This window comes from Amblyomma mixtum, chromosome 8, assembly GCF_055824585.1.
Source record: "Amblyomma mixtum isolate Tamu chromosome 8, ASM5582458v1, whole genome shotgun sequence".
In the NCBI taxonomy this organism is placed as follows: Eukaryota; Metazoa; Arthropoda; class Arachnida; order Ixodida; family Ixodidae; genus Amblyomma; species Amblyomma mixtum.
The window spans coordinates 41,150,610-41,294,788 of record NC_143019.1 but is presented as its reverse complement, the minus strand read 5'-3'; the positions used below and the strand labels follow the sequence as shown (position 1 = coordinate 41,294,788).

Genomic DNA, 144,179 nt, shown 5'->3' with positions numbered 1-144,179 from the left:
TCGTCGCTGTGACCTTCAAAGCTTATCAAGGTCAAACTAGGACTTAGTCATTCTGCCGTAGCCATGATATGGCTTTGGTATGGCATTGGGGTGCATCTAATGAGCAACTAGCATGACCATTGACCAGCGGTCATGTGGCCTTCCACATTTTACCTTTGATCTTAAACCTTCGATCTTAAACATTCATCTTTCGTTTCGTGGTGTGTTTAAGTTGATGTCAGCGATGACGTGTGTTTTTGACGTCATAGTCACTTGTAAAGCCAACCAAACCAAACAAAGTAAAGCCAAGTAAAACCAAGCTTAACAGAGCTTTCGCTCTTCAACTAAGTTCAAGCCATGCTTAAACTTTTTTTTTCTTCTCAGGTACTTTGTGTGTTTGTTTTCTCACCATTTTATGTTGCACAGTGGGCTATATTTGTGCTTCGGTCAGCTCGTATGCGAACTCATCATGTGTGTCGGGTGGCCAACGCCCTGCCCAGCTTTCCATAACTCACTGTGCGCCCACTGTCAGGCATAAACACATTGCTGGTGTGACGCGCATGTTGATGCAAATACTAACGTAAACAACCTACCTACTTGCTTCACGCAGCTCCTCTCAAAGAGCTGATATGCACCGTGGGCCAATCTGCTTTGGTGGAAGCCATGTACCCTCCGGACAGATACTGCGACTATCTCTACTACACCGAGCTGATCGTCGTGGGCAATGGGCTACGTGCGGCGAAATCGCAAAGCAGTTGGCAGTTGTTCAGAATCCAAGCGAGGACGTACCGTAACGTTAAGCTAGGCGCAGCCTTCGACTTCGGGTGAGTCCCTCGATTGCTGTGTCCTTAAAAGAAGCAGCAACTCTATCTACGTGCACGCTGCGCGAACTCATGTCAGGCCAGCGAGAATAAAAAAAAGAAAAACAAGGCTGCAGGCAGGACGCGGGCTGAATAACACATACCCAACAATTCTGGACAGAAGCATTTTTTGAGGGGAAAATTTTATGAAAGCATTTTTTTCATATATTGCCTGATTCGTCTATAACAATGAATATATCCGCAGAACTGCCATCGGCAGGCTTGCATCTCTTTTCTATTATAGTTTTTCCTATTGTCAAAAACATTTCCCATTATGGCAGAATTAACTGTTCGATGCTTGTGATGGAAAAGCTTTAAAAGAAAGATTTTTCTACACATTGGAATAATCAACTATTACCTTCAATATTTCTGTAACAATACTTTACAATCTCGAAATATTGAAAATGTTTGTGCGAGAATGTTGAACATGACTACAGGAGAAGATTTATGATGCGCGCTGGATCATCAGCTGACATCAGTTTGTAATGAATCTATCAAAATGCCGCTTCAAGCTTTCATTAAAATGTCGGAATCCACTAATTACAGAGCACCTTAAGATCGATAAAGTGCTGCAGAAGCGTGATCCTGATTCGCAGCTGGTGCCTGCTCCTTACTACTATTGAATTTCATTGAAACTTTCCTCGTTTGAGCTAACAATCAGCTTGAGAGTATCCCACTCGGAAGGTTGTGGCGAAAACCGGTCTCAATCTACAGTGACGACGGGGGAATGACATATCTATTCGTGTTTCTGACATTTACGAAAAACAGGGCTTCCAGGACCTTTCGACTTACACTCGTGGAAATGCTTACCTGAAATGACGCAGCGGAGACCACAAACTGCTAGTAAAACCTAGCAACAACCAGAACATGACCTGAAAACTGCGTAAACAAAATCGCGTAAACAAAGGCAGAAAAGCGCTCACATGCGTGCTTGAATCACTTTGCTCATAAGTAGGCAAGACGAGGAGCGCACCTGTTTGACACCTTGTGTTTTTGGGCCCTTTTTAACATTCCTACAGTCCGCCTCTTAGAGCTTTTTAGAAAGAACGCTGTATTTTGCATCTGTCGCCTAACTATATATGCCAAATCCCGGATCTTTTGACGTTCTACGATCGCTGAAAGAAGCGAATGCACACATCTCTGAGGATAAAGTGGCTTAAAGTGTTCCTTTGCTGGGGCCGGTACACACGTTTGGCGCATACGCAAGAAATTCATGTGCATCGTTGTACAAAAACTGAACTTTTTATCGATGAAAGAGTATGCGCTCAGGCCTACCCACGCAAGTTCATGAATGTGAAATTCATGAATGTGTTAAATATTGGGCGATAGCTACACAGGCTTCTTGGCTCAAAACAAGCCTTGTCATTCGGCGCAAGAACAGGCACAAGTGTTGTGCTGAGTTGAACTGAATGTTGAACCTAAAAGCTCTGCTCTTCCAAGTATCAAGAGATGACGCAGTAGTGGTCGCTATTCATTTCTTTATTCCGTCTCAGGGGCATTTCCGTGGAGAAGTTGAACGGCATAAGGGCAGACCTGGCCTTAATGGCGGAGAACAACATTAAGCACCACGGCATACTGAACGTCGTGGTCCATGCAGAACATATGCAGACAGCCTTGAAGCAACTGAAAGACATTCTTGAAGTGAGTGTGGAGCCTAACTGCATGCAGAATTTTCACGATAAGTCCTTTCAGTGATGTACGACTGCTTTGGCACCCTGTTTGACGGGTGAATGGGCAGGATTTGTCATGGCGGGATAAAACTGGGCGTGGCCTATACTTATTTATTTAATTGAAAATACTGGAGGCCTCAATTTCGGCCCTAGCAGGAGTGGCATACATGAAAAATTGCTTACAATAAAATGAAGATAACACAAATGATCGCAAAACTAGCAGAGACAATACAATAGCAAACGTTCAGTAGAACAAGAGTCAAACAACGAAAAATGAAAACAAATTATTCCTACATCAAAGTAATGACAACATAAAAACAATGCAATAATTAAAAAGCAATGCATACTGCTGACAGAAAATCATATTTTTGCAGTGTCTCGTTAAAATCTGCGGATTCAACTATGCATTCTGGAAGGGAATTCCAATAAGAAATTGTCCGTGCATGAAGAATCTGCCTAAAAAAGATTTTAATTGTAGCGAGTGATTCCAGCGATGACGTGTTCGTCTTGTGTTCAGAACTTTCATGCATGGCGGAGGGCTGAGCTTTAGATGGCTGTTTAAAATTTTGTATATACAGTGTAAACGATTCACCTTCCTGTGGGTTTCTATAAGGGCGGAATATTGGCAATCATAAGGTTAGTACGATTGTCTCTTATTTATATTTACAAAAGATTAACCTTACTGCTTTTATCTGTATCTGCTTAAGTCGATAAGCATCTTTCTTAGTGTGAGGGTAGTAAGGTCACAGCCCCATTATAAGCAGTCTTTAGGCACGTAACAAGTAAAAAAGTGTTCAGGCTTTCAAAACTTCACGGAAGAAAGAAATTAGTGATAACTGTATCTTTCTGCCTCTTAGAGCGTACAGGCGCGGCCATAAGTAAACGGAGCACGGTATTGCGTTCGAAGTGCAATCACGCTTTCTCCATTGGTGATGAAGAAGCGTTGTTTGTCTACAAGAAAGCCCACCAACCTCTGCCGCCAGCATGCGTGTACCACTGCTGGAAATTTCAGTTAGGTGAAGCGTGAAAAATATTCGAAGACAGTTGCGTGCTCCGTTTACTTTTGTCCGCGCCTGTACATTGAATGGGATCATATATTGGAAAACATAATAGTACATTTTGAGGGGACAGAAAATGTTATGCGTTATGACATACATGACGGAAGCCAACAGTTATCGAAGCAAGTGATCTGGGGGATTTTAAATGTATATATATAATTTGTGGTGTTTATCAATTGGAGGCTAATAGGGTAATTTTTTTACAGATAATTGATTAAAAATGTGAGTCGAGCACTGCACGTAGCAAAGAAGAGATGTGATCAAAACATTCTGGGAGGCACTTTGGCCTTACTAAATTGCGATGAGGCGAAAGCCATTTCCGCCTCTGCTGCATCCCCTGTTACTGTGGTGATGACGTCATTGGTGTCATCACTCGCATGCGCCGGCAGCTGCCAGGCTGGAGTCTGGCGGTGATCGGCGCTCCATATATAGACTGTGTGGGTGCCGTCATAGGTGACGTCACGCGCATGCGCAGTACAGTTCCGGTTACGACGTACTACCCCATTTGATGACGTCATCAGTTGTTTTGTTAATTATTTTTATTAACCTTTAAAAACCTTTATTTATTAATTTTTGTGTTACGACATACTACGCCATGTTATGGACGCCATCGGTGTTTAATTAATTGACAGCTAAGGTGTGACAATTAATTTCGTGTTACGACATACCACGACGTGTTGATGACGTCATCAATTTGGCTGACAGCTAGGGTGGGACAACTTCCACAGACGCACACATCGGCGAGTCATGAGCCTATAGAGGCTTTCGCCTTAAAACGCTTATAGAAAGTGCAGTACCCAGCCGTAGCCGTGTGCTAACTTCCTGTGGTGCCAAGTGCCCCTACGACAGACGCAATGCGGCTTCGTTCCCGAACTCCACACCAGCGTTGGCATTGTTGGCTCGAGGACGTGATTCTAACGCGCATACGGTTGGCTCCACGCAGAAACTGAAAGAAATGCAAGGCAGCGACCGAAGCCGAAGGGTAGTCGTTGCCATCGGACTCCACGATTACAGCGTGCCGAACGCGTTCGACGTCTACAAAGCAGCCATACAGGAGGTGGTCGAGTAAGTTTCGGGCTTTGGAGGCATTATGTTTGGCACCCGACGCGCCAAGTGCCATGACGATGCAAGCGGTTGACGGGCCCAACGAGGGAGTATTTTTAACTCAAGAAATTCGCTGTGGCTTAGCTTGGTTAAGCCCGGTAATTGCGAAAGCAATATCCGTACCTACGCCATGGTACAGGTGGTAGTGTAGCTGGTGGTGGTGCTTGTGGTTAGACTTGTGGTGATGCATCGGTTATACAATCCAATCCAATCCAAACCAATCGAATCGAATCCAATCCAATCCAATTCATTCAATTCCAATCCAATCCAATCCACTCCTATCCAATCCAATCCAATGTAATCTACTCTAATCTAATCTAATCTAATCTAATCCAATCCAGTCCAATCCAGTCCAATCCAATCTAATGTAATCCAATCTAATCCAACTAATGCAATCAAGGTCAAATGGAGGTCAACGGTGGTCACCGCCGCGGCCCAATGGTGGTCACCCTGCAAAGTGCAAGAACTATTGCTTTCGCAATAAAATACTGTCCATATCTCGCGCATTGTTGTCCCATACTTTTGAAGAACCTAGCCATAATTATGTGCGCAACCTTTCACTGTGGTGTAGGGTGAATTTAAGTACCCCAGTTTCCTATTCAGCACTCCAAAAAAATCAGGGGAGCACTTTGACGATGTAAAGTGCGCAGAGGCGAAAGCCTTTAACCGCCTCTGTCGCTGCCATGCGCAGTGTGCGCGTTTACTGGGTATCATTAACCAATTAACTGATTATCATTCACTAATCAAGTAATTACCATTAAAATTAATAATTGTTATTCACTAATGAAGTAATTGTCATTAGCCGATCTTGGCCACGGCGGCCGACTTTCGATGGAGGCGACATTCTAGAGGCCCGTGTGATGTGCGATGTCAGGGCACGTTAAGGAACCCCAGGTGGTCGAAATTTCCGGAGCCCTTTTACTACTGCGTCCCTGATAGCCTGAGTTGCTTTGGGACGTTAAACCCCTATAAACAAACCAAACCAGTGTTCATACATCTACTACTACACCATTAACTATCATTACTGACTTTTCAAGTAACCATTAACCATTCTTACCATCATACTAATGATTGACAGCTGCGGCCGACGCACGGACAGGCAGACGGACACGCTGGCGAGTGATGAGCCACAAAAGGCTTTCACCTTAATAAGCAGAGGGGTTGAGAAGGTGCGGCTTCGAAGGGATTTTTTTTCGCATCATTTGATTTTCTTCCGTTTTGTGTTATCATAGATGTTCTTGAATGAATAAATCTGTGTTTATGAGAGTGGAAAGTTGCGTGTCTGATTATGTTCAAAAATAAAAGATTCATGCTATTTATTGATGCCGCCCTTGCAAGCAAACCGGATGGTCGGATGTCACAATTTGCTGCCGGAATTATGTTATGCTAAACAATCCTTCTAATTCTTCCTGCGAAAAGTTACTGGGTTGGTCTGACTGAGCAACGAGGTTGGTCTCAAACAACTGCTAATATTTACGAAGTCTACCCCCGCAAAGTTTCTCTCAGAGGTGCACTGAAGAGAAATCTGAACTCGTCTTTTTGCCGCGGGAACTAGATCTACACGTTCCAGCATTCTTAGAGACTCCGATTTATTGCCCTGTGCGGCCGATTTCCCTAATTAAATCGGATTAACATCCGGCTCCCGCCTTTTTTTTTTTTCGAATCTCCCGCATACGGTGGGAGGAGTCGACCAACGCATCGAGTGCCTTTCAGGCAGTCGCATGGTGACGCCTTTGCTTTCGCTTTTATTATGTTTCTTTTAGCTTTCCGTGAATAAATGGGTCTAGTCAGAGACTACACAGCTGCAAATTAGGCCCACGGAAATAAAAATACGCGTGGACTCTTTGCTTTCGCCGATCACTACATATCACCCCGCCGATGGCAGAGCGGCAAGCCACCACGGGAGTGGGTGAAAGGTTGGTCGACTCGTTCCACCATCTGCGGGGAGTTAAAAAAAAAGGCCGGAGCCCGACGTTAATCCGATTTAAATTTTGGAAATCGGCCGCACAGCGCAATAACTCGAAGTTTCCAAGAACGGTCGGAATGTGTACATCGAGTTCGAGCCGTAAAAATAGGAGTTCAGATTCCTCTTCAGAGCACCTTTAAGAGCGCGAAATTTTTAACTTTCAAGTTGGTAGCCCCAAGCAACGAAATATCACCCTCCGCGGTGTCTCGTGACTACTGTAATTAGCGACTGAGCCGAAGGTCGGAGAAATAAATACGTGCGTGCATTTTGCTCTAAGCGAAATAGAAGAATTCACATTAGCTTTTGCATGGAACTGCACATTAAAGAAGGCCAGGTGGTCCGTACTAATCCGCAGTATCACGACCTTACCATCAAACGTAATATTTACGTTGTCTTGTAGCAGTAAAACTACAGTGTTCTTTTCTAAAGAAAAGCCCCTCGTGGCACACTGAAGTAGTGTCGATAAACAGCTTCTCCGCAAATTTAGCACCGTCTACGCTAAACCATCGGAGTTCAAAGGCACCTAAACATAAATTTTGGGAGTTAAGAATTCCGACGATGTGAACATAAAAAAGAGAAGTAAACTTCCAGAGTACAGTCTGGCGTCAAGCCTGCTTCGGGAGCGATTAGCCTGCTTCGGGAGCCCCCTTCCTTCGTCAAGAGCGCGTAGCTACGATCTGCCTCATAAACGACTGCGCTCTCCAACACTCTGCCATTATTTGTATCTGAAATTGTTTGACCAAAGCGTTTTCTTTTATGAAAACCAGCATCTAACTTAATTTTTGCTTTTTCCACCGCAGGGGGTACAAAGCGGACACCGTTATCGCCATTTCATCCGTAGGTTTGATGGAGAACGAGACCGAATGCTACGCCGTGCCCCCGGTTGCCTTGCGATCGTGGATTCCCAGATTCCCAAGCATGGTGAGTTGGACGTCGTTGCGTTTCACACCATTCCGTTTGCGAATAAGTCTTGCTATGATTACTGGCCAGAGAGAGGATAAAAGCGTTTGCGCTTGCAACGAGCAGCATTGGGGCCGACAGCCATAGCGACGTATACACAACTGTCGCTGTGTGAGTTACCAGGCACTTATGAGATGGGGGTGGCGAGCCAGAAAAGCCAAGTGAAATGATTCCGTGCAGATGCAACACATGGAGCTGGCTTCAGACCGATTAGTGTACAGCAACCCGCACACAGTGGTCGGCCTCTCCTACCAGCTGGGGGCGCTGCTGTACCTGCTGAAGAAGGAAGCGAATGACGTGGCGTCCATACCGTACGCCCACTGTGTCCACAGCAACATCACCAGCATGGACTCGGTACGTCGTGCATCGTGAAGAAAGAGATATTGCAGTTTTTCATGCCTCACGCGACCTATAACCTCTCTTTGACGTCACAGCCATTGTTCGGCTTTTGAAGCCGAAACCGAGAAGGTACGAGAAAGAACTTCGATTATAAATTAGTTAGCGGTCGTAGGAGGATACCACGTGGTAATCCGTGTATAACAATGTCAATGCTTACACCTGATTACAAAGTAGGAAACACGCGCCCAAAAGTTAGATGTCTTTAAGGGGCGCACATGCAGCCGGCAGGATCAGCCAACAAACGCGATTTGGCAGCGCGCCTTAAAGGCATAGGGAATGTGTGCTGTGCGGCTTCTAACACAAGGCCAGGAGTTTGAACCGGACATCGGTGACCACATGTCCATTACAGTGCAACCCATAAGCATCCTTAAGATACAACTTCGGCTGGCGTTGACAAGCCCCAGGTGTTCGAAATAATCCGAAGCTTTCAGGTATGGCATAGCTCGCAGCCCGCTGTTGCTTCGACAGGCAAATTTCCTTAATCTATGATAACCTTTCTTAAATAGAACGGAGCAAAATGAAATTGGCCCGGCTTTATTTTAGGGAACAGACTACCGGTGCTTTCAGAAGTCAAAGGAATGAATACCAAGAAGGGGACTTAAACGTTAGCCTGAAACTCCTCGGAGTCTTGTTCAGTGATATCTGATATCCGTGCATGGTTGCCGGCAGGTTGTGCCTCTGCGTTGCAGCGGATATCGAACATGAATCATTATGATGATAGTGAACTTCGCCACGCAAGAATCATCACCATAATCTACGATTCAAAGGCGTCTCGTGCTGAGGCGTGCAATTGTATGTGATCCGGGAGGTATTCGTTAAGAGTTACCGAAGATAAATTTCCGCGTAGTAATTTCTGCTATGTTCTGTGTTTGCTAAGCTGCTAATAATAAAGAACGAAACTACGTCCTGCATATAACGACAGCATTATTGGCCCTTTAAGTACCGGCATTCTTTTAGTCTTCGTTTCAGTCGTTTTAGGAAACAGAGCCGCTACTTATCCGCTCTCTTTGTAAGTGCTCGTCCTTCTATGTTCACATGTATGAAAATGAGAGCTTCATGTCGATTGGCTAGAAGGAGTGGTCACGTGATTGTTCAGGCCCTATGATCTTACACCCTAAGCTAATATGTGCCCCATGGCACTTCTTTCCAGATATGCCAAGTAGGAAGCCCAGAGCCCGTGGAGAGAGGAGCCGACGGAATTCTTGGCAAGAATATCCACTCTTACGGCGGGCACGCTTCTGCAAACGAGACGAAGCTGGTGTTCTTAACGGAAAGCACCTCTTTCACATATCTGGTGGGTTTCTGAGACAGGTGGCTTTTTTTTTCTAAATTTGATTTTTGGGCTGCACTGCTATAAGATATTTACACTACTGGCCAATATAAGGACTCGGGAACAGTTTCCAGTTAGCGTGCCATATTCGCGAGGCAAATAGGCGGCTGAGTAAAATGTACTCGTCTATCGAAAACACTTCATGTGGTTCTTCTAAAAAAATTCGAGTTCACACTTAAGCTCCGCCTTAAGTTTACGACGCGACAGCATTACTGGGTTAGTGCCCATATATGCGGAACTGGTCATTCTCTACTTCACATTCATATGTCCCTGGGAGTCCTCATGCCACTCCTGGCGCAGCGGAAGCCACAGAACGGGTCGGAGTCGGAGGTTCACCAACAAAACAAAGCCCACAAGGCAAAGTTAACCTGTCGTAGTATATAGACAGCAATGCTAAAGAAAGGTTACAGTACTAAGAAATGTCATTTGACAACAGTGCACTAATGCACCAGAGATGCAAAAAAAGTGAAGCTAAATTTGTGCAACACGCGTTGGCATAGTCGCACAACCGAAGGATGAGTACGCTCCGAAGACTGGCGTGAAGACTGATGCAGGAAGAAGGTAGTGTACAGATCCCAGTTTAAGTAGGATTCCTTGTAAGTACTTATGTAGTAATGACAAAGCGGTCCCCGTGAAGCTGTGCCTAATTATTAGCCTAAGTTAACCCCCAGGCAGTTTGCAATGCAATCATCTGAGATCCGCGTGCTACCCATAATCCCTGTGGCGGTTCAACTAGCATACTAGCATAGGCAGTATATCCAGAAGGCAAAGTTAACCTGTCGTAGTATAGCAAGAACAATACTGAACTGCAGGCGAGTGCTCCCCGAGACAAACCTCACGTTCAACAACGTGCTTGTTCACGCAGCTGCTTGACATGACGAGCACTGGAATCGTATTCCGAAGGCGCTTCGCGTGGCTGGTCTTCGATGTGCACCTGGAAGACCACAGCGGCCGGTGCTACAAGAGTTTTGCTGCGCTGAAGAACTTGTGCGAGGCGTTCAAGAATTACGGGCAGCACAAGGTTCCCTGCTGACCAACCGGCGAAGCCGCTGCACAGGCGGCGTCTCCTTGCCCACTGGGGCCGAAGAAGATCCATGACCCAGTTGCGCTACTTTGTTGTCGTTGTATTTACCATGGACGATAATAAGCGAATAGTTGCGCTACTTTGTTGTCGGTGTATTTATCACGAACAACAATAAACGAATGATTGCGCTACTTTGTGGTCGTTGTATTTACCAAGGATGATAGTAAGCGAATATTTGCGCTGCTTTGTGGTCGCTGTGTATACCAGAGACGATAGTAACCGAATAGTTGAGGTACATTGTGGACGTTGTATTCACCAGCGATGGTAATAAGCAAATAGTCGCGCTACTTTGTGGCCTTTGTATTTACCTGCTTTCGTAATAAGCGAACAGTTGCTGTTTTTTGGTCGTTTTATTTCCCAGCTACGGTAATAAGCGAATAGTTGCGCACTTTGTGCTCGCTGTATTTACTAGCGATCGCAGTAAGCAAATAGTTTCGCTACTTTGGGGTCATTTTATTGACCAGCGACGGTAATAAGCGAATAGTTGTGCTTTTTTGTGGGCTTTTTACATGTACCAGCGACGATAATAAGCGAATAGTGAGTGCCGTGTCTTCCAACGTTAATGATCTGCCGCCTACTTCACATGCGATCCAAATAAAGTGTCTTCTGCCTTTGCGTCTTGTTTATTGGCTACATTGGAGCATAGAAGGAGCAAATCCTAAAAGTTCCTTTATTAGAACACCATACGGGATACGCAGAAGTCCTGGGTTTGGAGCCATGTCGTATTTTCTCCTACTTTCTTCTGATCAATCTGGCTATAAAATGATTGTGCTCATTGTTTCCTAATATAACATCACACTAAAAAACGCGTGACGGCCAGATTGTTTCCCTTGTATCAATGACTGCTGTTCTATTTCGTTTACGAAACGCGTTACGGTGGTTGCTCTTGACAAGCTGAGCTAATTTCTATCACTGCTGCTTACGATATAAAGCCTATGCATGCGTTTGTGTACAACGGTAACATGCCACGAAGAAAGAGGCCTGTAGAAGCAGCACACAAAAGATAAGTTCAGAAAAAGATCTGGACGGTCGCATGGTACCGTAGAGTAGCTGACTAAAACATAAGAAAACCGATCAATGCGGCTATTACTAGCGCACAGCTCGGTCCTGCGGGTACACGTTAGACCTTAATATTCATATATAACCAATGGTAAACCTTCCATATATCTGTGCAGCTCTAGGAATTGCTATCAACGCTAAGAATCTGGAACGCGATTCGAATGTCCGAAAGACAAAGGAAGATTTTTCATCTGCCCGTCTTCAAGAGAGAGAATTTTAATGAATGGCTGGTTTTATGGGGCTTAACGTCCCAAAGCGACTCGGGCTTTGAGGGATGCCATAATAGATCGGAACCGAACAGATCAAGGTTATTTCCATTTATTTCATGCTTGCCATTTACTTTGTGTTTTACGCGATATATTTTAGTGCTACTCTTCCAATATTTTGTGTTAATCGCTGAAACCACTTTGCCCATGTGCATCATATTATGCGCCCAGTCAACCTCTGTGTAGCGGTTTAAGGCCAAAGGTTGTTAAAAGGGCCACACCTGCGATGGGCTTCAGTGCACAGTGACTGAACCAGCACGAACACTCCTCGCTCATCCATGGGCGCTTCGTTATATTTGCGGGTGGTGGGCAGGCGAGCGTGAGGAGCCTGCCCACCGTATCAGGCGGCAGCTCAATTAATCGTGAGATAGCAACCTGGATCGCAACCCAACTCAAGAAACACCGGTTAACCATTAACCATTAACTCCCACATTAACAAGTTACCGCACTATCCGGAAAACTGCCATTCGTGAACATTGGATCTGAACACCGGAACACAAGTGAAAACTGAAGAGTTAGCGCATCCGCATTTAGACTAACTACGCAAACCGACCATTATTTTATTTTTATGCGTCTGCAGTGGATATTGGGTCAGTAGGGGTCGCATGAGGTGGCTGTAGAGACCGCTGCTGCATCCTGCTGGCTTGAAGCGCGCGAGTTTAACCGGCCTGCAGAAGATGTGCGACGCCATCAGTCAACACCTAGCTCCCCTACACCTAGACCTTGACCTAGACCTACAATTAGTGCCGCGTGGGCACCCTACGCTGCACTGGGAAGCACGTTCACCCAATGAAAACGAGCCGTGATTCTACGCCCATTGGTGGGCAGCGTGTCGATACTGGCGCGCTCCCTCAAACCTGCTGGCGGTCGCTTACGTTGGATCGCCCCCGTGCACGGGCAGAACACCAGGCGCATATGTATTTGCGTGTGTGGAGCGTTCCTTATTAATCCAATAAACAAGTTATTCCTTAACTAATCTTGTCCCTCTCTTGTATGCTACTCTTTCTGCCGACGTATACTCCAGGGACCCACCGCTTAGTATCGTAGTTCTGGCGAATGCACCATTTGTCGGCCTTTTTTTTTTTACGCACCGAGAAACAAATACTGGTAGTGCTTTACTACTACAAGTGCACTTAATCCGCATTCAGCGTAAAAATATCACAAATATCTCTTCTTCGACTCCGCACACAGGTATGGGTGACGTGGCATGAAAAGAAGAAGAACACCATTTCGCCTCTTGTCCAGCGAGGAAAAAGACAACAGCAACACGGTGATGGAGAAGAAGAAGAAGAAATTGGTTCATTCCTGGCCGATCCCACAGTGTGGGTATGTGCCATCTGTTGTTAGTTCAACAACAACAACAAATTAGGTGATGGGGTGCGCAAGTAACCCGTGAAGTCCAGCTTCAGCAACGGCTCCTGCACCTCTAGCTCCTGCCTCTCACAATCTCCCTGCCCTCTTTTTGGTCCAACACACTGCTTCCTGCACGTGATGACCGATTCGGCCGAAGACGTGTCGGCGCATACGGCTGCGTACAGGACGCAAGCGGGGACCTCCACCGACTGGGAACAACCACAGGGGGACGTAAGCGGAAACTGCGGGTACTGCGGCGACGGGCAGGGCCTCCAGCAAAGGGAAGAGCCCTGTGAGCGATCCCGTTGCGCTGAAGAGGATGGATACGACAGCCAGGGGGAGGGTGTACTGCATGGCGAGCAGGAACGACCCGTCGTTCAAGAAGAGCAGTTTGCTAACATTGACGAAAGCACCTGGGACCTACGGAATGTCAAGTTTTTTGTGAGGCTCACTGTGGTCTACATGCCCACCAAAGCTCGCCACTTCATCGCTTTCGTGGTGAGCTTCTTATGTACTCAGAGAGACTTAGGGGGAAAGTTGCCGCGCTTTTCCTTTACATCTCTCGTACTCACGAAAGGCATCTTTGGAAAGCTCAAAATATTTTCAAAATGATTCTAGTGGATCCTAACGGTGGGTACACGAATAGCATTTCAAACACAAAGGCTATTTTTTACTGGGGAAAGCTGTGTGTGGTGGTTATTTAGTGCCATAGTCTTTCATTATTCGCTTCGCAAGAGATGTTCCTTTAAACATTTGTCTGAACAGACTCCCTACATTTAGACTGAGGCGTAATCGGCTTCGTATTTTATAGGCGCATTCTGACTTGCCGAAGTTAGTATGGCCCCACGTCAGAAGATTTCAGCAAATGTGCTCTTTGCAAAGTTTAGAGCTAGAAAAAGCTTCATGAGAAAAGAAAAAAGATTCGTGTTGTCTTCATTAACCTCGTCGACAGTACTGAAACGAGCTCTGTCCTTAACCCGAAAGTCAGCTGCGAAGCCTACTTTTCACAAATACAAAGCTGATTGGTTTCTTAAGCAACAGGTTAGGAGAAAAAGCCGTAAGGTTTGGTGCAAAGAATGATTTGCTTCTCACTAAACTCTACAGCAAGAATTTTGAAGGAGGACCGCACGGTGCACCCTGAAGTTTGCAAATATTTTTGTTTTTTTCATTCACCCTTGCACTAGCGCAGGTTTCACAAAATATGTGGGCTTCATCGCTACACATTTTCACGCTCATCTCTACTAGAATCTCAATTACCCGCAGGAATATACGTATAAAAGATTGCTTTTGCCCCACTGCCCTTTATCGTTTTGCCCCTGGCTCTCCGCTGTAGGTTTTCCTCCCTTGGTGCCGGTATCGCTTGCGCCATGCTCCTTTCGGCGTGTGCAGCTCCGGCCTCTCGCGATACTCATGTGCCTGACGGTGACGCGGGAGTGGCGGAGCTCCTTGTCTCTGCTGACCGAACTCAAGGTTCCAATGCTGACCTTGATTACATACATCGCCTACGTCGAGATTACGGTGGACATTGCGGAGACCACGGAGAACATGCGGGAGATGACAGAGATCTTGGTCTTCGTTTTCTACATGGTCTTCATCTTCTTCAAGCTGCTTTTCAGCGTGGTGCAGGTTTTCAAGTGCCAACGCGTTGTTAAGGTGAGAAAACTTTGGGGCAATGTTACAGGCACAACCAATATGGGAGGGGACACGGGAGCCGTACTTTGCGGACCGTTATTACCGAGAGGTGGCAAGAATCGGCAGTAAAGGCGCATGCCCTAGTAAGTATGGCCGGCTACTGTTTCCGAGCATGCCCTCTGGTGCCGCCCACTCTCATCATCTGTCGGCGGCAGAGCATTGCGAAGCGCGGAGGACGCGCACTTCCGTATTCCCTCTCATATTGCTTCTACCTGCACGAGACAGACATTCGCGCCATATTGTTCAGCTTTAACGTATAGCCTCACTTGTCACGGCAACGCTCTTCACCAGCGGAGCGAAAAGCGTTACCGTTTATCTCGGATGTACCAATGAGCTCCTTTTACTGTTGCATCAGTGGGTGTTCAACCATGTCATCGTCACAATATTGGCACATCATTCAGAGATTTCGATGTCCCCAGATGTGACGACACAGCGAGAACGCAGAAAACGATATTTTTGAAGCATAAGTTTTAGTATACGTGTCCCGCCTTGATTCTGCAGTCGAACAGCGAGTCTGATTTCAGCTCCCTACGCCAACGTGCCTTCATTTTATTTCGAAAGCAATACTGCTCTCACTTTCGAGCCATTAGCGTGGCCGTGGCGCTTCCACCATTGACCTTTAGCTGACCCCTGTGGTGACGTCACGCCAGACCGAGAGAGACAGGGCCCCAGCCCGCGCGGTTAGCATGGGCGCGGCGGAGCTGCCACGGCGCACTCCGCAGCTGCCGCGAGAGGGCGCGCGTTGCTATGACGTCACACCAGGGGGATAAAGGTGGGGGAGCAGCTCGGTTGCTCCCAGTTGCCATGGTGGAGCTACCTCGGTATGTTGGATGATGTGTATAAGGCAAAGCTCCAACGAAATGCAGCAGCCAGGAAACGCCGGCGCGCTGAAAAAAACAGCAAAACAATGTATAGCCATAAGTTTAAGCAAGGACAACCATGGCGACACCATCAGCCGAACCAAGGTGCAGCCAAGGGTATTGCTTTCGCAATCGTCCAGGCTTAACCAAGCTAAGCCTTCAGCCATTTTTTTTTAAAAGAGCGAGCAGTTTTAATAGCGGCAGCTGTCCACTAGTGGTGTGTGACATGGTGCCCTGGTCCGCGCTGCGTCTGGTAGGTTGGGCTGGGCGCAAAATGGGTTCGCGTAAGCTCGAGAATGTGGCGCTGGTTTCCCTCGCGCCGGAATCGCGGGTTCTCGGCGGCTTATGCTTGAGGGTGGATATGGCATTGGGAAAGAACGACTGTAGCAGACTTTTCAGCAATGGTATACACGGAATTATGGGAATATGGAAGGGAGACCTTAAACAGACCAAGAGTAGGTGGTGCTCCTCGAACAACTGCATGTTAAAAATATATAGCTCAGCCTTAAAATGCACATCACAAAAATCAGATGCATAACTCAGCATGAAGCTACAACATAGTTTCCGGATCTAATCAGCATAGCACAAAAAACTGCATAATTTTTTTTTGTGTTCGTTGCTTGCTGCTGGGGCTTTGGTGACGTTTAAATAGAATCTTAAGAAGCAGAAAGACAAAAGAAATTCAACATTTCTAATAATGATAATCCTACAATACTTCCTGCAGCATGAATCTTTGACCAGACGCTTGGAAAACATTCCTGGGAAATTGTTAATTGGACTTAAGTAATGTAACGTTGAATCTTTCGGCAAGCTCTGGTCTGGAGCCCTGCTAACCCTTATTTTTTGTGAGTGTTTACGGGACTTAAAATATTTGAGTTTAAATCTCGCCAACTAGCTTACTGTCAATTACTGTAACAGCTCAAAGCGCCCTCTAGCAAGCTCTGCGTTACAGTGGTTTCTGTGTCCAAAGGCGAGCTTTTCTTAAAGTTTGGCGTAAGAACAAAATGACCATGTTTTCTTCTCTTTGTAAGAGCGTACCATTCTGAAACTTTCAATATCAGGCGCTCATGTGTTCTTTTTAGCACATGTATTCCATATGATATAGGAATACATCTTAAAATCCAAACGATTTGCGCATATTTCACCGTAATTTCCATGGCTCCTTTCTGAATCGTTTTCCCATGATTTGTATAGGATGTACATGACGCAATGCCTAGTCCTTATGAATTTTGGCATTTCCATAAGCTTTGTCTGAACAGTTCATTTGCACTCAATATGTTTCAAGTGGATTCCATGACATACAGATGGAAAACATGTGAAATTAAGGGAATTGTGACATGGAATGTTTCTGTAGGGCAGTCTGTCTGGATGCGAGCTGAAAAAGAGCTATTTTCTGCTTTTTCTCCTCAGCTGATGTTGGGCTGCTCTTTTCTGCCGGCGAACTTGCACGTCTTCGAAGGCAGCAGATGCCTGCCCCGCACTTTACAAGACCTATACGGGTCGAAGACCTGCGCCACTCTGTCGTGGGGTCCGAAACCATCGGACTACTCCACGGATGACCTACTAGGAACGTGGGCACGCGTCTATAAGACCGTCACCGTGCAAGATCAGGGCGAGCTGAACCAGGTATGTGGATCACGGGTGTATGAAGCTCTTCATACGCTAATTACAAACAGTTTAGACGGCAACCTGTTACGCACGAACAGCCCCTTGCATGTTCTGCATAAACAAACGGCTTTGAGAGGTTCTTTTTTTTATTTGTGTGTGTTTACGCTTACGTCAGGTTTTTCATCTTTGCCTTCCCAAAAACTACTCATCCATAACCACAATGCATTACCTACTTCAGTAATAGCATATAACGACAGGTGATTGAAAATCAGTGCGCAAAATTTGACAGACGATTACGCAAGCCGGTAAAGCGAACGTTGAGCGCAGCTCTTCACACGCCACCTTCCACCGCTGTCAGGTAGCGTGTTACAGTGCTGGCCACCCTCCAGGATTTTTCCGTGGCAGCCACCGTCCGCCTGTCCATTCCTTCGCTCTTGCCGTGGCAGGTAGAGTTTCACTCTGCTACTACCTAGACGGCCCACGGTTGCCAGGTGGCGTGTTGAGCCGAATACAGAGACGTTGACGACGACTACGACGTGCAATCTACGAGCGGGCGCCAAGAACTGCGCTCCAGAAAAAAATTGAGATTTAGATGATTTCTCTTTGCAACTCGCACGCGGCACAGACGCTGGCACATACAACCAGTCTCTCCACTTTGTCACCTGGCAACCGAAGCTTCAGGACGGTTCTAATGCTAACGCATTAGGAACAATCACATGACGCAATGGAATCCGAACCCGGGACATTTGCATGCCGCTTACGGTGCTCTACTAAGTCAGCTATGTCGGCGGCTGTCCAACCTACAACTTTTGAGTGTATTTGCTGTGCGTGAAACCTAACACTGGTAGCATTAATGCAATCCCCTGCGCTCTCCTTGGTTCGGAGACAGTTGGCTTCTTTCAAATGTGTCATAGCGAGCCTGTCATGTCGCTACTCTTGGCTGCTCAATAACGTTATGTAGTTTTATTGGCCGTAATCACGGCACCTACCAGGTCTCAAGCTTTAATAAACAGACAGTCTAAAAGGCACATAATACACACGCACTTACAATCGAAGACTATTGTCAGAGTCATGCGCACGCACAAGTGACCTCGCCAGCAAACAGCAAGAGCTTCAGGAGCATTAGATAGTGGAGGCAAATGACAGAAAAGTGACCTTTGCACACATGAAGTCCAGCGCAGACGAAGCTTCGTCAAGTTGTCTCTACCACTTCACACTCCTGCCGACCATATGAAGCACTCTACGCGCTCTGCTCAAAATGGCTGGGGTTGAAACCAGTTATATCCAATGGAACGAGCAAAAGACCGGCCAATATATACGGCTAATCACGTGGCCATGTCATGTGGTACGGCGGAGGTTCGGTGCAGCGGCGAGCGGCGCGGCACAGGCGGTGCTCGGCTCCAGCTGTTGCCAATCACGCGGTATGACGTCAGGCGTGTGAAGCCTGCCTGAAGGTCAACGTGAAACCCTGTTGACCTTGAAAGGTGCAGCTCGAAGAGTGGGGCCTTCGTTTCAAATTGCTGCAGCGTGTCTATGTTCTGTTCTTTCCAGGTGCAACACAAGTACGGGCCGCTCCTGTTGGCCTTACTCCTCAGGAATGCCTTCGCGGTCTTCGTGTGGATGTGCGCGCTGTACGTGGCAGTTCTCGTGACTATCACCGTGTTCAAGATGATCTTGGAGGCCGTCACCGACGTTTTGACCCTCTATATACGCTTCAAGATAGACCGTCGCACTCGAGCTGTCGCAAGGAGCAAAGCGCTTTACCACGCTGTGCAGCAATGCATGAGCGACAAGGACTACACGCTGGTACGTGTTAGACCGCAAAAGCTTTTCAAACGTGTAATCGAACTCTGTTTGATTTCATTTCATTTCATTTATTTCATCCTTAAGGGCCCGAGGGCATTACATAAGGAGGGGCTACAGTTGGGGTAAATACAAGCGTCATGAAGGCAGGCACAATGAACACAAACACTACAAATTATAAAATACAAGAAAAATAAATAAAGAGCATCAAGGTATCCGTGGGATGATGCGGAAAAAGCAAGAAAGGCACGTGCGTGGCAGGCAAAGTTTAAAGTCAATCAATTATTAATGATAACAAAGATGAAATGCTTACAAATCTTAGAAATGTCTATCGAGTTTTGAGCGAAATGATTTGCGATCGTCGCATAAAACTATGCTGTTAGGTAGGGCATTCCAGAGAGTAATCGCGTCGGAGAAGAATGAACTGTTCATAGCTGAAGTGCGGCTCCTGACACCTTCTATGGAGAGGCTGTGCCTTAGGCGACTGGACGTTCTGAGCGGTGGTTGCAGCAAAGGGTGTCTGGAAGCAGGGTGGTAAAAGAAGCTGTGCAGTATGCAAAGACGGGAGATGATGGGGCGCGACTTTAGAGTGGGCAGGGAGATAGAGCGTTTAAGTGCAGTGATGCTGATTTCTTTGGAGTATTGATGCGTAGTGTATTCGTGTCCTACTCATCGGTATAATTTTTGTCGGCCGGAAGGTTTGGTGCAATGATGATGTGCAAGTGCACCATTTTATTAGGAGACAAAGGCCAATTCAGGAATTGTAAGTGATATAGAAAGTCCATTTTGAGGGCTCCGCAAAAAAACAGGCACAGACGAGGAAAGCATATGAATGCAATAGAACAGGCGCCTTCCTCGTCCCTGTCTCTTTTGCGCTGTCCTCAGAATGAACTTTGGATATGAACCAACCCGCCTAACCAAAGTATTACTTGCACAGGATGTTGCCGAATCCTTGATCCAGACAAATATTTCACGTAAGGCTGTAATAGGATTTTCTATGCACTGTGCAGTCCATCAACTAACCCTCCCTTTCAACATAGTTGACAAGAGTAGGGGCTACTTCACTATAGTCAAGATTTGAGTAACTGATGGTTTGGTGACCGATATCGTGGCTACCAATGATATGGTACTTGCGGCCTTTATTGGTCGCTACAAGCCTGGGCATATAATTTAGCAACATTGTTCAGTAAGAACTGCCAGCGCAGCGCTGTGAATAAAACACGCTCAACCTCACTGCAATCAACTAAAATCTGATATTTTGCTCTTCTGTGTTTTTGGGTTAGTTTGTTGTAAGCGATTTCAGAATTTATTGATACTTTAAGTGTTTTGAAGATTGTTTGATTATATGCCTTTGTATTTTAAATTTAAAGGATGATGAGACGATATAATTATAGCTCTCCCACCACGATTGAATTGTTTTGGAGCAAAGATGGTTGAATATGACGTAACTCCTATTTTTTACTGCCAACAGCTGGATCGAGCCAAGTGATGTCTGCATCAACTCGCCTCTAGGAACCAAATCGATGGAGCAGCCGTCGAGCCGACCCGACACGACGAGGATGAGTGATCCTCTCTGAACTGTTTTGGAGCCTTCGTATAGAAACTGCAGGGTGCTTAAAAATTTAACTTCATCAACCAAAAATTCAAACCTGGGCTACGACACAAATTGACGTCTTGGTCAACTGCATCTTTGCGTGCTGCAAACTTCTTCGAAAGCTGCGGATGAAAAGTGTGGCCATCACTTAGAAAAGCAACGCTGTCAAGTCTGACAAAGGATATGAGGTTGCCCTCGTTGAAAACTAGATATGCATGCTTTATTTAGTGAATTCTGTTTTTCTTTTTTTGTGTATACTTAAAAACTAGATATGCATCCTTTATGCAGTAATGCTGTTTTTATTTGTAGGCTTCATACTTCCACCCGCATGACTTATCTCCTGCCACATTCTCCTGCTGGTGTACTTGACTACACGTCGCCTGTGAAGAGCTGGCCCTTGCCACATAACAGACCACTCCTTCCACATAGAATGGAGAGTTCGTAGCGTCGTATTATCACGTGGCAGTTTTAAGATATGAGTAACGACTCCCGGATAGCACAATGCATAACCAGCTATAAACCCGGTCGTGGAATAAATTCACGCCACAATCAAAATAAGCCACGCGTATGGCAGTATTAGCGAGATACCTTCCCTATCAAACATTTTTTGTAACTGCGCTGAAAGTTTTTATCTAAATTTTTATGGCGCCGCGTGATTAACACTTAACAAATAATGGCACAAACTGTTATTTCTAGAAAAAGCCTTATTTCTGCGCATACAAATAAATGAATAGGCTTCTAAAACGACCCAAACATAATTCCCGTTTGCTTACACCTAGGTGATAGTTCTGATCATTTCTACGAATTGTATATGCCATCCAGGCGAATCATCTTCATTCTCGTTTCTTGAGCAAATTGTGGCCAATTTCTACAAAATGTCACCCTCGCCTTACCTTTCAAGCCGTGACCACGAGGTCTCTACAGCGCAAGCTGTTAATGCCAGGCCTAACCGTGATCTCGTGGCCGTCGTCCGCATGTATGACCAGCTACTCAAGCGCATTTTTAACAAGCATGCGGGGCTGAAGGAGGCCAATGGACGCTAAAGTACTACCATTGCTTGAGCGCTCCTTCGGCTCTTGTTCGTTCTTGGTGAACTAACCTCAGCTCAAGAACGATTCCAATATCAATGCAATACAGTACTTTAAGGCGCGGTATATTCACAAAAATGAAGTGCATGAATAATATAAGAAGCGAGAGGGACGGAAAAGTTCATCATAGTTTTCAAAGCAAACAGAAAAGACATGCAGTTACCGACATATGCTAAAGTGCTTAACACTGACCTCGCCGCGTTGGAAACTGCATATAGAAACCCGTTCACCAGCATTCTGCGCACGGGGGGCCAGACTAAGCCCGTAACCACTTCAACAATAGACCAATGCCTGAACTTCATTGCAAGCAAGCGAACAGGAACGGACACTCTAGTATCATTTCACACGCTACTTGTCCGCGTATGGCCCGATAATGGTACCAGTGTCATTAAAGCGCGCCATGAAGGCAGGTAACGGATTCTGCGTTTCTTTTAAGTCTCACATGAGGCATGTGTGAGTATCCACTGTAGTGGGTGATTTTTTGAACATTTACAGATTTTTCTTTTCAAAACAGATACGTCGGTGTGGTCTGCTCAGGTAGATTTCACAGCTAGGTGAACATCATGTACGTGATAGAGCTCAATGTTTACTGGTGGTAGTCAACAGCCTCCAAAACCAGGAAAAGGGGATGCCTCTTTTTATTTGCAGTTTTTCAATATTAATAAAAGCAGAAGAGAAAACAAGCACCTGCCGTCGATGGGATTCGAACCCAGGACCTCTGAATTTCGCGTCGGGTGCTCCGCAAACTGCGCTACCTCGACAGCTGTCCAATGTTCCGCTTTCGGGGGTATTTGTTTGCGTGCACCGGAACCCTGAGAGTGTTCACCAGCGCCACTCTCTTCCGTAGCGGCGGACGTAGTACGTCCTGTATTACCGCGAGTGCCTCGAGGCGAGCGCTTCGATGCTGGGACGGGACTCGCACCAGACGCATTTGCTGCCTTGCACTACCGGATGCAGAAAACGGTCGCTCACACTGAAGTGTAGAATGCATCAAGTAAAATGATACCATATACTATATATGGTACAAAACTCTGATACGCCCCAACCTCGAATACGCCGCGTCAATTTGGGATCCAGGCCAAACAAACCTAACACAGGCTTTGGAAATTGTTCAGAATAATTCTACTCGCTTCATTCTTTCTAACTATACCAGAACAGTAAGCATCAGTGCCATGATCCCAAATTGACGCGGCGTATTCGGGGGTATTCTTTTAGAGCGCAGCTCTTTGGCGTCCGTTCTTGGGTTTCGCGACGTCGTCGGCCTCGTAACCATCTCCGCCCCCAATGTCACGCTTTTCAATTGGTCGAAATGCTCGTGACGTCACAGTGCGCGAATTTCAAATGGGACCAATTGTACTTTGGCTAGTAACCATGCAACCAATCAAAGGGATCGTATAGTGATGCTGCAACTAAGTTGGACTGAGTTTAGTTAATTGCTTAATTAATCAATTAGCCTAATTAATATAGAGGAGAATGAAGAGGTCAGAAGAAAAGAAAAGAAAGACACGCGCCGCAGCGACAACAGCGTCCGCGGAAGGAGACGCTGCTGAAAAAAAAACAGATAAGTACGAAGCCGCGTTCCCTCCACCATCACGCACTTCCCCACTCAGTAAGACGTTGCTCGTTTCATATACGTTGTGTCGAACATCCTAGACAGTTCCAACAATTGACAGGTTAATGACAGAACACGATGGATAGAAATACAAGAATATAAATATGAAATAGCCTAATTAACCTTTCTAGTTAGACCGCATAAATCAATAAAACCGAGAACGAAATTGGTCGAGTTGGGGAATCGAACCAGGGTCTCCGGAGTGCGATACGAGCACGCTAGCCACTCCGTAATGCCAGCTGAATGGTTTGGAATGAACAAAGGCGCGTCTCGCTAATACGGCGTCTTCGTTCACTTCCATCTTCCCCCTTTCCCTTACGGCGAGGTGCAGGTGTCCACCCAGATATGCGAGAGAGATACATTTCCTTTCCTCAAAAAATAAATTTACCGTCCAGCAAGGCGTACAGCCGAATTGGCGATGGCGTTCTGTGGACCCCCTGGCAGCGTTGCAAGACGCTGTCGCGTTCCACTCTTACAGGCGAAGCTTAACATGTTAAGAGAGAGAGAGAGAGAAAACTTTATTTACAAAGGAATTCGGGGCACGCCCCAGGGTCCCCGCACGACCCCACTGCACTCAAGTGTTTATGTTCCTGAGGTCCATAACACTGGCAGCACGGCCGCTGGAGATGGTCTGCACGGCCGGGTCCTCCGAATGCAACAGGGTCTCCCAGTCCTCCCAGGTCTTGAGGTTCTCTAGGTCCCGCGGGGGAGGGTCCGCCGGGCAGAGGGAAAGGATGTGGAGGGAAGAAGCGAAGGGTTCCGGGCATAGGGCGCAAGCAGGAGTGGGGAAGGAGGGATGATAGTGGGTTAGGGTAAGGGGCGAGGGGAGAGTATGTGTTTGTAATCTGCGCCAGAGTGTTGCGTGTCTGTTATCTAGGGAGGGGTGGGGCGGGGGGTAGAGCTGGCGAGAGGCTCTGTATGCCTGGGTCAGCTCACTGAATGAGTGCATGCGATCCTTCGTGAATCCCCGATCCGAGGCCACCTGAGCCCGGTTTAAAGAACCTCGGGCTAAAAGGTTGGCGGCCTCGTTTCCGGGATTCCCGGAGTGCGCAGGCACCCATATCAGCTCCACTTGGCGGGGCGGGGGTGCATCGGGCGAGTCCAGTATGCCAAAAGCAGGGACATGAACTCGGCCTCGAGCAAAATTTAGAATCGCAGTTTTAGAGTCAGTTAAAATATACCGGGCTTCCGTGCGGGTTATAGCAAGTGCAATGGCGGCTTCCTCTGCAGCCTCTGGGGACGTATCTGGAGGGAGAGGTAGTGTGAAGAGGGTGGATGAAGAGGAGTCCACCGCAGCTGCTGTCGCTTCATCACCCGTGCAGGCAGCGTCCACCCATACGGCGTCCGGCTGGGGGCCGTACGCTCGATGGAGTGCCTTCGCACGGGCTCTGCGGCGCTGCTCATGGTGGGACGGGTGCATATTCCTCGGGAGCGGCCTGATGAGAAGCTCTCGGTGAAGGGATCGTGGGATGGTTAACATGTTAACCACACATCAGTAACACACGCAGACAGCCAATGGACGCGTCATTCGCTGGCAGCACTTGATTCATCATTCACAACCACATTCTTAACGTACGCTCCCTTGCCGCACATGCCAAGGACGTACACCACGATCACATTCTGTGCCACTCCTCTGTACTTTGCTTTGCTGAAACCTGGATGGATCCCGAAGAGCCTCTCGAAATCATAGATTTCCTATACTGCTGTGGTGCTCGCAGAGACCACAACAGAGCGGCGGGAGTCGCTATCTACTTGCGCACAGGTCTCTCTGCAATACCAGTCGAAATGTTTGGCACGTCACATGAAGTTGGCGAACTGTGCGCCGCAAAGTTGCCCAACGGCTTGCAGGTAGTAGCTGCCTACTTCGCCCCTACCGCACTCACGAAAGACGTCGTGCACTTCCTGCAACTCGCATTAACCGTCCATCGATCCACACCGATGTTAGTAGTGGGGGACTTTAATGTTGACATAAAGACAAACAGCAATTTCATAACACTTATGCGGGATAACATCCCGTTCCTCTCGCTCGTAACGCGTCCCACGGCTGTGACAACCTCGCGAGGCACTTGTATAGATCTCGTCTTTGAGAATCAAGCATTGGTGTACCAAGTCGAACATATATCAGTCTATTTCTCCGACCACAAAGCTTCCTTCATGACTGTCAAGAACTGTTAGTGGAGTCTTTGTTAAAGGAATACGTGTGAAAAATAAAAAAAAAATTCTGTGATAGCGCATACATGTGTTGCTCGATTTCTTTGCCTCAATCTATCGAAAAGGTGAAACAGCTTATTTGCTGCGCTCAAATTTCGCATTAGGAAGTAACGTAATCGTCGGAAGGAAAAAGGAAGGAAAAACTTTATTTTACTCTAGTCCTTTTTCCTGCGGTTTGGGAGCATCTTCAGAGACGTTTTCTCCTTGATTTTACCCCCAGGAGTCTTCTCTGTCGAAGTCGTCCGCCTCTAATCAGTGGTCGGTTGCCCTCAGTCCAGGGCTCCGCTGGCCACTGCCGCCCGTTGAGCTCGCTGTACCAGACCTTCTTGGTCTTCACAGCGGTCGCTGGACAGCAGAGTCTCCCACTGCTCCGCACTCGGGTTTTGTATTTTGGGGACCACGTCTATCTTTTGGCAGGCCCATGTGATGTGATAGAGAGTAGGTTTTCCGTCGCACCAGGGACATTTGTCCGCGTATATGGTAGGGTGCATTTTGTTTAGTATATGTAGGTTTGGGAAAGAGCCTGTTTGTAATTGTCTCCAAGTGACAGCTTCCTCTCTGCTGAGAGATTTGTGCGGTGGGGGATACCGCAATCTTCTGCCTCTGTAGTTTTGTAGTATGGCCGAGTAATCCCTGGGTGCTGGCGCGAGTTCCGCGGGCTCATCGGATGCTCGGAAAGTAATGCATCCTCGAGCTATCCTGTCGGCCTCTTGGTTCCCTGCCACCCCCGTGTGCCCCGGTACCCACACAATTTTGTGTGGGATCTTGTCGCTTTGTTCTTCCTGGTTTTTAATTCTGTCGCTCGCTGCGAGGAGTATACGGAGCGCGTGACGACCTATCCTGCCATTCATGTAATTTCGGCAGGCTGTTTGAGAGTCGGTGAGTATTGTTAGCGACCGCCCGGTTCTATAGCCCTCCGCCACCGCTAGAGCAACGGCTACTTCCTCGGACTCTGCAGCTGTGCAGCCTCGGAGAGACGCGCTGGTCATTTCGCGTAAAGACGAATCGACCACCGCCGCCACAGCGATTTTGGTGTCTCCTCCTCTCCAAGACGCGTCTGCATACACGGTCGTGGCTTGAGGAGCGTATGTTCTTTCGATGAAGTCGGCCCTCGCTTCTCTTCTGCCTCGATGGAGGTTGGGATCCATGTTTTTTGGTATTGGCGCTACCTTGAGGGTCTTGCGAAGCTCGTCGGGGATCGTTGCCGTCCTCGTCATTTCTCGCATCTGCTCGCGGTATCCGAGCCTCTGCAGGAGCGCTCTTCCAGTCGTTGTCTGCAACAGCCTGAGTTTTTGCGACTCAAGCTGCGCCTCTCGTAGCTCCTCAAAGGTGTTATGTAATCCCAGGGCCATGAGTTTTTCGGTTGACGTGTTGCGCGGAAGTCGGAGCGCTGTCTTATACGCTTTGCGTAGCAGGGCATCCGCTTGTTGTATTTCGTTTTTGTTGAGGCACTGGTAGGGTAGGCTGTACGTGATTCTACTAACTACAAGGCTTCTGACTAGTTTGAGTGTGTCCTCTTCACGCATGCCATGTCGCCTGTTGGTGATGCGGGTGATCATGCGTGAGACTTGTAGTGTTGTTGCTTTGAGCAGGGTAAAAGTGTGAGTACTGCGCTGGTTGGATTGAACCCACATGCTTAAAATTCTTATTGTTGTCTTTTCGGGTATGGGTGTCCCGTCAAGGTAGACGTTGAGTTTTAGGTCCTCGTTGGTTGGGACGGTCCGGTTTTGCTTGCCTCTCCAGACTCTCAGCAGTTCCGATTTCTCGGTCGAGCATGCGAGTCCTCTTTCTGCGAGGTATTGCTCTACACAAGAGGCCGCTTGCTGTAGCCTTTCTTCCTTCTCTACGAGACAACCCGTGTTTGTCCAGACTGTTATATCGTCAGCATACATTGCATGCCTGATGCCTTCGATGTTCTCTAGTTTTCAAGCTAGGCCTATCATAGAGAGAGAGAGAGAGAGAGAAAAGGACGGAAAGGCAGGGAGGTTAACCAGGCGATGCCCAGTTGGCTACCCTACACTTGGGGAGGGGAACAAAGGGGAAAAAAGGAAAAAGAGCGGCAATAAAATGAGTCTGTCAAGTGTCCATCGACCACTATGTCACAGGGACAGAGGGCGCGCACTGAAAACATAAAGATTATAGGCCTATCATAGCTATGTTGAAAAGTAAGGGGGAGATAACTGACCCTTGGGGTGTGCTGCTAATATTGAATAACTTTATTCTTTTGGTTATGTGACATTGTATGTTCACTCCTGCTTGGGCCAAGCAGTGGCCTGCAGTATTATGAAATAAATAAATAAATAAATAAATAATAAATAAATCTAGCCTTAACTTAGCATCCTTATCATCACGTCGCAAAATTTTTCGCCTGTGGCTTTTTCACAAATTATTCTATCACCCGCAGTTTCATGCCGAACGTATCTCACCACCTCAGTACGTATCGCCGAGACTAGATCACATTCACAAGGTTGGCATCCCTTTCTACAGATCAAAAACTTTTTTCCAGTCATTCGTACCACGCACATCGAATGAGTGGAATCACCTTCCTTCTTCGACGGCCACCATCACAGATCATCATTTACTCAAGAATGTCATAGCTAACATTGTTTAATGTTATAACTAGGATGTATTTTATACTCTTATTGTTTTTTCCCTTGTCTGTTATTTTTATTCTTTTTTTCTCTTCCCTGAACGCCTTAGCTAACAATGTATGTGTAGGATTCATGTTTGTAGCCTGCCTGTTTTAATTAACTCCTGTTTGTTAAATTGATTTCATTTTTTGTAACCACTCCCCTTTGTACTGCCGTAATGGCCCTTAGGGTATAATAAATAAAAAAAATAATCAAATCATATATATACCATACAGGTTGCAATGCTAGTTTAGTATTAAATAATGAGCACGACGCAAAGTGGCAGTGGTGTCTATTTGAAAACCAAACAAGGCATGCCGCGTTGGCCGTCCGCTACCGAGTCGGAGTACCCGGGTTCGAACCCAACCGCGGCGGCCGCGTTTCGTTGGAGACGAAACGCAAAAATGCGCCTGTGTGTTGTCCGATGTCAGTTCAAGTTAAAGATGCCCAGGTGGTCGAAATTATTCCGGAGACTTCAACTACCTCTTTCTTCCTTTCTTCTCTCACTCCCTCCTTTAGCCCTTCTCTTACAGCATGGTCCAGGTGTCCATCGAGATATGCGAGACCGATACTGCGTCATTTTTTTCTCAAAAAACAAATTTCACTTTTCATGTTGTTAGTCCCACCGTAAAGTTTATTAATGCGGGAGTATTACATGGCCTGTCGCGTCAGCAAAGCGTGTTCGCAGTTTTGTCCGCACGATTACGTCTTTATCTGACGATAAATGTGTGAAATTGTGATTGTGACATATAATGTGTGATAAAATGTTGTCGTGGTAAAAATGTGATTGATGAGGTTTATTCAGCTAACACGAAAAAAGCATTAGACGTCAAAATAAACCGTGAACGTCGATATAGTACATAGTTGTCAAAACAGCCACGGACGCCGGTATACTGTGTGGACGTTTAGTGTTCGCATTGCTCCAATGCAGTTCATTGCCGTGATATCAGTTTTTTATGACGTCGCCAATCTTACTCGGAGAAAGTTATGTACTTTTAACCGTTCTGAAAACGCCTGTGGGCAGAGAGGTACTCAAGCACGCAGATGATGATGAAAACGTTTATTAAAGCCGCAATGCCTTAGTTGAAGGGAAGGCTGATCGGGTCCCTAGTCCGGGACGCCGTTGGCAAAAGCCACTGCCCGTGCTCTGGTGACGAGGGCTCGTTGTTCCTTGAGGTCCGAGCTGGACAGGGCCGCCTCCCAGCCCTCCCGCGTTGGCTGATTTGTGATGTCAATGCTGTCATTTTTCTGACAAGCCCATACCATATGGTACAAGTTTGCCTTCTGGCCACAAAATTTTCACTGTGCCGAAAAGGACTCGGGCTCAATGGCGTGAAGCGTAGCTGGATTATTGAAAGACATAGTTTGTAGCCTGCGAAGGTTACATTCCTCTGATTTACTGAGACCCTTAGCGGGCCTCGGGAGAGTGTGCCTTTCAAGGCGCAAATGTTGTAATATTTCTGAATATGTTTTTAATGGATAGAGGGAGCCTGAATCAGTAAGGGAGGACGTAGAATGATTCCGGGGAAGAAAAGTTCGGGCCGAAGCGTGTGTACGCAGAAATAAGTCGCTCCGGGCTTTCTTTTTTTTTATCAATTATACAGTCGTAGCAATAGAGCCCAACTGCGCCGCGGTGTTTTGCCCCGCGGGCGAGCAAAGGGACTTGCGCGGGGCAGTACCGTGGGCTGCTCAGCAGGCGAAAATGTTGGGCCCGGCGTGCTTGTACGCCTCGCACAAGCTCTTCAGTAGGTCGGGGGTGCAGCTGGAGCTGTGCAGGTGGACGTCGAACAAGAGCCACGCGGTGCGGCTTCGGAACTGGATTCCATCGGAGGCCAAATCAACGAGCTGCGTGAGCAAAGCATGCAACGGAACACGAGGTTAATCCGGGACTCTCTGCAATGAGCGTTCCCAAGCAGCACAGATAAACGGCCCAATATTGTAAATGGATAGTCTCACATTGGTCCTTTGTAAAACCGGCATTTTCCGATGTGCCTGGGTTGTACAATACTTATTGAGCCAATCATGGAGCACCTGACAGCAGGTGCTGTGAAGTAAATTTTAGCAATCGCAGGAATCACTGCAAACACAACATGGGATCGAAAATACGCCGCCTCGAGGTTTACTTCAAACTTGCACTCTTCGAATCTCTAGTATGAATGGAAGACATCATCTCGGAAGGAGGAACACGGGAATTCCTATAACCTTCGAATGGTCGGGAGCAGTGATCATCATCATCACGGGCATATATCTGCCAGGTGGTCTCCAGAGAGCAACCCAGGAGGCAGGAGGGCCGTCTAGGTCACGTGACCCTGCGGCGCCATCACAACCTGGCCACCGTACTGTGAGCAAACTGCCCATCGTGGAAGGTGGTTGGTTAATTAATGATTGGTCGGTCGGGAAGGTCAGCCTAAGCCGCCCAATGCCTACCGCTGGGAGCACCTGCAATAGCAGGGCAGTGGCGCATCGCTTAACCGTTGCACCACTGTGCCAGGAGTGGTATGAGGACCCGCAGGGATCAATGAATCTAAAGTAGAGAATGGCATTCTGTATATACATGAATTAAACCTATACACTATCGCGTTATACCCTTAAGGCGGAGCTCAAGTGTTCCCTCCAATTTTTAGGCGCTTTTTAAATCTAATGAAATCCCGTTTGATGGCAACATGTTCGGGAAGCTGATTCTTTCCTTGTATCGCGGCTGGTAAAAAAAGATTTGTTAAAGTCATTATATGGTCAAAGTAAACGCAGGATGCTCATGGAGTTGAAAAAACGAGATGAAGTGTGGACTGGCGGTACGTGACTCACGCAGACTGGGAAAGTTCTGGAATACTTTATGGAGCAGACATAGCCGAGAAGCAGTCTACCTGAGGACTAGTGGGCTAACACCGAGAAATGACTTGTACTGCTCAAGCGGCAATCACAGTGCGTAAGGCAGAAACGAACGTGGTGAACTGTAAATTTTTTTCATGCTAAAATAATTCAACAATTTATATTTGTAGACTTACATATTTTGAAATTTCTGCAATATTACAAATTCAGTTTAATAGAAAGACGTATCAAGTTTAAAATTTCAACACAGGTATAAATTTTATCATAAGCGCAAATCCATTTCTAACTTTGCCAAAATATAAAGATAGTAGTATCCATATGATAATAAGGTGAATATATAAAATTGAAATCTCAATTTTAATAAAATGAATTTTTAATAAGTTTAAAAAGTTAATTTAAGATAAATGTCAAATTTATATCATAAATAGGCAAAGCGCCATTCAATGCTACAAATATGTCTTCGTTTATGGTTGAGGGAGGCTCGCAGTAACTGATTTCGAAGTAATAATAGGGAACCGGTTTTTCACTACACTCACCAGACCGCTGAATCCTAGGCCATTTTCCGATAAAAATACGTTCTTCCTGTCATTCGGCGACAGATAGCCGCCGACGGCGTGGGTGCTCTTAACTTTCCCAACAAAAACGTCGACAGTTTCTACTGATTCCACGGGCCGAGGTTGTCCATTCCGGCAAATCTGGAACAAAATGGCCGCAAACGCATGACTACGCCTCTACGTTCGGAGAAGTGAGAAAACAAATGAAATTTTTGTTTGCATCTATTTTTATAGCTAGGACAGCAGCTTGGGCATGTTGGTTATTCATTTGGGACGGAACAGCGTAAAACACCGGGACAAGAGACAAGCGCCGACTTACAACTGGTTTTGATTTCGAAGAAACACTGCTTCTTATACCTTCTTCACCCCCTAAAAACACATGCGTCACAACCATATCGTTCAAGCGTCAAAAAAACATAAGACAAATAATCGCAGAGATTTATAATCACATTTTAACATGTCAAATTCTTTCTTTGTGAAAACAACAGACGGCGTGCTGACACAATCGTCGCGCAGACTCGCTATCGAAGCTGCCTCGATTATTTCCCGGACTAACTGGTCTTTGTGATTAGCCAAAGCTTTACAAAACTTTACAAATGTAAAGCTTTGGCTAATCACAAGTTAGACCGGGAAATAATCGAAGCAGCTTCGATAGCGAGTCTGCGCGACGATTGTGTCAGCACGCCGTCTGTTGCTTTGACAAAGAAAGAATTTGACATCTTAAAATGTGATTGTGAATCTCTGTGATTATTTGTCTTATGTTTTTTTAACGCTTGAACGATATGGTTGTGACGCATGTGTTTTTTAGGGGGACAAGAAGGTATAAGACGCAGTGTTTCTTCGAAATAAAAACCAGTTGTAAGTCAGCGCTTGTCTCTTGTCCCGGTGTTTTGCGCTGTTCCGTCACAAATATTTGTATAGGCTGCGCTCATGCCTGGTGCACCCCCCCCCCCCCCCCTCGCACACACACACTTTTTACCGGGTTCAGTCTAGCACCTTGGGATCACACATATGGCAGGGCTTAAAAAATACCTTCTCTTAGAAAGGACATTCCATACCTGAATATTCCGTTCTCAACAAACTCAAAGGTACAATGCAAAATTAAAAATACTACTTTGAAAAATTTTGTTCACGTGCATTCTTAATGGCAGTACTATTGCGCTGTCACCTACACCCGCCGACAGCAGCGCTACATCTTCCTTGTGTCACAGAACGGTGTTGACTACACGACGACCTATAGTTTCTCCTTCAACAAAAACGCTATAGTCAGGTTTATTTCTGCGCGCTTAGAACACGAAGACAGCTGCAGCTTGGTGGCGTCCAAATCTGTCTAGTAGCCCAGAAGGAATTCCCGCCCAGAACAACGGCTGTCACAACCAACATAATCGACGTTCACACTTTTTGCCCAGTGCAGATCAGCATCCTCTACGAATGAACACCAACTAGCGCCATCTTGTGGCAAGAGCTGCTACTTTTTCGTAACAGTCGTTCTAATCTCCGCGAGGTAGCGCCAAACGGGACAAGGAACAGAGACGCACACAACGCAGGCGCTAACTTCCGACTGACAGAAACGTAGGCGGCCAAGACGAACGCGAACCGTGCGGGCAAACAAATAAACAAATAAATAAAAATAATGAAAAACAGGTGAACGAGGAACAACGCACAAACGACTTAGAGATTATTTAAGAAGGCCAGCTCTTTTTTGGACAGGAGATAGACGGCTTGCTGACACATTTATCATTCAAGGCAGCGATACGCGCTGCTTCAATAATTTCACGTGTTAACTGATCCCGGTGTCTGGCCACGATCGAGCACTTATCCAAAAATAGCACACAATCACACTCCTTACAGTGCAAAGCCAGATTGCTGCCAGTAAACGTTTTCAAGTTGTTTTCAAGAAATCGCTGAGTCGTTTGTCCGTTGTTCCTCGTTCACCAGCTTTTCATTATTTTTCCCGGTGCATGTGCCTGTTTGCCCACAGGGTTCGCGTTCGTCTTCGTCGCCTAGGTTTCTGTCGGTTCGAAGTTAGTGCCTGTGTTGTGTGCGTCTTTCTCTGTCCCTTGTTCCGTTTTGCGCAACCTCACATACCATGGATCACAGTTACCGACTCGCCCGAGTTTCTACATTTCTATCTCCGCACTTCACACCACGAAACTCTCGGCATAGCTGAAATTCCTGACAGCATTCCACACTTGTTCCATGAAACAGCCCATTACTGGCTTTTCGCGTAACGTATTATCAGCATGCCAATTTCCTCTCCTTGACGCCAGACAGAGTACAATTCACTCCTGTCTTCTCATGCTACTTGTAGACTGATGCGTCGGATTGTGTCATGTGGCGCCCCGTACAGGGGGCATTCGGATTAATTTCCACCACCTAAGGTTCGTTGAAAACCATGCAAATTTTTGACCAAAGGTGCGTGTGCATATAGCCTTCATAAAAATGGGATCACTCCGGCCCTGTTCGGAGCAGAGACAATGAGCTCAGAATCCAACCGCCATCTGTATATCCTTATTTCTTCCCTTGTTTACTCGAGCCGCTATTGAACTGTTAACTTCATTCTGTTCAAATTTGCAGGTTGGCATTCACCATTCGGTGGCATCAGTAAGGTAAGGACGCTACTGTTCAACAATCTTGAAAGTTTGCAGGAGCCTGCAAAATGTTTTGGTTTATGGTTTATGGGGGTTTAACGTCCCAAAGCGACTCAGGGTATGAGGGACGCCGTAATGAAGGACTCCGGAAATTTTGACCACCTGGGGTCCTATAACGTGCACTGACCTCGCACATTATACGGGCCTCTAGAATTTCGCCTCCATCGAAATTAGACCACCGCGGCCGGGGTCGAACCAACGTCTTCCGGGTAAGCAGCCGAGCGCCGTAACCACTGAGCCACCGCGGCGGTAACCGCCCTCGATGCTTGGATAATGATTAGGCAAGTTCATTGAGTGCATTTTCTATTAATCCTCGGTTGTCGCTGAGGCAGTTCTCCAAGGGATTTCAAGATAGGTTGCGCATATAAGAGAAGAAAACCGCTACTCCGTTGCTTCGCATCAAGAACCGGACCACTTTCATAATCCGGCCAGTCTGTCGCAGCAATACAGGACTGAACTTTTTGTAGCGAAAGTTACATTGCTGTAACAGCTCCTATAGCTACACCGTGAGCCTCCGAATGACCTTGAAACGACCTTGATATGTCACGGCTAGTGTGGCTATGCACATATACCTAACCATGCCAGGATCACCGTTGACCTTTAACTTAGACAAACTGCGCACTCTTTGCCGTGAGCCTCCGAATGACCTTGAAAAGACCTTGAGATAAGTAATGGCTGCACTTCTGCCTTACAGTGTGCGGCCAACCTTGGTGCTGCACCTCTTATACTTGACCGCTGACCTTTGATCTTCAGGTTGACTTTTGATCTTGTCTTTGACCTTTCACCTTTCAAGTTGCCGGCAGAGGGCGGTAAGAAGCCACGTGGTAACCGCGTGGCGTCACGTGACTCATTTACAGTTGTGACGTCAGGGTATGGGGCATACAAACCGTGGCTGTGCACTCTGCTTTCGCTACGTGAAAATTCTGTTCAGCAGAGTTGAACCACTTGTCTTTTGTGCAGCTTACCACGTCCATGCTCGTGATGTTGCTGTGCACACATTGGGCGTACGGTATGGACGCTACGTCGGGTGCGTCATTGTTGAGCTGGTAGACGATCGCTCCCAGCTGGTAGGAGAGGCCGGCTATTGTGAGCGAGTTATTGTACTTGATTCCCGTCCTCGCCACCACCGTCAGGTCCCTCTGCATTGAATCATTTCGCTCAGCATGTTTTCAAACAACGCATTGCTGCAGAGCTGATTTTTGCGCAACGTTATTTCAACGTGCTTTCTATCACGGTGAAAAACTGGAAAGAATAGCAAAATTCAGGGGGCATTTTGGGTCTCTAAAGAGCTACAAGGCGAAAGTCTTTCCTGACGCACTGTTTGGCATTGACTGCGAGACTGTGCTGTACTAGTGCTTTATTTGACTACACACTTTGACTACACATTAGAACTACAGACTCTCACTGCCCACTTTGACCGCTTTTTTAGCATGACTCTCTCGCTGCTTCGATGAGTTAGGACGTATCCATGGCTCTGTTCGCAGTAATGACGTATGTAATGTGGTCACCCACGGACGCCTTACGCCACCTGTCGGAGCGGACGAGTACTATTTTATTAGTTGTCATGTTGTCCAAAAGGGGGCGTCAGGCAACCGTGGATGACCTCATTACTTCGAATCCGCGCACTCTGACTTCATAACCATTTCCACCAACCGAAAAGCGTGACACCTCTGCTGACAACCTTCTGCTGACAACCCTCTGTCGACAGCCTTCTGTCGACAACGATGAGGCATTAAAGGCTTTCGCCTTTGTACTCGCTCTAGCGCAGAAAATGAATAAACATGCGAAGCCTTTAGCTGGCCGCAAGCTTAAACACGCACTTGGTACCAGTTAAGTTGCACTGTATTGGAGATTACATCATTGTAATGAAAAACTGGTAACTTCCACTGTAAGCTCCGCTTTCATAAGACAGAAGATGGCTAAAGATGAATAAGATGTAAAATACGGTAAGGAAACTACAGCGCGTCGACAGCGCTTTTATGCACGGATCTTAGCAGCTAGGTTATATACGGCCATTCACTTCAAAACGCTGTTCACGAAGTGCTTCCTGCGCATTAAAATAAAAGCCCCTTTCTTTTGCTAGTAAGCGGTGCTGTGCGGTCTCCTTTGGTCTTGTTATTCCAGGCTGCTGATGCCATTAAGAAGCGGTACAAACTTCCCAGCACTCCTCCGGTTCACCGACTGTTCCTCGCGTATGCGCTTTTTTTTTTTTTTTGCAGTGAGAGCTCCGCAGATGTTGCCTTCGCTGCGGGATAGCGAGCCACACGTGGGTGGGTGAGCGGGTACTTAAAGCAAAAAAAAAAAGGCGCCTCTTTCCACTGTTGCTATCATCTTCTAGTTTCCACTCTCGTATTGAACTCTTAACCCTATTTAGCCATATTACAACCCTGCTCTGTCTATGCTTTGCTCATAAGTTTACTTGGAAGTTATGTGGTACTACCATGCTAGCAGATTCTAAAGCTGCCTGTTTCTAACCGGATATGCCGGGCAACTTGTAGAGCTGGGGACTAAACATCTGAAAGTCGTTTTTCTTTCTAGAAGTCTTGTCGTTAGTCCTTCTGAGGCACTTTTAACGTAGTCGCGTTTTTTAAAGGATGCGCTCTGCGCCTGGACGCAGATAAGGAATCATAGTACACTACGCGTCAAACAATCGACAAAATATATTCGAACATTAATCAATTCAAAGCTACAAAAGAGTAGAACAAAGAGGGAAACGTACGAGTATTCTGTCAAGCATTGACTTTCCCATGGAAGCGATGACTTCTACACAAAGAAGTAAAATTCACTAACAGCGGCAACACGTGCTACGAACTGAGAAGGAAGTTAGTTTTTATGGCAGTTGCGGCACATTCAATGCCAGGTAAATATGCAAGTTTTCAACGCCAATGGAACTCGGGGATTCGGCTATAGTGAAGCTTCGCCACAATTATTCTTTAGAGCTTCGCGCCAGTAGGACTTTCACGAAAACTGTCGCCGCCTTCTTCTGACGGCATTGGTGATAACTTCTTAGTATTGTTTCGTTATATTGCTTCGCTATACCAAAGATTCAGTGAAGTCAAGGAGCACTGAACGCGCTTGTTTGAGCACCTGCCAAGGTTGACGCAAGCACCATGGTTTGCGCGAAGTCTGTTCAGGATGTTAGGAATATGTGATACAAAGCAACGAGGACGCGAAATGAATGGGGCGAAACTTACACTGCGCCTCACCGGTGTTGCCAATTTTGTTTTCCTCGGCCTTGTTTTGAGCTAGAGCATGTTACTGCATGCGGCTATAAGTCTCTGTAGATGTGCGATCGCTGAAGGTTTATGGTTTATGGGGTTTAACGTCCCAAAGCGACTAAGGCTATGAGAGACGCCGTAGTGGAGGGCTCCGGAAATTTCGACCACCTGGGGTTCTTTAACGTGCACTGACATCGCATAGTACATGATGTAAGTGCACGTTAAAGAGTTTGGGACATTGAACTACACAGTTAGGAAGCTGGCTAAGCGGAAATGTGTTGTAAACGAGCAGAAAGAATGCTGACAAGCTCACCACACTTGGGAACCTGGGGTTCCGCGATTTGAATGACACGGGGGGCACTGCGATGCAGTCGGCCCCACTCTGCAGCCTGCCCGAGGAGGAGATCGCAATTACGATGTCCGCGAGTGGCCTGGGGTAAAGAAAAGAAAAAAAATACAACGTCGTCCGCAACGTATCTCCTTGCATACATAGAAAACCCCATGCGCTAACCGAGAACTTGGGTGAAAGTGCTGCAGAAATGCACAACCTTTGAAAATGCGTTACCAGCATACCACATGCATTCCACCTACACGGCTAGCAGAGTGATGAGAGCCCTCAGATGGTTGAGTCCATTCTGGACGCTGTAATCGTGGAGGCCGGCTGCCAAAACTGTCTTTCGAGTTTGGTCACCACCCTGAAGGGTTTTCATTGCCTGCAAGAGAGAAAACATCATCGTGCGTTCCCATATGGTTGCCGCGGCCGTCGTTCTCAAAAACGACAGCTAATTCTATATTTAGCACTCCGGCGACCATTAGTGGAGCCAACTCGGGAGAACTACATGACTTTCTGTAGCAAAGTTAGGTGGTTCTGAGCTCCGATACACAATCCTTCGCGGGGAAAAATGGAGTGGAGGTCTCCGGAATAATTTCGACCACCAGGGGATCTTTAACGTGCACTGAAATCCCACAGCACAAGGGCGCCGAAACGGGGCCGCCGCGGTCGGGTTCGAACCCGGGTACTCCGGCTCGGTAGACGAGCGCCTTACCACTGAGCCACCGCGGCGGGTGTCAGGTAGTCGTTAGTATACATTTAACGAATTACCAACAAAGCGTTCCACTGGAACTAATTGCAGGCTCTCTCATAATCTGTCGACACTTCAGCAGCAGCCAAAGCTAAGTATTCATTGAGAGAGATGGAGAACCCCTCGTAGCTTTCAGTACACTGCATTTGATATTAAAGACATTCAGCCTTGATAAAACGAGACCTTTGGGGTTCAGTAAAGAAATTGAGCGCTGAAAACCATGGCGTGTAAGATAATGACTAATTCGCACTGTTTTCCTCATGGCAGTTTTTCAAGCCACACAACCTCGGGCATACGCCCCTTCATTCCGCTTCCAGTACGCGACGGTAAGTTCGAAGAGCTGTCACAATACGAGAAACACATTTGCGCTTGTGTACAAGTCGCACTAGCAAAACTAGTAGCGGAAGTGAAGTGTCAGAAGATGCATATGTACTGCAGATTGCCAGCATCCATTTTTAACGATCCATTGTATGATGACCCTTTACTCCAAGGCATGGCACACGAAAGTGTACCACCTCGAAGAGACCAAGGTTTTCGTAAGAAGAACTGCAAAAGGTCCCCATGGCCGCCTCCTAAGCGGCGGCTGGCCACAATATGTGAACAAGGCCTACGTTAGGTAGCGATCATCGTCATCAGCCTGACTACGCCCACTGCAGGGCAAAAGCCTGTCCCATGTCTCTAATTAGCCGTGTCCTTTGTCAGCTGGAGCCACCGCATCCCCGCAAACATCTTAAGCTCATCCGCCCACCAAACTTTCTTCCGCCACCTACTACGCTTGCCTTCTCTTGGCCTTCTACAAACCACCTACCGGATTCTTCCGCTCACGAGAAGCGAACGCCCCTTCAACCAGATATTTCCCGCCTCAAGTGAACACCACCAGTCACCCGCCACCCACAGCGCATTTCCGGCTCTCTGCCCGGCAACCATGGCATTCACCGACGTCATCAATCACGGGACCTGATCGCTGGCTACTTAACCGTCAGCAACCCGCCAGCTGCTTGGGGCATGACACCGCCAGTCACAGGATGCTCATCAACCTGCTAACTTTCCAGGTCCTGACGTTCTGGATCCCGGAAAGTGCCCTCCCTTCGGCCTTCTACAAACCACCTACCGGATTCTTCCGCTCACGAGAAGCGAACGCCCCTTCAACCAGATATTTCCTGCCTCAAGTGAACACCACCAGTCACCCGCCACCCACAGCGCATTTCCGGCTCTCTGCCCGGCAACCATGGCATTCACCGACGTCATCAATCACGGGACCTGATCGCTGGCTACTTAACCGTCAGCAACCCGCCAGCTGCTTGGGGCATGACACCGCCAGTCACAGGATGCTCATCAACCTGCTAACTTTCCAGGTCCTGACGTTCTGGATCCCGGAAAGTGCCCTCCCTTCGGCCTTCTACAAACCACCTACCGGATTCTTCCGCTCACGAGAAGCGAACGCCCCTTCAACCAGATATTTCCCGCCTCAAGTGAACACCACCAGTCACCCGCCACCCACAGCGCATTTCCGGCTCTCTGCCCGGCAACCATGGCATTCACCGACGTCATCAATCACGGGACCTGATCGCTGGCTACTTAACCGTCAGCAACCCGCCAGCTGCTTGGGGCATGACACCGCCAGTCACAGGATGCTCATCAACCTGCTAACTTTCCAGGTTCGTTACCTCACATTTTGTAAAGAATTAAGGAGTGATGATAGATTCCTTGTTGCGGTGTCGTGCCCCTACGACTTGAAGCGCTTTTTTATCAGTCTTCTCCATATTTGCTGTACCACGTTTGCCTTTGATTTCCTATGCCAGCTTATGTTATTGCTGTCCGGCGATGTCGAAGAGAACCCTGGACCTCCCTCTAATAGCGACGACATTGAAATCCAGGAAGCCATCAAGCGCTTAGAGATCAGCCTTACAGCGATACACGCTGAGCTTGAGCAAATTAAATTGATTCAAAATGCACAAGAGAAGCGGATATCTGACTTTTTAAATAGCACAAATAATTTTGATGCAGATAAACAGTGTCTCGGGCAATGTATTCGACGCAGGAGTGTCACATAAGCTGGAACGTGAAATAGCCGCCTTGAAAGCAGCAAGCGTTGACACCAGCAATCGAATGCGCAGGGCAAATCTTTTGTTCTTTGGGATCAACGATTCCTTCAATGAGCAATGGAAAGATTCCGAGGAAAAAGTTCTTTCGCTCTGTGAAAACAATCTAGACCTAAAACTTGATCCTTCATGCATAGAGCGTGCACACCGTCTTGGTAACTTTTCAACATCAAAAAAGCGCCCTGTAATCGTAAAATTCGCTCATTTCAAGACAAAAGAAACCATACTGAGTTGCGGACGTAAGCTCAAAGACACAGATTTTGCAATTAGAGAGGACTTCGCAGCTCCCACGCGGTTTGCACGCTCAAAACTGTTGGCTTTCATCCGGCCGCTGAAATGTGCATTTAAGCTCAGCTTTGATAAACTGTACGTAGGAAGCAAGTGCTACTTTTATGACCCCGCATCTGATAGTGTCAAAGAACACACCATGCCTCGCCCCACACGTCACAACGCCGCACCACCCGATAGCATCCATGACAATGGTAATTGACGTACTGCCACACAACCCACCCGGGCTCCCTTCAGCACTCGGCCGCGCTCTTTTCTGGATTTAAACATCACATTTACTAACATACGAAGTGTAATGCCGAAACGTGAAGAACTTCTCTGCTTTATCGAGGACAGCAATACAGACATCATTCTACTCACTGAAACGTGGCTACACCAGGACATATACGACCACGAAATTTTTCCCTCCAACGCTAACTTAACACTATATCGTCGCGACAGACAGGGCAAAAGAGGAGGAGGAGTACTTCTAGCCGTGAAAAGCACCGTATCATCTTCCCTCATTAGCCACGACGATATCATAGAACTGACGTGGGTCTGCGTACAATGTACAGGTATCAAAACAGTTTTCGGTATCTGCTACCGTCCTCCTGGAAATAGCCCATCATTCTGCAATTCCCTTCGCCTTTCACTGACATCGATTCGGAGCAAGCTACCCAACGCGCCTATCTTTCTTTTTGGTGACTTTAACTATCCGACTATCAACTGGCCTCTGCTATCAGAACCTCACAAATCACAATCAAACGAAGCAAAACAGTTCCTTGATTTAGTTCTAGATTTCAACTTACATCAGGTAATAACATGCCCAACAAGAGGCGACAATACACTGGATCTTTTACTGACATCTAATCCAGACGACATTAAAAGCATAAACATATTACCGGGCTTCAGCGATCATAGCCTACTTCATATATGCATCTCATTACCTATCAAAAAGAGATCCCCTACCCAAAAGCTTATCACTGATTATAAGAGAGCGGACTTTGAAGCAATTAACCGGGAACTTGAACAGTTTTATGAACACTTTAGTACTATATACTCATCTCGCTCTGTCAACATGAATTGGGAATTATATAAAAACATGATACTTAATTTACAAGCTTCTTACATTCCCACCGTCCTTATAAAGACTGATTTAAACAACCAATGGTTCAACAACCGTCTTAAAAGCCTCCTTAACAAGAAAAAACGGCACTACAGGCACGCGAAACTAGTTAATAGCTGCACGGCATGGGAGCGATACCGTCTTAGTGCAAATAATTATGTTAAAGAATTGAAGGCGTCTAAAAAGAAATTTTTTTCTTCTGATCTGCTATCAATATTACAGTCAAACCCAAGTAAATTCTGGCGAATTCTTTCCCCCAAAAGCCATACTAAGCAGTTCGAACTCTCAGGAGATGATGACCAACCGGTCGAGGTAGAACAATGCGCGACGGCTCTTAACAAGTATTTTTCCTCAGTGTTTTCTTCCACTAACGCTATTGTTCCTTCCATGCATGAGTTTCCAGTGACTTCAATGCCAGAAATAGAAATTAATGCCGATGGAATAGCCAACTTAATTAACTCCCTCAAACTATCGTCGTCAGCTGGATGTGACCAACTTAGCACGAAAATGTTAAAGAATACTACCGCAATATCAAGTAAAATACTATACCTGTTGTTCTCACAGTCCCTAAGTACCGGCGAAGTTCCTCACGATTGGAAAAAAGCAAAAATAATTCCTATTTACAAATCAGGAGATCGGTCAAAACCAAACAACTATCGACCAATTTCGCTCACCAGCATCCCGTCCAAACTCCTTGAGCACGTTATAGCATCAAATTTAATCGCTCATCTTGAATCACTAAATTACTTTTACCCGCACCAACATGGCTTTCGAAAACTACTATCATGCGAAACACAGCTCGCCGAATTCACTCACGACATCCTTCAGTACATGGACAATCGCCTACAAATTGATGCCATCTTTCTCGACTTTTCTAAGGCATTCGACCGTGTTCCGCATAATCATCTGCTAGCTAAACTTGCTTTACTTGGAATCCCGCAAACATTACTTATCTGGCTCGAGCACTTTCTTAAAGGGCGCGTGCAATTTACATTCGCCAACTGTTGCAGCTCATCGCATACTGACGTCACATCAGGTGTCCCCCAGGGCGCAGGGTTATCACCGTTGTTATTCTTAATCTACATAAATGATCTCCCATCTAACACAATAACCAAACTTCGACTTTTTGCGGATGACAGCGTCGTTTATAACATCATCCATGCCCCTGAAGACACCATTAATCTACAAAATGATATAGACACAATTGCATCATGGTGTGAAAAATGGCACATGCCACTTAACCTAGACAAATGCCAACTCATGTCCTTTTCTCGTAAAAAAACCTCTATTAACTGCACATACCATATTAATTCAACTCCCATTGCCCGAACTTCCTCTTACAAATACCTTGGCGTTCACCTTTCTTCATCCTTGTCATGGGTCACTCATATTAATTCAATATGCTCCCAGGCCTCACGCACTCTTGGTTATCTGCGACGGAACCTAACATCAGCACCACCTGAAATCAGACAACTAGCTTATCAGACATACGTACGCCCAAAGCTTGAATACGCCTCATCCATCTGGAACCCTTCACAAGCATACCTTACAAATGAATTAGAAGCCGTTCAAAATCGAGCTGCACGGTTTATCATGTCAAAGTACTCGCGTGATAGTAGTGTCACTGCATTAAAACGAGCCCTTTCCCTCCCAAGTCTCCAATCACGTCGCATCGTATCACGCCTATGCCTCCTTCATTCCTTTTTCTACCGCCCTATTAACAGGCACCCTTTGCTGCAGCCGCCATCAAGAATATCCCCTCGCCTAAACCACACTCATCCCATAGCTCCCATGAAAGGCCGCACATCAGCTATGAATGATTCATTCTTTCCAGATGCAATAGCCCGATGGAATGCCCTGCCTGATAATATTGCTTCTTGCACAGATCGAGCAATTTTCCGCACTTTATTAGCGAATCACCTGTGTCTTACGTGATGTATTCGGCTTCATCAAATAATCTGATCAAGTGTTACTGTCTCCTTTAATGTTTTTTTTTTTGCTCTGTTTCGTTTCATTGCTTTTTGTTTTTGTTTTTGTTGAGCTGGTACTATATGTTACACACTGTTCTTGCCCCCGCCTTATGTAATGCCCACGGGCCCTTAAGGCTTCAATAAATGAAATAAATGAAATGAAATCCACTCCGCTACCCTTAAGGACCAGCGGTTATCTTGCATTCACATTACATGAACTGCCCAAGCCCAATTCTGCCTCTTGATTTCGACTACGATGCCAGTAACCCGCGTTCGACCCCTCACCCACTCCGGCCGCCTCCGATCTCTAAAAGTTACATTTACCATTTTTCTTTCCATAGCTCGCTGCGCTGTCCTTAACTTAAGCTGAACCCTTTTCGTTAGACTCCACATTTCTGCCCCATAGGTGAGTAACGGTAAGATACAGCTAAAATACAGCATCGTTAAAATAAGGAAGAGAGCTTGTGAAACGCATAGCGCGTTTTTTAACGCGTTGGGAAAAAGCATGCCGGACTCCGGCGAACAGCGCCAATCCACTGTTTTTGAAAGCGCTTCGGGACTGCTGCACACACACCAGAGCAATACTCACATAAACAAGCTGTAGTAGATTTGGAAGCTCTTGCCTCGCATTTCTGACGAAGGCGTTCAGTATGGCGAAGTGCCTGATGTTATTCTGCTCCAGCGTGGCCAGGCTTCCCCTGGCATCTTGCAGGTTCTGTACCGAAGTGCGTCTGAAGCATAGTGATAAGAAGTCATTGGAGTGAGGTTCTAAAGCATGCGTCAAAAAACATGTCCAGCTTCTTTTATTTCCTGTAAATATATGGTTTTATACTCTCTGTCAGCGAAGCGGTGCTCTGAAGTGGCAAATGGGATATCGTCGCCCTAGCACCGTTCACTTCACGTCGCTCGGCGACAATGAAAGACCATGTAACAATGTTGGCGGGGAGGAAAAGACAGAACACTGATGTGGCGCCGGGTGGAATCGGGTGAGCGCTCTCACGATTATGAAAGTCTTGTGAAAGCCTCCCTCTGAAGCGCGTGAATATAAAACAGCCACAAACTGAACTAATAATATCGATAGCCTAGATAACCCGTCTAGACTATACTTACCTCTTTATGCTAGATAAACCTCGCCTGGGCTACACTTACCTCCTCATGCTAGATAAAACCTCGCCTGGGCTACACTTACCCCTTCATGCTAGTTAAACCTCGCTTTGGCTACACTTACCTCTTCATGCTAGATAAACCTCGTCTGGGCAACACTTACCTCTTTATGCTAGGTAAACCTCGTCTGGGTTACAATTACCTCTTCATGCTAGATAAGCTTCGTTTTGGCTACACTTACCTCTTCATGCTAGATAAACCTCCTCTAGCCTACACTTACCTCTTCATGCTAGATAAACCTCGTTTTGGCTACACTTACCTCTTCATGCTAGATAAACCTCGTCTGGGTTACACTTACCTCTTCATGCTAGATAAACCTCGCCTGGGCTACTGTAAGGGTTCGGTAGCGTTCGCGGGGTTCATCGGAACGCGGCTGGGGGTGCTCAAAGCGAAGCGTCTCCTTTCTTGGAACGCGGCCGCTCGCGAACGCGCCGGGAAGTACGGGTGTCCACCCACCCGCGGTACCGATTCGCACACGTGCTGGCACGGATGTGTATTTGTGTTTGTTCTATTTTAATTTTAGGGTGGAGGGAATGTTCTCTGCACGTACTGGCACGACCGTGCGTTTGTATTTGTGGAAAGGGCGTTTTGCCCTACGGAAGCTGGAGGGCTGGCCAGGCTCTCGATAAGCCAATCATGTGAACATCGCAACATGATTGGAAGCCACGAAATGTGGGCCGGGCCTTTAGGGCTTTAAAACCGGGCCCCGGAGCTGGAAGCGGGGTTCTGCGCTAAGGTCAGATGCTACGCATCTTCGGCAACGCCGAGTAGGGGCCTCCCCTAGTACTAGCCAGTTCCGCCCTTTTTGTTGTTTGTCTTTTGCCGTTTAATTTGTCTCGAGTGTCTAAACTTCTGTACGTTGTAAATATCTGTACATAAACCTCAGTTATTGCCTTTTTTATCCCTGCGTGTCAACTGATCACAAGAGCGTCTCTGACGTGGCACCCCTGGTGCGAAGAGCTTCAGTCTTCGAGTTGAAACCAACCCGTCTCTGGCGGGGCACCGCTGGTGCAATAAGGAAGACGAAAGAACCTGATCTTTACTGGCGCAGTCGACAGGATCCTGCGGCCATCGGAAGACAGCGCATGAAGAAGAAGGCAGGGAGAAACGCGACGACAAGGCGACAGGTCAGCGTTCGTGAACGGACCTACGGAGACACGGCGGCAAGGACGCAAGGACCACGGCAGTAGTCCAGCGACGCGGGACTGCGTCCGGTTAAGGAAGCAGCGCGTCGGGAACTTGACGGTCACCGGCGGCGGACCAGCGGCGTGCGACAGCTCATCGCAGCGTCCGGTGCAAGTGGCGGTGGACTGCGACGCCAAGGAGCTGGCAACGCGGATCGGCGCATCGAAACTGTGAGTTTCCTTCGTCGCATTGTTAGCGTCCCTGTGCATGTGTTCGAGCCGGTAGGACAGTTGAGGAGTACAGACGGCGGTATGGAGGGCTATCCATGCCGGCCCTCACTCGATGTGAGGTACCAGGTTGAGTTAGCGAAGGCGCGCTTAGCGGACCTTCAGGCTCAACTCGCGAAAGTGAATGGCGGAAAGGCGGTGCTTCGCGAGGAAGAACCTCAGGATGTAAAGTATGTCTTGAAGGTTATAGAAGCAAGACGCCAGCAGGTAGAGCTCGAGATCTCTAAGATCAAGGAGAGCAGAAGAGCCAGTCAATCAGCCACGGAGAACTGCTCCGAGTCCCGAGAGATGAGGCCGCCTGTGCTGGAAGACAAAGACTTATGCTGCTCAAGCACAGGTGGAGGAAAGAGCAGTCAGGACGCTGAAAGCAATCAGCCGGTATGCGGGAACGCATCTTTGTTAGGAAAGGCCGCAAAAGGCTCAGGAAATGAAAACAGGATTCCTGAAAAGTGCGGAAATATCAAAGCTTTTCCGCCACCGCGGGCGGCTAGCAAAGAACAGGAGCAGCCCAATTCTCATGATCCAGGCCCAATTGAGACCAAGGTGTCCGATAACCAACAGGACAACGGTCAAATTCCTGCAGGCTCGGTGACGGAGGTTGTGACCTCCGACACGTCAAAAGAGCGAACGAAAAATAGCCAGGAAGAAGTAAAAAGAGAGCCAGCTTTCCGCGAAACTGGAATCTCTGGTGGAAAAAGTATCGGGATGGAACGCAGTGCCGTCCAGTTGTCGAACGCGCCAGATGTGCGTCCGGCCAGGTCATCTGATGACAGGGAAATGTGTGGCGGCTTGCCACAAGACAAATTCAGGCCGAATGACTGTGAGGGGGCTCATGCATCCCCAGAGTTAAACAATGCTACGGAGCCGGCAAGCTCCTATAAAGTAGGGAGCGGCAATTTAAATGTTTGCCCTTGCAGGAACAGTACGCACCGTGCTACAGGTCGCAACATCAAATGTAGCAAGGCTGACCGTACTGATATATTTGGACGGCCCAGGGGCTATGCTCCTTGTGCGGCACGCGGTTCGTACCGGCGCGCCGGAGAGAGCGTGCCCTTAGGTGCGCTGTGTGGTCAGGGGTTTAGACCCATCGAGAACCGGGACGTGTTTGATCCTGGGGGGCACCAGCTGTTGAGGTCTTGCCCCGCTGTGGTGCCAGCCTGACGAGCATAGGGGCCATTAGGTGTTAATCGTGTCGAATGAGGCACGTGTGGGCTCGAACGCGCACAGGGACGCTCGGTGCGACTAAGGAGGCTCACGTGGCCCATATCAGTGCTACTGAACGCTCTAGTTGCGAGTGTCGGTGTGTGTGTCGAGCAGGACGCGGGTGTGCATGCTGGTGAACTGGGTGCAACGCACCAACTTGGACGCGTGTTACGGCGCACGGCAGGCATGCCACCGTGTGAATTTGTGGAATTTGCTGATGTTGTGTGTGCATTTTGCATTTTGTTTTTGGTTTTGTTGGTGCCAGCGCTGGTGTAGCTGCGGTATGTCACCCACAGGGTGGTTTTGTGACCCGTACCGATCCCTTCTTGTTATAATTCTAAAAGTGGCATTTGAGCCCTTTGTAGAATCTTGGGAAGGGCGTGTAAGGGTTCGGTAGCGTTCGCGGGGTTCATCGGAACGCGGCTGGGGGTGCTCAAAGCGAAGCGTCTCCTTTCTTGGAACGCGGCCGCTCGCGAACGCGCCGGGAAGTACGGGTGTCCACCCACCCGCGGTACCGATTCGCACACGTGCTGGCACGGATGTGTATTTGTGTTTGTTCTATTTTAATTTTAGGGTGGAGGGAATGTTCTCTGCACGTACTGGCACGACCGTGCGTTTGTATTTGTGGAAAGGGCGTTTTGCCCTACGGAAGCTGGAGGGCTGGCCAGGCTCTCGATAAGCCAATCATGTGAACATCGCAACATGATTGGAAGCCACGAAATGTGGGCCGGGCCTTTTGGGCTTTAAAACCGGGCCCCGGAGCTGGAAGCGGGGTTCTGCGCTAAGGTCAGATGCAACGCATCTTCGGCAACGCCGAGTAGGGGCCTCCCCTAGTACTAGCCAGTTCCGCCCTTTTTGTTGTTTGTCTTTTGCCGTTTAATTTGTCTCGAGTGTCTAAACTTCTGTACGTTGTAAATATCTGTACATAAACCTCAGTTATTGCCTTTTTTTATCCCTGCGTGTCAACTGATCACAAGAGCGTCTCTGACGTGGCACCCCTGGTGCGAAGAGCTTCAGTCTTCGAGTTGAAACCAACCCGTCTCTGGCGGGGCACCGCTGGTGCAATAAGGAAGACGAAAGAACCTGATCTTTACTGGCGCAGTCGACAGGATCCTGCGGCCATCGGAAGACAGCGCATGAAGAAGAAGGCAGGGAGAAACGCGACGACAAGGCGACAGGTCAGCGTTCGTGAACGGACCTACGGAGACACGGCGGCAAGGACGCAAGGACCACGGCAGTAGTCCAGCGACGCGGGACTGCGTCCGGTTAAGGAAGCAGCGCGTCGGGAACTTGACGGTCACCGGCGGCGGACCAGCGGCGTGCGACAGCTCATCGCAGCGTCCGGTGCAAGTGGCGGTGGACTGCGACGCCAAGGAGCTGGCAACGCGGATCGGCGCATCGAAACTGTGAGTTTCCTTCGTCGCATTGTTAGCGTCCCTGTGCATGTGTTCGAGCCGGTAGGACAGTTGAGGAGTACAGACGGCGGTATGGAGGGCTATCCATGCCGGCCCTCACTCGATGTGAGGTACCAGGTTGAGTTAGCGAAGGCGCGCTTAGCGGACCTTCAGGCTCAACTCGCGAAAGTGAATGGCGGAAAGGCGGTGCTTCGCGAGGAAGAACCTCAGGATGTAAAGTATGTCTTGAAGGTTATAGAAGCAAGACGCCAGCAGGTAGAGCTCGAGATCTCTAAGATCAAGGAGAGCAGAAGAGCCAGTCAATCAGCCACGGAGAACTGCTCCGAGTCCCGAGAGATGAGGCCGCCTGTGCTGGAAGACAAAGACTTATGCTGCTCAAGCACAGGTGGAGGAAAGAGCAGTCAGGACGCTGAAAGCAATCAGCCGGTATGCGGGAACGCATCTTTGTTAGGAAAGGCCGCAAAAGGCTCAGGAAATGAAAACAGGATTCCTGAAAAGTGCGGAAATATCAAAGCTTTTCCGCCACCGCGGGCGGCTAGCAAAGAACAGGAGCAGCCCAATTCTCATGATCCAGGCCCAATTGAGACCAAGGTGTCCGATAACCAACAGGACAACGGTCAAATTCCTGCAGGCTCGGTGACGGAGGTTGTGACCTCCGACACGTCAAAAGAGCGAACGAAAAATAGCCAGGAAGAAGTAAAAAGAGAGCCAGCTTTCCGCGAAACTGGAATCTCTGGTGGAAAAAGTATCGGGATGGAACGCAGTGCCGTCCAGTTGTCGAACGCGCCAGATGTGCGTCCGGCCAGGTCATCTGATGACAGGGAAATGTGTGGCGGCTTGCCACAAGACAAATTCAGGCCGAATGACTGTGAGGGGGCTCATGCATCCCCAGAGTTAAACAATGCTACGGAGCCGGCAAGCTCCTATAAAGTAGGGAGCGGCAATTTAAATGTTTGCCCTTGCAGGAACAGTACGCACCGTGCTACAGGTCGCAACATCAAATGTAGCAAGGCTGACCGTACTGATATATTTGGACGGCCCAGGGGCTATGCTCCTTGTGCGGCACGCGGTTCGTACCGGCGCGCCGGAGAGAGCGTGCCCTTAGGTGCGCTGTGTGGTCAGGGGTTTAGACCCATCGAGAACCGGGACGTGTTTGATCCTGGGGGGCACCAGCTGTTGAGGTCTTGCCCCGCTGTGGTGCCAGCCTGACGAGCATAGGGGCCATTAGGTGTTAATCGTGTCGAATGAGGCACGTGTGGGCTCGAACGCGCACAGGGACGCTCGGTGCGACTAAGGAGGCTCACGTGGCCCATATCAGTGCTACTGAACGCTCTAGTTGCGAGTGTCGGTGTGTGTGTCGAGCAGGACGCGGGTGTGCATGCTGGTGAACTGGGTGCAACGCACCAACTTGGACGCGTGTTACGGCGCACGGCAGGCATGCCACCGTGTGAATTTGTGGAATTTGCTGATGTTGTGTGTGCATTTTGCATTTTGTTTTTGGTTTTGTTGGTGCCAGCGCTGGTGTAGCTGCGGTATGTCACCCACAGGGTGGTTTTGTGACCCGTACCGATCCCTTCTTGTTATAATTCTAAAAGTGGCATTTGAGCCCTTTGTAGAATCTTGGGAAGGGCGTGTAAGGGTTCGGTAGCGTTCGCGGGGTTCATCGGAACGCGGCTGGGGGTGCTCAAAGCGAAGCGTCTCCTTTCTTGGAACGCGGCCGCTCGCGAACGCGCCGGGAAGTACGGGTGTCCACCCACCCGCGGTACCGATTCGCACACGTGCTGGCACGGATGTGTATTTGTGTTTGTTCTATTTTAATTTTAGGGTGGAGGGAATGTTCTCTGCACGTACTGGCACGACCGTGCGTTTGTATTTGTGGAAAGGGCGTTTTGCCCTACGGAAGCTGGAGGGCTGGCCAGGCTCTCGATAAGCCAATCATGTGAACATCGCAACATGATTGGAAGCCACGAAATGTGGGCCGGGCCTTTAGGGCTTTAAAACCGGGCCCCGGAGCTGGAAGCGGGGTTCTGCGCTAAGGTCAGATGCAACGCATCTTCGGCAACGCCGAGTAGGGGCCTCCCCTAGTACTAGCCAGTTCCGCCCTTTTTGTTGTTTGTCTTTTGCCGTTTAATTTGTCTCGAGTGTCTAAACTTCTGTACGTTGTAAATATCTGTACATAAACCTCAGTTATTGCCTTTTTTTATCCCTGCGTCTCAACTGATCACAAGAGCGTCTCTGACGTGGCACCCCTGGTGCGAAGAGCTTCAGTCTTCGAGTTGAAACCAACCCGTCTCTGGCGGGGCACCGCTGGTGCAATAAGGAAGACGAAAGAACCTGATCTTTACTGCTACACTTACCTCTTCATGCTAGATAAACCTCGCCTGGGCTACACTTACCTCTTCATGCTAGTTAAACCTCGCTTTGGCTACACTTACCTCTCCAAGCTAGATAAACCTCGTCTGGGCTACACTTACCTCTTTATGCTAGGTAAACCTCGTCTGGGTTACAATTACCTCTTCATGCTAGATAAACTTCGTTTTGGCTACACTTACCTCTTCATGCTAGATAAACCTCGTCTAGCCTACACTTACCTCTTCATGCTAGATAAACCTCGTTTTGGCTACACTTACCTCTTCATGCTAGATATACCTCGTCTAGCCTACACTTACCTCTTCATGTTAGATAAACCTCGTTTTGGCTACACTTACCTCTTCATGCTAGATAAACCTCGTCTAGCCTACACTTACCTCTTCATGCTAGATAAACCTCGTCTAGCCTACACTTACCTCTTCATGCTAGATAAACCTCGTTTTGGCTACACTTACCTCTTCATGCTAGATAAACCTCGTCTGGGTTACAATTACCTCTTCATTGCATATGTAGTAACCAAGTTATTCATTCAGTGAGCTGAGATTGTTGTAGCGGTGGTGTTGCGGATAGTGCGCCTCACTTTCAACCGACAAGAAACAGATTTTATTCCCACCAACGGCACGCAAGGATTGTCTTTTTTAAGCCGTTTCCCTCTTTCGACCACCATGCTGCACGTTTGGGACTAACAGTTGCACCCTGAAGAATGATTTGTAGCCAAAATACCGGTTAATAGCCTGTAACTTTATTCTCGAATACGACTCACAGCTATGGCAGGAGAATTCGTCCTTAAAAGGACTGACGCTTCATCCACTTTTTGTCCGTTTCCGCTTAGAGCAGGGGTGGTCAAACTGCGGCACACGAACGGTATGCAGCTCCTTGCGGGACCAAGTGCGGCTCGCGACTGTCTTCCATCTGAACTCCCCCCCCTTTCCCATTTCTGCCTCTAAAGACAGCTTCCGTTATGTTTCGGAAGAGGTGATTATGGGGCGGATGTTGCGAAGACCCGTTGCGAAGCGACTCCTAAGCAAACGCAAATCAGCGATCTACGAATTGGAAAAACAGCGCAATCAAAGACGAGACACAAGAGAAGGACAAAACACCAGCGCTGACTAACAACCAAATGGTTTATTGCTACAGGCGAGGCAGCATATAAATGAAATGGCACGAGTAAAAACACAAAATAAGCATGAGAGAAAGATACCGCACAACCACACAACTTGACTAAAAAAAGGCACGTCACTGATTAAGATACGCAAGTTCCTTTGAGTAGATTTATCGATGGGTTGCTGATACAGGTGTTACCGAGCTTTCTATTTCATTTATATGCTGCCTCACCTGTAACAATAAACCATTTGGTTGTTAGTCAACGCTGGTGTTTCGTCCTTCTCTTGTGTCTCGTCTTTGATTGCGCTGTTTTTCCAATTCGTAAAACATGTACCAACCAGCCCGTATTTGCCCTCTTCTGGAAATCAGCGATCACGTCCCCGTGCGCGTATGATGGGCTAATCCAACGGGGTGGGCTTTAAGAAAGGGGAAGTGTGTAATGCAGCAAATGTAAGAGCATAAATAATATCTTTATAAAGCCACAAAGACGGGTAAAGTAAAGCGGAGTGTATATGCAGCCAATGCAAAACATCCAGTCATTAACGAGCGAAGAAAGCCAGCTAACTAAAGAGAAATTAAATGGCGCACTTTTCAAGCAACTGACTGCGTCAAAAGGAATAAGCATCCTCTTAAAAGCTCATTCTGCTCACCGAGTTCATCTCATCAAACAATCTGAGTGGATGCCAAATTTTTTTCCCCACTTAGTTCAGTCTGTGTGTTCTCGACCATGCCAGTGCGCCTTCTCAAGCCCGTGTCATCCGAAATCGCGTCGCTTACCCGTAGTCGAAGGCGACCCCGGGCTTAACATTGCTGTAGCTCCTCGCTCGTTGTTGAAAGGTCTGCCAGCTGGCCTCCACTGTGCTGGCCTGTAGTGTCTGTCCCGAGACGACCACTTCGGTGTAGAAGAGGTAATCACAGTACCTGTCTGGTGGGTACATTGATTCTGCCACAGCAGAATTCCCCACGGTGCAGAGGAGCTCTTTGACGGGGCCTGCGTCCAGCACGTGGGGGAGTGTTGAGATTGCATTGCGTCAGTTCGCACGGCCAGAGCCATCCAGACTAGGTGGCTATAGCAGGGCGCGCCATCCATACTGCCGCGAATCTTTGTAGTGTTTATTGGCTCATTCTTCAAAGGTGCTGGCGCGTCGCTTTATCGCTTTTTTTCTGACGCAAGACGACCCCAGATTTATCTCGATTGGCCACATACAGGCGGAGCCGGTTCTACGTCGTTTCGGAATGTTCTAGTAACTTTCCAAGCTTGATCTCGAAAGTTCGCTATGGGCTTTAAAAAAGAGCACGGCCGAGAGCGGCGGGCATTCGGTTCGACGGCCGCCGAGCGCTCTTGTTGTTACGCCGCCACCGACTTAGCCCAAGTAAAGTTCGCTGTCTTCCTGCTATCCATACTGCAGTCACCACTACTTGACAATATGGTCAATTGTGACACGCAACCGAAACTGTGAAGGCAAGCAAATCCGTGCGAACCACACCTGTAATCAGGGAGTAATTACTCATTGACATCCACCCGAGCGCAGCCACACGGCTACAAAGGAAAGCTCGGTGCTCGGTGTTAATGAGTAATTACTCACTTAATACAAATCTGCTCTACCTTGGGGGATTCCCCTAAACATTTGACCAACAAAGTTCCCACTTCGAGTTATTGATCAATTTTCTCTCGCCCTACCATGAACCTGCCGTCCCGGTTAGCTGATTTGGTAGAGCGACTGCTCCGGTGAAGCGGCGGTCCCAGGTTGTAACCCCGGACAAGGACGAATTTTTCTTTAACTACGAAGTTTCTGAGAAAGCTGTATAGCTTTTCTTTGTAGCCGTGTGGCTGCGCTCGGGTGGATGTCAATGAGTAATTACTCGCTTATTACAAATCTTCTCCACCCTGGGGGATTCCCCTAAACATTTGACGAACCGCACCTGACAGGGCAAATGTCATTGCACGAGAGCCGGCCAAAGCAGGACCTCAGTGCCACAGGTGGGGATGAGTAGGTCTCCAAGAATATGGATGCCTCAAGAGAAAACACGTGAGGGGAACAATCATGGCACTGAATCTCCCCAGTAAGATATTTTCCACAGTTGTTATGGAGTGGCAGCGAAGACAGATCCCGGCCACGGAGGCCACATCTCCGTGGAGGCGAATTTCTAACAAAAATGCCAGCGTGCTGCAAGATTCAGTTCGAATTTAAATAGTTCGGATGATCAAAGTTAATCCAGAGACCCCACTACGGCGACTTCCCCTCTCACTCTGTTTTTTTCCTTCTTGTCCATAGCTCTTTCTTCAAGGCATGAATAAGGTCTGCACCCTCTGTTATATCGTGCAGTTTCTTACGTGGCTACCATTTATTACTAATATATTCTCTACGTCTGCCAACAAAGGCACCTGCCAAAGTACACACCTGAGCGACAGTATCACGTAATACTCGCCGTGGTTAGAGCTGGTAAAGATTGGTTTAATATGCCGGTTGACTGGCGTCGTACACGGATTTCTTGCAAAGCCTCACACGGGTTTTTGGGGCGTATTGTGTCACCGAGAAGAAAGCAATCGAAATAAATTAAAAGCACTGCTTTCTCCAAAATGACTCTCGCAGCGGTACTCGCCCCAGCAATGAGGTTGAAACTCTACGCTCGCAATTGATGTCACGGCAGCGTGTTTCTTCGTCTGAGGGGAATTTCATGACTCCACCATCGTCATTGAATAGGCAAACATGTTAACAATCTCTTATCTAAGAACGGTGGAGAGACAATGACCACATTTATCCATTGCGAAAACAATTTTATTGCGAAAGCAATACTACTTGCACTTTCCAGGGTGACCACCATCGTGCCGCGGCGGTGACCACCATTGACCTTCATTTGACCTTGATTGCATTAGTTGGATTAGATTGGATTACATTAGATTGGATTGGACTGGATTGAACTGGACTCGACTGGATTGCATTTGATTGGATTGGATTAGATTAGATTACATTACATTAGAGTAGATTACATTGGATTTGATTCGATTGCATTGGATTGGATTGTATTGGAGTGGATTGGATTGGAGTCGATTGGATTGGATTGCATTGGATTGGATTGGAATAGAATGGAATGGATTTGATTGGATTGGACTGGATTGGATTGTAACACCGATGCATCAACACAAGCCTAACCACAAGCACCACCACCAGCTACACTACCAGCTGTACCATGGCGTAGGTACGGATATTGCTTTCGCAATTACCGGGCTTAACCAAGCTAAGCCACAGCGAATTTTTTTCTCACGCAACCTAGAAAGCGCAAGACGATTTTGGCTTTCCGCCTGCGTCGAAATTCTGCGGTCACATATGAGACTGCACACGTGACCTCGTGCTCTTTCGTAAAATGCCGTGTCACCAGAGGGATAAGACTTTCAGGAGGCTGATGGCAATGCGAAAGTAAAACCTCCACATACTGTATCGACGTCCGTGGCTGTTCTCACGTCCATGTTATATATCGAAGTCCATGGCTATTTTGTCGCCTAAGTGTATTTTTTGCGTTTTTTTTTGCGTTTAATTAACCAATTAAACCTTCACAATACAATTTTTTCACAACATCTCATCACACACTATGACAATCGTATGTTCACACATTTATCTTCAGAGAACGACGTAATCGTCCGGGCACGTTTTGCGTCAACCTTTTTGCTGACGCGACACAGCCATATAATGCTCTCGAATTAAAACCCTTCCAATCGCCAGACGTACGACGTTTACAAGTTAACGTGCGGGGTCAAAGCAAGCAAGGCAGGCTTTCGATTGTTTGTAAAGAGGTGCGTACCGTTTCATGGTACACGTAAGGAGCCTTCCAAAGCTGCCCAAAACCACTAGGCAGCTGTTTAATAACCACAAAGTGAACCCGGGAGAGGAACGCATCAGGGTGCTTGCCGACGTTTCGGCAAGAGGACTCATCTCCGGCTGTGTACACTTTTGTGATCATCAAAAGCCATTTGACCAACTTCTCTCTACAGTGGACTCAGCAGACATTTGTTTAGCTTATTACGATCGTGTAGGCTGAGTAGTCTGCCAATCTGCCGCGCCACTGTATCGGCAAAAAGTTGTCGTTTATCTTCGAAAACCATTGGAGGAATCCTATAATGTGTTTCGCGCTCGCGAATTGTAATCGCTTCGGATGGAGAGACCAACATTCTGAATTCTAATAGCACGGTAATCTTCAACCTAAACTACTTTAGTTCTTTTTTTTAATTCTGAGGCTCTGACAGCGATGCGGAGGTTACCCTCGAACCTGGCCAGAAAATTTCGCTGCTATACGCATGCGAAATATTGCGTGATCAGACACGATAAAACCAGCCGGAAAATATTGCCGCTATTGCGGCAATAGTTTTAGAGCTATTAGCTCTAAGATTGTGAATAAAAATATTTAAACAGCTCTATGAAGCTCTGTCTATAAAAATAAAATAGCTCTATCAAGAATATTTTCGTTCGTTTTGTTGGCACTGAAGCATTCTGGGCCGCTGTACGGAGTAGCGAATCGAGAATAACTCTTTTCTTCGGTTTGCTGCAGCGCACAGGAACATACGGGCAATAACACTTATCAGCAGGAAAACAATGTCTTGTGGAGAATGGGCCAGCCACACCGAACTCTTTGATAACGGCAACCATCTGGTCTATAGAAGTCGTATGTTTGGGTTTCCCGCCGCGCGGGCTTGTGAAAGCAACTGGACCTGGATACTTTCAGGCACACCCAAGTGCACTGCCGAAAAGCTCTAAAGTGTGACTATGCTGCAAAAACGAAAACTAAACTGCACATCGAAGCATGGCAGCAGAGTGCCGTCGCAGTGAGCTGTGTAGAGCTAGACTTAATGTACAGTACTTCGTGTATAGAAATAAGGTTGTAGAAAAGGGGAACAACGTTTCCACATTGATCCAGTACGGAAGCGTCGGAAACCGTTACGAACTGATATAATCAGCGCAAAGTGGCCAGTGGGGTTCATCGAGGTTCCGTGCGTTCCGTTGTAAGAAAGTTTCACTCCCTAAAAACAAGATTACCAACGCATAGGATTCTGTGGCAGCTTCTAAGGAGACTACCTACTTCCCCGTTATGTCCATTATATCAATATGCACCAATAAAACTTATAAAGGGTGCAGACGCCCGTATGAGAACCGAAACGTTGTTCTTGTTTTCTGTTGTTTTTCCTTCTGGTCGGCGTCCTTTCTAAATTTTATTAGTGCATATCGATAACATCACATGTTATAATGTAATTAATATAATTCGAATAATATAATAACTATTAATTATTACTGATATTAATAATTATTAATTAATATAGTTATAATTAATGCTTATTTTAAACGTTTCGGCTCCCGTACTGGAGCCGAAATGTCGTTTTTTTGGTTTTTTGTGGTCAGCGTTCTTTCCCAGTTTTATTATGATTGTCCCCGACCAGACGAGATTTCGTCCAACTCTCGACTTAATCAATATGCACTGTTTCGTTATTGCCAGATTCGACTCTGTTCCTCGAACTCAGAACCTTTGAGGCGAGACTACGCGGAAACTGAGGGAAGTTGTTGAACATTTTGCCCTTTTACTGTGTGCGCCCTTTTTTCATTGGTTTGATCCCTATGGCTTTAGAACAAATAGTTGGGTCTTACCTGTGGGCGGGGGTGTGGCTCTTGCAGTAGTGGTAGGCCGCGTAGTAGTAGTACTGGTAGTTGTGGTCCTAGTGGTCGTTGGTCGGGTTGTCATCGTCGTTGTGGTAGTACTCGTGGTACTGGTAGTCGTTCTTCGGGTGGTTGTGCTTGTAGTTGTCATTGTCGTAGTGCTCGGAGTAGACGTGGTAGTAGTAATTGTGGTGCTGGGGGTCGTCCTCCTCGTGGTAGTTGTCAATCGAGTAGTTGTACTGCTAGTAGTCGTCGGGGTAGTCGTCGATAGTGTAGTTGTACTGCGAGTAGTCGTCGGGGTAGTCGTCGATCGGGTAGTTGTACTGCGAGTAGTCGTCGGGGTAGTCGTCGTTGGAGCAGTTGTGCTGCGAGTAGTCGTCGGTGTAGTCGTCGATCGAGTAGTTGTACTACGAGTAGTTGTACTCCGAGTAGTCGTCGGGGTAGTCGTCGATCGAGTAGTTGTACTGCGAGTAGTCGTCGGGGTAGTCGTCGCTCGAGCAGTCGTACTACGCAGAGTCGTGAGGGGGGTCGCCGTCGTCGGTGTAGTTGTCGGATGGGTCGTAGTTTCTTGGGTTTGCGTCAGCGTTATGGCGGGCGGCAGCGTTTCTGGCGCTGTCGTCTGAGGGGCTACCGGGAATGGAAGAACACAACAAAGTTGGCATAAAAAATATGCTCCTTGAGACATGTTATGAAATAACAAACTCAATGAAAGTGTCGTGCTGTGCACGCTTGCCTAAAACTACACTACAAGCTCTTTCTCTGAATTTTGTAAGACAACACCTTTATACAGTGCTAGTTGCGGAGTCAAAAGAGCCATCATGAGTGGTACGCATCAAAGAGTGGAAGAGAAAGGGATTAAGAGTCTTAATATGGACAGGCAGAAGGAAGACACATATGACGAATACACAGATGTATTCGTCATATGTTGGTTGGACCTTACAATGCGTACAGACATACATTACAATCCGCACAGAATAATTCCTCTGCCAAACGGCCAGAAATCGTGAATGCACATCATCATCATCAGCCTGACTACGCCCACTGCAGGGCAAAGGCCTCTCCCATGTCTCTCCAATTAACCCTGTCCTTCGCCAGCCGCGGCAACCGCATTCCCGCAAATTTCTTAATCTCATCCGCCCACCTAATTTTCTGCTGCCCCCTGCTACGCTTGCCTGCTCTTGGAATTCACTCCGTTACACTTAAGAACCAGCGGTTATCTTGCCTTCGCATTACATGCCCTGCCCAAGCCCACTTCTTCCTCTTGATTTCAACTAGGATATCATTAACGAGCGTTTGTTCTGTCACCCACTCCGCCCGCTTCCGATCTCTTAACATTACACCTTTCATTTTTCTTTCCATAGCTCGCTGCGTTGTCCTTAAGCTGAACCCTTGTTGTTAGCCTCCATGTTTCTGCCCGATAGGTAAGTACCAGTAGGATACAGCTGTTGTATACTTTTCTCATGAGGGATATTGGTAAACTGCCATTCATGATCTGAGATATCCTGCCATATGCGCTCCACCCCATTCTTATCCTTCTAGTTTTTTCCCTCTCATTATCCGGATCAGCTGTCACTACCTGCCCTAAGTAGACATATTCTCTTACTACTTCCAGCACCTGGCTACCAATTTCGAACTGCTGTTCCCTTGCTAGGCTGTTGAACATTACTTTGGTCTTCTGCGTGTTAATTTTTATGAAGGAAAGTGTAACTAGTTTGCAGTATCGATACCGTGATTTAAGGAATACGCAGAAGTTACCGAACATAAAACGGAGAACGCTGGCAGAGTACACTGAGTTTAAGCACGAATTACCGAACATAAAACGGAGAACGCTGGCAGAGTACACTGAGTTTAAGCACGAATATGTGATTTTTACGCAATCACATTTTAACGCTTGAAAAGGACATGTTTCTTCAGTTTCACTCTGAATACAATTTAAAAGTCAGCACAGCGTTGAAGTAGAGCCTAGAGGATGAATGTAAATCATGTAACGAGCATTTCGTTTTCAATTAGATAAAAGCTACAGCTAATTTCACGAGTTTCTGTTAATCGAGAAATAAACCACGAAAGTGTAGACAAGCACTGGGAATCGGAAGCTGAGGCCTAAGAAACATGACGTGGATCGTTTAATCAGGCTGCTTATTTTGCACTAACCTTCGTTAACTTTTTTTAACTGGAAAAGCAGCCTTTAAAGGAATTTCAGGGCTCGTTTACTTACTCATAATCATATAGCTTTTCTGAGATAGCTATGAACATGTAGCTCTCTTCAAGGATTAAGAGGAAGGGACACGTCCACTCAGCTTCCGACATATCAAAGTTTGACCACTCAAAGAAACGAATTCGCCCGGCTGCACTCTCAAGTGATCGCAAAGATCAAGCTCTTTACGACATTCACTCCTCGGTCCACATATATACGATCTTCAGCAGTGACTAACACTAGGAAGCGCCGTAGAATGCGTCTCATTCTACGACGATGTTTCTGTCACCATTTCGTATCGATTTACCGCTGCCTAAAAAGAGAACTGCAGTCATGCACAAATCTCCGGCGTTTCGCAGGAGCTCACGGCTCCGAAGAGCAGGTACCTGCTGTTGTGTAGTCGACCGACACAGTTTCATGGCTGGTAGTTGTAGGCCCGACGGTGGACTCAGAAGTGACATGCCGTGGGGGTACCGGATGAACTACGGGAGGTACTATTCCGCCGGTGCTCTCAGGTAAATCGTATCCCGGCTCACTGGTCTTCTCTGCAGCACATCAGGTAATAAATATACATTAGCTGTAGTTGCCGTGAGTATGCTAAACTATTTTTATCATTACTTTTAGATCGCGTATTATTCCGTTTGAGTTTTTCTTTCTTTTTTTCCCTTTAAAGGCGAAAGCCTTTAATGGCTCATACTGTCGTCCGTTAACAAAGCGTGTCTCACGCATTTAACTCAGCAACTAAAAAACGATTGAAGAAAAGCAATGATTCGTTCATATAGTGGAGGAAAAATTAACCTAGAAACCAAGCTTGTTGACTGTAGATTAATTAGTTAATTACTTATAGGCAAAAAATGTCGAAATTGTGTCGAAATAGCCCGGAGGTCGATATAGCCACGGGAACAGTGTGACGTCACACCCACCGGAAGTCGTCACGGTATAGTGAAGATTATCACAGAATGGTCGGAAAAACGTCGGATCTGTGTCAAATATTAGAGGGGAAAATGTGTAACTAAGCGTAATTAACACTTAAGACCCCCGAACGATGTATAATTTGGGCACCGATAGAGTCACGGTAACGGTTACGTCATATTCACCGGAAGTCGTCACGGCATAGTGTCCTCAGCTTTCGCCTCTGAACACTTTAGTAGCCAAATTGAATACGCTGAATACGCTCCTCACAGCACTTCAAACGGCAGTTCAGAGCAGTGGTTGTTCCTACTGCGCTTCTACATTTAGCGCAAATGCACAAATCCGGAGGTTCGAAGCATAGCAAAATCGTCTTGTTTATGATTCTGCTGCAGGTTGGCCTAGCGCGAGCGCTCCTTGCAGCGGCACTGCTCGCTCATCATCGTCTTCTGCGTAGTACAACTCCGTGCCTTCGCATTGATTCGAATGTAGTCAATATCCTCTGTAATTTTCCCTCTGCGACGGTAACTTCAGTCTTACCTTTGTCTTTCGATGCAAGGGAGAAGTAAGCAACCGCGCCGATAACCGCCGCAACTATCAGGCAGAAGCCGATGGCTGCAAAAGATGTCTTAGTGTTATAAAGTCCCTGCGCGGTTAGTGTCAAACTACACTTCTAGAACACCTTGTTTGGCTGGCTAGAGGATCTTACATCATATAAACAGGCAATGAAACAACGAAAACAGCATTAAAAGAATGGTTAGACGAGCGATTAGCTTTGTGCGGTGCTTTCTTTAGCGCGTAACAATCTCCAACGCCTGGTTGCATGTTACAGACCAAAGAGCAACGCCGGAAGCAGGAATGTGTATATTAAAATGACGTAATGCATTGTCCCTCGAGGTCCTCGCCATTGCGCATGCCCTCCAGTCATTTGCCCTCCTTCCCTCTCTTCAAGAGTACACAGTCTATTCAGACTCACAAGCCGCTATACACCACATACAGAAACGCACCCTAACCCCTTCTCTTCAACAGGAGGTCGAACCAGCGGTCTCCGCATTGCAGCCTTCCATCGTTTTCCTCCGCTGGGTCCCTGGGCATTCAGGGATTGACGGCAATGAGCTGGCTCATCAGCTCGCCCGTGACACACTTTTCCGGGCACCGTTGATCCCCTGGCCCAAGCCCTCGGAGGACGGTGGGAGACTCACCCTTCGCCGCACCATAAAAGAGGTCTACCTCGAGCTCCGCCTCGACAAACACCTTTACCCTCCCCCTCATCCAACACTCACAGTGCCGGAGGCTCGCCTTCTTCGGCACGTTCAAAGGAATGCAGTCATCACCCCGTCTCGCCTCTTTCTCTATCGCTATCGATCGTACCCTTCCTATCCCAACTGCCCCTGTATCTATGCGGACCTTGCCCATTGCCTCTTCTATTGCCCGGCTGCTCAGCAGTCGCGGGTTCCTACCCCACACCTTCTTTATCCATCACCACCTGGCTCGACTGGCTTGGCGCTGAAGGGGAGGAAGAACAGCGACTTCTGGTCGCCCAGGCGGTCGACATGCTCGGCCTGTAAATTTTGGCCGAATAAACGTCTTCTACTACTACTACTACTACGGCCAACTTCAACATCCGTGGAGTGAAACAGGCACTGCAATGTACACGCACGCCCACATTCATCTAGACAACCCGAAAACATGTTCTGTACGTGCCAATGACACGTGCCAATGACATCTGGCCCTGGAGGTTTTTTGCACATTCTGTTACTATTTAACCAAGAAGCACAGATAATCAGCGCAATATTGAAAATGTATGCTTTTACTCCAGTGCTTTGCAGGACCAGCTTTTCCCAATACATTTCCAATATTGGGTCGATTACCCGTGCTGCTTGCTCATGAAGTAGTCCTTCCTCATTCATCCCACTCACTACGCATGTTCTACCCTTGATGACATTCTCCGAAGTGTGACGATACTTACTCCACACTAGCCACTGAAATGCGAGGGAAAATAGAAATGAGGCCTGCGTTACGAAAAAAAAAATGTGATTTTCGATTGGACAAAAAATTAAGAAAGTTTTTCAGCGTATTTTGAAACCATATTGAAAAGTAGACGGCAAACCAACGCCGGATGCAGAGTTGGATATTTAGGCGCTAAAGGTGCATTAGCAACTACAGGCAAAACCAGTGGCGCTGTTCTCTGAACTGCTACCACCATGCATAATGCAGCATCCATCCAAAAGACAACGCTCTTCCAATGGGTCATTGTATGTCTGCATTAGGAGAACCAGACTTGCAGGGCGCCGACAGCCATCCGAAAATACTACTCTTTTCCTCTCAACTCTTCGCACTCCAAAAGTAATCTTTCTTGTTTTAACTGCGAGCTGTTAGTAGCGCTCTAGGGATCGAATGTAGTGGATAGCAGTCAACTTTGCTACGCGTGCTGCAGCACGCTCGAGAGTAGTACAACCTGTCTAATAGTGTGCTGCCTATGGCGTTCGGCCATAGTCTTAGGGGGCGTAATCAAATCTCGGCCGCGGAAACCGTATTTTTATGCAGACGAAATGCTAATACATTCCTGTTCTGTACAACACCAGGGTACTTTAAAGACAATCAATCCCAAAGTAGAAATTAATACGCAGCCATATATCTACAGCGCCTCTCATAGCCCGTGTGTAGCCTTGAAACGACTCAACCACAAACACCTTACAGTATTATAAACCGTAAAATTAGTGCTGCGTGGACTCCAACTATTGTTTTTGCTTGGCGATTTCAATATTCCAAACATTGCATGGAATAACGAACCCATTATCATACGCCCTTTTTCCGCGTTAGCAAAAGATTTTCTTGACTTGTGTGCATTATTCACTTTCAGTCAGCTAATAACACAGCCTACCAGAACCTCACCACACGTTGCTAGTACTCTTGACCTACTGCTAACTACTCGGCCCGAATTTATTTCGAACATTTGTTATTTACCTCCCCTGAGCGAGCATTCACTGATTAATTTCAACATCAACATTTCACGGCCAAAAATCAGAAAGAAAACAAAGATCATTCGCGACTACAAGAAAGCAAATTTTGATTCCATTAACAAAGAGCTCTGCACATTTCTTGATACCTTCCTCACAGATTTCGACGACCGCAGTGTGCAAGCGAACTGGGATATGTTTATGGATAAAACTACTGAATTAACAGAAAAGTTTATCCCTACGTACACTGTCTCCTCCGACGGTCACGCTCCCTGGTATAACACTCACATAAAGCGCTTATCTAACAAAAAAAAAACGCTTATATAGATCAGCTAAAACGTCTGCTAACACTGCAAAATGGGCAGCTTACAAACGTGCATCTAACGACTACATCACAGCCCTTAGGGCTGCAAGAGATAACTTTTTAAAAATCACATTGCCATCTACGCTATCTACTGACACGAAAAAGTTTTGGCGCACCATTAACCCAAAGAATGACGACATAATAACCCTTGTTGATGACGCTGAAAATGCCATCTCACCTACCGATTCTGCATCCATCTTTAATGAGGTTTTTACACGCAACTTTTCGAAACCCACCCATGCCACTCATCCAACTACACACTCTTACGACTTTGCTGTAATGTACCCTTTAACCATTGAACCAGTCGGCGTAGAAAAAGTAATCACATCACTGAAACTTTCATCTGCTCCTGGCTGTGACCTAATTAATCCAAAGTTTCTGAAAAACACTAACTCATATTGTTCCGTTATACTTTCAAAGATTTTTCAGCAATCACTTGACAAAGGTTCACTGCCTGCTGAATGGAAAGTTGGGAAGGTGATTCCACTCCACAAATCAGGCACGAAACATTGTCCACTTAACTATCGACCCATTTCCTTAACCAGAATACCATGCAAAATTTTTGAACATATCCTCTTTTCTCAGATTGCCAACTTTTTAGAAGCGAACTCATTTTTTTCACAATTTCAGCACGGCTTTCGCAAAACATATTCATGTGAAACCCAACTAGTCTCCTTCACGCATAAACTGCACCTAATACTTGATCACTCTTCAGCAGCTGACTTAATATTTTTAGATTTTTCCAAAGCATTTGATAAGGTGTGTCATAGTTTATTAATCTATAAATTGCATCAACTAAACCTTGATACCAAAATTCTGTACTGGCTTGAGGTTTTCCTGACTAACCGCTCACAGTTTGTCTCAGTTAATGACGTAACCTCGGAGCACTGTCCAGTTCACTCGTGTGTACCTCAAGGCTCTGTGCTTGGGCCCCTTTTATTTCTCATTTATATTAACGACTTACCTTCCTGCGTTTCCTCCCACATTCACCTTTTTGCTGATGACTGTGTAATTTTCACCGAAATAACTTGTGATGACGATGTAACCAGACTACAATCAGACCTTAACGCTGTTTCTGCATGGTGTAAGTTATGGTTAATGGAATTAAACGTTAACAAGTGTAAATTTATGCGTGTGTCAAGAAATGCTAATGAACTTCCTGTGTATTCTCTTAATAACGCACCTTTAGATCCGGTAACAACTTACAAGTATCTTGGCCTTCACATCACCTCTGATCTAACGTGGGCCGTTCACATCGCGCATATAATATCCAATGCTAATCGAATGCTTGGCTACTTACGTAGCAATTTTTCTAAAGCACCATCCTCTTTAAAATTACTCCTTTACAAAACTCTAATACGGCCCAAACTCGAATACGCCGCGTCAATTTGGGATCCCGGCCTAACAAACCTAACACAAGCTTTGGAAATGGTTCAGAATAACTCTACTCGCTTCATTCTTTCTAACTATACCAGAACAGCAAGCATCAGTGCCATGAAATCTAGCCTTAACTTACCATCCTTATCATCACGTCGCAAAATTTTTCGCCTTTCCCTTTTTCACAAGTTATTCTATCACCCGCAGTTTCATACCGAACTTATCTCACCCCCTCAGTACGTATCATCAAGACTAGATCACATTCATAAGGTTGGCATCCCTTTCTGCAGAACAAAAACTTTTTTTCAGTCATTCGTACCACGCAAATCGAATGAGTGGAATGACCTTCCTTCTTCGACGGCCACCATCACCGATCATCATTTATTCAAGAATGTCATAGCTAACATTGTTTAACTAGGATGTATTTTATACTGTTATTGTTTTTTTTTCTTTCCCTGAACGCCTTAGCTAACAATGTATGTGTAGTAGTCATGTTTGTACTTTGCCAGTTTAATTAACTCCTGTTTGTTAAATTTCATTTTTTTTGTAACCACTCCCCTCTGTAATGCCGTAATGGCCCTGAGGGTATCTTAAATAAATAAATAAATAAGTGCGATAATGGTATGCTTACATGAGACTCACTCTCTTCGGGTGCCTCGAACTGCAGAAATCAAGAAAAACAGTCAGTGCGTATGTCGTAACAGCGCGCAAAAGCGCTGCTATTCTTCAACAATAATGAGAAGCTGATTGTTCGATTGTGTATGCGCATCACTTTAACGTCAATGGCCTGAAATGAAATATTTGTAATTATTACAACAGGTAAAACAAGCAGTATGGCTTAGGAAACGAATACGAAATAGCGACACCCTGGTTAAAATCCCGAAGAGCATGTACGCTTAGACGCGTCGAACGAGTAGAACCGACGCCTTGCATAATTCATTGGAAACAAATGAAAAATACATCTCTCTTGGGCCATCACCATGTTGCCTGACGACGATGATACAAGTATGCATCTGCATATTTTGAAGTACGGTTGTGCTGGCCCGCTCACAAGTTCTACTATGCTTACCCCACTCTTTCCAACTGTCACAGTACTGCTCTTTGTTGAGGTGAGGCTGGTCCCGGAGGGGAACTGGCTTTCTGAGGGCGAAGGCGAACAGAAAACATAAATTAAGAATCGGTTCCTCCGCCTGGGCAGTTACGTTAGATCCAGCGAGTTTATACGTAATGCAGTACAAATCATATTGTGGAACACACCACGAGGGGTCGTCAGCCCTTGATCGGTGATACCGTAGTCGACCATGGCGGACTTTCTCCAGGTCTTTCACGAGTCAGTATGATACGTAGGGAACCGCGTCGTAGCAGAGGTCAGTGCGAAGAGATCCAGGCAGGAAAATCCTCAGCAACCGGTCTAAAAAGAAGAAAACAAACTTTGAAAAACACTTTCAATTCACACCTGTCTGCGCACTGCATAGAATATTCCCCTTGTAGTTGAGCCTGTTAAAAATTATGATAGTGATGTTGCAAGTAGACGTGGATTATAGCTAACACAAGCGTAATGCATCGAGCTTGCCGACTGGCTGGCAAAACGCTTTGAGTATCACAGTGCACTTCGGGAACTCGCAATTGGGGCGTCAGAAGTTCACAAAGCCAGAAGAACTATCTTTTTTTATCACACTGCAGCACTCTTATTCCTTATCTCACAGCAGGTTTCTGATATCACCTATCTGCTGTCGGATGAAACGAGCATAACCAAAAACTTAAGAGGGCAATAAAAAAAGCCACCGGGGTATATCCTAGATACACGTAAACAATGCAGAAATATCGCACACGCGTTTCTGAGATACCAGCGGTCGGCTTAAGCGATGCCTAACACAGAAGACGTCTTGCTATCTCATCGAGAACGAATTGGGGATTACGAATGGACATACAGGACACATTCAGACGCACTGCTCACCTGGCCAGGAGAAGAGACGAAGAGGCTGCGCAGAAGGAACGACCACGAAGGGACTTCCACGTGAAGGGCGGGCGTCAAGGGCTTTCCTTTTGTCTGGGCTGCGAGCAACGGAAGGGCGATGCCTAGCTACGTCTCCGATGCACGAGAAGGCTGGACTGGCTGAAACCACTCGGCGCGCGTCCCACTTCTTTTTCACTTACCGCTCGCTTAGTTGTCTCGAGACAGGCAGTGTTTAAAAAGAAATGGCTGAGGCTTAGCTAAGGTTAAGCCTAGTCAGATGCGAAGCATATTGATGACTAAGCTTGGTAAAGTTCCTCGCTTTGTTCTTCAGTTGTTGTAGAACGTTGTCGCCGAGCCGCATATTGAGCACGCCGCTTAGCCAGACGTTCATCCCGCTCTTCATCGGTCTCTGTGGCACGCTGAAGCTTTCGCTTCTCGTTCAAATCAGCCCTGCTTCTAGGCGGCATCCCAACACCTGGCCGCCTCGTAAGTGCCCGGAGAGCGAGGCAAGCTCAGCTTTATACCGCTGCTGTAGCGTCACGTGGTCAGCTGCAGCGCCTCTGATGTGGAGCCTCCACCGCCGCGGCCGACCGCGCGAGCCGGCAGCCCATCTCTCCTCTGCTGTGACGTCATGTTGTCACGTGGTCAGCCGCCGCGCCTCTGATGTGGAGCCTCCACCGCCGCGGCCGACCGCGCGAGCCGGCAGCCTATCTCTCCTCTGTTGTGACGTCATGTTGTCACGTGGTGTCACGTGGTCACGCTAAAGGTCAATGGTAGCTCCACCGCCGCGCTCGACGGGCTGTAGTGTAGCTCTAGTAATATGCTTCGCATAAAAATTCAGGGGGCACTTTGTTGACCTAAAGTGCCGTGAGGCGAAAGGCTTAAGCTCAGTGTTGCTGCTTGTGTCACTGATGTGTGGTTAAGATGTTAAGCTTCGCCTCTGAGAGTGGAGAGAGAGAGAAACAACTTTATTGCCATAGATTGGCGGGATTTAGGGCAGGTGGGCTTGGTGTGGCCCCCAGGTGGGGGCGACTTCCTGGGCCCACGAAATGAGTGCCAGTTGGATGCTCTTGTCTGGCCTTCTGAGGAGTCGGTTCCATCCGTCTTCGGAGGGAGCTGGCAGTAAGGTTCGAGGGGGCGGATTTCCCGCTCAACCCCAGAGGATGTGAGCCTACGCGACAGCGTCTTGCAACGCTACCAGGGAGTCTACAGAACGCCATCGCCCATTCGGCTCTACCAGCGCCATGCTCTACGCCTTACTCGACGGTAAATTATTTTTTGAGGACAGGAAATGTGTCTCTCTCGCATATATCGGTGGACACCTGAACCTCACCGTAAGGGAAGGGAAAATGATGGGAGTGAACAACAAGACCGCACTCACTAGACGCGCCTTTGTTCTTACCAAACGATCGCGCTGGCATGGCGGAGTGGTTAGCGGGCTCGTCTCGCTCTCCGGAGACCCTGGTTCGATTCCCCGACTGGACCAATTTCCTATCCGGTTTTATTTATTTATGTACTAGAAAGGTTAATTAGGCTAATTGGTCTTTACTATTGTTCTAATGCTTCCATCAAGTCTTGTCACTCACCTGCCAAGTGATGGAACTCACTAGAATATTCGACACAATGTATTGAAACGTCTAACTATTAATGACGGCTAATGATAGTTAAGCATGACTTGCACATTTCGTGATTTTAGTTAATGTATTATTATGATAGTTCACGTGACCTCAACTAGTACACTGATTAATTAGTGCTAGTTAGGGTACAGGCGCAGTGCACAGTCCCACATGCCACTTCTTAACTACTACTAATTACCAATTAGTCATTTAGTCATTAACTACAATGATATAATCGTGAAATCCGTTGATATCGTGTTCCGAAGTCTTTCGATTGCCCCCGATTGTTTGTCCATTGGCTTTTGATTGGCATATGTCCATATAAGGCATGCATCCGAAACGCGGACACATTTGCTAACACGTCCTGGTCACGACAGTATCAGGCATTAAAGGCTTTCGCCTTGAAAAAAAAGGATCCATTAATCTACGCCAGCATTGACTTTAAGGAAAAGTACACGGGTCCTCATTCCCCATGCACTTTCTCCCTCCCTAATAACTTATCGGTATTAGAGGGCGGTGTCTCTTTGGGCTCCTGGCCACCAGGGCTTACGAGGTAATGAGGCCGCTGACGCGGCTGCCCGAGCGCTTACTCACCGGGCTCCTCATCCCAGCTCTTCTGACTCGGAGACTAACCAGCCGCTGCTGCGATTCAGGGAAATATTAACACATTATAGCGACAACCACCGCCTTTTCCCGGCCCCTGCAAAAGGGCTGAGTAAGACGGAGGAGCGAACTTTAAGGCGCCTGCAGACAAGTACTCTACTCTGTCCTGCAATAATAAAACATTACGATCCTAACACGGATGGGCGATGCCCACACTGTGGGGAGACCTGTGATATCTTCCACATGGTGTGGGCATGCACTCAATATCCCCACCTCCCCCCTTCCCCTACCCCTTCCAGAGAGGCATGGGAGACTGCCCTCCTCAATTGCTCCTCGCTTGAGTCCCAAAGGGCTCTGGTGAAACGGGCGAGAGACGGGGCCTCGTCATGCGGTGTCCCGGACTAGGGACGCCGACCATGTAGCGGGGCCCAGCGGGGCTCCCAAACCCTATTTCAGTAATTAAAAGTTTTCACCACCACCACCTCAGACGCTTAAGGGCTGGGGGGGGGGTTCCCTTATCCCGTCGGTCACGTACCGATGGGGCTTTCAAGACGACGCAGAGCCCACCACCTGCCCGAGGTGTTCCACACGAATGGCAAAAGAGAATGTTCGCCACCTGCTGTGGACTTGTGCAGGGACAAGGGCTTCAAGCACACGGATTTTACAGGAAGTGGGACTGACGGAGACAATGGAGGAGGAAAGAAAGATGAGGGGCAGGAAAGGCCTTCAAGAGGTTGACGGACTCTTAGGAGGGCAGGAGCCTTCTCCAGCTCCTACACGCAAATGCCTTACGTGGTTCCCTATAATATACAGCGGAGCTAAATTATGTCTTAATGGCAAGTGTGCCAGAAAAAAAAAGCAGCAGCAAGAATTATTATGCACACGACATTTACTTGTAAAAAGGGGGTAATTACTCATTGGCATCCACCCAAGCGCAGCCATACGGCTACAAAGGAAAGCTATACAGCTTTCTCAGAAACATCGTAAATAAAAATTCGCCCTGGTCCGGGGTTCGAACCCGGTACCACCGCTTCACCGGGGCAGTCGCTCTACCAACTGAGCTAACCGGGACGGAAAGCTTATGGTAGGGCGAGAGCGAATGGATCAATAACTCGAAGTGGGAAAAGTGTTATATATATATATATATATATATATATATATATATATATATATATATATATATATATATATATATATATGGTTTGGTTTGGTTTATGGGGTTTAACGTCCCAAAGCGACTGAGGCTATAAGAGACGCCGTAGTGGAGGGCTCCGGAAATTTCGACCACCTGGGGTTCTTTAACGTGCACTGACGTCGCACAGTACACGGGCCTCGCATTTCTCCTCCAAAGAAATTCAACCGCCGCGGCCGGGATCGAACCCGCGTCTTTCGGGCCAGCAGCCGAGCACCATAGCCACGTAGCCACCGCGGCGGCTAAATATACATATATATATATATATATATATATATATATATATATATATATATATACACACACCATACAGCTTGCAACGCTGGTTTGATATTGAATAATGAGCACGACGTAAAGTGGCACTGAAGTCTATTTCGAAACCAAACAAGGCATGCCGCGATGGCTCAGTGGTTAGGGCGCTCCGCTACCGAGACAGAGTACCCGGGTTCGAAGCCGACCACGGCGGGAGCGTTTCGATGGAGGCCAAGCTCAAAAAGGCGCCTTTGTGCTTTGCGACGTCAGTGCATGTTAAAGATCCCCACGTCGTTGAAATTATTCCGGACACCTCTATCCCTTCCCTTACATCGCGGCTCAGGTGTCCACCGAGATGTGACACGGATACTGCGCCATTTCCTTTCCCAAAAAGTCAATTTTCGATTTTCATGACGTAAGTTTATTTAGGCGGGAGCATTATATGGCTCTGTCGCATCAGCAAAAAATGTCCGCGCGATTACATCGTTCCCTCAACATAAATGTGTGAAAGTCTGTGACAGATAGTATGCGATAAAATGTTACCGTGGGAAAAATGTGGTTGACGAGGTTTATTAAATTAAACGCGAAAAAACACGAAAAATTGCACTTAGCTGTCAAAATAGCGATGTACGTCGATAGAGTACATGGACGTCAAAACAGCCATGGACGCCGATATAATACGTGTTCGTTCACTTTCGAATTGCTCCAATGCGGGTCGCCGCAGGGATCGCAAAGTTTTTTTGCGACGTCGTCAATCTTACTCAGAGAAAGTTATGTACTGTTACCGTTGTGAAAACACCTGTAGACACAGAGGTACTCTAGCACGCAGAGAGAAATCTCTATGGACTTCTTTTTTATCGACGATACAGTCATAGCAACCCTGCCCAACTGCGCCACGGTGTTATGCCCCTCTGACGAGCAGCAGGACGTGAGCGGGGCAGCACCGTAGGAGGCTGCTCAGCACTGAAAAATGTCGGGCCCGGCGTGCTTGTAGGCCTCGCAGAGGCTCTGCAGCAGGTCGGGGGTGCAGCTGGCACTGTGCAGGTGCACGTCGAACAGCAGCCACGCTGTGCGGCTTCGGAACTGGATTCCATCGGAGGCCAAATCAACGAGCTACGTGAGCGAAACATGCAACGGTACACGGGGTTAATCCGGGACTCTTTGCAATGAGCGCACCCAAGCAGCAGAGGTAATCTGCCCAATATGGCAAATGGGTGGTTTCACTGTAACCCTTTGTAGAACTGACATTTGCCGATATGCCTGGGTTGTACAATACTTCTTGAGCCAGACATGGAGCACCTGAGAGCAGGCGCTCTGAAGTAAATTTTAGCAAGCGCAGGAATCAGTGCAAACACAACATGCGATCGAAAATAAGCCGCCCCGGAGGTTTACTTCCAACTTGTACTCTTCGGTTCTCTAGTATCACTGGAAGACCTCAGCTCGGAAAGGGGAACGCGGGAATTCCTATAACTTTCGAATAGTCGGGAACAGTGATCATCATCATCATCACGGGCATATATCTGGCAGGTGGTCTCCAGAGAGCAACCCAGGAGGCAGGAGGGCCGTCTTTGTCACGTGACCCTGCGGCGCCATCACAACCTGGCCACCCGATTGTGAGCAAACTGCCCACCGTGGCAGGCGGTTGGTTAATTAATGATTGGTCGGTCGGGAAGGTCAGCCTAAGCCGCCCAATGCCTACCGCTGGGAGCACCTGCCATCGCAGGGCAGTAACGCTTCGCTTAACCGCTGCACCACTGCACCAGGAGTGGTATGACTCCGAGGGATCTGTGAATGTAAAGTAGAGAATGGCATTCTGCATATAAGTGAATTAACCCTATACACTATCGCGTTATCCCTTTAAGGCAGAGCTCAAGTGTTCCCTCCAATTTTTAGGCGCTCTTTAAATATAATCCAATCACGTTTGATGGTAACATATTCGGGAAGCTGATTCTTTCCTTGTATTGTGGCTGGTAAAAAAAGATTTGTTAAAGGCGTTATTTGGTCAATGTAAACGCAGAATGCTTATGGAATTGAAAAACGGGATGAAGTGTGGACTGGCGGTACGTGACTGACGCAGATTGGGAAATTTCTGGGATACTTATGAAGCAGACATAGCCTAGAAGCAGTCTACCTGAGGACTAGTTAGTGGGCTAACGCCGAGAAACGCCTTGTACTGCTGATGCTGCAATCACAGTGCAAAAGGCAGAAACGAACGTGGTGACCTGTACATTTGCTTCGTGCGAAAATAATTCTAGAAATGTAACAATTCATATCTGTATAGTTACTTATTTTGCAATTTCTGCAATATTTCAAATTCAATTTAACAAAAACAAGTATCAAGTTTAAAAATTCAACACAGGTATAAATTTTATCATGAGCGCAAATCCGTTTCTAACTTGCAATTTCTGCCAAAATATAACGATAGTAGTATTCATATTATGATAATTTAAGATTAAGTTTAAAATAAAGTGAATATATAAAATTAAATGCTCAATTTCAATCAACTGAATTTTTAATAAGTTTAAAAAGTTAATTTAAGAAAAATGTAAAATTTATAACATAAATAGGCAAAGCGCCACACATTGTTATGAATATGCCTTCCTTGACGGTAGAGGGAGGCTCGCAGTAACTGATTTCGCAGTGATAATAGCGAACCCATTTTTCACTGCACTGACCAGACTGCTGAATCCGAGGCCGTATTCCGATAAGAAGACGTTCCTCCTGTCATTCGGCGACACATAGCCGCCGACGGCATGGGTGCTCTTAACTTTCCCAACAAAAACGTCGACAGTTTCCACTGGCTCCACGGGCCGAGGTTGTCCATTCCGACAAATCTGGAACAAAATGGCCGCAAACGAATGATCTACGCATCTACGTTCCGAACAAGCCATCGATGGCGTAATTTCTCTTCCTAGCTAATCAACTGGCATCTCTCAGTTGAGGCCGCATTTTCAGATATCTAAGTAGAGCACATGCACAGGACCGCTCAGCAGAGGCTCGGTGGACATGTACCATTGATAACCTTGGTGTTGCCCACAGGCAGCCGATACGATAGCGATGTGCACAAAACTTGTAGACGGGTCTAAAGCATTCCCTAAACAGAGAATATCATAGGAATTCCTAGATGAACAAGTTTTCAAGAGCAATTCGTCAATGAGATCTATAACAAATATGCAAGTGTTGAACCCTGCATAGAGATGTTCATACAAGCTCGGGCGTGGGACATTCATTAGCAGGAATTAGATTATGGATTATGGGGATTTAACGTCCCAAAGCCACGCAGGCTATAAGGGACGCCGTAGTGAAGGGCTCCCGAAATTTTGACCACCTGGGGTTCTTTAACGTGGGCTGACATCGCCGAAAAGAAGTGTACCTGAGGGCTAGTGGGCTAACACCGAGAAATGACGTGTACTGCTGATGCGGCAATCACAGTGCGTAGGCAAGAATTTCGCCTCCATCGAAATTCGACCACTGCGGCCGGGATCTAACCCGCGCCTTTCCGGTCAGCAGCCGAGCGCCATAACCACTCAGACACCGTGGCGATAAGCTTAAGGAAATATAAAAAGAAAAAGGAAAAAAAAGTTTAAGGAACAAAAACAAAAACAAATAAAAATTAAAAACTCAACAAAAACAAAGAAAGGATAAATAAAAATTTAAAGAATACAAAAAGTAGGAAAAAATGAAAATGAAAAGAAATTACAACTTAAAAATAATGAAGGGAAAAACAAAAAAGAAATAAGCAAATCAATGCCAAACAGTGCGCAAGGAAAATCTTTCGCCTTGCAGCACTTTAGAGAGCCAAAGTGCCCCCTGAATTTTTTAGGTCATTAATCAGTAATTAGTCATTAATTTGTAATTTTTCATTACTTAGTGATCAGTCATTCATTATGTGTGACGTCATCCAGTGGTGACGCCACCAGTGCCACAGAGGCAGTCAAAGTGGTGCGGAAAACGCTTTCGCCTCTGCGCACTTTAGACAGTCAAGTGCCCCCTGAATTTTTCTTTTATGTGTGCCGCTTACCACGTCCATGCTCGTGATGTTACTCTGCACGCACTGGGCGTACGGTATGGACGCTACGTCGGGTGCGTCACTGTTGAGCTGGTAGACGATCGCTCCCAGCTGGTAGGAGAGGCCGGCTATTGCGAGCGAGCTATTGTACTGGGTTCCCGTCCTAGCCACCACCGTCAGGTCCCTCTGCATTGAATCATTTCGCTCAGCATGCTTGCAAACAACGCAGTTCTGTAGAGCTGATTTTTGCGCAACATTATTTTAACGTGCTTGCTATCACGGTGAAAAACTGGAAAGAATTCCAATAGCTGTTCTAGCGCAGGCAATGCAGAAACATGCAAAGCCTTTAGCTGGCCGCAAGCTTAAGCAAGCACTTAAGACCAGTTAAGTTGCCGTGTATTAGAGATTGCTTCATTGTAATGAAAAAGTCGTTACGTTCCACTGTAAACTCCGTATTTGTAAGACAGAAAAAGCCTAAAGATGATAACAGGCAAAATACGGTAAGTAAACTACGGTGCGTCTACAACGGTTTTATGCGCGGATCTCAGCAGCAAGTTTATACGGCCATTCACTTCAAAACAGTGTTCACGAAGTGCTTTCGGTGCATTAAAGTAAAAGTCCTTTTCTTTTGCTAGTAGGCGCTCCTGCTGTGCGGTCTCATTTGGTCTCGTTGTTCCAGGCGGCTGAAGCCATTAAGAAGGGATACAAACTTCCCAGCACTCCTCCTGTTCTCTCACTGTTCCGCGCGTATACGCTTTTTTTTTTCAGTGAGAGCTCCGCAGATGTTGCCTTCGCTAGGGGATAGCGAGTTACATGTCGCAAGAGGAGGCTCGCATTATTTCGCTGTGGGGTGAGCGAGTACTTAACAAAGCAAACAAAAAAAGGCGCCTCTTCCACTGTCGCTATCATCTTCTAGTTTCCACTCTCGTATTGAACTCTCAACCCCTCTGTCTATGCTTTGCTCATAAGTTTACTTGGAAGTTAAGTGGTACTACCATGCTGGCAGATTCTAAAGCTGCCTGTTTCTATAAGGATATGCCGGGATGCTTGTAGAGATGGGGTCTAAATATCTGGAAGTCGTTTTTCTTTCTAGAAGTCTTGTTGTTATCCTTCTGAGGCAATATTAACGTAGTTGCGTTTTTTTAAAGGATGCGCTCGGCGCCTGGATGCAGATAAGGAATCATAGTCAACTACGCAAGCCAAACAATTGACAAAATATATTCAAACATTAATCAATTCAAAGCTACAAAAGATTAGAACAAAGAGGGAAAAGTACGAGTATTCTGTCAAGCACTGACTGACCCATGGAAGCGAAGGCTTCCACACAAAGAGGTAAAATTCGCTAACAGCGGCACCACGTGCTACGAGCTGCGAAGGAAGTTAGTTTTAAAGGCAGTTGCGGCACATGCAATGTCGGATAAATACGTAAGTCTTCAACGCCAAGGGGAACTCGGGGATTTGGCTCTAGTGAAGCTTCGCAAAAATTATTCTACAGCTTCGCGCCAGCGGGACTTTCACGAAAACTCTCGCCGCCTTCTTCTGATGGCATTGCTGAGAACTGCGAGGTATTGTTTCGGTATACTTAAGATTCAGTGAACTCAATGAGTACCGAACACGCTTGTTTGAGCACCTGCCAAGGTTGACGCAAGTGCCTTGCTTTCCGCTAAATCCGTTCAGGATGTTAGGAACATATGATACAAAGCAACGAGGACGAGAACAGAAGGCGGGAAGCTAACAATGCGCCTACCCGGTGTTGTCATTTTTGTTTTCCTCGGCCTTGTTTTCAGCTAGAGCATGTTACTGCATGCGGCTATCAGCCACTGTAGATAACGATCGCTGTAAATCGGGGCACTAAACTACACATTCAGGAAACAGGCCAAGCGGCAATGTGCTGTCAACGTGCAGAAGGAATGCTGCCAAGCTCACCACACTTGGGAACCTGGGGTTCCGCGATTTGAAAGAGACGGGGGGCACTGCGATGCAGTCGGCCCCACTCTGCAGCCTGCCCGAGGAGGAGATCGCAATCACGATGTCCGCGAATGGCCTGGGGTAAAGAAAAGAAGGAAAAAACAATACAAGGTCATCCACAACATATCTCCTTGCATTCATAGAAAACCCCATGCGCTAACCGAGAACTTGGGTGAAAGTGCTGCAGAAATGCACACCCTTCGCAAACGCGTAACCAGCATACCACATGCGTTCGACTTACACGGACAGCAGAGTGATGAGAGCCCTGAGAAGGTTCAGTCCATTCTTGACGCTGTAATCGTGTAGGCCGGCTGCCAAAACTGTCTTTCGCGTTTGGTCATTACCTTGAAGCGCTTTCATTGCCTGCAAGAAAGAAAACATCGCGCGTTCGCATACGATAACATTCTGCACAACAGCATTGCTCGGACACCGTTAGTTGCAGAGATCGTTGTCCATACCAATGACGAACGCTAATTCCATTTTTAGTATTCTGTCGACCATCAGTGAAGAGCCAGCTCAGAACTTCATGATTTTTTATAGAAAAATTAGCTCGTTTTGTGCTCCGATACATAATAATTAGCGAGGAAAAACATTTTTAAAGCTAAAGCTGTACTAGCCCAGCCGAGACAAAGTCATCAACGCCGCAATTTGACCTTCAAGAGGAGGAGCGGTGGTGGTGTGGTATCCACGTGGCATATGTTTTCTCATTCCCTCCTTTATCTCTTCCCTTACTGCGCGGTTTAGGTGTCCAGCGAGTTGTGAGGCAGCTACTGCGCGATTTCCTTTCCGCAAAAACCAATTTTCAGTTTTCTCTTCCTTCCTTTCTCCTTACACTCCCTCCTTCATCCCTTCCCTTACGGCGCAGTTTAGGTGTCCAGCGAGTTGTGAGGCAGCTACTGCGCAATTTCCTTTCCGCAAAAACCAATTTTCAGTTTTCTCTTCCTTCCTTTCTTCTTACACTCCCTCCTTCATCCCTTCCCTTACGGCGCAGTTCAGGTGTCCACCAAGATGCGACAGTTACTGCGCCATTTCCTGTCCACAAAAAGCAGACAAAAGAAAACAAGTGGACTGCTGACGTTCATTGGGTTCATTGGCGTTGGCGTTGATTAGAGTCCGTTGGTTTTCCCGAAGGGAAAGGCCCACAACTGGTTCCCTTGGTCAGTGGACACCTCAATCCTTTTTTCAGGTATGTGGCGTTGGTGTCTTCCTCCAAAAACCTGCTTTCTCTCAGTAGGGCCATTTTTTTTACCTACACTGGCTACACTAGTGTAGCAAGTGTATCATGATAGTGTACCCAGTGTAGGTAAAAAAAAATGGTCCTAGTATTTCGTGCTTAGCAATGCTACACCACCACCAATTTTTTTTTGTTGGTTTACTGATAAATTTAGATTCAGAAGAAAGGTGTTTGTTTTCCAGTCACTTAATTCTAACTTCGCTACTGTTAGGGGTCAGTAATCAAAAAACAATGTGGCGGACTGTAGACGCATCCGGAGAGATAAGCGCCAAAAAAAACACTGGAAGACATCTAAGTAGCGTTTTGGAAATCACCGGCAGGTGCCGTATTTCGCAAGTAGGCTGTTTACGTGTTATCAGCAGGAATCATTTTATATGGGTCAACTTCAGTTAGTTGTCAGTGTGCATTAACGTCTTACGTACAAAACGTTCCATTGCAACTAAGTATAGGCACTCTCTCATGAACTGTCGACATTTAAGCCGCGGCCAAAGCTAAGTATTCATTGAGACAGATGAAGAACCCCTCGTAGCTTTCATTACAGTGTATTTGATATTGAAGACACTCAGCCGTGATAAAATGAGACCCTTGGGCTTGAGTAAACAAACTGAGCGCTGAAAACCATGGCGTAGAAGACAATGAGTAATTCGCACTGTTTTCCTCATGGCAGTTCTGCAAGCCACACAACCTCTGGAATACACCCCTTCATTCCACTTCCAGTACCCGACAGTAAATTCAAAGAGCTGTCACAATACGAGAAACACTTTTGCGCTTGTGAACAAGTTACTGTAGTAAAACTGTTAGCAGCAGCGAGGTGCCAGGAGATGTATATGTACTGTAAATTGCCAGCATCAATTTCTCACGATGCATTGTATGATGACCCTTTACTGCAAGGCATGGGACACAAAAGTGTGCCACCTCCAAGAGACGAAGGTCTTGTTAAGAAGAATTGAAAAATATCACCATGGTCGCCTTTTAACGAGGAATGCGACCTCGGCCGGCTACGATATGTGAACGAGGCCAATGTTAGGCAGCTACGGGAACTGGGAAACTTGTGTAAGGCGAATGAAATTAAGAAGCCCAGTCTCTTTCCTGATTAGCTTGCTTCGTTATAGTTGCCATGTTTTAATGCGAAAGAATTTCTAAGCTATGTCGCCGAGGTCGCGACACCGAAACATGTCCGAAAAACGTGTCCGCAGCAGTTGCGACTTTTTCAGAAGAGGTAGCATCAAACGAATGGCTGTGATCGCTAGAGGACGATATGAGGATGCTGCGCAAAAAAAAATGTCATTATGTCAACTTATCATTTTTCTTTCCATAGCTCGCTACGTTGCCTTTAACTTAAGCTGAACCCTTCTCGTACGCCTCCACGTTTCAGTCCCATAGGTGAGTACTGGTAAGATACAGCCAAGATACAGCATTTTTAATGTAACGAAGAGAGCTTGTGAATGCATAGCGTCCATGTTTAACCCTTGTTTAACGCGTTGGGAAAAAGCATGCTGGACTCCGGCGACATCGCCAATCCAATGTTTTTGAAAGTGCTTCGAGACTGCTGCACGCACACCAAAGCAATACTCACATAAACAACCTGTAGTAGATTTGGATACTCTTGCCTCGCATCTCTGACGAAGGCGTTCAGTATGGCGAAGTGCCTGATGTTGTTCTGCTCCAGCGCGGCCAGGCTTCCACTGGCAGCTTGCAGGTTCTGCGGCGTAGTGCGTCTGAAGAGATGATGATAAGAAGTCATTGGAGTGAGGTTCTAAAGGACGCGTCAAAAAATATATCCAACTTCCTTTATTTGCTTTAAATATATGGTTTTATACCCTGTCAGCGAACTGGTGCTATGAAGTGGCAAACGGGATATCGTCACCGTGACACCGTTCACTTTACATCGCTCGGCGACAACACAAGACCGTATAACAATGGTAGCGGTGAGGAAAAGACAAAATACCGATGCGGCGCCCGGTGGAATCGGGTGAGCGTTCTCACGATTCTCAAAGGCATGTGAAAAACTGCTTTTGAAGCGCCTGAATATAAAACAGCCACAAAGTGAACTAATAATGGCGATAGGGTAGATAAACCTCGTCTGGGCTACACTTACCTGTTCATGCTAGATAAACTTCGTCTGGGCTACACTTACCTCTTCATGCTAGATATACCTCGTCTGGGCTACACTTACCTCTTTATGCTAGATTTGGCTACACTTGCCTCTTCATGCTAGATTTGGCAACACTTACGTCTTCATGCTAGATATACCTCGTCTGGGCTACACTTACCTCTTTATGCTAGATTTGGCTACACTTACCTCTTCATGCTAGATTTGGCTACACTTACCTCTTCATGCTAGATAAACCTCGTTTTGGCTACACTTACCTCTTCATGCTTGACTAACCTCGTCTCGGCTACACTTACCTCTTCATGCTATATAAACCTCGTCTGGGCTACACTTACCTCTTCATGCTAGGTAAACCTCGTCTAGGCTACACTTACCTCTTAATTGCATATAGAGTAACAAAGTTATTCAGTGAGCTGAGATTGTTGTAGCGGTGTTGTAAAGGATAGCCCGCCTCGCTTTTAGCCGCCGAGACAGATTTTATTTCCACCACAGGCAGCGAGCATTGTCTTTTTTAAGCCGTATTCCTCTTTCGAGCACCATGCTGCTCGTTTGGGACTAACAGTTCCACCTTGAGGAATAATTTGCAGCCAAAATACCGGTTAATAGCCTGTAACTTTATTCTCGAATACGACTCATAGCTATGGCAGGCGAGTTCGTCAGTAAAAGCACTAACGCTTCATCCAGTTTTCGTCCGTTTTTACTTAGAGCAGGGGTGGCCAAACTGCGGCTCACGAGCGGAATGCAGCTCCTTGCGGGTCCAAGTGTGGCTTGCGACCCTCTTCCATCCAAACTCCCCCCCCCCTCCTCCTCTCATTTCTGCCTCGAAAGACAGCTTCCGTTAGGTCCCGGAAGAGGTGATATGGGGCAGATGTTGCGAAGCCCCGTTGCGAAGCGACTCCTAAGCAAACGCAATTCAGCGATCACGTCACCGTGCGCGTATGATTGGCTGATCCAACAGGGCGGGTTGAGAAAGGCGAGGTGTGTACTGCAGCAAGTGTAAGAGCATGAAAAAAATGTTTATAAAGCCACAAAGACCGGCAAAGTAAAGCGGAGTGTATATGCGGCAAATGCAAAACATCCAGTCATTAACTAGCGAAGAAACCCAGCACAAGTAAAGCGAAATTAATTGGTGCACTTTTCAAGCACTTCAATGCCGCAAAAGGGAAAAGCATCGTCCTAAAAGAGCATTCTGCTCACACAGTTCATCTCATCAAACCATCTTAGCGGGTGCCAAATTTTGTTTCCTACTTCGTTCAGTCTGTGTTTTCTCCACCATGTCAGTGAGCCTTAAACATCTCAAGCCCACGTCGTCACAAATCGCGTCACTTACCCGTAGTCGAAGGCGACCCCGGGCTTAACTTTGCTGTAGCTCCTCGCTCGTTGTTGAAACGTCTGCCAGCTGGCCTCCACTGTGCTGGCCTGTAGTGTCTGTCCCGAGACGACCACTTCGGTGTAGAAGAGGTAATCGCAGTACTTGTCTGGTGGGTACATTGATTCTGCCACAGCAGAATGCCCCACGGTGCAGAGGAGCTCTTTGACAGGGCCTGCGTCAAGCACGCGGGGGGTGTTGAGATTGCATTGCTTCAGTGCGCACGGCCAGAGCCACCGAGACTAGGTGGCTCTGGCACGGCGCGGCAGCCATACTGCCGCGAATGTTTGTAGTGTTTATTTGTTCGCTGTTCAAAGCTGCCGGAGCGCCGCTTTATCGCTTTGTTTGTGATGCAAGACGTGCCCAGATTTATCTCGATTGGTCACATCCAGGCGGAGCCAATTCTTCGTTGTTCCAGAACGTTCTAGTAACTTTCCAATCTTTATCTCGAAAGTTCGCTATCAGCTTTAAAATGAGTATGGCCGAGAGCGGCGGGCTTTCGGTTCCACGACCGCCGAGCAAGCTCGTTGCTACGCCACCGCCGACTCATTATGTTCTTTCCGGGCTCAAGTCAGCCAGAATAAAGAGTTTTGTTTAGAAGCCATTTTCGCTGTCTTCCTGCTCTCCGGACTGCAGTCACTAACTTGTGAGAGTATGGCCATTTATGGAACGGAACCGAAACACTGAAGGCAAGCAAGTCCGTGCAAACCGCACCTGACAGGACAAATATCATTGCACGCGACCAGGCCAAAGTATGACTCCTGTACCACAGGTGGTGATGAGTATATAGGTTCTCAGAATATGGATGCCTCAAGAGAAAACATGTGAGGGGCAAAATCATGGCGCTGAATCTCTCCAATAAATTTTTTCCTTAGTTGTTATGGAGTGGCAGCAAAGACGAGTTCCGGCCGTGGAGACCACATCTCCGTGGAGGCGAATTGCTTACAAAAATGCCAGTGTGCTGCAAGATTCAGGCTGATTTAAATAGCTCGAATGATTAAAACTAATCCGGAGACTCCAGTACACCGACTGCCCCTCTCACCTTTGTTTTGTTCTGTCTTCAAGGATGGATAAGGTAGGCACCCTGTGTTATATTGTGGACTTCCTTTCTTGGCTACCATTTATTAATATAATATTCTCAGCGTCTTCCAACAAAGGCACCTGCCAAAGTACACACCTTAGCGACAGCACCGCATAATACCCGCCATGCTTGGGGCTGGTGAAGAGTGGTTTAATATGCCGGTTGGCTGGTGTCCTAGACGCATTTCTTGCAAAGCTGTCTATGGGCGCAGGGGGCGTATTGTGTCCGCGGGTAGAAAGCAAATGCAATAAATTAAAAGCATTGCTTATTCTGTAATGACTATCGCAGCGGTACCGGCCTCAGCAATGGGGTCGAAACTCTACGCTTGCAATTGATGTCAGGGCAGCATCTTTCTTTGTCTGAGGGGAATTTCATGACTCCATCATCGTCACTCAATGGGCAAACATGTTAACTTTCTCTTATCTAAGAACGGTGGAGAGACGAAGACCAGATTTATCAATTGCGAAAACATTTTTTCTCACGCAATCTAGAAACCGCAAAACGATTTTGGCTTTTCGCCTGCGTCGGAATTCTGCGGTCACAGATGAGACTGCACACGTGACATCGCGTGATCTTCCGTAAAATGCCGTAATGTGTCATCAGAGGTATAAGACATTCAAGAGGCTGACGGCGCACAGTCACCTGTTGTAAGCGTGAGAAACCTTCGATAGAATATACTCGGACACCTAAGTTGTGAGGGAGTTGTAAACGAAGCGAAATTCTTCATTTGCGACAGCGTTAGTGTTAGTTTAGGCGACAGCACGACGAATAACCATTCCAACTGCAAGACGCACGACGTTTACAAGTTAGCGAGTGGCTTCAAAGCAAGCAAGGCAGGCTTTCGATTTTTTGTAAAGAGATGCGTAGCGTTCGATGGTACACGTAAGCCGCCTTCCAAAGCTGCCCAAAACCACTAGGCAGCAGTTTAATAGTGACAAAGAGAACAAGGGAGGGAAAACCTCAAGGGCCAACGCTTCTACAAGAGGAAATATCTTCTTCTGGGTTCACTTTTGTGATCATCAAGAGCCATCTGACCACCTTCTCTCTACCGTGGACTCAGCAGCAATTTGTTTAGGTTCTTATGATCGTGTAGGCTGAGTAGTCTGCCTATCTGCCACGCCTCTCTATAGGCCAAAAGTTGTCTTACCGTTTAAAAACGTTGGAGGAGTCGTATAAAGTGTTCCGTGCTTGCGAATTAGCATCGCTTCGGATGTAAAGACCAAAAATCTGGATTTAAATAGCACGTTAATCTTCAACATCAGCTACTTAAGTTTTTGAAAAGTATTGAGGCTCTGAGAGCGATGTTGAGATGCTCTTCGAACCTGCTCACAAAACTTTGCTGCGATACGCACGCGAAATATTGCATCACCAGACACGATCAAACCAGCCAAAAAATATTGCCGCTGTTGAGGCAAGTAGCTCTATCCAGAATATTTCGCTCTATTTTATGGTGCTGAAGCATTCTGGGCCGTTCTACGGCGTGGCGATTTCGTAAGGAATAACTATTTTCTTCAGTGCTCTGCAGCACACATGAGCAAGCGGGCAATAACAGTTCTCAGACGAGACATGATAAAACCAGCCGAAAAATATTGCCGCTGTCGAGGCGGATAGCTCTACCCAGAATATTTCCCTCCGTTTTTTTGGCGCTGAAGCATTCTGGGCCGTAGTAAGCAGTGGCGATTTCGTCTGGAATAACTCTTTTCTTCGCTTCGCTGCAGCACACAGGAGCATGCGGGGAATAAAAGTCCTCACGAGGAAAACATTGGCTTGTGGAGAATGGGTAACCCAGACCAAACTCTTTGATAATGGCAACCCTCTGGTCTACTCGGTGAATGTTTGGGTTTCCCGCCGCTCGGGCTTGTGAAAGCAACTGGACCGCGATACCGTCAGGCACACCCATGTGCACTGCCAAATGGTTTTAACGTGTGACAATGCTGCAAAAACGGAAAATAAACTGCACATCGAAGCGTGGAAGCAGAGAGTCGTCGCAATGAGCTGTGTAGAGCTAGAGTTTATGTACAGTAACTCGTTGTATACAAATAAGGTTGCAGAAAAGGGGAACAAAGTTTCAACATTGATCCAGTACGGAAGAGTCGGAAACCATTACAAATTAATATAATCAGCGCAAAGTGGCCAGTGGGGTTCGTCGAGGTTCGGTACGTTCCGTTGCAAGGAAGTTTCACTCCCTAAAAACAAGATTACCAACGCATAGGATTCTGTGGCAGCTTCCAAGGAGAATCCCTACTTCCTTGTTATGTTCATTATATCAATATGCACTAATAAAACTTAGTAAGTACGGCGGCTCCTGTAGGGAAACCGAACGTCTTTTGGTTTTTCTTTCTTTTTTCTCCTTTTGATAGGTATTCTTTCCATGTTTTATTATGATTTTCCTCGACCACTCGAGGTTTCGTCCAACTCTCGACTGCACCAATATGCACTATTTCCTTAATGCGACATTCGACTATATTCGTGGGACACAACACCTTTGAGGCGAGTGTTCTTGTATGTTGCTGTCTCTTACCTATTCTAACAGCGATGCTGTACAAATTTTGCCTCCATAGCTACTCTTGTTGACCCTCTCTTGGGCTGGCCCATCGCGCACAAAAAAAAAATTCGCTGTGGCTTAGCTTGGTTAAGCCCGGTAATTGCGAAAGCAATATCCGTACCTACGCCATGGTACAGCTGGTAGTGTAGCTGGTGGTGGTGCTTGGTTAGACTTGGGGTGGTGCATCGGTTATACAATCCAATCCAATCCAATCCAATCCAATCAAATCCAATATAATCCAAATCAATTCAATGCAATCTAATCCAATACAATGCAATCCACTCCAATCCAATTCAATCCAATATATTCCACTCCAATGCAATGTAATCCAAATCAATCCAATTCAATACAATCCAATGAAATCCAATCCAATGCAATCCGATGCAATCCAATCCACTCGAATACAATTCAATGCAATGCAATCCAATGTAATGTAATCTAATCTGATCTAATTTAATCTAACCCAATCCAGTCCAGTCCAATCCAATCTAATTCAATCAAGGTCAAATGAAGGTCAATGGTGGTCACCGCCGCGGCACGATGGTGGTCACCGGCCGCGGCACGCAAAGCCGTGAAAGTGCAAGTAGTATTGCTTTCGCAATACAAAATAAGGAAGCCTTGTGCTCAGTTCTAAGTGGAAGCTATGTGAAGTGTTAACGTTTTGCCCATTTACTGTCTGCGCGCTTTTTTCGTTGGTTTGATCGCCATGGCTCCAGTATAAATAATTGGGCCTTACCTGTGGTTGGTGGTGCGCCTTTTGCAGTAGTGGTAGGCCGCGTAGTAGTAGTGCGGGTAGTTGTGGTACTGGCAGTCGTTCTTCGGGTAGTTGTACTTGTAGTTGTCATTGTCATAGTCCTCGGCGTAGACGTCGTAGTAGTAATTGTGGTAGTGGGGGTCGTCCCACTTGTGGTAGTTGTCAGTCGAGTAGTTGTACTGCGAATAGTCGTGGGGGTAGTTGTCGATGGAGTAGTTGTGCTAGGGAGAGTCGTGAGGGGGGTCGCCGTCGTCGGGGTGGTTGTCGGGAGGGTCGTAGTTTCTTGGGTTTGCGTCAGAGTTATGACAGGCGGTGGCGTTTCTGGCGCTATCGTCGGAGGGGCTGCCGGGAATGGAAGAACACAACAAAGTTGGCTTAAAAAATATGCTTCTTGGGACATGTTATGAAATAAACTTAGTGAAAGTGTCGCGTTCTGCACGTTGCATCAAACTTGAAAGCTCTTTCCCTAAATTTCATAACAGAACACATTTGGACAGTTGTTAGTTACGGAGTCCAAAGAGCAATCTTGAGTGGCACGCTTCAGGCCCGGAAGAGAAAGTGATTGAGCTTCTTAATGTTATCAGGCAGAAAGATGACACATACGACGAACACACAGCTGCAATAGTCGTTTGTTGGATGGGTCTCACAATGCGTACAGACAGACTCTCTTTGCAGGCGTATATCAGAATGTCCTAAAATAACTCCTCTGCCCAAAGGCTGCAAATCGTGAGTGCACATATGATTTCTTTTTATGAAGGAAAGTGTAACTAGTTTTCAATATCGACGGGGTAATTTAACCGAAAAAAAGGGAGGCTGCTGGCAGTGTACGTTGGGTTTAAGCAGGGATACGTGATTTTTAAGCAATGACATTTTAACACTTGAAAACGGGCATGCTTCTTCAGTTTCACTCTGTCTAAATACGATTGAGTCAGCGCTGCCAGCGTACTACGTATAGCCTTAAAGATGAATGAAAATGGTTCAACTAGCATTCTATTTTCAGTTAGAAAAAACCTGCAGCTATTGCAAGTTCCTCTAAATCCAGCAATAAACCACGCAAGTGCAGACCCGGGCATTCGAAGTTGAAGCATAAGTACCATTATGTGGACCTTTTTATCAGGGTGCTTGTTCTGCAATAATCATTGTGTTATTTTTTATTTGGCAAAGTGGCCTTTAAGAGAATTTCAGGGCTTGTTTACCTACTGATAATCATAGAGCTTTTATGAGATAGCTATGCGCATGTAGCTGTCTTCTAGGATTAACTGGAAGTGACACGTCTACTCTGCTTCAAGATCAAGCTCCTTACAGCATTCACTCCTCTGTCCACATAGATACGACCTTTAGCAGTGACTAACACTAAGAAGCGTCGTAGAATGCGTCTCATTCTACGACGCTGTTTCTAACTGTCAACATTTCGAATCGATTTACCGCTGCCTAAAAAGAGAACTACAGACATGCGCAAATCTCCGGCGTTTCGCAGGAGCTGACGGCTCCGAAGAGCAGGTACCTGCTGTTGAGTAGTCGAACGACATAGTTTCTTGACTGGTACTTGTAGGCACAACGGTGGACTCAGAAGTGGCAATCTGTGGGGGCACCGGACGAACGATGGGAGGCACTACGACAGTTCCGCTGCCGCTGTCGCGTAAATCGAATTCCGGCTCACTCGCTTCCTCTGCAGCAGATCAGACAACAAATATACATTAGCTGTAGTCGCCGTGAGTGTGCTAAACTATCTTTATCATTGCTTTTAGATTGCGTGTTATTCCGTTGAGTTTTTTTTTTCCTTTTAAAGGCGAAAACCTTTAATGGCTCATACTGTCGTCTGTTAACAAAGGGTGTCACACGCAAAAATATAGAAGAAAATCAATGGTTGGTTCAGATAGAAGAAGAAAAAATGAACCTAGAAGCCAAGTTTGATGACTGTTGATTAATTATATATTATAGGCAAAAAATGTCGAAATTGCGTCGAAATAGCGCGGAGGTCGATATAGCCACGGGAGCAGTATGACGTCACATCCACCGGAAGTCGCCACGGCATAGTGAAAATTGTCACAGAACGGTCGAAAAAACGTCGGATTTGTGTCAAATTAGATGGGAAAATGTGTAACTAAGCGTAATTAACACTTAAGACCCAAAAAGATGTATAATTTGGGTATCGATATAGCCACGGGAATGGTGCGACGTCACATCCACCGGAAGTCGTCACGGCATAGTGTCCTCGGCTTCCGCCCCTAAACACTTTAGTTGCCAAGTTGAATACGCTGAATACGCTCCCCACAACACTTCAAACGGCAGTTCAGAGCAGTGGGTGTTCCTACTGCGCTTCTACATTTAGTGCAAATGCAGTAATCCGGAGGTTCAGAGCCTAGCCAAATCGTCTAGTTTATGTTTCTGCTGCAGGTTGGCCTAGCGCCAGTGCTCCTTGCCGCGGCACTGCTCTCTCATCATCGTCGTCTGCGTAGTACAACTCCGCGCCTTCGCATTGATTCGAATGCAGTCAATATCCTCTTTATTTTTTCCCTTGGCGACGGTAACTCCAGTCTTACCTTTGTCTTTCGATGCAAGGGAGAAGAAAGCCACCGCGCCGATAACCGCCGCAACTGTCAGGCAGAAGGCGATGGCTGCAAAAGATGTCTCAGCGTTATAAAGTCCCTGCGTGGTTAGTGTCAAACTACACTTCCAGAACACGTTGTTTGGCTGGCTAGCGGATCTTACATCATAGAAACAGGCAATATAACGACGAAAGCAGCATGAAAAGAATGATCAGACGAGTGATTAGCTTTCTGCTGTGCTTTCTTTAGCACGTAACACTCTCCTACGCCTGAATGCATGTTACAGGCCAACGAGCAACGCCGGAAGCAGGAACGTATACATTACAATGACTTATACGGCCAACTTCACAATTCGAGGAGTAATTCAGGCACTGTAATGTAAACGCACGCACACATTCCTCTAGACCAATCGAAAGCATGTTCTGTACGTGCCAATGACACCTGTCGGTGACATCTGGCCCTGGAGGTTCCTTGCACATTGCGTTACTTTTTACGCAAGCAGCACAGATAATGAGCCTAAAATTGGAAATGGATCGTCTTACTCCGGTGCTTTGTCGGACCAGGTTTTGCAAATACATTTCCACTATTGGGTCGATGCCCTTGCTGCTTTGGCATAAAGTAGTCCTTCCTCCTTCATCCCACTGCAACGCATGTTCTACTCTTGATGAGATTCTTCCAAGTATGACAATACTTACTCCACATTAGTGACTGAAATGCAAAAGAGAATAGAAATGAGGCCTGCATTATATAAACAAAATTGTGATTTTCGATTGTACAAAAATTTAAGAAAGTTTATCAGTGTATTTCGAAACAATATTGAAAACTAGATGCCAAGCCAACGCCAGATGCAGAGTTGGATATTTAGGCGCTAAAGGTGCACAAGCGAAAACAGGCAAAACCAGTAGCACTGTTCTCTTAACTACTACCACCAGGCTTAATGCATCGTCCACCCAGAAAACAACGCTCTTGCAATGGGTCACTGTATGTCTGTATTACAAGAACTGGAACTGCAGTGCGCCGAGAGCCATCCGGGAATACTACTCGCCTTTTCCTCTCTACTCTAAGGTCTAAAAAATGAATCCTTCTTGTTTTAATTGCAAGCTGTTTGTAGCGCTCTAGGGATCGAATGTAGTGGATAGCAGTCAACTTTGCTACGCGTACTGCAATGCACGCACGAGAGTAGTACAACCTGTCTAAGAGTGCAGTGCCTATGGCGTTCGGCCGCTTAGTCCTAGGGGGCGTAATCAAATCTCGGCCGCGACCGTAGTATTTTTATGGAGGCGAAATCCTAAGACATTCCTGTTCTGTACAAAGTCAGTGCACCTTAAAGAACAAAACGTAGTAGAAACTAATACGCAGCCATTTATCTACAGCTCCTCTTATAGCCCATGTGTAGCCTTAAAACGACTCAACCACACAGACCTTACATATAGTAGATCGAGGCATAATAAATGAATAAGAAAATAGGCCTCTCCCACACCACAGTATTATAAACGGAAAAACGAGTGCTGTGTACACTCCAACTCTATAAGTGCGATAATGGTATGCTTACATGAGATTCACTTTCAGCGGGAGCCTCGAACTGCAGAAATCAAGAAAAACATTGAATGCGTATGTGGTAACAGCACGTAAAAGCTGTGCTATTCTTCATCAACAATAATGAGAAGCTAATTGTTCGAATGTGTAAGCGTATCACTCTAACGTCAATGGCATGAAATGAAATTTTTTGGAATTATTACAACAGGCAAAACAAGCAGCACGGCATAGAAAACGAACACGAAATAACGATAACCTGGTTAAAATCACGAAGAGCATGTAGGCTTAAACGTGTCAAACGAGTAGAACCGACCAATGCGCTCCGATCTGATAGCGAAGAGGATTGAGAAAATTGCGAAGGCACTTTGGCAACTGAAGTGTTGAGAGGCGAAAGCTGAGGACACTATGCTGTGACGACTTCCGGTGAATATGACGTCACACCGTTAACGAATTATACATTTTTCGGGGATCTTAAGTGTTAATTACGCTTAATTACACATTTTTTCATCGAATTTGACACAAATGCGACGCTTTTCCGACCATTCTGTGAAAATTTTCACTATGCCTTGACGACTTCCGGTGGATGTGACGTCACACCGTTCCCGTGGCTATATCAACGTCTGCGTTATTTTGACGCAATTTTGACATTTCTGACTATAACTAATTAATTACTCTACATTAATGAAATGTGGCTTCTAGGTTCATTTTTTTCTCCTCTATCTGAAGCGACCATTCGCTTTCTATCTTGTTTAGTTACCGAGTTATCACGAGTTCAACGCTGCCAAAGGTTTGACACCCTCTGCTAAAGGACGACAGCATGAGTCATTAAAGGCTTTCGCCTTAAACGAATCAAAGCCTCACATCCAACGGGGGAGCGCAATATGGAGAGGCTAGAAAATTATCCGGAGTAAGTTGGTCGCGGCTCGCGCCTGTCATGATTCATTGGGAAGAAATGGAAAATACATTTGTCTTTGGTCATCACTATGTCGCCTGACGGCGATGATACAAGTATGCATTCCCATATTTTGAAGTACGGTTCAGCTCGCCCGCTCAAATGTTCTACTATGCTTACCCCACTCTGTCCAACTGTCAGAACACTGCTCTGTGATGAGATGAGGCTGGTCCCGGAGAGGAACTGGCTTTCTGAGGGCGAGAGCAAACAAAAAAAAAAGAAATTAGGGATCTCTGTCTTCCGCCTCTGCAGTCACGTTAGACCCAGTTAGTTGATACTGAAGGCAGTACAAAGAATATGGTGGGATACACTACGAGGGATCGTCAGCCCTGGATCGGCGTAACTGTAGTCGGCCATGGTGGACTTCTTCCAGGTCTTTCACGAGTCAATATGAAACGTAGGGAACTGCGTCGCAGCAGAGGTCAGTGCGAGAAGGTCCAGGCAGGAAAGTCCTCAGCAACCGGTCTAAAAAGAAAAACAAACTTTGAAAAACACTTTCAATTCACACCTGTCTGCACACTGCCTAGAAGATGCACGTTGTAGGTGAGCCCGTTAAAAACTATGATAGTGATGTCGCCAGTAGTCGTGGAATATAGCTAACACATGCGTGATGCATCGAGCTTACAAATTGGTTGGCTATACGCTTTGAGTACCACAGTGCGCTTCGGGAACTTGCAAAGCCAAGAGAACTACCTCTTTTTTATCACACGCCAGCACTCTTACTCCTTACCGCACAGCAGGTTTGTGATACCACCGATCTGCTGTCGGATCAAACAAGCATAGCCAAAAAATTAGGACGATAATAAACAAACTATCGCGCTACCCCAAATACAGGCAAATAATGCAGAAGTATCGCATATACGTTTTTGAGATACCAACGGTCGGCTTAAGCGATGCCCAACACAGAAGCCGCCTTGCTATCTCATCGAGAACGACATGGGGATTGCAAACGGACATCAGACACATTCAGACAGACTGCCCACCTGGCCAGGAGACGAGACGAAGAAGCTGGGCGAAGGAACGACCACGAAGGGACTTCCACCTGGAGGGCGGGCGTCAAGGGCTTTCCTTTTCAGTCTGGGCTGCGAGCAACGAAAGGGCGATGCCTAGCAAGGTCTCCGATGCACGAGAAGGCTGGACTGGCTGAAACCGCTCGGCGCGTGCCCTGCTTCTTCTTCACTTACCGCTCTGTTAGTTGTCTCGAGACAGGCAGTGTTAAAAAAAAAGGATCCATTAATCTGCGCCAGCATTCACTTTAAGGACAAATAAACGGGTCCTCATTCCCCATGCACTTTCTCCCTCCCTCGTGACTTATCGGTATTAGAGGGAGGTGTCCCTCAGAGGGATAAGGACTGGGGGAAGGCTGGGGGAAGGGGGGAGGTGCCTCTTATCCCGTCGGTCACGTGCCGACGGGACTCTCAAGAAGACGCAGAGCCCAGCACCCGCCCGAGGTGTTCCACACGAACCGCAAAGGAGAATGTTCGCCACCTGCTGTTGACTTGTGAAGGGCCAAGGTCTTCGCGGACACGGATTTTACAGGAAACGGGACTAACGGCGGTCATGGAGGAGGAAGCGAGGAGGAAAAGGAGGAGGAGGAGGAAAGGTCTCCATGAACGCCAGGGGCCTTCTCCGGTTCCTACACGACAATACCTTACACGATTTCCTATAGTATACAGCGAACCCAAACTATGCATTTGTGCCAAGTGTGCCGTAAAAAAGTAGCCGAAAAAATTATGGTACACACGACATTTACTTGTGCTGTTACGCCCACCAGAAGAAGAAATTGCGTCGAAGTGGATTAACAGTGAATTTCCCTTGGCTGACAAGAAAAGAAAGTGCAAAAGAAAATATTTTAGAAAAAGCTCCGAGGGCCGCCTCGTTCTATTTCCTGGGGCTTTTGTTAGTGGCAGAGCTTATTATTGCATTTGTTATTGCCTTAGTGGCACTGCACATACATACTCCTTAACACACTGCCCGCTTTTATTTTACCTTTATTTCAGAAATCATCTTTCGGGACTACTCCTGTACTCTTTAATTTCGCGAATGGCTTCCTTCTAGCCCGTGATATGGCAGTGGTACGTGCGGGTTCTCTCTTCTGAGACATCGCACTGCAATCTGTGTACGTACCTGTTGGGGATACCCATGCGACTGATTTTGTGTTCACAAGTCCTGTGGGCACACGGCCGCCTACGATTTGAAGAACCTAGGAGCACTTAAAGAAGCTATGAAGAAGGCTCTTCCGCATGTAACTACTACAGATGCGAGAAAGCAATTCACCAGCTACTTTACCACTCTGGCTAACTTCTACTAAGTGTGTCTCCCCCGAGGTTGAACTACGCCTGCTAAAGCTAACAACTTCCGGTCGGCGTTGCGTTGAATGTGACGAAACATCGTTCCCGTGGCTACCTCGATACCCAAATTATAGATATTTCGGTGATCTGATTTTTTTATCTAATTTGACACAAATCCGGCGCTTTTCCGACCATTCTGTGACGATTTTCACTATTACGTTACGACTTTCGGTGGATGTGACGTCACATTGTTTCCGTGGCTATATCGATATCCGCGCTATTTCGGCGCAATTTCGACATTCTTGCGTATAATTAATGAACCAATTATTCTGCAGTCATCACACTTGTCTTCTGGGTTGGTTTTTTCCTCCTCTATCTGAAGCAACCATTGGTTTTCTTCTATCTGTTTTAGTTCCCGAGTTAAACGCGAGTGACACGGTTTTTTAACGGACGACAGTATGAGCCACTAAAGGCTTTCGACTTAAAACACCTCGTAAACTGCGCTAAAAGAAAACAGCGCAGCAACAAGGTCAAGAGTGAAGACAGGACAGGCGCTGACTGTCAACCACATAAACTAGCCAGAAAAATCAGCAAAGCATTTCATATTCACAAAACCGCGACACATGCGTATGCACCCTATCCGTTATCGTTCATGACTGTGAACTTTGTACCTTGACCACGATGACTGAAGTTGACATCTTATCAGTGTTCTTGGTGTAGCTCATGCGTGCTCTTGGTTGTAAGGAGAGCATATTTTTTGTGCTCCTTTTCAATAAACCTTCAGTTGCTAGTCAGCGCCTGTCCCGTCTTCTCTCTTGTGTACGTTGCTGCGCTGTTTTCTTCAAGTATATACCAATACGCTCAACTTGCTGTTTTGCAGAAAATTGCATCACATAGTATCTTAATCTTCCTCTGTTTGTAGTTTTTTTTTGGCGCGTGAGACAGCAGACAACTGTATTTGTTGAAGGGAGTTTGTAACACTAACAAACCTGTTTATTTTCACTACAAAACTCTACCAGAACGAGCACCTGTCTGTAGGGTTCATGAAATCACCAGGCTTGCACTGGAATTCTTCGGCAAACTCCGGCGTGTTCTGCAATGGCACGATGCAGCGCGAACGGGCTGCCCAGTAGCGGCTCGAAGGTTGTCTGCGCTGATCGTTTAATGGCTGAGCGCACCATTTGCTGCAGTGCGCCACGAAGAACAGCTGCTTGGCGCTAAGCCTAATGCCCGGCAGATTCGCCTCGCGTTCTCTGGTGGAGAGGCCTTGGTATGCGGCCTGCGCCAGCAGCAGGCCCGTGAAGTCGGTGAACCCTTCAGAGTCCACGGTCTCGTTGGGTGTCCGCGCACGTGACGACGATTCCGTCTGCAAGCGGTATCAGATTGAATGCTAAGGAAACAATTGTACTTCATAGATTGAAAGAAGCCCTGAGCCACCTTTCGAGATTCGTGAGTTGGGAGATGCTGCGGATGAAATTGCATCACCATCACCATGAGCTGAATGCACCCACTGGAGGGCAAAGGCCTCTCCCATGCCTGTCCTTTGCCAATTGCGCCCACCGTGTCCCCGCAAAACTTCTTGATCTCATCCGCCCACCTAACTTTCTGCCGCCCCCGGCTACGCTTGCCTTCTCTTGGAATCCATTCCGTTACCCTTAAGGACCAGAGGTTATCTCGCCTTCCTTGCCCAAGCCCATTTCTTCCTCTTGATGTCGGCTCGGTTTAATTTACCCGCATTTGTTCCCTCACCTACTCCGCCCTCTTCCGATCGCTTAACGTTACACCTATCATTTTTCTTTCCATAGCTCGCTGCATTGTTCTTAACTGAAGCCGAACCCGTTTTGCGTTAGCCTACACGTTTCTGCCCCATGGGTGAGTACCGGTAAGATAAAGCTATTGTATACTTTTCTCTTGAGGGATATTTGTAAGCAACCATTCATGAGCTGATTGAACCTGCCATATGCGCTCCAACCCATTCTTATTCTTTTAGTTATTTCCGTCTCATGATCCGGATCAGCGGGCACTACCTGCCCTAAGAAGACCCATTCGTAGCGTATACAATACGCTACCATAAATGTGCCACAGCTGTGCCACGATCGCATCAGCCACAAAACGACTCAAACCTTGAGGGAAAAAAAAGATAGTGCAGAACATCAGCCTTTCGTGCATCAGAAATAATTCCTGTCAGCGTGAACTGCGCAATACACAAACGAACCACACGCGGTACAGCGCTAACCACAGATGCAATTATAGGCCAGCTACATATATCCTCGTCAAAAGCAGCGTATATTAGGCTGGAAATCTGTTTTACACGGAGTTCATTACGAACGCGTCAGTTCTGCGACCGAAGTGTCTTTTGGAAAAACGTCGTACCCCCTATGCTCGAACGCAATCTCCGTTTCAGCAAATCTGTAGGATAAAGGGTGTTATGAGCAGCATCTGTGGTTGGCTGCTTTGCCTAAATCAGGTTTCTGCTCCAATCAGACAAATAACTTAACATTTTCTCGCATTTCGGCATGAGATCTGTTGAGGCGCGAAAAAGTCAATTGAAGGACAAACAGCCAAGTCAAATGATCTGGGCTGTGGGGGGCTGTATAGTAGTGCACATAACTTTGGAGGCACAAAAATTGTCTTTCAGAAATGTTAACGTCGCTTGCATTTCTATAAAGCTTATATGTTCGTGCTTCTCTGCTAACATTTCGGTTTTCTTGTCCGCGTTTCATTTATTGAGTGCACTATATGCTTACTACACTAAGATCGCAAAGCCTTCTCGTAACATTCCCCAAGCTTATGTGGAACAGGACAGTAAGTTCACCCGCTAGCTACATGGTCGGTGGTGCATGGCAGCAGAATTATGCTATAAAACGTCAACATTTATGTAATTGGGAGAAATTCATCCTAATTTCTAAATGAAACCAGTGGTCCAGACGTCACCAGACTAGTCGCTTCTTGTTCCGAGATAATCGCGGTGGATAAGGAACGTAGGCTGAAGGACGATAGGTCAACTACCTGAACCTGAAGGGGTCAGCCCAATACGTTTTATTATAATTTCTAAAGGAGAACGAGCTTCGAAGAAAAAAAAATACCTCTTGGCAACACTTAAGTGGAGGTTCATGTGTGTGATTTTTGTTTTTGTTGCGAAAGCAACACTACGCGAGTCTCCGAGCCATTTGAGCAGTGACGTCACATGGCGCACAGCTGGCGCGCCGCCGCCGCCGCCGTCGCTGCGCAGGTGACTCAGAGATGCCACCGGCGCGCTCGCCAGTTGCGCACGCGCAGTAGCGGCGCAAGCTAGCGAGCAGGGGTGCGGCCGCTGACGCGCGCTCTCCATCGCCTCTCTCTCTCTCTCCTCGTTGCTTTCGCAATCCTCCAGGTTTAAATAAAGCTAAACCACTGCCATATTTTTTTTCGAAACTAGTTGGAGATCTTTGATTAAGTGCGCTCAGGCAAACTTGCGATCAAGCACTCTCAAGCGTATACGCTGTGATTACGTACCCGTTCGAACGCGGCACGAAGGCAGAGCAGCTTCTCTCGGTAACGCTTCATCGTTGAAGTGCTTTCGAAGTGCACCGGACGCAGCCTGTCGTCGTACGCGATGCCCCGAACGTCAAAAGCGTGCATCAATTCATGTCCGGTGATCTGCAACCAAAAATGGCGCGGCGGAGTCACCGTTTCCGGAATATTGGAGTACTGCACTTGTAACTAATACTAACTATTCGCATACAGCTCAGTAAAGCCACCAGTTAAAGGGCGAAAATTTGAAGACTTTTTGTGAATGTCTCTTTAAAAACTGACAGGAAGATTAATCCTCGGTAATGCGAAACTGAGCTCGGATGTTGAGAGTTCTTTTCCGACAGGCTCTCTCAGGCACACTCACATACATGCGTACAGTCTTTGTCAAAAGTAACCAGGCTCCATGGTTTGCTTCTAGCTCGTACAGTGGAGCCCTTACAGCTTCCCTGAAGCTGAAATGGTCGTTAAAGGTAAGGACTGGCAGTCTTCTTACCTTCCAACACGTTTTGGTCTTTAGGGAAGTCACAAGCGCTCCACTATACATGCTAGAAGCAAACCCTGCAGCCTGGTTACTTTTGCCAAAGACGGTACATATATACCCTAGTTGACAAAAACATTATATGTTGACACACAACACTAATCTTCCTACCGCCTGACCGTTATTTGTGCTGTTAGCTGTTGGAGCAGGGCAACCAGGGAAAGGCAAGTCAAGCGTGTCCGGCGAAGGCGGCAGGGGTGGGGAAGAGAACTCGCACGTACCCTCGCCTACTTATATGGCGTTTTCCCCCCCTCCTTGCTCCTCCTCACTCTCCCAAGTTTACAACGGCATCACCTCCGACCCGCAACCAGAAGCGGTCTAATTGCAGCTGGGCTGTAGAAATTGGACTAGAAATATCTCCTATCATACAGAGCTGAACATCGACACATTAAGTCCGCACAGAAAATTTGAAAACCCTGTGACATAATTGCGTCGCTCACCGCGTGACTCCTGCGTCCCCGCACGACCCCCTGCGCCCGAACGTGACGAGCGGGAGGGGCTGCCGCCGCGCTCTATCTGTTGGGGCAGTGGCGTACATTGCGACGAGGAGGTTTTAGTGGGCGCCGTCTGATGGCGGCATTTTTCGCTCACGTCCAACGCCGCCGACGACACCGGCTTTTCTGCGACACGGGCCCCTTAACGCTGTCGCGTTAAAAAGAAGGACACACCACAGCCAAGAGTACCTGTCCGAGACTTCCGTAGTTGAGTGCAGCCGGTGCCTCAAAGATAAAGATGGGCAGCTGCAAAATTCCTGCGTAGATTTTGATGGTGTTTTCGTCGAAATTGTAGAAGGCATTGATGTAGGACGGCCGGTACCTGGCATTGACGTGTCCTCTGAAGATGCAAATTGTCACCAGGCGGCGGGACGCCATATATGGGGTGAAGAATTCCGTGCCGACTTGTGGGAAATGAGCTGCGTCCACGCCAGAAAAGGATGATGAGTATTGTCGTTTATGTATCGTCAAATAAAATATGTTGATTCATTTCATGTTCAAGGCAGACAGCAGGGACGGCTCAAGGATCTTCAAGGGGGGGGGGGGGGGTAGTACAGTAATTTAGTATGTCGTGATGTATTACTGGTTTTGTTCCTCCCAAAGATAATACAAGCAAAATATTTAATATAAATCAGCGAGAGCTTAACCCACTTCAAAAATGCCTAGGGCGCTTCATGAGAACTGCCTTATCAGCAAACGCCCTTTTAGTCACAGTCGCAAGGAAACACAATCATTTGTTGGTCGTATCTTTCCGAATACAGACGTATACTAAAGACTTTTCTCGGAGCGATTGCAACAAACAAAAATCAATACGCACAGCACCTTTGAAGCGAATCCTCATAGCAACGACAGACCATGGCCAGTGCCTGGCTGATTACATTGACTCAGCCACTCAATTAACCGCGTGCAACTAATAAGACGGATTGATCAAATTTAACAAACCAATTCTGAAGTGGACGAATACAAGCAGTAAATCTGCAGAGACAACGGGCGACCCTTCGAAATAATGGCTGTGGCTCAATTCAGCTGAGCCAGAATGTAGAGCGAAAGCTCTGCCAGCAAGCCCTCCAATTATATTAGCGCGAGCAAATCACGCGATGAAACACCTGCGACAAGTGCAAGAGCGAGCGCCCAGAGCGGCGGACGTGTCTGCCAAGCACAAGAGCGAATCACGTGACACATCACATGACACAACTGGCGAGGAGGAGCGGCCCAGCAGCAGCCAGCGCTGCGACGGACGTGACTGTGAAGAGCGCAGCTGTGGCGTCGGCGAGACACATGGCATGACGTCATAGACACATGCGTCGCTCCTCCCGTTAGAGGTCAAATCTAAGAGGCAGTTGAGCTTCAGGCTCAGCGTTGGAAGAGTAGAGCTTTCGCTCTAATAAGTGCGAAACAGCGCTCGCACGAAATGGAGTTAGAACAGATGCAAACGAAGCGCTTGCTTTGAGTCTGTTCTTACATCACCCCATCCAATGCTATTGAGCACTAACTTGTCTCGATGCGTCAACCGGCCCAAATTTCTACTTTCGCAGCTCACCGTAAAACGTTTCCACCAGGGTCTCGTTGCTGTACTCTTCCGGGTAGGACAACTGCAGCCGCATGCTCTTCGCCTTCTGTAAAGCCACTGTGCGCAAGGGCTCTTGGATCCACGACGCCTTATCGATCTTTTCCACCAAGGTGTCCATCAAGTCCGTCGCCACATGTCGGGCTGACGTCACCACACCCCGGTGTATATCTAAAGAACGCCGCTTCCATTCGGAAATGACGGCGCCGAAGGCGTAGGACATCCGACGCCATGAAACAAGGCAGAGATAATAAAGATAATACGCGGCTCCATTTCAGATATGTGCAGGAAACTGGCTGTAATCAGTTCAGGACAGATTAATATCTGTAATCTATAATAACGCAGGCTCCGAGGAACCGTGTCATCTTATCTTGCCCACATTATTAAAATTACCTAAACATAGTACACTAGAAAAATGTGCACGCAAGAAAAATGACTGGCGTTCAAGGTGGCTTGAGCCTACTTCTACGAGCGAAAGCTCTGCGAAGCACGGTCTCCACTGTATCGAATAAAATGCCAAGGTCAAGGCCCAAGGTCGGTCAGAGGTGAAGGTCAGGTACCCAATGGTCATAGTCTATGATATCACGTGGTCATACTATGATAGTTTGGGCGATACCACCTCGCAGTTAAGTTCGGTTTGACCTCGTGAGGCATTGAAGGTCATTGCTGTTCTGGTGACCACTGTCTTAAACCAAATTCCAAGGTGAAAGGGTGAAGGTCAAGGTCAGGTACCCAACGGTCATAGTCGCATGATCACGTGGTAGTAATAGCGTATCTTGGGCCATATTACCGCGCAGTTCAGTTCGGTTTGACCTTGTGAGGCATTGAAGGTCATTGCTGTTCTGGTGACCACTGTCTTAAACCAAATTCCAAGGTGAAAGGGTGAAGGTCAAGGTCAGGTACCCAACGGTCATAGTCGCATGATCACGTGGTAGTAATAGCGTATCTTGGGCCATATTACCGCGCAGTTCAGTTCGGTTTGACCTCGTGAGGCATTGAAGGTCATTGCTGTTCTGGTGACCACTGTCTTAAACCAAATTCCAAGGTGAAAGGGTGAAGGTCAAGGTCAGGTACCCAACGGTCATAGTCGCATGATCACGTGGTAGTAATAGCGTATCTTGGGCCATATTACCGCGCAGTTAAGTTCGGTTTGACCTCGTGAGGCATTGAAGGTCATTGCTGTTCTGGTGACCACTGTCTTAAACCAAATTCCAAGGTGAAAGGGTGAAGGTCAAGGTCAGGTACCCAACGGTCATAGTCGCATGATCACGTGGTAGTAATAGCGTATCTTGGGCCATATTACCGCGCAGTTCAGTTCGGTTTGACCTTGTGAGGCATTGAAGGTCATTGCCTCATCCACATCGAAATCAGAAGTTGTACATCGAGAAGTAGAGCTCCCGCTCTAAATGTCCTGGATGGGCAACCTGACCTCGGCGAGCTCGAAGAACTGGTGAGGCTAGGCTAGTAAAGTCAAATCAACAATAAAGAGGTGTCTTGAAGAACAAGCACCACTCTCGTATTACTTAACCTGCCCAATTTACTCACGAAGGCACAACATTGCTGTTATAACAATAGCCCGAGATAGTTTCAGATTGCGCTGAAACTGCCGGGAAACGAAAACACAATAGCCCCAAAGGTGTGCCGTTGTCTGTATTCCTTCGCCTGGTCAGTTAAAGTCTGTACAGTACAGAGAATTTAAGGCTCTGTCCAATGAAGCTGAGAAAGAAGTTTAAAGTAAAAAGGAACAGAGCTGTCACTGCGTGGTAGACAACCAAGGCACCCTCCAATTCTCTGCTTCCACACTGTAGTGAATGTCATTACTGCCAGTATTACCGGCAACATTGCAATATGTTTAGATACCACCTTCAGCGCTAAAAGGGACGCTGGGGGACGAAATGAATGTCGCCTGTATCGAGAGATAACAGTTTTAATGACTAAGATAATACTTTCGCTGCAAACGGAGCTCTAATAGGTTAGAAAGAGGTAAAAAATTTATTAAAAGGTGTCGCTGTCTCTGACCGCCAAGAGAGTTTTTCCAAGCGCGGTTATCTGAGGGAAATGAACACCGCTATTCATATTCACACTAAGATCTCGGAGCCCTTCCCAATCATTGTGTCAGAAGTTTGAACTGAGAGCAGGGAAAATCGTTCAATAAATTTTAATGACCAATAAATTTCCCCTTCGGCTGCCGATGTTATCATGTACTTTTAAAAAAACTTCGGGACACTTTTCACTTCGAGTATGATGCGACATCGTTAAAAGTCCCTACGGTCACTCCGGGTCCCCTGGCGGACCCTTTCGGAGCCATCGACACGTTTGTTTCCATCACATGCCCTTCAATACACATCGTCATTCATATTAATTGAAGACGCTAATTATTATCCTAGTTAAGTGTTCCTGTAGTGTAATTCACCTACTGTGCATTGTGAAGTGCTCGTACAAGGCCTCCATTTATCCCGCTGAATATCCTACACAGTGTTCCTAACAAGAATACGCCTATATGGGAGTAAACAGGGTGAAGCTGTCCTCTAATGCCCTCCATTTTATAAAAAGGAGCGCGCCAGTGAACAGCTTACTCCCATTTTACTCCTGTCTGTTTAGAGTGTATACTGAACGAGCGTTCCTCAGTGGTGCAGGGTCAGCGTGCCCAGCTCTTGATGATGATGATGATGATGATGTCCTCAGGCTTAATGGTCCATACCTACGGCGGGAGATTGGCCAGGATGCATAGCTCTTGACGCAAAGAATAGCGCTTAGATTCTTCACATTATTCCTTTCTTTTCTGCGAAGCTGGTTTTCTGCGTCAGTATCCCCGCAACCAATCAGGATTTTCCAGTCGCACCGACGCCGGGATTTGAACCGAACGGGACCTTCAAAGCTACCGCGTTACTATAGTCACAGAAAGAAAGAAGTACTCACAGGTCTTCATGTACTGGTGCGTGATGGCCATCGCCATCACGTTGGAGACGAGTTCGTAGCAGAAGCCTTCGCCGCCTCCCCATCTCCTCGCAGCCTCGGCCAGCCTCAGACCGTGTGCGAACGGGAGAAGCCGGCGAAGCAGGGTCCACGCCAATAGAATGCGTGCGTCGTGGCGTAACAAGCGAGAGCCGTCCATCAGTAGCCCGACGACGGCCGGCGCGTTGTCCCACAGCATCACCGCATCCTCGGCCTTGAACGTCTTGCTCGTATAGTGCAGGATCATCCAAACCCAGTGTGCTGGAGAAGACGCCCGATTATAGGGCGTTGTTTGCTGCTTGTCAGGCGAACTTCGATTCGGAACTCAATAGCAGCGAGGACTGTGTATCAGACATGCTTGCGTTACTTCAGTCGAGGAAGGACTTTAGTAGTTTAGTTGGTTTGTTGGTTTATGGAGTTTAACGTCCCAAGGCGACTAAGGCTAAGAAAGACGCCAAAGTGAAGGGCACCGGAAATTTCTACCACCTGGGGTTCTTTAACGAGCACTGTTATCGCATAGTACACGGGCCTCTAGAATTTCGCCTCCATGGAAGTTCGACCACCACGGCCGGGACCGAACCCGCGTCTCCGGATCAGCATCCGAGTACCGTAACTACTCAGCCACCGCGGCGAATGGAATTTAGTAGTTTGATGAGCCAAGTTTCTTCCAGGATGGACTCATCTGACCACATAAAAAAAAACACTTGTGCTAGAGCCAAATAAAGTTATCCTATCCTATCCTATCCAGGTCATCTTTTGAAACACATGTGGAGTGTAGCAGAGTGAATCGGGTGGTTGATATTCGTTCATAACTATGTTTAATTGCCACGTCCTCCAAGAAGCAAGCAAAGAAAGAGGAAGGCCCAACTACCGTGTAGGGTTATTACCTTGTAACGTCGCCCCTGAACATCATGCTGAAGCGCCATCCATCAAGCCCACAACTGATAAAAAGGTAAACACTCACCTATGCTACTTTGGTTTGAATGCCAACATTCGCCGAAACCAAGTATGTTGGCTTAAAAAGTTTTCTTTTTAAAGAGTTCTGCCATGTGTGCCGAGCATATTCTTAGAAGCCGTTTATATCCTGCCTGTTCTGGACCACGGTGCATGAGGCCCTCAGAGGAAGCCAAGCGGAGCACTTTCATTTGAGTCACATCACTATTCGTTATACTCGCTCCCTTCGAACTGTTAAATCCTCGGAAGCACTTCGTAAAGGAAGCCGAGCGCACCTTTTGCTATGATGCCTTCCGTCAAGGTTCCAAGTTCCTCCACCGTTGTCTGCGTTGCCGTGAACTTCTCTCGTCGCAGTTGCTTTATGAATTCGTACACTGCGCGAAAAGACAAGGAGAAAGGCGCGAAATTACTTTGAACTTCTACCAGGACCATTGCCGCATAGCGCCACACCGCAGATTCTACAAAGCCAGAGCTCAGTGTGCTCAAGAAGCAAAACCTTCATCTTCACTGTTGTAATAGAAGCAGCAAGCACAAGGAGATGGCCAAGGGTTCTGCAATTGACTCGTGAGCGTGTTTTAAATTTCTAGTTAATGTTTGCAGTTAAATTAATGATTTATCGCGAGAGGTTGCTCGGGAAGAACAACCTCGTTCCAAAAGCTGCACCGAGGGCAGCACCTGCCATCGCACGGCAGTTGCGCAACGCTCAACCTTTTCACCCTCGCTCCAGGAGTTGTATGAGGAGTCCCAAAGATATATTAATGCAGAGAATGACCAATTGTGCATATATGGGCAATAACTCATTAACGATATCTCGTCATACCCTTATTGTGGAGCTTAAATGTCGATTCCAATTTTTAGAGCGTTATCTGTAACACTCGCATTACCCAAGGTCGCGTAAGACACAGAAGGTCATTAAACTGCGACCAGTGGGTGGTCCCATTGGTACACAGATCATGGACCACCTAATTGGCGTATAATTTCGGAGTGGTATCAAACCATTCAGCGCGTTACGGAACATAAGATTATTAACCGAATCAAAGCGTAGCGCATAATAGAGATTCGCACCGACGACCTTTGGTTCCCATTGTTTCCCACTTCCCATTTGTTTCCCTTTTCTTGAAACACGAAAGGTCCATTGAGGCCAAACTAATTGACGTATGAGAGTCGAAGTGGTGTCAAACGATTTCTCTTCTTGCGCTGTACATACTTACGTAAAAAAGTAGATAACCCGATATAACGAAAAATTTGTACCGGATACAGCGAAGATGGCTAATGACCCAATATTCGTTCGATATTGCTAACGCTCGATGCTCGTAAGCTGCCTCAGCGTTTTGCTTTTGAATGAACCTACCGCAATTAAGAAATTCATCTTTCCCCTCTATACAAAAGTTTTTTAGACGGCCTATAGACTGTCCATACACTTCTGTCTACAAAGTCTACAGACTCTCTGTAAACAAATCCTAGAGACGGTCTATAGGCAACACAAATGCTATATACTTCCTACAGACAATCTATAGCTTTATGGTCATACATTTTTAGCAGACCTTTGTCGATAGAAAGTATATAGACTGGGAATAGACAAAAATATGTATAGTAAGCCAACAGTTTATAACAAGTCTATACAATGTCTATAGACCATTTTTATAAGAGCTATCCGAGCACGACATGAATACGCACTGATTCGCTCGCTGTCAATGATGCGTTCGATGATTCGCGTAGTGACAAGGCCGCGGTCATAATCGCTGAGGTAATCGTGGTACACCTCTTCCATATTCAGAACGCCGTCCTCAGTGTGCACCTTCCGAAGCCAGTTCTCGTCCTCGTCGTTGATCTCCATCTGCCGCAGTAAAACAAGCCGCATGTGAAACTGAACATTTGCAAGAACTCTGAGTGTGACGGCCAAACAATTGGCAGTGGCTTAGCTCGGCTATGCCAGGAAATACGTAGCGAAATCGAGCGCAACGACCAAGCAAGCGGTGTGACGTCATACCAAACGGCAGCGTCGGCTCCGCGGCGAGGCGCGCGGTATGACGTCATGCGAGATGGCGCGGCGAGCGCGCGGCGTCCGCCAGATGCGGCGGTTGCCAGGCAACGGCTCAGGGTCGGTCTTTGTGTCTTCTCGGAGCAAAGGCACAGCGAAATCGCAAGTTCGCGGCCAGTGTAGCGTTCGCTACAATTAGATGGCCACACCGCATAGACAGCTCCGAATCCGACTCAATCAACTGTTTCTTTATAAGAGAGAGAGAGAAAAAACTTTATTTACACAGGAATTCGGGGCACGCCCCAGGGTCCCCGCGCGACCCCACTGCACTCAAGTGTTTATGTTCCTAAGGTCCATAACACTGGCAGCCCGGCCGGTTGCGATGGTCTCCACGGCCGGGTCCTCCGAGCGCAGCAGGGTCTCCCAGTCCTCCCAGGTCTTGAGGTTCTCTAGATCCCGCGGGGGAGGGTCCGCCGGGCAGAGGGAAAGGATGTGGAGGGAAGAGGCGAAGGGTTCTGGGCATAGGGCGCATGCCGCCGGGCAGAGGGAAAGGATGTGGAGGGAAGAGGCGAAGGGTTCTGGGCATAGGGCGCATGCCGGAGTGGGGAAGGAGGGATGATAGTGGGCTAGGGTAAGGGGTGAGGGAAGAGAGTGTGTCTGTAGTCTGCGCCAGAGCGTTGCGTGTTTGTTATCTAGGGAGGGGTGGGGCGGGGGGTAGAGCTGGCGTGAGGCTCTGTAGGCCTGCGTCAGCTCGCTGAATGAGTGCATGCGCTCCTTCGTGAATCCCCGATCCGAGGGCACCTGAGCCCGGTTTAAAGAACCTCGGGCTAAAAGGTTGGCGGCCTCGTTTCCGGGATTCCCGGAGTGCGCGGGCACCCATATCAGCTCCACTTGGCGGGGCGGGGGTGCATCGGACGAGTCTAGTATGCCAAAAGCAGGGACATGGACTCGGCCTCGAGCAAAATTTAGAATCGCAGTTTTAGAATCACTTACAATGTACCGGCCTTCCGTGCGGGTGATAGCAAGTGCAATAAGTAAGGTGGCGTATATCGTGAGCACTAAGCATCTCCATTCTGCCTTAAGTTGCCCACAAAAGCACTAGCCATGATCACTACGTTCAGATAACATAAAGACTGAAGGCGAGGTGCAATCAGTGGTGGAGCCAAAAATATATTTTCAGGGGGTGTTATACGCCACCGTAAAGAAAATAGAGTTTGCGCTGAACCCATATCTTAAGTCATTTTTCAGCTTTAATAAAGCCGAAGGGTTAGTTGATTTTCATTCTTTGTAATATATACATAAACCTACGAGTACAAGCAGGACTTCGAGGACTGCAGAAAGCGACAAAGAACTCCAGCAGTGACCAATCTAATCACGCTGTGAGCAGGCGGGGGCGTAAAATTTGGTCCTGAGGAAAAGAAATGACGCAGTAAATGTCTCGCATAAGTCAATGGACAGCGGAACCGCGCCGTAAGGGAGGAGATAAAGGACGGAGAAGAATAAATGATGAACGAGGTGTGGTAATGGAGGTCTCCGGAGTAATTTCGGCCACCTGGGGATGTTTAACATGCACTGACATTGCACAGCACCAGGGCACCTTTTGCGTTTCGCTCTCATTGAAACGCGGCCGCCGCGGTCGGGTTCGAACCCGGGAACCCTCGCTCGGTAGACCAGCACCTTAGCCATTGAGCCAACGCGGGGTGCACCCACCTTCAAACTGAGGCCCTTGTGAGCTTTTTTTCTCAAAATTAGCTCAAGGTATAGACTCCGTTGATTTTGAAGATGGGAGAGGCGCGTAACTGGCTCCCTGGGTCAGTGGATACCTCAATCGCGCTTTTAGCTACGTGGTGGTGGTGATCATCTGCAAAATACCGTGCTTTTCTACAATACTATTTCATTCGTAGCAATGTTCATCCATCAGCTATTTTTTGTTTGTCGACAATGCTTTTTTTAATGCTAATTAAAACTTCTTCAGGGTTATCGTCGATGCCTCGATGCCAGGTGACGAGGCATGGTGTATACAAGCTTAAGTTTCTTTTACAACGATACCACTGCCGTCGCTCAATTTTTTTATTTTTCTGTCCTACACTTCCTTTTCCTATCCGTATTGCTTACGAGCCACACGTTGCTTCCTTTGTCCTAACCAACCCAATGTGCCTAGCCGCTACGCTAATATTATTAGCATCTAATCACTTTTTATTGATGCTCACATTGAATAGTTTTCACAATTTTTCTTCGAAAACCGCAGGAAAAAGAAGCGCTAGAGAATAATAAAAGTCCTTCCTTCCTTCCTTCCTTCCTTCCTTCCTTCCTTCCTTCCTTCCTTCCTTCCTTCCTTCCTTCCTTCCTTCCTTCCTTCCTTCCTTCCTTCCTTCCTTCCTTCCTTCCTTCCTTCCTTCCTTCCTTCCTTCCTTCCTTCCTTCCTTCCTTCCTTCCTTCCTTCCTTCCTTCCTTCCTTCCTTCCTTCCTTCCTTCCTTCCTTCCTTCCTTCCTTCCTTCCTTCCTTCCTTCCTTCCTTCCTTCCTTCCTTCCTTCCTTCCTTCCTTCCTTCCTTCCTTCCTTCCTTCCTTCCTTCCTTCCTTCCTTCCTTCCTTCCTTCCTTCCTTCCTTCCTTCCTTCCTTCCTTCCTTCCTTCCTTCCTTCCTTCCTTCCTTCCTTCCTTCCTTCCTTCCTTCCTTCCTTCCTTCCTTCCTTCCTTCGAAGTAAAGTAGTACGCTTGCTGTGTTTGTGTTGTGTGATTTGTAACAAACGGAAAACACTGCAAATGCTTGTCTCACAGGGCAGATTGTTACTCACCTCCAGAATATAATCAGGGATGTCTGGCGGGCTGAATAACAAACCGAACTTGACAAAAAGAGGTACGCCGAATTCGAAGGACAGACTGGCGACCCGGTCCACGACGTCAAACCCAGCGTCGTACGTCATGTCGGACAGGTCGAGGCCCAAGTTCGCTAGGAAACGCTTTAACAGATGAACCTGCACGCAAGATAACATTAAATGCGCGCTCAAGCGGCGGTTTCTGAAACCTCTTTTCGGTATGTATTGATATGAACCTGCATCGACAGTGTCGAAAGTTCGAGCACGGAATTCGCAGTATTGCTGGACTACCACTAAGGAAAAACTTTCTTCTGTATGAGGACGGATCGAAATCAACCCAAAAAAATTACTCGAGGAGATGCAAGCAAAGAATTGCAGAAAAAAAGCGCACAGTATTCTACGAAGGCTCGTAAATGGAGGTAGCCATGTCCAAGACTCCATCATCAGCCATTTTCTTTAAATTTTCTTGTTAGCAATAGCACTCTAACCTACCTTCGCCATTTTCTGCCACAGTGCATCAGTATAGTTAGGTCGCTCGGCCTCCAAGCCGGAGGACACGGATGCAATAAGGGCCGCATACTTGATACTTGATGATACTTATGATACTTGTGTTGGTTCATGGGAGTTTAACGTCCCAAAGCGACTGATACTATGAGGGAACCCTTAGTGAAGAGCTCCGGAAATTTCTACCCCCTGCAGTCCTTTAACGTCTACTGACATCGCACAGTACACGGGCCTCTAGAATTTTGCTTCCATCGAAATTCGACCACCGCGATCGAGATCGAACCTGCGTCTTGCGGGTCAGCAGCCGAGTTCCATACTAAGACACCGCGGCGGCCCAAGCGTGGATGTAGCAATCACTTTGAAGACTCGGGCTGGCTTTGGGGATGGTTTGATCTCGTATAAACGAAAGGCTATTGAATGCTCGAGGATCAAGGCAGCAAACGCCGACAGGTTGCTTACTATCGAACTGCGACTCAACGAATTAAAAATATGCTGAGATCCCCCCGCATATTTCTTTGTCTCTCAGTACAAAATGTATTATATTGATAAGAATTCGATGCTAAACAGGCTATAAAAGGCTTTGTGTTATCAGTGTTTTTCCAGACGACATAAGATGTTAGGACTTAACGTTTTGAGTAAGCGTTGATAATATTCCGACTTTACGGTTTGTGTTCGTGAACCGCATGTTGTAAAAAAGGATTCTTTGCGGTAACAACAGAAATATTATGCCGCAAGAAGTCTCTACCTCGAGAGCCCCAGCTGCATCGCAACAAAGAGAAAGCGGCCTTTTGAGACAGCGACATCAAGAACAAATATTGTATTCGTACAACTTATTGTCCCATCGAGGAAATGCTTGGGGAGAGATGCCAAATCAACGTGTTGGCATAGTGCTGTAACTACCAGCCGACTCAATGCGCATGGGCCGTTGGCAGCTGGCGGCCAAAGTGCAGCGGTGTCAGCGGCTTGCGCTGTGCTAAAATATGCAATTTTAGCGGCGACCAATTTCTGCACATCACAGCACCTACATTACCTCTGTTTTCGTTGACCTCGATGCCAGTTGGTAGCACGCCAGAAACAAGGCCGCAGCCTTTTCTATGGCTGATTGGCTGCTGGGCGGGATTTCCATCTCGAAAAGCATTCTCTTGACCGTTCGCTTTGTGTAGTCCTCGATCTGATAGTGGGAGAAAAAGTAGGAGCATTAAAGGGGAACTCCACCACTTTTTGAAAATTCCGCGATATTCAAGGATTAAAATCTTTATACTGGGTAAAGCATGCCAAATGTTTTTGCCCTAGCATTTAAAACAGTGACGCAATCGATGATGGAATTTTAGGCTTCTCCTCTAAGCACCAGAGAAGTGCAAGTTTGATGTGACGTCACAGAAGGTAAGATTTCAAATTGCCGCTACCGTCAACCCACCGTGCCGTGCCTCGTTTGATGCTGCCAAAAACCTCTCGGAGGGCTTTGCCTTCAGTGGTGGTGTTTTTTCATCAAAGCAAGCGTTTATGCGTCGCAATTGTACCGGTACCTTCGATGACATCGTCCTGCGCCCCCCATTTGGCACTGTGTGCTGCGGAGAAGCTTAAGGGTCATAGCGATTTCAATCGGTGTTAACGTCACCATTTCAATTCTTATCCCAAAAGGACTTCGCATGCTTTACCTGCAAGTTTCACACGTTCGACGCCTTTAAGTTCGTAAATTTATAAAATCTACGCAGTTTCCTCTTAATAATGGCCGACGCTAGCCGAACTAATGATAACAGGAGCAGATTTAGCCGATAAGTTATGTGGTTCAGCTTTGACAAGCCAATGAAACTTTGCCTGCTGAGGAATTAACGGTGCATTCACACATGAAAGTCAGGAAAGCCTTGCTAGTGGCTCTGATTTGCGACCAACGGGATGCTTGGCGCTACGGACGTTCACAAGCAAGCACTAGATGTAGGGCCGATTTCCCGTAAAGACCTGTTCACTATCACTGTGGTCATAGCCTCAACGACCAAGGAATAAATTTTGATAGATTTCTTGCAATAACTGTATGGGCGTGCTGGGCTAGTGTCTCTCCATAGTACTCAATACCCGCTATGCTCTGTTAAAAGCTTCTCACCACTTCCAAGCTCGGGATATCTAGACAAACTCTTCTAGTTTGCACAGCTGCCAACATGTGCCTCGAATCGCTTACCACTTAAAATCACCGCGGAATTTAAAATTCTCAGTACATTTAATAGATTTTTCTATGGCCGCCGGAAAAATAGTTGCTGTGAAGGCGAGTTATAAGGCTGATTTTGCAGCGATCAGATAGAGCCAGCCATCATAATCACGGTGTTCATGCAGAATCTCGCGGGACGATCTAGTTTCATTAGAAGCTAAAAACATAGATTAAGTTACGGGGTGTTTGCTACTCACGGCCAGCAGATGGCTTTAGCTGCTGATGCTCAGGAAATATGAGCAGGAGGTGGATAGGCGAATCGTACATGCCTTGGCTTACTCCAATTTAGGATCCTATTCGGTGTTACTTAAATTTGCTCCACTGGTAGCAGTCAGAAATTTCCAGTTCACTAAAAAAAATGAGCGTATATGTCCGCCTTATTAAAGAACCTGGCTTAGGATGCATCAGTGTGTAGACATTTATCTTCCATTTCGGAAACATCTTCCTATTATCCGTAGTGCACAAATTGTTCTGCTGCGCAGATTTCATACACCGAGATATAAAATGCTGAATATCAGAACGCTCCATAAAGTAAAGGACAAGCGAAGTACTCATACCCAGCAATTCTGGACAAAAGCATTTCTGAGCGGGAAACCATTGACGAACGCCATTTTTTTCATATAGTGTAAGATATCACTACAACAATAAATATATCCGCAAACCACCCGACGGCCGTCTTGCATTGTTTTTGTTTTTTTTCTAATAAGGTTTTTGCTATCGTCGAAAGCATTCCCCATTGGTTTTTTATGACAGTCTTGACTGTTCGATGCGATCGAAGGAAGCACATTTAAAAAAACTTTTGCTACAAACCAGAAGAATGAACCACTCCCTTTAATATTTACCCAACAGTATCCTACAATTTTCCTATTTGCAAAATGTTGTCCGAGAATGTTGGACATGTATGTGCATAAAGTTTTTTATCACCTACCGAACTGTTCTGCTAGAATTCTCAGCCTACTCTGTGTTCGCATGTCCCGCGATATCCGAACCCTTATCTGCGCTTCCTGGTTCGCCCTCAGGTTCTATTTAAAACGAAGCCACGTCCATCTAATGATCGAGTCTTGCGCCAGATTTCGTCTTCACGGTCATGTGCTGACATACCAGCATATATAAGCGGTCGGAAGACCCGTAACATTTCTCTCTAATCACTCGTGTGAGGGAAAGCTATTTTTAGTACAATCGCTATTTGACCTGCTTAAATTCCTGTCTCCTTCTGAAAAGTAAGGTCTCTCATAATTAGCTCACCTTCTCTGGCACCGACTTTCTTCCCGTGTATTTACTGCACACAAAGTTGTAGAAATCCTCGCACGGCGGATACTGCCAGTCGAGCGAAGAATTTATATACAGTGCAGCCAGTTCAGCGCCGCTCTTCCCGGGTGGGGGCCCGGAGCGCGGCGTATACTGGGTTGGGGGTGGCGCCCATGTGGTTCGGCGGGTGGTCCACCTTGTTTCTTCTGGAGTGTTCAAGTCGGGAGTGGCGGTAGTATCTACGGTATCGTAATCAGATGTTTGGTCAGCGGGGTAGTCGGTCGTCCTCTTAATCCTGGGCGCTGAGGACAAAAAAGGATCGCGGAGCCGTAGGTCAGCGGGCCAGAGCACACAACATGCGTATGTCGCCGTTACTGCTGTCTCTACAAACTACCTTTTGCGCCAAGCGCTAGTGTATAACGCACATTTCTTTAGTACTAGTTTCTGATAGTTACTGATAGTCCCACATGTGCAAACACTAGAGACCTACTGCTCTATACCCGCACCCGCTGTAGGGGCATAACAGACGCACGAGAACTGAACAGCGCTGAACCCAGGGAGGGAAACCTACGGACGTCGAGTGGTATTCACAGTCATGAGCAATACTCAACGGGCACTGAAACTTCAGCGGACGTTCACTGGATGTCCGCAGGATGTCCCACACGTCCCCATGACATCCAAGGGAGCTTCAATGCCCATTGGGTATGATAGGAAACAGACTTTTTGCCTAAAATTGCGAATTTTCTCCTTACTTCTTCGCTCAACTTCAAAATTACATTTGGGCATTGTACACTCTAAACAAAAAAGAGTAAAAAGGGCGTAAACTGTCTTGTCACGCAAACCCTTCTATAAATTATGTGCGCAAGAGGACAGCTTATTTCCTTTTTTACTCCGATATAAGCGTATTCGTGTTTAGAGTGAACGGCAAAAGGAACTGTGATTCACTGTCGGAGTAAATGGAGACGCGAACGTTTGATGCAGGGAAATGGGCTGCACTGTCAAATTATTGTACAGCACGAGGGGAGGGCTAAAGTCTTATCGTTTTGATCCCTTAACGCATATGTTTCGCCAATAGCATCTGCTCGTTGGGTTATTAATTACGCAGCAATTAGTGCATTGCATAGACGTAGTTCTTTCGGAAGCACGCGGTATTCAAGAAAAGATCACACCTTGTAGCCAAGTTAGGCGCAATTATTTCGTGTTGCAAATTAAGATGAACAGGGGTGAGAGCATTAAGACTGTATGGATAAGTATGGAAGGGGCTAACCAGATATCATCATCGTCGTTTTCATCAGCCTAACTACGCCCCCTTGATGACAAAGGTCTCTCTCATGACTCTCTAGTTAACCCTTTCCGGCGCTACCTGCGGTCACCTTAACACAAGCTTCCTAATCTCATCCGCCTACCTAACTTTCTTCAGTGCTCTGATACGCTTGCCTTCTGCCTTCTCCTAGAATTTAGTCCGTTAAATTTCGAAGACAGTCGGTTATCTTGCCCTTTGTGCAGTTGATAAATATGAAGATAAGATTGTAATCATTCAATTGCTGAAAAGTAACTCATTAGAAAGCCCCATTCCGCCAGTGAAATGCGAAACTACAACCTGGGAATCTTGCGTGGGGTGTTATACAGGCTGTTTCTCCTAAGACTTGACATGCTTTTCAGAAGTAAGAGTTTTTGGTTAGTAGAGCGCTTTTTTTCGCCATAACATTGTCAGTGGAATAGTAAATCAGAACAGAGCTAAGATGTGCTAGTCATCAGGATGGTAACTAGTATTGAATAGTTAACTTTTTTACTTTTAGGCTTCGTAATTATTGAAAGGCATGTAGTGTAGACTAAGTAACATCCATAATTAGCTTTTAGAATTTCGCAAACGCGGTAACCCTCGAGGTTGTGGCCCAACAAATTACGGCTACATCGCACCAAAATACAGGCACACTGGAGAAGCTTGCAGGCAAAGCAACCTCTCCAGTGCACGTAACTCGTCGAAACAGCCAAAATTTGTGGGGCCGCAGCACCGAGGTTAACCGCGTTTCGAAATTCTAAAAACTAATATGGATGTTACTTACGATGGGCTATTCACTCTGAATAAGTAAGGAGCATAACCGTAATACTTAAAAAGTTGGCTATTCAATATTGGCTAACCAGCCAGTGACTTAGCAAAATTTAGCTGTATAATGATGTACAGGGTCAATCACACTTAGCGGGAACACGGCTCCGCGTGGCTGCGCGCATGCGGAGCGCCATTACGGCCAAGCCTCTAGCAAACTCATGCAAAGGAGCAGATAACACGAAGTACCACGTCAAGGTCCCTCTTCTCGTGCGCCACTCTGCATTGATTCATGAACGGGTTAGAGGCAGTGGCATTCCGCGCGTGCGTGGCCACGCAGAGCCGTGTTCCCGCTAAGCGTGATAGACCCTATACTACACCGCTGACAAAGCTATTCCCATAAAATCGCTCTTCTAACTCTCATAGGCTATATTTCAAAATTTTGTGAAGTCTTAGGTGAAACACCCTGTATATTGGGGTTCGTTATATTCTGCACACTTCTCTACCAACTAACCTTTTACTCGAAACTACAGAGCAAAGAGTCTACAGACAGACCAAACCAGCCCGAGCTGCATAACGTCGCCTGCTCCTGCAATCACGTACAATGTGTCGGTGGGCCGGGATGAGCCGATACGCCGGGTCTCGGACTGTAAACGCCGGATCGCCGCGTGATCACTCTCCATGCATTGCGCCCGTAAGTCCCGCTGCCGGGGACACCACCGCCATGATGGCCGTCTTCATTGTTCCCCGTGTACTGCAACTCGGGAACGACGTAGCCACTGCCGTCATCTGCGTCTCACAAGGCCAGGATTTCATCACCATCATCAGTCTGTCTACGCCCGCTGTAGGGCAAAGGCCTCTCCCATGTCTCTCCAATTAACCGTGTCTTTTGCCAGCTGCGGTCACCGTATCCCCGCAAACTTCTTAATCTCATCCGCCCACCTAACTTTCTGCCACCCCCCGCTACGCTTGCCTTCTCTTGGAATCCACTCCGTTACCCTTAAGGACCAGCGGTTATCTTGCCTTTGCACTGCATGCCCTGCCCAAGCCCATTTCTTTCCCTTGATTTCGAATAGGATGTCATTAACCGGTGTTTGTTCCCTCACCCAGTCTGCCTGGCTCCGGTCTCTTAACGTTACACATATCATTTTTCTTCTAGCTCAATGCGTTGTGCTTAGCTTACGCTGAACCCTCTTCTTTAGCCTCCACGTTTCTGCCCCATAGATGAGTACCGGTAAGATACATCTGTTGTATGCTTTTCTCTTGAGGCATATTGGTAAACTGCCATCCATGATCTCAGAAAAACAGCCATGGGCTCCACTCCCTTATTATTATTCTATTATTTACCTCTCATGATCCGGGTTAGCGGCAACTACCTGCCCTAAGTACAGGTGTTCCCTTACCTCTTCCAGCACCTATCTATCAATTGTGAACTTATGAACAGGATTTATAATTACCTATACAGCACTGAATTTGCAGCGCCAGTTGTTAAAACCTTGTTGTGTGAAGATTTCGGCGTTCACTGGAATGCCGTCATTGCCGTGTGACCATCATCAGTGGCATGATCAGCATATTAGCAACCCGTTTTATGACCTGCTATTTATATCTAAATGTTATATTTGTTGAATTAACAGATCACGTGGCTTACTTTTATGTCACCCTTCATTGTCAGTGAATCATCTGAACCCTCAACTACGACGCAACATGGCTCCCTTAACGACGGAATGTTATCGCAGAATGTGTGTACTTCAAAAACATTTTATTCCTATCTTTGACCGCTGTTACTAATTCCTTCGCGGTGTGGTATGGTTTCCAACCATGCTGAGAATGTTACAGCACCTGTGTGATAATAATCATCACATCCCATCGCCTCGTTTTGTTTTGCTTGTTTTTTTTTGAGACAGGCCTTAATCCCGTCCGAGTACATTATGATCATCATCCGAGTTGCCTGTGCACCGACAGAGAAAGGTCGCGGCAGTCCCATTGTTTTGTATTAACACTGTCCTAAACAAGCTGCTGCAATCCGGCTTCAGACACTTCCTAATCTCTTGTATTGACCTCTCTCTCTGGTTCCCGCTGCTAAGTTAATCTTACCCTCGAATAAGGCCTGTTACTCTGAGGGAACATTGATTTTTGTTTTCTCCGCAAGGTTTTTTCTGGCAGCGAACAGTTTCTGTTAATATCAGCTGGGATATCATCTGTTTCCCTTTCGCTAACTAGCTGCATTGCCCTCAGTATATTCTCCCGCAGTTTCGCCACCCTCCAAGTCCTTGCCCAGTACCTGAATACGGGCAAGCCACAACTATTCTATGCTTTCCTTTTCAAGGATAATTGTTAAGCTTCCACTAATGACCTGGCATTAACTGCGTGGAATGCGTCAATGATATTGAGGAATGCTTCAGGGATACCACAGCGGCCGTCCTGTGGTATATGTTTTCTTTGTGTCCTCGTCTCATAGCGCGGGGTCAACATGTCTAATGCTTCCAGCATTAGTGCAATCATAAATGGAAAGAATAGATCCCCGCTTGACTGGTTCTACTTCTAGACATTTATAGGTGTTAGAAGTGTTTCTATGGCCAACTCGCATCAATAATTCCATATCTTTTTGTACTTTTGGTTCATTGGTTTATTAGGGTTTAACGTCCCGAAGCGACTTGAGCTATGAGGGACGCCGTAGTGAAGGGCTCCGGAAATTTCGACGACTTTGGGTTCTTTGACGTGCACCGACGTCGCACAGTACACGCGCCTCTAGAATTTCGCCTCCATCGAAACTCGACCGCAATGGCCGGTATTTAACCCACGTCTTTCGGGTCAGCAGCTGACCGCTATAGCCACTGAGCCGCCGTGGCGTACTTTTTGTCAGTGTTTGTATGGCTAACTCGCACTAATAATTCTATATCTTTTTATAACTTGTTTGCGACAAGAAGGTTTCAAAATTCCTACAAAGCACGCTTCTCTCCCAGGCTGACGGCAATATTGATGACAGACCTATGAAAACAAGCAGTGAATCCCGCTCAAGTGCAAGAGAGCTAGTGAGACGACACAGCACAGTCGTAAATCTTTATAAAAATGGTCTATAGACAGTCTATAGACTTTGTATAGACTCTATTGCCTTCCTATGGTTATTTCTCTTTATTCACAGTCTATAGACTGTCGATGGACAAAGGTCTACTAAAAGCCTATGGTCATAATTCTATAGATTCAATCAATGAGCATTTATTTCACCAACAGAGTATACAGGTGGTGAAAAAGGGCGGCGGAGAAAAAGCTGCAAGTTTTACAGCTTGACAAAAGCCCCGTCCGCCCCTCGAGCAGTGACAGGCTATAGTACATGTAAAAAATAAAAAAGATACGTACATGCGCGTACACTGATAAGAAAAGAAAAAACATGTAATCGATGCTGCTCAAGGGTGATAAAGACAGTAATATTGCTCAGATTTGTCATTTGTGATAACATATATGTTTTAACAGAAAACTGTGTAGAACTAGGACATGGTTATCAAAGATGAAAATCTTAAAAGGCAGATGCATGTCATACACAAGAGGCACAGAAAAAAACATGATTGCGCTCAGAATAGATTTTTTTCATTCCTGTCTAGTGAGATGTGATGCATATTAACTACAAGAATAATTCTGTTAGGCGTCGATTATTTAGTGTCAGTACATCGATACCTAGTTGATAATAGTAGTTGATTAGTTTAGGTAGAGTACAACTTGCCCGCTGCCGACCGTACTCTGTGCGTGAAAATGGTATTTGCCATGGAGGTTGCTGTCTAAATGGGTACACGTAATGGGTGTGTTTGAGGTTGGCATTTGATAAAAATGAGTCCAGTTTTCCAAGGATTGCACTTTTATAACATCTTAGTAGTTTGTTATTATACACGTCTGCCACTTTAAGTATGTTGAGTGTCTGAAAAAATCCTTCTGTATGTTCAAGAAAATGTGCATTTTGTATCGCTCGAACTGCTTTCTTTTGTAAGATTGTCAATTTATGCATGTTTTGGGACGTCGAATTTCCCCAAACTGATACACAGTAGCAGAGATGCGAATGGAAAAGAGAATGGTATATGAGTTTTTTTATGGCGACAGGAAGTGAATGCCGGGTTCTGTTAAGCACGCCAACTGATTTGCGCATTTTTGTACACATAGCGTTAATATGTTCATTCCAGGACATGTTTTCTGAGAAAATAGACTGTCTATAGCATTCGAATTGTCTATAGACTGTTCTGTAGGATTTGCCTATAGAGAGTCTATAGACCTCACAGACAGTAGTCTATAGACAGTGTATAGACTGTCGAAAAAATTTTGCGAGGATTTAGCGAGGTATGCCGCGTGCTATGCTAAAGGAAAGAATCTGAGGCAAGCGTCAGCGCAGGCGACCCAGTCCACGCTGACAGGTGAGACTACTTCTCCCACATTCGAACTTTGATCCATGGAGGAATCGATCTATCCTACGATGCGAGCAAACAATCACGTCGCTGGACAAGCTGTCAATGTAGTGATGGGTGTGGATAAAAAAAATCTAGATTAAGGGACCGAATTATCGCTACATGGCCTCCGAAACCGCATATCAGACTACTGTGCCCATTCGGAGGAGCGCACACGTTCTCGACCAATCACACGTGGAGTATAAGTAACTAGCATGTCTCCTAACTTAGGGCACCTTGTGATAGAGACCAATATATTGGTCTGTTTCGCTAATGAGAAATGTGGATTTGTTGTGGCAGTTTAATAGAGTAGTCATAATATTTCAGTGCATAGAACTGCAGCCTAGTCTGTTGTTGTTGTTGTTTTTATTTTCAAGGGATGATATATGCAAACTGCGCATAGTTCCGGGCTCTCTACCCACTGGCGCAGAGGGTGTGGCTGCATGACAAGAATTTTCGCTTGCAGCAAAAAGCCGCTGTTGCTTCTCTAGGGCAATAATTGAGCACATCAAGACATACAAGGTACAGTCTTTGTCAAAAGTAACCAGGCTGCGGGTTTTTCTTCTCAGTGGTATATTAAGGCTATCATGCCAGCCCTCAAGCTCTAAATCTCTGTATGGTAAGAAGAACCGCTGTTCTCATCTTCAAAGAACTTTTTTATCTTTAGGGAAGCCGTGAGGGCTCTGTTATACGAATGAGAAGCAAACAATGGAGCCTGGTTACTTTTGACAAAGACTGTACATGGTGTCCTACCGAAGATTTGTCCATAGATTGATCGGTCGATCTTTAGACGGATCTAGGTTATAATGTGGTTGCTTGCGAGAATGCCGCATATTTTATTGAATCCTCTGCGATAGACACCGGGCACCGTTCTCGCCAAAGCGGAGGACGCGTGGATCATTTCTATGGACCATTAAATGGTTTCGGCTCCACCCTGAAGTTTGAGCCCGCTGAGCATCATTTTATGATGGCACAATGCCCTGAATTCACGGCCTCTTGCGCTGTGCTACGCAGCCTCGACTCGGTAGTGAGTTTGGTTTGCTTGGAGGTATCGACGTTCAATTGGTTTCACGAGGCTTAGGACAACGAAAGCCAAAAACAAATTACCTTCATCGGAAGAATCTGGATCATAAAACACGGTTGATGCGACTTTCGTGATGATACGAATTCTTAAGATGCCCGGACAGAATGCACTGTGCACATTGCGCAGAATTTTGTCTTCCGAACACTATCCCCCGCTGCTTCGGATGATACGAACACGCCAGCCGCGACCGCACATCGCCATATATTAATCTTATCAGAAGCAAAAAGATTTGCGTGAATTCATTTTTCACGTTTGTGCATGCGGATTTTGTTCCTTACGGTCTATTCGAAATTTCGGATTATAAAAAATTTTTCGTGACCCCGTGAGATTCGTATTATCTAGATCCTGCTGTGTTAAGTACAGTCGTACATCGTTGCAACGGAATGGTTTATAACAAAAGAATCTATAGAACAAAGGAATAGCCATTCCCATTGAAACCTCGCATACGAAGTAACGTATTCGATATAATGTTTAGAAATAACTGCTAACTCAGAGCAATATAACGAACGTCCAATGAACCCTACAGCCCTACTTAAAAGTTTCCATATAACGCGTTCCATAAATCCGTTTGTTTCCATAACAAATTTTATGGAGTCTGTGGGAACTATATGGAAGCACGTATGGAAACTTAGACTCCATATGACGTCACGTACACTATATGGAAATCATAGAGAGATTCTGTGAAGTGCCTACGGACTCCGTACAGACAAGACATGGATATCCATATATATTCCATATCTTATGGACTCCATATTCCCATAATTCCATACGAGCAGCTCATATGAAACGGTTCAGTAGGGAGCTTGCTCCATTTGTCGAGCCGTTTTCAGCACTTCCAGTTTCATGCGTTAGAGAGAAATTGCCACGCACAGCCAGCTCTTCCCAGCACTGCACATACAACGAAGAAAATTTTTCTCGCCAAAGCGGAGGACGCGTGGATCATTTCTATGGACCATTAAATGGTTTCGGCTGCACCCTGAAGTTTGAGCCCGCTGAGCATCATTTTATGATGGCACAATGCCCTGAATTCACGGCCTCTTGCGCTGTGCTACGCAGCCTCGACTCGGTAGTGAGTTTGGTTTGCTTGGAGGTATCGACGTTCAATTGGTTTCACGAGGCTTAGGACAACGAAAGCCAAAAACAAATTACCTTCATCGGAAGGCGGCGATCATTCAAATGGTTGCTTCTTGTGCGAAGGGTAACCTTCGAGCTGATGTGCGCACCCTCCGCAAGACAGTTCTGCTATGCAGTGAAGCGTCCTGACCGACATCTGTCGTACGTACAGTCAGAAACAAAAGTCTCCGGACCACGTGTCCCTCTAATGAAGCCGATAGCTCTGCTATTAGTCGGCGGCTGGAGACCACACTTGTGGAGGTAAAAGTTAATTTTTTGTTGTTTCATCTCCACAAGTGTGGTCTCCAGAAGGTGTCTGATAGTAGAGCTATAAGCTTCGCTTGAGGAACACGTGGTCCGGAGACTTTTGTCCCTGACTGTACGTGGCAGTCAAACAAAACGGGTTGTGGCGGCGGGGTTGCCTGCGCGCTCGCTCTTTTAGTTCCACCAGTATCAGCCTGAGCGCCCAGGAAAAGAGCTAAATATTGCTGTTCTCTTCGACATTATTCCTCTGAGACTCGTTTTCAAGTAGCTGCAGAAAAACAGGCGGACAAAAACGGGTGCGCATTGGCGAGGCTGAACAATTCGCTTGGCGAGCCTATATTGCGTCGGTTGATAGGCCCCCGAACACACGCTGGCGGATCGCAAAACTACAGCTGCGTGGTATACGCCATTGCAGTTAAGGTCGGTGGTATACCACAGTTCTGGCCAAGGTGACTATAGGCTATAACAAAGAAGTCCTATCTGCGCCGTCGAATTCGTTGTAACGAGGTTCAAATGCATCTGCGTAACCATAACTCTCGCAAGCGAACACAGCCAAGCTACTGCCCATGCATAAACTATACCGTGTGTCCAGTAGCTCTCACCAGTGGCCATCGTGACGAAGAACACGAAGAAGGCCGCTCCGATGACTCCCAAGAATAGTAACGAGTAGACGGCGCCTGTGACAGCACCTTTAACGTTGGCTTCCCTGCGCAAGCCGTGTGAATTAAAGCTTTCAAAATATTTGTGTACATAAGGTAGTGGGAAAGCACAGAGACGGGAGCACCAGCAAGACTCCGTGCAAGACCGGAACATATTTGTCGGCGCTGCCGTCCAGCTTGCCTTCTCATTATAGGTCAGACTGGTTCGCTGTCAACGCCTTCCTTTCTGAACACAAAACTTCCGATGCTGCTACTCTACAGCCTGCAATACGCAGTCTACCCAGGCAGCGGCTATCTGAGCACTGTCTGACACTGTTGATACTAGATCTGTCTGCCTCGACCTGCAGCTCAATCTCAACACTAGGGGCACATCAAAGCAAATGCTAAGGCGAAAGCCTTTAATGGCTCATCTTTGTCCGCCGTCCGTCCGTCCGCGAAAACTGTCACGCTATATCTGTGAATCATCCTGATGACGTCATCAGTGGTGTAATACGCCGTAACCAAACAGCATTCAATTCATCGTGGCATAGTACGTCGTAATAATTAATTAGTAATTAGCGAATAATTAATAACAAGTCATTGATTATTAATTATTAATCAGTCATTAGTTAGTCATTAGTCATCAGCAACAGAAGCAGTCAATTCGGCACGAAAAAGCTTTCCTCTCGCGCACTTTAGATCGTCATATTTCTCCCCAATTTTTTTATTTGCCGGACCCTAATGTTCACTATAACTAAGAGTAGCTTACGGCACATCTGCACAAAACTTCCGTGATAAGCAATTTGCCTGCCATTCATGTCCCATACATCAAAGCTAATTCGCTTTATAAATTGATCGACTAATTCAGTAACAGCACTCTTGCTCTTCGCTTCAGAAGAATTTTTCGCACATAATGCAACGTTCTTCACAATGCACAATGTTTCAAAGCTTCGAAATGCCTTTACTGGGTGTGCTGAATACGACGCCGGGCAGTTTTTGTTGTTGAAGACAGATCTACGAATCCGCAGGAATCCCGTACTCCTGCTTCCAAGATATTTACTGCGGCGTGCTTTGGCTATAACACTTGCAGGCGCAGTGTAGGCCTTTTGGAATCTGCCTAAGAACGCGCTGATTCATTACGAAGCCCTAGCCTGTCCAAGCCGCTTAATCGCTCAACAAACACGAAAACCATCACCTCCGACGTTAGCACGAGTATAGTCTATAGTTCCTCAGCTCGCTCCAGCAGCTTATAACGTCGGTCAAACAAAGCTCCTCTCTTTGCTCTTTTCGGAGGGCGTTGATCGCACCTAGTACTCTGCTGCGGGGCACTGTACTGGCAACTATTTCACATTGACAATAGGTTATATTTCAATTCGGAACTCATTTTTTGCACACAGATTAAAGGATTCTTCTAGAGCGAAAGCTCCACTCCTTCCGTTCTTCAAGGCCCTGTCGGTATGCAAAAAGCCGTTGGGAGGCGGCGGAGCGCAAAATAGAAATCATAAGGTAAAAATGAAAACAGTAATGCAATGAAATATTTGAATGAAAAAAGTATGCCAAACAAGAAAAGTGACATAAATAAACGTAAAAATTTGCACAATGAAATGTGCAATAAACTACAGATACAACTGCCAAAAAGCAGCTTTCACCCTGTATTAAGGGTAACTGAAGAGGTTTTAGAATCGGATGAGTGTAAATGAGCTGATGCGAGAAACTTGCAGGTAACGCATGCGAAATGTTTTTGCGCTAGGATTTGAAATGGTGACGTAATTGCAGACTAAAGAAACATCGGCGTTGAGGCCTCTCTGCAGCGCGCAGCGACAGGCAGAGACCCCAGTGGTGACGTCACGTACGGCGGCGCTAAGTTTCCAGCGAAGAAGCGGTTGTTTCAAGAAAGAGAGCGAATGCCGTCGAAGGATACGCCCACGAAACCTTGCTTGGCGGCATCAGAAGACGCACAGCGGCATGTAGACGAAGGCAGTAGACATCTAAAATTTAGACAGCGATGACGTCACCACGAGTTTCCCCGCACTCCTACTTTGCAGTGAGGTGAAGCCTGAGCATCGTCGCGGTTTTAATCGGTGATTACGTCGCCATTTTTAACGCTAGCGCAAAACTACTTTGCACGCATTACCAAGAAGCTTCAGAGATTCGAATTCTAGAGTAACCTCGAATTCACAGAAAACCATTTCATTTTTTGGCAGAATTGCGACGAACCTGCATCAGATTTTTATTTATTTATTTATTTATTTATTTATTTATTTATTTATTTATTTATTTATTTATTTATTTATTTATTTATTTATTTATTTATTTATTTATTTATTTATTTATTTATTTATTTATTTATTTATTTATTTATTTATTTATTTATTTATTTATTTATTTATTTATTTATAGATACTGCGATCTTGTACAGACCATAGCAGGGTGGGACAAAACAAAATACAAGCATATAAACACACACAAATTCATAACATTTACAGGCACTTTTCAAACAGCAGTAAAGAATTTTGATTAACAGTCTCGCTATTAAGTTTGTTCCAATCAGTAATTGTCCTCGGAAAAAAAAAGAATATTTAAAGCAGTTATTTCGCGCGTTTAAAGGGATTATTGTTAGTGCATGCCTTTGTCTCGTGTTATAACCTGAGGAGTAATAAAAATAATTAGAGGTATCAACTTTATAATGTCCTTTTATAAGCTGGAAGAAAAACTTTAATCGACAAACACGATTGCGCTCAACGACGGGGGGTAGCCAACTTCACCTCACGAGCTTTTTTCACTTACAGATGCACGGCCATGTGAGTTAAAAACAAATCTAGCTACTTTATGCTGTATTCGCTCTAATTTCTGAATATTTGTTAGCGTGAAAGGGTCCCAAATGATTACGGCATATTCTAGTAACGGACGGATGAGGAAATTGTACGCCAATAGACGAACACTAGGTGGGGATGACTTTAGGGAGCACCTCAAGAAAAATAGTTTCCGCATTGAGTTTGCTACTACAGCGTCTATGTGTTTTGACCACGAAAGGTTGGTAGTAATCCATAGGCCCAAATATTTATACTCTGTCACTTATACTCTGTCTTTTGTGTAAGATTTTGCGTGTCAACAGGAAAACGGCATCAAAGAAGATGCTGCTGACGGAATACGACGCCTAGGTTTTTAAAAAGAGGTGTCCCGTTTTCTGGTGAGCGGGGGACTCCTCCCTATGCTTACTGCGCCACCTTTAGTCACTATCAACGCCAAAGGGAACAGGGAGTCGGTGTTTTCGTCCGCGATTGCCACAGCGAATTGGATTGTTGCTTGTATAAAGAAAACGTTATGGCGAATTGAAGGCGGGTAAGGCAACACTATTTGTAGATACGTCTTATTCAAGCCCACATTTTCCTAACAAAACGCCGTCCTCACTACTCGACCATTGAATCCGCATGAATGGAAAGGCTTACTCTTCTTTTACGTCTGAAATGCAAGAAACGCAGAGTTAGGTTTCGAAAAGCAAAACTACAATTCACATTTAATATTTCAGAAATATCTGAGATCAATTTAAGTCAAATTATAAGTGGCTGTTGCTTTTAGACATGAATGCAAGAAAAAAACCAGTTCTCGAGAAATGGTGAGAATAACACACATGACAATATTGGGATACGCAAGCTGAATTGTAGGGACTGCTTAGTACTTCGTATTTCCGTTTACGGTAAAAAGCTGCCAACGATGGAACGTAGTCTTTCTGTCCGTGCTACACTGTTCGCTTAAGCGTAGTTTAATGAGGTTCCGCATGAAAAGGACATTACAGTACTTACAGGAGTCGTACACAATATCCCTGTATGCACGACCTGAGAAAGACAGAAGAAGCAACAGCCAATGAGAAGGCTGAGGTCAAATGTGCTTTGCGACAGAGCACATGTCCGACATTATGTCCGACTCACAATCTGCGGTGCGCAATTACATCGGGAGTCGCGTGAGCGCTCCGTGTTTAAAGCATTTGTAAACGCCTAATCTCTCGAACGCCCACATCTTCTGGACTGCAAGGCACCTCTCAACGACGGGCATCGAGGCGGCCAACATAGCTCCTCGAGCTCTCCTCCTCTGAGCATCTGACACGCAGCCACTCTCTCTCTCTGACACCAATAACAACCCCTCACAATTACTAAGTTACGCAGGAATTACGGAGTACAATAAGATCATAAGATGGAAATATATCCTCTTCCTGTCAAAAGCCCTAGCAAATATGAACACATAATATGGCGACTACAAATACTCGGCACAAACTCTACTTCCTTAGTAAATGGTATCCAGACACATACGATTCATCCTGCCTCTTCTGTGGAGCAGTCGGCACGCTATTTTAAGCAGTTTGGGAATGTCAAGAAAACCCAGACTTTGACAACTATCCCCATCCGACATACCGGGTGTTTCAGCGAACACTTTCAAAAATTCTCATAAGTAGAATTTTCTTGGTAAAGATATGGCTTTTGCAGCATAGTATTACCAATGTTGGCGGACACCATAAAACCGGTAAATCATATTAGGTAGTAAACTGGTTCACTAATTTGTAATAATTAACTTTTTAGCTATTACAGTTAGGCGCCTAGTTGCAATTAGATATTTGTAGCCGGTCGTTAGTAATAGCCATATAAGTTTTTAGAATTTCGAAAATGCGATTATCCTCGGCGCTGTGGCTCGACAAAATTTGGCTTTTTCGACTGGTTCCGTGCACTGGAGGGGATGCTCTGCCTGCATGCTTTCGATAGCGCATGTATTTTTCGCACGAAACAGCCAGACTTTGTCGAGCCACAGCGGTGAGGGTAATTGCGTTTTCGAAATTCTAAAAACTGATATGGCTATTACTAACGACCGGCTACAAATATCTATTTGCAACTAGGCGCCTAACTGTAAAAGTTAAAAAGTTAATTATTAAAAATTACTGAACCAGTTTGCTACCTAATATGATTTACCGGTTTTCTGGTGTCCGCCAACATTGGTAATTCTATGCTGCAAAAGCCATATCTTTACCAAGAAAATTCTTCTTATGAGAATTTTTGAAAGTGTTCGCTGAAACACCCGGTACGAGCCCTGAGAGACAACCCTTCACTGCCCCAGTCCCCTCGACCAGTAATCTTTGGTCGAGAGGGGCCGGATTATGATGGCGACCAATGTATTCTCCTACTGAACCCATCCAGTATTAATGTTCATGTTTTTCCTCCACCTCCGCGGAAACGTCGCCCTGTTCTTGCCAACATATCTTTCAACACGCTTTGTTGCTTATACCACGCTTCTCGCAGACAGGATTTGTGCGACGCACCGCCTCTCAACACTTGTGTGAAACAAAATGCAGAATTCTATAAGAGCCTCTAATTAGCTCCCGGTGCCATCTGTCGGACGCGGACAAAGCTAAACGCCGTCCAAGTACTAGTCGCGTGTTGTTACCAGCAGAATAGGCTCCACTGCGCTTACGACGCATGTCGAGGTAGAGCTAATTCAAAAATGTCCGTATAGGGTCGGCAGACCCCTCCTTATTACCCTTGCGGAACACTAAAGATTCAAAGGTCTTCCTTAGTGCCCTGCTACATGGCTTAAAAAGAGCCCTAAAAAACCGGTCAGTTTTAAATGAATTTCCTTATTTAGTCTTACACTCACCTTTCGGCGCCAGCAGATTCGACGCTGATCGAATGATGACTGGCATGGGGTACACAAATTGATTCACGTGTCCTGGAAGAGGATGCGAACGCCAGACGGCAAATCAGGCGCAATTTCGTTTCTTCCAATTCATCTGCGCAAAGAGGCAATTACTATGCCAAAGGTTTGATGCACCAAGAGCATAAATATATTCGAGAGTAATATACGACGATACCTACATGAGGGAGAGTTCTGGCGAACCATATGTTCCCGGATGTAGGATCAGACGAGTGTACACACTGTGGGTTGTGAGGGTTCCTCGACCATATAAGCTGGGCATGCCCACATTCTCCGATGAGGACGCTAAATATCGATTCTAAAGAATCCGGGAGAGACTGCAGCGTAGCTCGAAGCCTGAGCTCCAGCTCCGATTCGTTCGACTGACTGAAAAAACCGTCGGGACAAAGGACCTCCCGGCCAGCGCCTAAAGCGGTGCCTCCTGCCTCCCTAGCCCAGTGCCCAGGGGGGCGGGGGGGGGGGGGGGGGGGTAATGTCATTTCTGTTGGATAATGAATGCTCTTTCGTCCTTCTCCTCCTCAGAGGGTTGAAGGTGTCATCTTCGTAGTTCGCGTTTCAGTAGCCGTAGCAGTAGTCACTAGAAAATCATGCCACCTCTTCAACTGTGAGATTAAAGACTGCTGAGCTCCTCTGTTGGCCAACCTAGATTGCATGGCTGCATATGGGTCATTCCTTCCAAGTGCTGTCGTTGTTTGTGTGACCTGTGATGTGACCTCTTAGACCTCCAGTTTTCCTGTCTGACTTGTTGAAAGCTTACGGAGAAGGCCAGTGGTCCAGCTACGGTCCCAGGCGCTGGAAAGTCAAATACCTCAGTACCGGTTTCTACCATCGTTCTTCAACACAACTGGACAGGAACGGAGATGTAACAGCTTGCTGTCCGGGCAATAATACATAAAACGTATAAGCTTACCTTGGTTGCAAACTCGGCAAACGGGCTGAAACACAGAAGAGAAAATAACACATACGAGACTCGTTACTTTTTCCGCGAAATGCTGTTTACAGGTCAGTTCTGTCCGTTCAGTGCGTTTTTGTGCGTCCTGTTCCAAATATGTCTCCGAAAGATGCTGCTAATTAAGCTTACCACTTCTGCCCATCCAATATCAAGCCCCGTTCACCTAAGCTCTTCCTCTGTATTCCCAAGCAGTCCAAGTATACGTAGTGCAGCCTAATGTCAATCGCGACTACTTAACGAATGCTGCATATGGCATCGTATCAGGAATTTGAAACCTCCTTCTTGTTCCAAACAACTTAGAAAAAGATATGGAATTGTCAGTGCGAGTTAGCCATAGAAACACTTTAAAAAAAAAAAGGCCGCCGCGGTGGCTCAGTGGTTATAGCGCTCCGCTGCTGACCCGGAAGACGCGGGTTCGATCCAGGCCGCGGCGGTCGCATTTCGGTGGAGGCGAAATTCTAGAAGACTGTGTGCTATGCGATGTCAGTGCACGTTAAAGAATCCCAGTTGGTCGAAATTTCCGGAGCCCTTCACTACGGCGTCTCTCATAGCCCGAGTCGCTTTGGGACGTTAAGCCCCCATAAACCAAACATTAGCCTTCTACGGTTTCTCTTACGAGGGGCATGTCAATGACGTTCTGGGAAGAGTTTGATCGGCTGGCTTTTGTGCGAAACCTGCTCTGTTCGTTCGCCAGTTGTTTGGGGATGTGTGGGCTATCAGACCAGAATTAGTTTATCGCTGTGGCCTAAATGCTACCGCATGAAGTGCGTTACGTGCCCTAAATTCGAAAATAACAAGAGACGTTACAATTAGGCTGCATTAAAATGTGATCAGCCCTAGCCGGGTTCGAACTCTCCACCTTTCTTTTTGTAACAGAAAGCCACACCTTCCAAGGCGGGTATACTACTACCCTGTTCCAATTCAGAAGCTGGTTTGGTTTGGTTTATGGGGGTCTAACGTCCCAAAGCGACTTAGGCAACGAGGGACGCCGTAGTGAAGGGAACCGGAGATTTCGACCCCCCTAGGGTTCTTTAACGTGCACAGACATGTTGGTTAAAGGTATGCTTCACACCCAGTGAACGGTTTTCACTAGGCGCTGTGTACAACGCGTCGGCACTTATTCATCAGACCCACGATTCCTCGCAAATGTCAGAACGCGGAGAACTACGCCTAGGCGTTCTAAATACGTAAGACCTTTCCCAGATAGCAGCGCAGAGAATTATTAATATGCGAAGCTTCGCGCTGTTCTAACCGGGGTGTGCCACCTTAATCGCAAGATCCGTATCCAGACGCTGTACTCACTTCAGACAGAGCGACTACAAGGTTGCTGCGCAGAAGGAAAGCCAACGAGACAAACCGAAGCTCCAGAGACAGGAGCAGACTGCAGCGATCGCCTCTGGCAAGTGGCCTGTAGACCGATGTTGTTGTTGTTCTTCTTCTTCTTCTCCACAGTAAGCATGGCACATACCCACGCGGGTATGAGTGCTTGAGGTTTTCTTCACGCACCTACGTTGTCGCGTGCCTCACTTAAACTTCTACCTTTATAGATATGGTCTGGTGGTCTCCCCATTGTGCCCGTTCTGCGGAGAACCCGAAACGATAAATCCCTTCTTGTTGACCTGCCGCCGTTTGTCCTCTTTACGGAGCCGCCTGCTAGAGCATCCGTTACGACAGCTAGGTCTAAGTCTGTCAGCTGGGGTTGTTCTGTCTCTTGGTGTTTCCTCCCTTGGGCACAGTAACTGAAATGTGCTCTCCGCCATTCTCAAGCATTCCTTTCAGACACTAACCGGCTGCCGTCCCAAGCTCCTTCTCAAAATCAATATTTCTCTGCAACGAAAGCTTTTCTAAACATGACACGTTTAGCCCCGTTCCCTATTTCAGTCACCGATCTCACAGTATTTGTCTAGCTCATTTCAATTTACACATCTTAATTTTTTTCATTCATTTCCTAATTATTAATATTATCATTATTACCATTAATTTTTTTCCTCGTTTATTTAATCGTTAAACATTCTGAGTACCGGTCAGTCGCCGTCTGTGTCTTGGCCAATCCTCCGCAGTCGGTACGCGCCATTATTTAGAGGACAACAACAACCCACGCGGGGGGGGGGGGGGGGGGGGTACAGTGGTGAATGCCAACGAGGTATATGTTGTTGTCGTTGCCTCAAAAACGATGATATATACCTACGGTGGGGGACTGGCCAGGGTTTGGTGCAGATACAAACAGGAAAAAAGTCATCTACGTTTATCTCAAGTGGCTCTTAAAATATAAATAGAGAAATGTGTGGAGAAAAAAATAATCACGAATTTCGAGGGATCTTGAGGAAATCGGAATGAAAGTCGAGGAAACAAAGCGGTGTGGGCTGAAGAACTAAATTTTAAAGTAATGATGAGAAATAAAATAATTTTGAGAGAAAAGCAAAGGCATCGAGAAGTTTACACAAAAATCTCCCAGTTTCAATAATATACTTGCGAATAGAGCACTGCACGGGCCTCAATCTGAGGCCCGAGCCCGGCCCGGGCCCGAGACCTGAAGCCCGAGCCCGGCCCAGGCCCGCGGCTTCAAGCCCGGGCCCGGCCCAGGCCCACTAAATTGTCGCTCTAGCGAGCCCGGCCCGGCCCGTGAATCCTCGAGTGAAGCCCAGTCCGGGCCCGGCCCGGCCCGTTTCACAGTTACGCTTGAGATATACTGCTCACTGTGAGCACGTAGACTGCTACTAGACCGATAAGAAACTGGCCGACAAAGGTTCTGAAAACAGTTTGGCTTGCAGAAAGTTGGTTCTTTTTAACCCAGAAGGAAGTGATTAAGAGTAGTGCTCGCCAGGCCCGTCTTTTGGACAGTGATGTCGTGTTAGTGCGCAAAGATAAACTAGGAAGTTCCGAGAGCCAAATAAAAAGGGCTGAATACGCGCGTAATAGACTACTTTGCATTCCCCCATGATTTTAATCAGTTATATTTTGCCGCCCGGAAGTATAAACATTAAAGCTACCTAGCAAGCAGTGGGATGACAATTTTAGTGAACGCGATCTCACAGGTTGAACTCATAGCCGAACTGGTCGCCTTTCAGCAGAAACGAAAAGCTAAAAGGCTTGAGTATTTCATGATATGTGTTTTGAAGACTATAAGCGTCGTAAACCAATATGTTCTTCCCGAATGCATTTCTAATAGTGTATAGGTATGTTTTGGGAAGACGAACGATCAATGGCCAATTATAAGACCGGTTGAATTTTACTCTTACTGCTGGAGCAGAAGATAACGCGCGAACCGCGTGATAACTTACAGGGCAAAACACTTGTCATGACAACCAGGCTCAAGAAGCGAGGAGGGATAGATGTGGTTATGAGATGAGATTTACAAACTGTCGCGAGCTTTTGTGGCTGTTTCACTGACGAGACGTTCCGGTCAGCTGATCAAAATGAAAACCAAATGCGCTTTACTTTGTGAATTTTCTCACATGAGAAAAATATAGCCATAACAAAAACCCTATGTTTTTGCTAGCCCTGGCGAAAATCTTCCCCAGCCCAAATGGTTTATGGAACAATTTCCAGTTGGTTCCAACTGGAACCAACTGGAAATAGTTTCATAAACCAGTTGAGCTGGGAAAGATTTTCACCTGGCTTAAGGGCCCAAGGGGAGTCAGGCTGTGAGAGACACCGAAGCAGAGGGCTCCGGATCATTTCGACCACCTGGATTTCTTCAACGAGAAATGATACTGCAAAGTACGTGGCTGTCATGCTGGCCGCCTAGACAGAAATGCGGCCGCCGAGGCTAGGAGCAAGCCCTGGTTCCCCGGCTCAGTAATCAACCGCCTTGACCACTAAGCCACCGCGGCGTGGAAATAAGAAAATGAAGTCAAGTAGTAAAGCTTAGTTTTTTTTTCTTTCAGCGCCTACTATAACCCATAGCTCATCCGTGTTGCTGCTCCCATGCCGCAGTTGTGTACTTCACTCTGCAATAGTGAACGAATAGTCGGACACCAGCCGTTTCTGTACGGACCCAAGCCCGACTCGGGTCCGCCGCTATAAGCCCGAGCCCGGCCCGGGCCCGCAACTTCAGGCCCGGGCCCGGCCCAGGCCCGGCAAAACAAATAGGTAGGTTTTAGGTAGGCAAGACACTTAGTACTGGCAGGAGCATTCCTAAGTTTTCGCTTAAGAAACCACAGTTTGCGAAGTGCAGCAGCAGAAGTTTCTGATATGTGTTTTGACCAAGTTAATTTATTTGTAAACGTAACCCCTAAGTATTTATATGAGTCCACCTCTAAGATATTATTGTTGTTAAGCTTATATGTAAAGGAACACGGGTGTATTTTCCTTGTTACTCTTAAAAGTACCGTTTTATCAGTGTTTAACTGCATACCCCAATTTGTACACCAGTGGGAAATAGCTTCTAGAGTATCCTGTAAAATTTCTTGATCCTTTGAGCACGTAATTTCTTTAAACACAACGCAGTCGTCGGCAAATAATCGGGCAGAAACCTGCGCAGGAATGACATCTAACAGGTCATTGATAAAAACTAAAAAAAGGAGCGGGCCCAAGACACTTCCCTGAGGCACAGGCGATTCCTGAGGTACAGGCGATTCTGTACAGATTGAATACTGAAGTTGATATTGTTCAGGCTTTGAAAAAATGCTCTGGAAATACTTGTTAAAGTGTTCCGCTATCTCCAAAGCGTCAGCAGTTGAAGTTTCCCCAATATTTATTTTCTCGATGTCAAGATTGCTCTTTTTCAAATAGCGCCAAAACTTTTGGACATCGTTCCTAATGAACTTGTTTAGACCATCGAAGAAGTAACTTCTTCTTGAATCGTTTATTTGACGTAACATGCTATGTTTTAGGTTGGCAGGAACACTCACTGGCACCAATTTTCGCCCGCACAAACACATTTAAAAATAGTTACTTCCCTAGAACTGTATCCGAATGGAATGCATTACCTTCTCATATTTTTCTGTCCAGCAATTTTGTAGCAGAGTTGGAACGTCATCTCTTTATTTCATGAGTTTTGTTTGTTTTGTGTTGCGATGCGACGCCTGTCTATATGTTCAATTCTGATTGATTGTCTGACTTATTATTTTTTTTCTCTATGCATATGCTTGTCATTTTTTGTATTGAAAAGTGTTTGAATGTGCCCCTCCTGCTAGGACCATGCATGGTCCGCAGTATTTCAAATAAATAAATAAATAAAAATCCTGTCCCGGCCCGGCCCGGCATGCGGGCCGGGCCGGGCCCGGGCTTTCGGGCCGGTCCGAGCCCGTGCAGTGCACTACTTGCGAATAAGCTGACCAGTGGAACGCGCTCTGTCGCGAGCTACTTTGTCTATACGGAGCGCCAGCCGTCAACAGCCGGATCCTGAGATAGTAATTGGTATAGAAAAAAAAAGAAAAAAAGAACTTCCGAGCTCGTTGCTTAAAATAAAGTTGTTAGTTAATTTTATACACGCACAAGGACAGTTTTGGTATACAGCATCGAAGATTTAATTTTTTTTTTTTGTCTCCGCGGGCTGTATTGAAAGAAATAAATTTCTAGCAATTTTAACCCAAGTGTTTCGTCGTGCGAAAACTGAACTCGAGAGCAAAATAGAAGTGAAGAAAAATAAATTCTCCTTTAGGCTCTACGAATATCCCTCCTCGAGGCAATCTTTAGAAAAAGGCCGAAGATTCATACGCGGAATGGAGTGAGATCTGACGGCTGTCAATTTCAATTTTCAATTTTCAATTTCAATTCAATTTTGCTAGAAAAACTTGAAAGATATGGCTTCAGAGGAACTGCTCAACAACTGATGCAGTCTTATCTGAAAGACCGATTCAATTCATGGACATAAATAATCATAGATCGCGCCTCAGATGTATAGAATCAGGAGTTCCGCAAGGAAGTATCCTTGGGCCTATTTTGTTTCTTTACTACATCAATGATATTGTAAAATTAGAAAATAACTGCCGGTTTTTTATCTACGCTGACGACTGTACTGTGTTTTTTTCTGGGAAGGACATGGCGGAACTAGAAACAAAGGCAAGGGTTTTTTGTTACAAACTGCAAGATTGGTGTAAAAGCAATTCGTTGATTCTAAATGAATCTAAAACAAAATGCGTGCTATTTCGTGCCCGCAGCTCATTAATTGATGTCCCAAAAACTGTTAATTTAGGTCCATACATAGTATCTATAGAAAAATGTGTCAAATCACTTGGGGTGATTTTTTCAGAACACATGTCCTGGAATGATCACATCAACTACCTTTCGTCAAAATTAAGCAATGCTGTGGGAATGATAAACCGATGCCGCCTTTTCCTTCCAACTGCAGTGAAATGTGTTATTTATTATGCTCTTTTCCATTCCCACTTGTGTTATTGTGTTTTAATATGGGTCAACACCACTACAACGAACATGCAGAAAATTTTTGTTCTTCAGAAACGAGCCCTACGCGCTGTTGCAAGTGTGCCATTCATCGAACACACAGCACCACTTTTTATTGCACATAAGATCATCAAAACACAAGACATATATATGTATAAATTACTTTCCACTTACAAAAGGGCCTTTAAAGGCACCTTAGATTTGTTTTTAGACTTAGCACAACTAAAACCTCCTGTGAGTAATTACTGTCTTCGTAATCAGTCACCTTGGTTGGTTCCAGCATCACGAACTAATTACGGCACAATGATGACTCAACACACGTTACCAACAATACTTAATCACTGTGATACACTACAAATTGATATTGCACAACTACCTCATAAACGTATTACCGAATTATTCATCCAAAAGTCGTTTACTGCCATCGTTACATAATGTATTAATGTCTTATCCAAGTTTGTTTTCCAGTTATGGTATTTCTGATGTGTGCATTTTTGTTTGTTTTTCCTGTAGTTAGCATGTTTATTTTTCTCACCACTATGTGCCAAACCAGATTTTTGTTTCCGCATGCAAGTTCATCGTTCGTCGCTGCTAATGGGTGTTGGGTGACTGGAACTCAGTCAAGCCGCAACGAAGCGACTTTTTCCCCGGTCACCTTTTTTCGCTGTACAATGTATGCGAAAATAAAGAGTGATTGATTGAAAACAAAATACAAAACGAAAAAGTGAAGAAAGCCAGCACCTAACGGAGTAATCGCGAGTTGAATTCAATCAAATATTAAATAATGACGCCCTGATACTGTCCAGCGAAAATTCGAAGAAAAAGCCAATTCTAACCAAGGAAGTTCGCACTTCAGAGAAAGATTTACCTGGAGGTCCCTCTCTCCAGGTTAGGGCTCCCGTTATTTCTGCCAGTGTTGTTATCGTTCGGAGCGAGCGCCAAAGGATTTGCATTGGGTTCAATTTGTGGGAATCTCCATGATTACATAATTGCAACTGGTAGGTTGATTTGCTAACTCCTTTAAAAGTCTCAGAGTGTTTTTTTACACCATTATTATTCTCGCCAAAATGTTCTTTGTTATTTCACTTCAAATATTCTTCTGTCGTTTTTCATGAATACATTTTTCAAAATTCACGTTTGGCTCCGATATTTTGTCGTAATCCTATGAAAACTTCCTTATGCATACCACTATACCTTGGCCAATCCCCCCACGTGTGTATGTGCCATTATAAAGAAGAAGAAGAAGAAGAAGAAGAAGAAGAAGAAGAAGAAGAAGAAGAAGAAGAAGAAGAAGAAGAAGAAGAAGAAGAAGGAGATGAAGGAGATGAAGGAGAAGAAGGAGAAGAAGGAGAAGGAGGAGAAGGAGGAGAAGAAGAAGAAGAAGAAGAAGAAGAAGAAGAAGAAGAAGAAGAAGAAGAAGAAGAAGAAGAAGAAGAAGAAGAAGAAGAAGAAAAGAAGAAGAAAAGAAGAAAAGAAGAAGAAGAAGAAGAAGAAAAGAAGAAGAAAAGAAGAAAAAAAGAAGAAGAAAAGAAGAAAAAAAGAAGAAGAAGAAGAAGAAGAAGAAGAAGAAGAAGAAGAAGAAGAAGAAGAAGAAGAAGAAGAAGAAGAAGAAGAAGAAGAAGAAGAAGAAGAAGAAGAAGAAGAAGAAGAAGAAGAAGAAGAAGAAGAAGAATAGACACGCACGGAACCTACGGTTCCAAAGGCGTGCCAAAGAAAAAGGGTGCCTTCGCGGGGAGCATTTGAGGACACATCGAAGGCTCTGTCTTTCCCACGTTTTTTGAGGTACATTTATGACCTATCTCTAAGTAACTACACCATCTAGCCACTTCTAGTTCCCTTTATATTGTCCTCTTCTGTGTTCCTTTAAAGGAAGGGGAGGGGGGTCCATTTTTTGCATTGAAAGAATTAAGCCTGTGCTCCTAGTATACACTAAAATGAGCTCAGATCACTCCTGCGCAGCGCGAATAATTATTACAAACGATTTCGCACCGGAAGTTTTAATCTCGGTCGGCATCAGCACTGGAGTGAACCTTGACGTAACAGTCGACCTGCCAGCCTCGGCTTACCACATTCCTGTGACGTCGGCGTCACCGGCTTGCACTGGGTCCGAACAACCGCATGGTTCGGTGACGTCTAAACAATGGGGGCAGTTGCACCTCAATTGACTCGATTCGCTCGATTCGGTGGAAATGCCGAGATGCTGCTTGAATAACTTTCTAAATCGTGTTAAAATGTGTTCCAGTCAACGACAGCAAAGGAAACTTGCTGGAAGGCATCTAATTACGCCTATGAAACAAGTCTTATCGTTTGTTCGCGTTCCGAAATTTCTGTCTATGTCCTTTTAGCTGAGGGTTAACTGAACATACGACACCGTGCGTATGCGTTACTGCTTCAGAGGCAACAACCACATGGGTCGTATTCGGCTGCGGCAGTAGACTAGTGCTCTCGTGAAGTGGCCAGCTTGAGCTGATCTGTTCGCGCCGCCACAGGCTCGAATCCCTGTCGCTAAAATTTATTTGATTTCTTATTTTTGCTTGTTTATTTACTTGTTTATTTACTTGTTTATTTACTTGATTATTTATTTATTTGTTTATTTATTTGCTTGTTTGTTTGTTTGCTTGTTTGCTTGTTTGTTTGCTTGTTTGCTTGTTTGCTTGCTTGCTTGCTTGTTTGTTTGCTTGCTTGTTTGTTTGTTTGTTTGTTTGTTTGTTTGTTTGTTTGTTTGTTTGTTTGTTTGTTTGTTTTTGCACTGGCCACACAACCCTAAACACTGTAAGTATACAAACACCGCAAGCGTACAAACATCGCAAGGTCTTGCTCGGAGTTTACACATCGGAACAGGTCTTTCGCAACAAAAATCTAGAGATGACACTTGAGCTCCGCATTGAGAGTACGACGAAATAGCGTTAATGGGATAATGACCATATATTTCGTCATTCTCGACTTCAGATTCGTAGATATCTGCGGGTTCTTCACACCAAACTTGGCGCAGTGGTGCATCGGTTAAGCGATGCGCCACTGCCCTGCGATGGCAGGTCCTGCCGATGGCAGGGCTTGTACAGCCCAGAATGCTCTTCCCTCGAAACCTCTCACTACCATCCGTTAATTTACCTACCATGTGTCACGGCGGTCAATTTTCTCACGATCCGGTGGGCAGGTTGTGATGGCGTCACAAGGTCACGTGACCCAGGTGCCCCCCCTATGTTGCCGGAGCGGTCGGTTCCTTCGGCCGCTTCGGCTGCGAGGCATAAAACGGTCGCCAACGTAGATGCCTACGACGACGCCGGACAGTTTTTCGACACGGGGGTACTATAACGCTATCGCGGTAAATGACGCATATTTGCTTCCATTCTTTCGCAGGAATAGCTGGCACTGCAACTGCCGTTTCGTAGCCATAAGCTGTGTAGCTAATACTGCTGCGAATTTGACGGCTCTTTGCTTGTCAGTTCGCTTCTGTAGCCTGTTAACGTATTTTTGTTAACGTTCCACTTAACGCAGCCGTATCCCAATATGCCACCCCAGTAAAACGCCCAGTGGCCTGGGCTGTCATCACAGAATGAGACCGCTACGATTAAGACGGCAATAGGGAGATGTATGTTGCAATCATATTTTTTCTGTGCACTCATAAATTACGTGAGTAATGACTCGCAGACGTATACTGACGGGCTTATACAGAAGCTCACGCCGTGCTCTCCGTATTCCCTATGACTAAGGAACTGGGGCTAAGAACAGTACCTGCACGGAGGAAGATAAAGAAGCTCGCGAAGTGGTCAGCTCTTGACGGGCCAGTAACGCATCCCGTCCCGAATTTCAGTCTGCTGGCGATCTCCAGGTTTCAGCGGTTCCAACACATATCAGCCAGGTTACACGATCCCTTACTAAATACTACTGATTATCAGCACTTAGCGTATAAATGGAACGCCCGTTCGTGTAAAAGCAGGCAGTGTGAGGTGTCAATGACGCGACTGCGATGCAGGATTCCCAGTTTAAATTTATACCTATGCAGATGTGGGTGGCTTCCGACAAACCTATGTGACTCATGCGGGGACGTTGAATCTGTGGACCATTTCCTGCTCTACTGTCCAAAGTTCGCACTTCAGAGAAAGATTTACCTGGACGTCCCTCTCTCCAGGTTAGGGCTCCCGTTATCTCTGCCAGTGTTGTTATCGTTCGGAGCGAGCGCCAAAGGATTTGCATTGGGCTCAATTTGTGGGAATGTTCATGATTACATAATTGCAACTGGTAGGTTGATTTGCTAACTTTTTTAAAAGTCTTGGTGTTTTTTTTATTATTACTATTATTCTCGCCAAAATGTTCTTTGTTATTTCACTGCATATATTCTTCTGTCGTTTTTCATGAATATATTTTTCAAAATTCACGTTTGGCTTCGATATTTTGTCGTAATCCTATGGAAATTTCCTTATTTATACCACTATACCTTGGCCAATCCCCCCACGTGGGTATGTGCCATTATATAGAGGTGAAGAAGAAGAAGAAGAGCTGCTAACCCGATTTTTTGTTTGTGTCATCATAATCGTCATTGCTCCGGTGCCTCGCCAGGTACGCATCGTCCGTTGCTTATCCTGACTCTGCGAGACTCCGCCCAAAACCCACATCCTCGTACGTCCAGGTACTGATGCTTTCAAGATCGTTCCTTAGACGTAGCTTCTCCGCCTGGCTTCCTGTCCAGATGAGTACAACTGCCGCATTTGTGCCTTGCTTCCAACTGTCTTCCAGCCTTCCCGACCAGATGCCTAGACTGACATATAGTTAGGCTTCGAGTGTGTCGATGTCTCAATGCGAAATGTTTTATATTACTAACGCATATCTATGTATTCTATTATCTTCCCCTGTCCTGGAAATTTTGTTTTATCGTAATATACTGTAAAGTAACTGTGAAAGACGACGGTGATTACATACAGCCCAAAAAAATGCCACGTAGATTCGGTTCTATCAAGCAGGCCTCATACGCGAACTGAAACGCGTATTTTGTTCTAACCGGGACGCCTGGCTGCTACTCGCTGAATTCGCGCCCTCGCCCAGAGGCGCCGCTGTCTCAGCTCATTTCCCGAGTTCAGCATGCGCACAGAGGGCCTCGCAATGTGTTCACGGGAACGACGTGTTTTTGGGCGCCAGCGGTTTTGCTGTTCCATTTTGTTTCGTTTTTCATTCCAGTAACGATAGCTTGCACTGCGGTTTTGGCTGTTCTCTGGTCGTTGTAGTAGTGTTCACGTGCGTGAGAGCAAAGGAATAGTCTGTTATCCCTTCATCGCTACCGAAAAGAATAGATGGCACCAAAAATAAGCCGTCTCCGCTCGTCACTTAGAAGTGACGAGTCTCTTTCGGGTGGATCAAGCTGAGATAGCAGCGGCACGGTGGCACTTATCGAAAACGTGAATCGTTTGAGGGACAGTCGAACAACGTCACTGTCGGAAGAAATCCTCAGTACCCATGATTCGTCGCTAGGCTGGTCATTGCCCTGCCAATAGCCCCGGGATCCACCGTTTGAGTTTTTATTTCGGCCCGATAGTGCAGTCCAGCGCGATTTAAAGGTTGTCGCACTCTTTCGGACTGAAAGGAACGAAGAAATTTTTGCTCGCGTGATGTTCAGTTTGTCCTCAACAAACATGACGGTACAGAATAGAGGAACCCTTCGGCTTGGTAAGCTTATGCATCAGTTGCGGCATTCTTGTGAAAATAGACCATGCTAGGACAGTTTAGAGCGGGATCGCATGTGAGTGCCCCAGGTCTCCATTGCCATGTTAGGTTCTCCTGTTATGTTCTCCTGTTAGGTTCTCCTTTTAGGTTCTCCTGGTTCGTGGCGGTGGTGTTCTTGTGCAAAGGGAAAACGTGCTTTTGCACAGTATTTCGTGCTTAGCAATGCTAAACTGCCAGCCTTTTTTTTCAGCCTCATATGGAAGGTACGATTTTGTGTATGCGAATATTTCCTTGCTTTTTCAGCGCAGGTACTGACGCTCCTAGAAGCCACTTCTGTACTATTCTCTACCCTTGCTTTGAAGGCATCTTATCAGGCTTCACTCCCACACCCACGAACAGCTGTGAAGAGTGTCCTAGCCATGCGTGAGTATATTTGTGAGCCTCATTCTAATAGTCTAAATTAAGTGGTGTCCGCTCAAATTGCTTGAAACTTTTAACCAATATTGCTTTTAAGATTGAGCTCCAGCGACAATTAATCAAATTTACTGTCAATTTCTTTATTCGCTGCAGAGGGGTACCCATTCCAATCTGACCCGCGCTTCATCGACGCCGGCTCATCCTATACGTCTCCAATGTCCTGTAAGCACGGAAAACGGCTGGCTTAAGTGAAAGCCAACAACTTGATCTTTTCAGTACACTACAAGCCCATGTCTTCATCTCGTACAATGATGTCAGAGTTCCGTTTCCATGTGCCATATATTTTTGTGGCTTCTCCAAAAATCCAAAATCTTCTGGCTTTCGTTCACGTCTAATCCAAATGTTATCTTGAAAAAATGTTGCTCTAGAAAAATTTATTGTTCTAGAATGTAGAAGCCTTAAACTTAAATTTCGTTTTTGCAGATGAGGGGTCGCCATTCGGGTCCAGTGCGTACCTGCTCAGCTCCGGATCCCAAGGTGCGTCTCAAATGTTAAGCATGCGCGGTAAAGCGCTTTCGCAGACAAGGGACGAAAGATTTAACAGCTTCTATATTCAATACGTAGACATGTCTTCCAATGGACTAGCACTGATGCTCTGTCATTTGCTAAAGGTTCTGGTCGTTTGTTCTCTTGCAAAACTGAAATAGATAGCTTCGATGAAAAAACATTGTTTCGCATAATTATTATTGTTTGCTAAATTTCAGTGCAGTTGCTGGTCAGAAATGTCATGCAAGGTTTACATCAGCATCATGAAATTCTTTGAATTACAAGCTCTTTCTGATCCATCAGACAATAAACTATACTGCTCCTACAGATTAGTTTCCTTATTACGCAAGCAATGGACGACACCAAAAGACGGAAAAATAACGGGAACACTTAAGACTAGTAACGTGATGTGAATGCGAAAGGTTTCATCATGGAATACTTTTGTCTGTTAGTGAGTACAAGTTAGTAACTAGTACTAATATCTCAAAGGCCTTTCCGGCCAAAAATTTTAGGTGGAAGGCCTTAGAATAAATATCTTTAAGAAAGACGACATCACATACGCGTAGATATAAAGCGCCGCTTTAACTAAGCCACCACAGCGCTGTCGGCTTTCACTTCCGTTTTTTTTTTTTTTGCGTCGCTTGGGTTTAATGACGAACACTTCCAGTTTCACTGGCGGCCTGATAACGTCATTTATTCTTTCACTTCCGGTTTAGTTGACGTCACATCCGGTCTCCTTTGGCCATGGTGACTTCAGACTGAATTTTCGGGTACACTTTGGCGGTCAACGCCGGCATCGCATGGGTTCGCTGCTAATGAGCCTAATGGCGCTTTCGCCGTAAAGCACCGCCTCCTGGTGCGAATCTTGCGCAATTTTAATAAACGCGCAGAGAGGCTTATGGCCCCTGATATATATCATTCGGACTCGATGTAACCTCTTCCAACTTGCAGTATCTTTATTTGAGCTGCGCACCCGAGCCTTACACTGAGCTTTTGACTTTCAGCCCTGACAAATGAGTAAGTCCTGCCTCAATCCTCTATGTATTAGCATGATTTTGAATAAAATAAGAAAACCGCGACTTTAAACCCTCTGGTTTTAAACGAATAATTCTTTGAGCATCTGCCTACGGTGCTGGGTTTGACTCTGAAGCCTCTCAGATTCCCCCTCGCCTACCCGCATGGCAGGGTCGTCTGCTAGTGGCTTTCGGACTCGGTAACGAGAACGTCTGCGGGCGGCTACCCAGAAGGCCTCGCACCCTCCATGCAAAAGTTGTTATACCATGCACCACTACAACCTCCAAGTGTGTATAGTGCATCGAAGAGCGTATAGAAACATAATACGACTAATCCGCTGCGCCGAAGCGTTCGCTTGAAACTCCTGAGAAGCCCGACTGTTTGAGTCCGTTGCATGTGGGTGCTCAGGAGGGCAGTTACGTGACCGTTCGGAGGAACTATAGACCACGGGACGACCGTTCGACGGAATAGGTGTGTAATAACTCATTGCTGGAAAGTTCAGCGTGATAATTCTAAGGAGTGCTCATGTCATGCATTATATTTGGTGCCCCACAACAGAAAAGCACCCGCTGTTTTTCCAGTCGTGTCAGGGAACCTACATGGATTATTCAATAGATTCGGTATCATTGCAGCTGGACTAGTTTCGGGCTATTTGCAAGGACGGCTCCAAGCGCGCGCAGCCAGAATAACTGCGCAAGCCGAAGAATCGGCGAAAGTAAAGAATGATATCTAACTGCTATAACACGCTATAGCACTCAGTTTAGGAACGTCACAACTTCTCTTTGTTTTTGCTAAGCACCCCAGCGCGTTCTACCAACTTAGGTTCCGCGGATAACTGGCTCCTTGTAGCGTTCACGCATGGTCTGATTTCCCCCACGTAGAAGTCGCTTGCTCAGCAGAATCCGCAAGTATTAAAAGGCCCTGGTAAAAATCCTGCGCATGCTAATAAAGTACGTACAGCCTTTGTCAAAAGTTTAGAGCCCAGGGGGTTTGCTTCTGGGCTGCATTGCTTTGCTCGTAATGTGACCTCAGCGCCCCAAATCTCCTGAAGGTAAGAAGATTTTTGGTCCTGCTCCCTTC

The 144,179-nt window shown here is 46.5% G+C and overlaps 3 protein-coding genes and 1 pseudogene across 3 annotated transcripts; 1 reads left to right on the top strand and 3 right to left on the bottom strand.

Moving 5' to 3' along the window:
• The first annotated feature begins 13,226 nt into the window (after positions 1-13,226).
• On the top strand, positions 13,227-20,618 carry LOC149332239 (uncharacterized; annotated as a pseudogene).
• A 9,257-nt stretch (positions 20,619-29,875) lies between these two features.
• LOC149332238 (uncharacterized) lies at positions 29,876-58,416 on the bottom strand. The gene is made up of 8 exons (XM_089555716.1): positions 58,287-58,416; positions 53,431-53,644; positions 44,575-44,716; positions 38,030-38,151; positions 37,752-37,869; positions 35,186-35,359; positions 31,552-31,710; positions 29,876-30,031 (listed from the first exon to the last, which is right to left on the bottom strand). The coding sequence occupies exons 1-8, from the start codon at positions 58,378-58,380 to the stop codon at positions 29,876-29,878; spliced, it is 1,179 nt and encodes a 392-aa protein (XP_089411842.1). The 5' UTR covers positions 58,381-58,416.
• A 14,260-nt stretch (positions 58,417-72,676) lies between these two features.
• On the bottom strand, positions 72,677-88,321 carry LOC149332237 (uncharacterized). The gene is made up of 9 exons (XM_089557489.1): positions 88,297-88,321; positions 86,775-87,134; positions 82,374-82,587; positions 80,507-80,648; positions 77,938-78,059; positions 77,655-77,772; positions 75,741-75,914; positions 74,395-74,553; positions 72,677-72,832 (listed from the first exon to the last, which is right to left on the bottom strand). The coding sequence occupies exons 1-9, from the start codon at positions 88,319-88,321 to the stop codon at positions 72,677-72,679; spliced, it is 1,470 nt and encodes a 489-aa protein (XP_089413615.1).
• A 6,811-nt stretch (positions 88,322-95,132) lies between these two features.
• On the bottom strand, positions 95,133-128,153 carry LOC149332236 (neprilysin-2-like). Its single transcript, XM_089557488.1, has 14 exons — positions 128,108-128,153; positions 126,271-126,303; positions 125,917-125,929; positions 122,432-122,535; positions 112,892-113,196; positions 110,474-110,614; positions 108,919-109,098; positions 105,819-105,978; positions 104,417-104,515; positions 103,152-103,448; positions 100,206-100,403; positions 98,855-99,084; positions 97,616-97,759; positions 95,133-95,486 (listed from the first exon to the last, which is right to left on the bottom strand). The coding sequence occupies exons 1-14, from the start codon at positions 128,151-128,153 to the stop codon at positions 95,133-95,135; spliced, it is 2,304 nt and encodes a 767-aa protein (XP_089413614.1).
• Between the last annotated feature and the right edge of the window lie 16,026 nt (positions 128,154-144,179).

Excerpts from the sequence above, each read along its gene's own strand:
- LOC149332236 (XM_089557488.1), bottom strand. The coding sequence starts at position 128,153 with ATGCCAGTCATCATTCGATCAGCGTCGAATCTGCTGGCGCCGAAAG. Across the intron at positions 113,197-122,431 it reads CTTCGTCACGATGGCCACTG|CGCCCAGGATTAAGAGGACG; the intron begins GTGAGAGCTACT and ends TTTTGTCCTCAG. Across the intron at positions 110,615-112,891 it reads GAAAGTCGGTGCCAGAGAAG|ATCGAGGACTACACAAAGCG; the intron begins GTGAGCTAATTA and ends TCCCACTATCAG.
- LOC149332237 (XM_089557489.1), bottom strand. The coding sequence starts at position 88,321 with ATGTCGTTCGACTACTCAACAGCAG. Across the intron at positions 87,135-88,296 it reads GTTCGACTACTCAACAGCAG|CCCCTCCGACGATAGCGCCA; the intron begins GTACCTGCTCTT and ends CATTCCCGGCAG. Across the intron at positions 74,554-75,740 it reads ACATCACGAGCATGGACGTG|ATTTGTCGGAATGGACAACC; the intron begins GTAAGCGGCACA and ends ATTTTGTTCCAG.
- LOC149332238 (XM_089555716.1), bottom strand. The coding sequence starts at position 58,380 with ATGACAACCCGACCAACGACCACTAGGACCACAACTACCAGTACTACT. Across the intron at positions 37,870-38,029 it reads CTCATCACTCTGCTAGCCGT|GCCACTCGCGGACATCGTAA; the intron begins GTAGGTGGAATG and ends TCTTTACCCCAG. Across the intron at positions 31,711-35,185 it reads ACATCACGAGCATGGACGTG|ATTTGCCGGAATGGACAACC; the intron begins GTAAGCTGCACA and ends ATTTTGTTCCAG.